The sequence below is a fragment of the Agelaius tricolor genome, unplaced genomic scaffold, assembly GCF_023055355.1.
Source record: "Agelaius tricolor isolate 1412-34295 unplaced genomic scaffold, bAgeTri1.0.p SCAF_1, whole genome shotgun sequence".
Lineage (NCBI taxonomy): Eukaryota > Metazoa > Chordata > Aves > Passeriformes > Icteridae > Agelaius > Agelaius tricolor.
In genome coordinates this window covers 19,139,906-19,284,084 of record NW_027269261.1, presented here as the reverse complement: position 1 = coordinate 19,284,084, position 144,179 = coordinate 19,139,906, and the positions used below count along the sequence as shown (strand labels likewise).

The following is a 144,179-nucleotide window of genomic DNA, read 5'->3' as shown; positions in this document are numbered from 1 at the left end:
CAGCTGGGTTGTTTTGTTGTTTGAGCAAAGACAAAGAAGCACCAATCCAGAAAATTGAAGACTTCCTGGAAATGGCTCTTTCCATTTTTTTGGCCCAATTTAACTCAGGGATGAAGCTGTGAAGTTGTATGGGAGTGTTTTATAAACTTATCTGAGAGCATGATGTGGGTTTCTACACACAATTATGCAGAACATCTTGTATAGCACTCTACAAACAATGACTTTAGATCCCGGTCATACACCAGCTATGTAAGCAAATGTGGCAGCAGCTCTATTTCAGCAATAGCTGGCACCAAGTTCATCTCAGCTTACAAAGAAAGGAATGTTGGCCAGGCCATCAGAAACAGAATTATTCCCCAGCCTATTTCAAGTCACAGAATCACAGAATAGTTTGGATTGGATGGGACCTTTAGAAGTCATCCTGAAATGAGCAGGCACAGGCTCAAATAGAATAGGTTGCCCAGAGACCTGTCCAGCCCAACCTTGAATGTGTCCAGGGCATCTACCACCTCTCTGGGCAACTTGTTCCAATGTTTTAGCACTCTCATTATTAAAAAAAAATAAATTCTTCCTCATAGGGAATCTTGATCACACCCCCCCTCCCCCCGTTCAATTTAAAACTCTTACCTCCTGGGCTATGACAACAGGACCTACTAAAAGTTTATCCCCAACTTTCTGGAAGCCTCCCTTAGGTACTGGAAGGTGCTCCAAGGTCTCCCCAGGGCCTTCTCTTCTCCAGGCTGAACAACCCCAACTCTCTTGGCCTGTCTTCGTAGGAGAGGTGCTCCAGCCCGCTGTGCATTTTTGTAGTTTCCTCTAGAACCACTTCAACAAGTCCATGTCCTAAGATCTTTTTATCAGTGAAGCTGTGTCTGTACTCTTGTTTTATAATGATCAGTCTCTTCAGGTGAGAAAAGCACAAGAGTTAAGAAGTCTCCACAGTAGAAAAGACCAGTTGTTTGAATTAATGCTAATGCCACAAGATGGTGCTGGACATTTCGTTGACACAGGTCCTTGAAGCTTTTCATTTATTGCCTTTGTATGTTCCCTGACTAAACCTTTCCCCAGCTGGAAGTTTACTTTGAAAATCAGCACTGGCTGGCTGCATGGGGATGCACAAACAGGTTGGCATCCCACACGTGGTGGATAACAGGGTTTCCCATGTTACACTTTTCTGAAAACATCACTCGTGTTGCTTTGCAGTTGTGCATCCCAAGATGCTTTCATGGCAAGTCAGCAAAGCTTTTATCCTTCTATGGAAGAACCTTCCAGACTAATGGTGTTTTCCAAGACCCCCTGTTGGTCACTGCAGTCCAGGATGGAGACCTGACAGCACAATGCAATTTTCATGGCAATTATGATGCTTTTTTGTTTTGAAACAGAAAAAAAAAAAAATACAAGCAGGAGCTATATAATTTCATACAATTTTATAAAAACTCGAGAAAAAGGCATCTTAGAAAAAAGATTACCTGCCTGTTACAGGTTGTAATACATTCATGAATGGAGCAATATGGCCATTATTTTTTTCATTAATGCATTTCCAAAATGAAATTTGTGGTATTGGGAGGTTTAATTAACCATTTCTGATATTTACAGTCTATGACTGACAATGCTGCTAATATTTCCTGAACAAATGTTTAGGAAAAAAGAGAGAATGCTAAAACTTTTCAGTCAGATTATTGGTGAGATTAATGGGCCTACAAACATTTAACATGACTGCAGATTACACTCTGACGTATAAAAACCTTTTCATTCATACTCTTATGAACTTGATGGAGTTTGGATTTGGATTCTGAAAACCACTCTGTACTTTATAATGGAAATCATCCAAATTTGGAGTCTTGAAGTCCAGAGTGTTTATGTTCCTATCTGAGCTTGAGGAGCACAGCCTATCATTAATCTGTTGTGCTTCTGTGCTCCACAAAATTTACAGTCTCCTTTCCCACAGACACTACCTCCTACAGGCCCTATTTCCATCTGCTCTCCTGATTTTATAACCAGTTGACCCAGGACAACACAGCAGACATAGATTTTTAATAACCAGCATCCCCCCTTCTATTTTTTTTTCTTTGATGGTGGAGATGAGTGGTTTCAGAGGGAAATAGAATAAGTGGTCCTGTTCCACTTTCCCCTCCACTTTGGAATATGGCACTCATCTCTTCCCCTACTTCAGTTTTACACATCTTCACTGTCATAGGGCCTTTTCCCCAAACTCCATGTCATCCACGAAGGTGTATGAGGAAAGCAGAAAGGGTGTGACCTTTTCTTTATAGTCAGCAGTGCTCCCAGGACAGTGCTATGGATGTTACAGAGGGAAGATTAAAACCCAGTGGTCAGTATTTAATGCAAATATTGACTGTATTTTCTATATGCGAAGTTACAATGGTTTGTATTTATGAATAAAACTATATATGAGAACCTCAGAATGTTTTATTAAGATAAGAACACATTATTTTCTCAAACTGAAAGACAGAAAAATTAGGACATAGAAAATTCAAGAATATCATAAAAAATTGAACTGGGTCCACTGTCACACCTAAATTCCTGGTTTCTGATTATCTGTCCATTCCATCCACAATTTTTATACCTTGCATAGTATCAAATGAGAATTACTTAGTGATTAATATTCCATTTTAAACAACCCAGTCAACAGAAAACTCAGAAGCTCCCAAACTAGTAATTCCAGATCTATTTTCAAATACGACCATTGAAATATTTTGCCATAGCTACTTATTACTGATTTATGACTATTTGGTAATTTTTTACTAATTAATGCAACAGTTTTTTTGTTTTAAAAGATCTATTATGTAAATGCAGTATCAGTTAGACTTACAGCAACCAGAAATACTGGTAAGAATACAAATGTTCCTAAAATGGCATTATAAATACATAGTTTCTTTTCCCAGGCATTCTGCAGTGCATGTGTTGCAGGGTGTGAGGTTGGTGTTCCTCCCTTTACCCCTCGGTGTGGATGGCAGAATGCCTTACTTGGTTTCTTATTGTTATTCTAAAAGACAATGGAAACATGGTAGATTGCTACGTAAATAAAACTAAATTTCTAATCTTAAGAATTATATGTTTTCTTAAGTACATTCAAGTTTGGAACATTACTTGGATTACTTGGAACAGATTCTTAATGGGAGTGAGAAGCTTGGTGTTTGCATAATGTCCTCTGTACCAACTGTCTGGCTTCTGGAAAATGTGGTGGAATATTCATACTCCCCACCCTCTGTGAATGATATAGTTATTGTAGCCTTTGGACTAGTGTAAATTACAGAATGAATCTGCATTCAAAGCCATTCACAGTGTTCTCACACTGTCTGTCACTGCTGGAATATCTGCTTGGTTTAGGATTCCCTGGCTCTACAGGAGCCTAAGGTGGACTCAGTGAAAATTAAACTCTCGGTGTGATGCTTTGATCATCTCACCAGTCTCTCCACTATGTTATCCTTCCAATTACCTAACCAAAGCCAATGGGAGGGGGAAAATCTAGGATTTAGCATGCTAAGAAATTTATCATGACACTTGTTACAAAGCTACTGTTATGATACTTCCTAAATAGACAAAATAGTCAGGAACTAATGCTGAGACACTTCCTGCATCATCCTTGGGATGTTTAGAAATATGGGGAAGCCATGTCTCCTTGTGATTTCCCTGGGAATGACCAAGCCAGCCACCATCCTGCCTGCCCAGGTCTGTGGCACCAGGCAAGGGAGTGCTATGAGATGCAGAAGAGACTTCATGCTTTGGGCTGGATTTTCTGTTGTACTCAAACATGCAAATTGCTTATACCTAAGCAAAACAGGTAAAAACTCTGTACTTATGGGTGAGATGCAGAGTCACTTTCTACCGCCACTTGTTGCCTGGCTTGATGCTTGCTTGGCTGTTTGTCCTCGTGCAATTGTTTGTGTCCCTGTGAGTTTGCTCATGGACCATTACATACCACAATGTACCATTCTCAGGGAGCACACTGTGTGAAAAAGCATGCTGAGAATGAGGTTTGGGTTTGTAAGGGAACATTCACAGAACTTTGGGGAGGATTTATTAGATCCAGTTTCTAACTATGTGCAACCACCACTGAGGTTGTATAAATTCTGGAGTGTGTGCTCTAAAGGAATAAGGGTAATACTTCATACTGCTGGGGGTATTGTTGTTACACCAGATAATGTGCACCATCACAACACTGACTTAAAACTTGTCTTAGCAGAGTGTAATATATGACTTGGAGCAGTCATTGAAAACTCTTTGTGAATTCTGTGGCAAAGGCTAATGTAAATAAAGGAAGATCAAAGTAAACTTTGAAGTAGGAATGGAGCCTGACATAGCTTAGCAAGACCTACTGTACTTAGGCATAACCCAACAAACTGGAAATATTTCATTTTCAATTTCCTGTCCAAGATATAAGCCTTTATGGTTTTTTTTAACTATTATTTTTGTCGTCCATTTTGGTTCACACTGCCATTAAGTACAAGCTGTGCTGGCAACTTCTTTTACAAGTTTTCCATAAACATATAGACTATATTTTCTTTTCATAAACATTGTTGAGAGTGCCTTATCATACAGCAGAACAGTGCAGCTTACCAGCCTCTCTACAGAATGCTGTCATTCCTGCCACCAAACCATGGTGCAGCAAAGAGCTGACTAAAGGCCCAAGAGAAGGTGGTGGGATGTAAATGAATCAGCACACTCATCCCCTTTCATCCCTCCCTATTTCCATCTTTGTGTAGCACCTCTCTTGCAAGCTACAGTACTGCAAGCAGCTCTGCCAAGTCCCATTCTCCAGACCTGTCAGATATTCTCAGAAGGGGCTTATCTCATGTTTCCAACCATATATGTTGACTCAGCTTCTTGAGGGAAGCAAACACCTTTGAGTCTGACCCACACAGGTCTTCATAATTCTCAGTGTCTGGTGCTGGAGGCTCCACAGGACAATCTTACTGCCACTATGGCTATTCAATGCCTATGGATTGGGCTTTTTTCCTGGCTTTCAATCCGCAGGGGAAGGTGAATGAGCATCAACTGCAAGTGCCTACCATCCTTACACACAGTCCCACACTCGAAGGCACATTCCAGCCGAAGTGACTTCTCACCAACCCGTGCAGTGCAGCCGGTCGACCACTGGGCTATAGCAATGAGCTGGAGCGAAGGCAGAGTCACTCGGGGGGAGCTGCTGGAGGAAATTCTGAGCAGACAATCCCAAATACTAACCTGGGTTTCTCCAGGGCCCTCCTGTACTACATCCGACAGGGTAATGGGCACCTTTTATTGCTGCATGATGGACAAAATACAAGTGACTTTGATTTATTACTTATCAGGCTGTTAAAAATGACTTCTGATAATTTTCTCCTTTGCACAGAGAGCTCTGGCTCCACTCTCCACCTCCTCTGACAATGTGAAAGTGGCAGAGATGTCCTGCTCTGTCCAGTCCTGGAGTCCTTGAAGGACGTGGTGCTGGGGGCGTGGCATGGCTGCCCTGGACTGAGCAAGATGATAAAAAGCAGTCTGGCAGCCACTTGCCTCCATCTCTCCTGTCTGCCCTCCCAGCTGAAAGCAGAAGCCACAAGGTTACAGTAAACTCCTTTATGTTTCCAACTCCTCACTCAGCTACAGCCAGCAACACACCTGGAAACTGAGACCCCATTTTGAATAGTTTCTGAGCATAACATGAGCACAACCACCACAAAAAAAATGCTCTGGGTCTAAGTGATTCCCAGTAGATCAGCCATGGCCTACACACTGACATTTCCAAACAGACCTAGTACCTTGGGGAGATTAAAGTAAATCCCACAGTATTTCATTCTAGCTATAATCCTGAATAACAACAAATCTGGATCTGCTGTATAATATTAAATAACTCCCCCTTACTTTTTGTCTTCCCTGAGTCAAAGACATCATAAGCTTTGACAGTCAAGTGCTCAGAAATAAGGAAATACTAGAATGTCAGCTGTTCTGTTCCTACAGAAGAATGGCCAGCCCTAATACACTGTACCACTAGCTGGATTAATTGCATTACATGCTCTTTTCTAGAGAGAGAAACTACACCCAGCTGAGCAATCTCAGGGCTTGCACTCAAAATGCTGATTGCTGGGTCAGTCCTTTCATTATTAGGGGTTCATGGTGGGAACACAAACCACGAGAGCAGAGAGCTCTCGTGGTTTGTACAGCTCAGCAGAATACACAAACTGTTCAGTTGGAATGTATTTTATTAACATTGAGCATCCACTTCACGCACAGATAGCTTTGACATTGTAGGCACTTAAGTAACAATAAAGCCCCTGTTATCTAGTGTGGGTTTTTTTTTTTTGGTTTTAAAATGTTTTTCAAAGGCATCTCCCTTTGCAATGTGAGGTGTTTCTGTATCATCTCTCTGTCTTAAGGGATGTGGTCTCATTGGTATATCACTGCTCATAGGAAACCAGGCTCTGGGGATGCAGCTGTGTTGCCAGAAAGTCTGCACACTATAGACAGAGCTTTCGTGCACTGCCAGTAAGCTGTGGCTGTGACTTTGTCCCCAGGGTGTCCCAGAAGGTTTTGAACTGTAGGTGTATCTCTGTGCTGCCAAAAAGAATATGGTTGTGAATGTCTTTTTCTATAGGGATGAAAAGTTGTGGGTTGCTGATATATAAGTATGTGTAATAATAAAGCCTCTGCACAGAAGGTGTATACCTGTTTTCTGCTAGAGGTCTTCAGGCAATTCCAGAGCTGTTTGTCTCCACAGAATTTGGGACATTCGCTGCTCTATTTGCCCTGGCATATCCACATGGTAATAGAGTTGTAGGTGTGATAAAGCATTTGTGCCAAATTACTCACTGTATCAGCATATGCACCATCCCTCTGAGGAGCTCAAGATGATTTGAAATTCCTAATTAAGCTTCCTACACTGGAGACAATGAGGGATTATTATGCCCATTTTACAGACGTTGTTGCCATGTTCACTGGAAGGCCTGTGTGCTACCTGCCAGGGGTGCACATAAAAATCCACTGTGCCCATTCTGGGTACCCAATTTGTTCTTTACTGTAACACTGAAATTGATAGCTGTCAAAACTAGCACTCTGCACAAGGAACACACCTTGGAGCTCAGGGCAAAGGAAGCTTAGCTGGCCTGTATACAGCAAACAGAGAAAATACTTCGTGCATTCATTTTCTTGCCTTCAGGAACACCAACTTCTGCCTCAAGGACAAACCCCAGGAGACTGCCCAGACTCTCACAGAGCCTGGGCAGTATCAACACTCCTAAATATCAACTTCAGTGTGACTTTGTAGCACAATATAGCAGTCTGTACTTAGGCATGTCCCCAAAGGAAAGAATTATCCAGCAGGATACAGTGTTCAAACATATAGCAATTATCCCATCCGAATCTTTATATCCGTGGCTGCTGTGTGTTTCCCCTTGAACAGTTAATCATCAATAGGGATGAGTCTAGACAGCACTTTCTTTCCCAAGCTAAAAATAAACAAAAGATTCTGAATCAAGACAGACGTATAACAGACTAAAATTTTCACATCATTGCAAGGATTCCACTTACTGTTTAGTCACTACAGTTCTACCTTATTTTATCCTCAGCATGAGAAGAAATACTGATTGTCACATTCAGTAGTAACACAAAGCTGGCTATATTTTTCTCTGAATACTCAAACAATAGATACATAGAAATGTGTTCACTCAGGAAAGGCATCTGATCATATATCCAGATGAAAAAACAGGCCCCAAATACCCATCTGGATTCAAGAATAAACTCAGCACCTCAGGCTCATCACTAATGGAAAGAATGACACACACAGGCATGACTTCATGGTCTTAAGGCCTTGAAAATGTACATCGAAAATGTATATTGTAGCAATATACGGTTTATCACTTTTGGAAGCTGCTAAAAAGGAAAGAGCCAAATGATTGAAGCAGTGTAGACTATTTGCAGGGAAAAGGTGTTTTGTGCCAGTAAGTCAAAGATATTACCTTTGGCTCATGAATCTGTATTTTCTTTTGGCCATACATTCAAACTTGACTCATGCAGACCCTACAAAAATACAAGAGAAGCAGAAGATGTCACTTGCTTCATTAGGTTCAAATCCCACATTTTATAAACGATATTAAAGCTTATACACAACAGGGTTTTCTATCTTGTTTTGTTCCCTTGTAATAGAGAAAAATGGCCCTGGAATTGTGTGAATATGGCAAGAAGTTTTTGCAAAAATATTTTTCAGTTTGAATGTTTAACTGAACATGCTCCAGGCACAGCTACTGAGCATGCACCTGCACTAAACTTGACAAGCTGGAGAAGCCCAGGAAGCAAGCTGTGAAGGAAAAGTGAGCAATGGCTTTTGTACCACTTGTAGCTGAGCATGGGCTCTCCTCAGTTTCCACCACCAAAGGTCCAGATGAACCCTGTATCCCACTGATTTGCTTTTCTTTGAATGTGTTTCTGCCCATTTTGTATTTCCACTTTGTAAGGACTCCAGTAAAATAATTGCCTGGTGATGGTGTGTGGTAATAATAGTGTTGTAAGGATTTGTCAAAGGTTTTGTTTTTGAAACTGCTCCCCTGACATTTTACATTGCAAAGGTATTTCCAAGAGCTGCCTTCCTCCTGTCAGAGAGCAGAGCAGCACCTCGTGAGCTGTGTGTGAAGGCAGCTTGAGATGGGAGATGCAAACATCCCAGTGAGCTGTAGATACTCCTTATCTAGCACAGACACTTGTTCAGCCCAGTGGAGGGGACCCTCAGCTACTTCAACAAACGTGGCTATTTCCACCTCCCTGGCCCTAGCTGGGAAAGCTGGCACCAGTCCAAAAGCTATCCTAGCTCTCTCCCGAGGCTGCTGTGGGTGACCTGCTGGTTGGGCTGACAGCCAGGATAAGTGGTGAGTGCCAGATTGCAATGCTTTTCCCTCAGGCAACAACCAGTCAACCCAGAGTAAAACGGGTGAGAAACTTGGGGCTGGGCTGGGGATGATTGCGGTTTTGGGTTGTTTATATTTTGACTCATAGAATAAGCTAGAATCTCTAAAAAGGAATAAGGACGTGTTATCAAGCAGGAGAGTCTGCAGCTTGTAGGGTATGCCCAGGAAAACCCTATTCCAGATCACCCAAGGGATGTGGTAAGGAATAATGTGGGAGAGGATGGGGGAGGAAATAGCTTGGAGGATCCTGTGTGTCTTTCAGATAGGGAACGCCACCAGGTGATGGCCAGAGAAGCTTGGACTTGCTCCTGCTTCCCAGACCTGCTGCTCCATCTGCTCCAGCAGTTTCCAAGCACTGCCAGTGCCACATTGGTTTTCAGAGCTGCCTTGGTGGTAGGTGAATCGGTCTCTTAAGAACATTTGCTATCAGCTACAATGTGATGTGCTGCCAATACCTTTTCTTTAGCAATTCCTCCAGGAGTCGGCAAATGGCAAATTTTCAATCATTTCTATTATGGCAACACCTGAAGAGAAATTCACAGAAGAAAAATGAGGTATTTTCTGTGCTGATCACTTGCTTCCTGCCAGATTTCAAAGCTGCCAGATTTTTATTCTCAACATGAAAACAATTACCGAAAGAATGAGGGTGACACAATTAACAAACATGAAACAATTAATAAACATGAAACAATTAATGAAGGTGTTAGAACTTCTCAAAAGAGGTATCAGGAATCTTTCACTATGTGAAGTGCCAGTGAAAGGCATCACAGTGCATTGTCTAGCTCTATAAACTGGCAGGTGTATTCAGCCCATGTGGATTACACAGACTTACAGAAGGTGATAAAGGAAATTCAACCCTAGATAAACAAAATAAATATGCAAATCTCTCAAAACCAAACTAACTTTTGTGAGAAAAACCACCTATCACAACAGTAATCTCAGTCTTCCTCTCCTCCCCCTGTCCCAGGGAGGTGTCTGTGGAAAGACCTGGGGAGCTGCTCTGTTTCTGTGACACCCTCTTTCCTACAGATAAAGCTCACGGGAGCTGACAACGCATCAGAATTTTATTTGCAATTTTCCATTGCATCACACCAGGCAACTACAAACACAATACCCAATGTTAGCTGAGGTGGCGTGACATGGGTTTTGTTCTAACTCAAAAGTGTGTCTAAACCTGTTCCATCAACACTTTTTGTCGGATATGAGACATGCAATGATTAATGGAGAGAGACTGCACCAAGCAAAGCAGGGCCATTCCACGCCCTCATCCACGTATTACCAATTCCCACCTATAGAAAACATGTCTGGGCAAGACTCCACTGTATTTGCTAGGTGAGATGTTTTCTCAGGAAAATAATGAGATTATTCATCCAGAGATTAGGGAGCTTGATTTAACCTTCCCTTTGAAGGAGCAGACTCCTTAATGACACAGCACTCTCCTGGCAATACCACACAGCTGTATTTCCCATGTTGGACTTAGACCTTACTCGGGCATATGGTTTGTGCTAACTGTGTCGTAACTCCTAAGAACCGTGTAAATTGGAGTCCTGGGCTTTTTTTAATTTTTTTTTTTTCCTTAAATTGAATAATTAGGCATAATCACTGCTGCAGATGCTTCTTACCAGGGAATAAGCCATATGCTGTGGAAATGCTTCAGTATTACAGTTGCTATTTATTGGTCTGTTTGTTTTACTCTTTCAGTTTTACTGAAGTAGTTCAAGCATTTTCATATGGACAAAGGTTTTAGGATTTGATGGCTAGTTCACTGAAGCTGTTATCGCACGTTTATGAATTCTGGTTTAGACATTTGTAAACATTTATTTCCTGGATGCCATCAGTTATCTCAGCCCAAACTCTAGCAGGGAGATATTTTTATAGTGAGAATATAGCTATTTTCACTATATGTTTTTATTATGACAATTCTCCATGTGCCCTTGCCCAGCTTCTCACTTGGGGGCACTTTCACAAGCATTTCTGTGTAAGTGGTTGAAGTCCAAGCACAAAAAGCAGGGCAGTATGCTTTTAGTTGGAATTTTACAGAAACAAGCACATATTTGTTAGGTATTTTTGCCCCTTAATTGTCTATAATTTGTAATTTTGTTTAGCTTTGTGTTTTTTTGAGAATTGTTACTAGAGAACAGCAAATAAATAAAATGTACTGTGGTTTGAAGCAGATTGACTGCCAACTAGATTTTAAAAAAAGGCTGTAATAAATCAGTGAGTCATCTGACATTCACAGGAAAAATGTGGGATGTGCAGTAGGAAGGGAAACTATAGAATGGAAAGGGTTGCTGCCCTATTCTCCTGCTGTGCCTGTGTTACTGACTGCTGGACATTGGATCTTAACCAGCATGGCCATATCAGAAAGAACCTGCCTCACAAGCACTTCACAGGAACAAGGGCAAGAGTTGAGTTCATACCTTGCATCAAGGGAATTGCCAGAAAGAAAAGGGCAAGAAAGAAAAAAAAAATACAAATTATCTCTGGATATTTTTAAGCATGGGATAGGTTGATAGAGAGCAGAAAACCTTTCAGAAAGCCAAATGAAAGTCATTAGTGTCTGGGACTATGGGGAGATTGTAGGGCAGGAAGAAAAAATTTATTTTGTATTAATTACACTGTAGACTTTTTCCCTTGGGTTCTCTCCCAGTTGGAGTATTAATGCTTTGTAGTTAATTAGCTCTTCCTTCCTTCAAAACGATTTTATGATATTAATTAATATAGTATTGTGAACCAATTAATCCTGCCAATTGGCTTGAGGTATTGCACAAATGGTTAAAAACAAACAGCTAAACTAAAAACACAGACATTATTAATCAAAGTTTTTTAAACTTGAATTGAACTGCTCAGCCCTATAACACAGAGATTCCAGGATCTCTGCATGTAGGAAATTTTAGGCAGACACACTAAAGGCCCTATAGAAATGCAGGTTCCAATTCTGAGATGCCGTCCCAGGTAAAACCATAAGTCCTAACCCAAGATGGCTTTTCAACTCATACTTGTGTACATGTGAAGGTGTGAACAGTCTAACAGAAATTTTAAAATTTTCAAAGAACTAAGTGGTGCATTAAAACCCCAGTGGAGCTGGTCCCCATAGTCAAGATTCATTTCAGGGAGAGTTTCACAGGGGTGTGGAGCTGCAGCATGAAGACCAGTTACAGCAGCAGTTGCCAAAATACTTTGACATTTTTGAAGCCAAGCTGCAGAGGTCATTATAAATCTCTTTAGAGAAGATGTGAGAGATAGTCAAGGAGGAGGAAGGGTTGCTTTTGAGATGAGCAGTAATTTAATGTCTTGTAAAGGGTCATCAGTGAAATACAGTGAGTACCGAGACTGAGTTTAGACAGCACTTGTTCTGAGCTATACTCATATAGCTCATATATATATGTATATATATATATGGATATGTGTATTAAATATATATATTATATATTATATATTATATATTATATATTATATATTATATATTATACACACACACACATATATATATATGTGTATAACACATTGGCACCTCTCATGAGCTGCTATTTTATTCCCCAGAATTCCACATTTCTTTAAAAGAAATAGAGAAATGTTGGAAAAAAAGTGGATATAAATAAAAATGCATACAGGCAGGGTGGAGATCAGAGCAGAGCCTGCACAGAGCTTGGAACTCAGCCACGGGGAGGTCAGAGGAGTTAAATCATCATGAATATCAACATTTTAACTGCTGGTTTGCTTGTGTAGGGGCTGGATGCATGGACTGGGAACACCCTGCAATCACACCCTCGGCTGATGAGGAACAAAAGATCTCCGGTAGCTTTTGACCAGGCACACACAGTGGCAAAGCTCTCCTTTTTGTAGCAAAATCCAAGAGAGAGGGGTAGCTGGAGCCATGGCATCAGCACATTTTCATCACACAAAAGAGGTGGCACAGGGTCACAAATCTACCCTCTCACTGCAATTTGTCATCTCGTAGAAATGTGCTTTGGATTTTTTTTTCCTTCCTGTAAAGATGCGACCATTCCTTCAAGACCTACCAAAGTTCCCAGATTAGATGGATTTGATATATGATGCAAAAGCATAATTCTCCCTTCCTAAGTCTTCCTTCCTCCCAGGTGAGCATAAGCCAGGAAAAATTGTGGGAGTTATTTGGATGGGTCAGTTCCAAGTGGAATTTTATTTGGAAGAAAAGCATGACTCTCACAGAATACCAGCAGCATTATTTCTTGTATTATTAGACAATAAATGATAATGCATTGCATCCCATCTTTAACAGAGAAGCTTCACGGTCATATCATAAACAGGAACATTAGGAGTTTTATCATCTTGTTCCAGGTAATCATCTTGTTCCATATAATTATTTAGCTTTTGCTTCTTGGATTAAGCAATCTTTGAAAATCTGCTCATATTTAATTAGGCACATTCCCTACTGACTGCCACAGGCATCTCCTGTGCAGGTGTAGTCTTGAAGCTGTAAATTCATTTTCAGGAGTGATTCCAGGAAGGAGATGCTCAGGGTGGAATCTGCAGCAAAAACCTTCTTCAGCATTCGAACTTACCATGTCAGAGAAGAAGACAACCTGCTCTGAGGCTCGCTTCTGAGCAAGGAACAAACTGAGCAATGAGACTTGGTCAGGGGTAGGTTTTCTTATTATTGTTTTGTGCTCAGTGCTTGGAAACCTTACTCTTAGCTTCCTTGAAGTTACCTGGAGTTTAGATGTACTCAGAATCATGCAAAAGTAGGTTCTAATTAACTGATCCAAAGGCAGGACATCGAATGACTGGGATGGGCTTTGTGTTCCCACTGACTGAGGGATAAATATTGTGATTGTGCATGCACATTCCTACCCTGCCCTCAACCTGTGATGATAAGCTCCATGTGATCCCAAGCTTTAATGCCAATGAAAAGCACTAAAGCTGACAGCAGCGTATGGCCACTCCCAGCACTTCAGTCTGCTTCATACTGACTGGGGATTTCTCTTTAGGCCAAAAACAATGGCAGCTCTGATTGTTGTGGAAAGAAGCTGGGAAAATAAATAAAGGGGAAGAAAAAAAATGGGGCTTCAATATATTCCACAGTAAACCAATCAGTGTCTGAGCACCTCTGTCACGCTACAGGGCACAATCAAAACAGGTTGACTGTGCTGTAGCCTCGTGACTAGCAACAGCAAAGAATGAAAGTTTCTATCCTTCTTTCCTTTGCAAACCACAACTGTGTTGACCTGTCTGGGACACAACGATTGTACAAGCTTAGAACATCTCTACTAAAAGGTATGTGCTGAGATCTACTAGCTTTGAGGGTCCAGCAGCCTCCTGCATTCAGTGAAATGAGGGACTGGAGAGAAAAAAGGAATAAAGGTACTCTATTGAGGCTGGCCCCCTTGAAGAAGTCCTGATGGCAATGGTAGTGTCCCCACATGGAACACCATCTTGAGGAATTTCCAATTTGTTGCCCCAATACAACTGCACATAGTCTAGAGCACCCATACCAACATTTTAGGAAGAGGAAAGTTCAGTGTTTAACTCTCCTGCCTGATCTTGAGATGATGTCTGACTCAGAGAAAGTAATAACCATCTGCTGAGAAATAGAAATCATTTTTAAAAAGGAAGGTTGGGACTTTCAAAAGAGCGGATGGGGTGTTTGCATCAGACCAGAAACTTCAGAGAAACAAAACAAACAAAAAAATCCACTTTTTTAATGCTCAGTGTATCTGTTAAGTTTTTTAAAATAGCTCTCTCTAGTCTGGTCTCAGAGTTTCACATGATGTTTGGGAAATCAGTTTCTGGCTTCTGTCTCCTGGTGCAGCTTCTATAGGAGCACAAATTTCCCCTGACATTGGCCCATCAGTTTCCCTTTACAGTGTTACACAATGTGCTTTGGGTAGTGGCAAATTCAGCTCTAATCTTTTCATCTCCAGAAGCAGCTGATTTTCTTTAGGTGCTGTAAGAAGAGACTTTAGGGAGCCTCTGGAAGGGACAGACTGGTAAGTCCAATTCTGCACTGCGTTCACAATTAGAACAAATAGCCTGAGGTAAAGGGAATCCTCCTATGCTTCAGAAGATTTATTCCCCTGGCTCCAGGCCATAGTAATAAAGAAGTCCTTTGAAATGATTCCCCAGTCCATGATAACCTTTGTAAATCCCACATCAGGAGAGGATTTGGCAGAGTTATAGCTGCTGGTGTTGCCATTATTTTTTCTTTGTCCATCATCCAAAGCATATATGGGTTGCAGAAGACAGTGAGTTTTTTCTTGAGTGCCTGTGCCTGGACAGGGAAAAGCTAAGGGTCTCGGTCTCCTCTATACTCTCTTTTCTCCATGATGCTGTGCTGGGCTCTGGTAAGGGTAAAAGCCAGCCTTCATGTGATAGTATCATAATTATTATTAGTCTTGGATAATATCCCGATGTGACATCAAACTCACTAGAACATATAATAAGTGATTATGAGGATTAAAATGAACTTAAGCTTTTGCTTGCTGTCAATATGTATTGCCTACCTTATAGCACCTGAAACTGAGGAGTCTCTGTCAGAGCCCATTTTTCATTTTCACTGAAGGAATTTCACAGAGGCAAGTCCATCAGTTTTAGAACAGGTGCTCTTGGTTTGATGAGTAAAAAAAAAGACTGAGAATCAAGCTCCTACTATTAATATTTTAACCTTCTGCTTGGCTACCCACCATCATTCCTTATCCCTGCTGTAAAGACATGGATGCTGGTGTGATTTCTGGATATATTTAAACAGGACCCTACAGAAGAGATTTTTTGAGGGGGAATTGATAGCTCTGTGCCTGCAGTCAGTGCTACTGAGGGCTCATCATACCCTACTCTGCTTTTTCCGTATGTTGTCTTTGATGGGCACCTGAGAGTCTCCAAGCACTTCCAAAGCCTCAAAGTGGCCTGGTGTGATGGGCCAGCATCCCAGTTCACAGGGGATTACATATTCACTCTGCCAATCTTTAAGCTTCTGACTTGGCACATAGGAGACTTAGGCTCCTTATAGAGTCAGTTAAGTCCCCTGCCACCTAAATTAGGTATTCTGAATTATCACAAGAGATTAAAAACCTGACTTTCAAGCATGGCTTCTAATTTGGGAATATGCCACTCCTGGTTGCTCTGGGAGCATCTTGACCTTGATTAACACATGGCAAAAACTGCAGGTCCCACTGACTTCTCATTGAGCTAGAGGCATTAAAGGCCAGAATTCCAACTGGACAAGCAAAACCAAACACAACAAAAATCAGAAGCCAGTTTTGAAAACAAGCCTTATAGCTCTCTGCCAAAGGAGGACTGGAATAACTTTTAGGGGATTGCTTCCCTACATTTTGAGTCCAAACACAATACCTTAACCACAGTACTATCCTTTACTCTTAATTATAGAAGTTACAGAAAAATCTAGAAGCTACAGGTCAAGCCAAAGGGTTTCTTTTGGGTTTTTAAAGGAAAATAATTTATGCGAAGGTACTGGCTCTTTAAAGAGGGGAAAAATAATTTATTGGGAGGTGGAGACTATGTTTTACTCATGATCTGCTTTGTTTACTCAGAACACAAGGAAAACAGGGCTCAGAGAATAAAATGCCACATAACTGCAGTCATCAATAGTACCGGACCCATAGGCCATGGGTCTGAGCCCATAGGCTCAGAAATAAGCCCTAACTAAGATGCAGATGAAGCACCATAAAAAGTGAGAAACAAAAGGCTATGTAATATGCTCAAAGTTAAGAGAAATGGTCCTTCTTTGTTGTTGTTCTACTCTCTCTGTGTTACTTTATTCTCAGACTATGCTACGTAAAACAAAAACAAAACCAGTGGGGAAATCTGAAGTTGCAGCCAGAATTACTCAATAGTGTAGAAACAAAAGTCTTTTGAAAAGACTTCTACAAATCCTCAGTAAGTCCCTATATCTTAGCCAATCTGCAGTTGACTGACTGAATGATAAAAATGCAAACTTTCATATTTGGGGTCAAAGATAAAGAAGTCTCCAAATGAGCCTCAAGTTTTCTTGTGAATCAGGTCCAATTTTCTTAATCTGTGCTTCCTGACCAAGCAGAAAATTACAGAGATTTCATACAAATCTATGAACAGAAGATTTCACAAGCCCCAAATCAGCAGGTTTCTTCTCTCTATTTTTAAGGGTATCTGTCTCAAAAGAAATACTTTTAAACAGAATTGTTCTTTCTCTCTCTCTCTTGCCCTCTCTATGGTGTTGAAAGTCATCCTAAGTAGACTAAACCTCTAAAAAATATTGCCTTTGCTTTCCTTTCACCTTATATCATCTGGATTGCCAGTTCTAGGTCTTCACTATTTTTGCATGAGCATCTGCTGGCATCCTGTAAGGATGTGTGTCAGTAAGTCTCAGGAGCTGGTTGAAATCACCAGGAGGTGGTAAAGTGAAGGGAAAGACACTTAGTGCTGGATAGTTTTGGAACAGAGATTTCCTTCTTCCAGCACATTAATTAATTTAAAATCCAAACATCCAAGTGCTTTCTGGGAGAATATATGGATGGAAACACAGAGCTATCACTTCCTGACTCCTTGTAAGCTACCACTGGTGAGTGAATGATGTCATATCATCAAAGGATGCAGGGTAAACCCAGACACCCTCTTTATACTTGGGCTACATCCAGGCCTGGATTAGGGCAAAATGTTAGAAAGCACATTTTGGGCATACACAAATCAGAAATCTAACTTTTAAAGTTTAGTTTTTGTTTCTATGTGGCAGGTCATTTTCAGCTGTTATTCCGTGAGCAACACAGTAACCTGTCCTGCATGCTCACCTTTAGGCATATTTGGACTTTCTGAAGAAAGCTGTGCTGCTTGTGTCTGTCAACATTTGTTGGCACAACTTTTTAATTAAAAACTGACAAGACCAAGAAGACTGACTGTGCAGTTGTCAGTGATTGATTTACAAGAAGTTTCTTGAAAGATCCCTTTATGAGCAGAGGTTCTTTGTTATTCAAACCAAAGAGGAGCATGCAGGCCATGGACATGTTCTTGGAATCTGAGAAGGCTTTTGTCATGACTGAGTGAGAGTATTCATTTGAAGTTCTTAGGAAATTTGGCACGAGAGGTCTCATTTAAAATCAATGCATTTTCTCAGCCTTGGGGGCACAAAGTGAGACATAGAGGAGAAATCTGACATCATCCAGTTGTCTGACAAATCAGATGACTGGTAGAGTTGTTGTTCTAATAAAACATTGGGATGGGCAAATGATTCACCACACTATCCAGGGAATGATCTGTGTGGACTCTCTGGAATGTGAAGTCAGCCAGTGTCATATTTAAAAGACTAATATGTTGCTCACCTCTATCAGTAGCTGCTTAGATTTGTCTTAATTTCTTAGGTTGCATTCTGCAACGGTGCTAAGGAGTAAAGTTTAATTGTGTAATGATGTCTTTGAAATCAATTTTTATTAAAATGAAAACCAGTAGAATAGCAAGCAGATGTAGCATGCGAGGTTTCTAAGACGGTTACTGTCAGGAGCAACTTAGCAAAAGAAAGGAAATCTTAATGGTCTTGCAGAATTTTGGTACTTAAAACCACATTCTGCATATCTCTGCTTCCTACAACTCTTGCTGCAGCTTGAGGGCTCACATACAGGCCATGGTCCCTGCCAACTCATGCCATGCAGCTCTGTGCTGTGTGTTGGCAAGCTGAGCTTAGTGCTGGGACTTGCCAAGATTCCCAGGCTAGGCTTAGATTAGGAGCCAGAAGGTTCAGGGTCAGCACCTCATATGAGGCTAGTTTTGGGGTCTATGAAGACCCCAGGCTGGAACATTATGCGTGAACTTGCTATTACTCAAAATTTTAAAGAGTAGTAGATACCTGCACTGTGTGCTTTTTCTGAGAGAGAAATTTTCACTGGCACTCATACAGACCTTTGCAGTCTCTCCCAGAAGAAGCCCCAGACACCTTTAGAGAACATTTTCAAGACAAATAGGGAATAAGAAACACACCACACTGGCTCCCCTACCAAGGCAAAGCTGGAGAGCTCCAGGTGAATTAATTAGCAAAGGACTAGCTGGACCACCTTATTGCAGGTATTGCAGGCAGAGGCTCTGAATGTTCCATGGTGGTTGTGTATTTGCAAAGTGCCCAAGGCTGCAGCACAGGCACTGAAGACAACCGAACAAACAGCATAAACCCCTCTGCAAGCTCCTTTGATCTTGTGTATGAATTAGGATTCAGTCAGGAGATTTATGAGAGCAGCCAGTGCTGCACAAACCAGCAAGGCTGAAAATTGCACAAGAACCCAGCACAGAGAGGAATACTGAAGAACCCACTGGGCCACTGTTGTGACAAAGTCCTTTCTCTTGCACAGGACTCTTACAAAGCTCCTTCCGATCCCCGAGGCTGTAATACCCTCCTGTGCAAGCAGAACTGGGGGTACAGTGGGATTGCCAACCTCCCAACTGATGTACTCTATTTATATGTGACATCACAGCCCCCCCCCCACCCCCCAGCTAATTTCCCCCTGTCTTGCCATGCTTCAGAGCATCTCATGATTGCTACATGAAGACTGACAGCAAGCAAAAGCAATTTGGATTACACTCTGCTGCCTCACCTAGACTCCAGAGCATGAACTGAAATGGGCCAGTGTTGAGGGAGCAGTTTTGTTTCATTTAGCATGGGGACTGATTTTAAGAAAGTATAACTTGAAACCCTTTCCTCTTTTCTAAAATCTGTTTTAGGCTTTCTGATTCCACAACTCCCCTGAAGCAGTAAGTTGTGCACATAGAGAGAATGACCAACATGTACTTCAAAAAGAAAAAGGAGCAAGAGAGGGATCGGTTCCAGCAACTTCTGGACCTAATCCAAGAGAAGGCCCTAAAGCATTTCCTGAAGAATCCTCAGAGGACTGAAATGGAGCTCATTGCCCTGGAAAGAGCCCTGACACAGGCATTGTAGGGAGGAATATCATGAACTTCCTTTGTGATTGGCTCTAATGACTACACCCCGGAGAACTGCACTCTGGAGAAGATACACATTCGGGGGTGATTTGGAGGGCCACCCCACAGCAAGCAGTGTGCAATCCCACCACCAGAAGATGGATGAGTACAAAGGCATTACTTATACTGATCATTCTTAACTGTGGTGTGTGCTTTGCAGATCCATAGCACTTTTCCAGTGGAGGTCCTGATTTGTATCCAATTACCTTCCAATCTCCTTGCTTTGTTGCTTACCTGCCTCATTACCGAAAGGTCAGTTCACGAGGGGCTTGCTATTCAGGAAACAGTGTGATCCCTCTGGTTTTGCATTTATTTTCTGTTATTGCTTATCACAAAATAAACTTATTCTAATGCCACCCAGCTGCCAATTTCATTGGAGTACCACCTATTGAAAGCACAATATCCTTCCATGCTGTTAACTCCAAGTGTGAGTAAATGCAACAATATATTCTTGGTTACAGGACATTCCTTTCCCCCAACTATTTTCTGGTCTCTAAATGGGAGCATAATGCCTCCCTGATCCTGTGTCCCTGACCACACGAGGCAGCCTGCCAGTGTATCCTCTTTGGCTTACACATGTCCAGAGGATCTCTTGACCTCCTGATCCCCACAGTCCTTCAGCATCTTTCTCATACACTCACAAATGTGCAAAAGCCATCAGACACTTAGCATGAAAAACTGACAATGCTAAGAACCATCAGCTTTTACACAGGGATAGCTACTGAGTTCAGCTATTCTGGAGAATATTCACAGCACTCTGCATACCCGTAGTTCAGAATTAGACCACTGTTTTCTTCTGTACAATTAACATGATGAAAGGTTTTAGAAAGCAGAAAAACATCAGGCAAGGTGTTTTTTCCTATTATGGTATGAAGCTCTGAACTGACATATGTCAAAATCCACTCAGAGTAACCATTCTCGCTGGTGATGTCCTTGCATGAAGGGCATGAAAGGAATTTCGGTTTGCATAAATTATCTCTGCACCAAAGCAGGAACCTGTGACTTGGGTCATGTGATTTAATTTTATGGTCATCTTATTTTTTATGCTATTTTAAGTAATCAAAGCATTAATGTGTCAGCTGGTGCAGATACCTGAGAAAGCCCATTTGTCAGAAGGGATCTTTTCTAAACTGAAATGCAGTGCAACTAATAAACCCCTTTGCATTGCTGTGTCCTATTAAGTGATACAGCAGCATGACAAAATTCACAAATGCCTGTGGCACAGCATCCTCCACAGCTGAACAGTCATTGCAAAACTGGATCTGGAGAGAAGCTCTGTGTGTGAACCTGATACTGATGTAGACAGGAGTGGAACCTCTGGCAACAGAGGTTGGTGGTCCCAGGATGGCATCTGCTCCCTGATGCACCCACCACTGCACCCAAAGTGCTGCTGCACTGGTCAGAGCTGTGACAGATTAATGTTCTGCTGAAGTACTCACTCAGTTTCCTCATCATCATCAATACCCAAGAAGAAGCAGGGATGTTGATTTCCAAGCGCTCTGTACTTTGTGGTGGCCATCCCAAGGTGTACTGCCAGAGAAACCACCAGGTGCAAAATGAATGGGCACAGAAGGGGCAGAGCATCACAAGAGGGGCTGTCTTCCCAAAATACCACACCATCCCATCAGACAAGGTCATAGCTACATCAACACAGCAGTCAACAAGGAGGGTACCACAAACCAGCATGGCTTGGTGTATTTAAATGCCACACAGTTTGATGATGTTTTGGCAAACAAAGCAACAAAGGACAATATCTATGTGTGAACTCACAGCTGTCATAGAAAATAATACAATGTTAGTTCTGCAGAGGGGATCTCTCTGCTTTATGTGCTTCCAGAGGGGATTCTGAGCCAGTCAGCAGCTCTCCTGCAAATCCTCCTCCCATCAGAAAGAGCTGTGTGAATGCAGAGGCAACATGCATTAGAACACAGCCCATGGAGACAGCTCAGAAGCCATTTGGCTGAGGTCCAGCCTCGAGTCAGCTGAACATCTGCGGGGATGCTGGGCTCCTCACTGCAGGCATTGTCTCTGGGCTGACAGCAGCACAGCTGTGAGAAAGCACACTGAGGAGCCTTGGCAGAACCCTTCACTCAGTGCAAAATATTGGTGTAACATGCTATGTTTGGAGTAACTATAGGAGCTATGATTAAAACCTTATAAATGTGATGATGTTCTCCCAGTGCCTGAGGCTTACAGAGCCATCAGCTTATCAGATATGAATGCAAGAGACCGGATCACACTCAAGAAAGTTTTCATGTTTTCCCAGTATAGGCTGCCTTAAAAAAAAAAAAAAAGAAAAACAGAGAAAGAAATTGAAAAGGAAATTCCTGAATAAAGGCAAGAAATTCATACCATATATGGCTAGGAATATTTGAGGAAGATGTCCTGATTATAGAAAAAAAAAAAAAAAAGTAGAATATTATAGCTAAACAGAAGATTATTGCCAATTTGTTCTGACAAACAATTTTGGCATGTCTTGTCTGATGGTGTCCAGTACTTCTCAGGCACTAAAAAGAACTGATGTAGAGACAATTAAAATAAATGGAATCTGTTTTGTGACCCCATTGGGAACTGAAATTTAAGTGCCAGAAAGCTATCAGCATTTTATGCTTATTTACTTCCTAGGGGTCTTTCTGTCTCTTAGATTTGAAGATCATACCCCTTGGCTGCATCACAGAACTGCAGAAAGGCAGGCAGGGAAATATTTATAAATATGTAGTGAGGGAAATTGATAGATCCAGTAAACTAAAAGCATGACAAGCATGCACATGAATAAAGATGATAAAATTACTTTATGGTCAGAATCAGAGCTGTTGTAGGATGTTTTTTCTGTAGTTGACCTCTAAAATACAAGAGAGGGATGACAATCTTGCCCTACTAAAACCAGTGGGATTTGTGCCATTGACTTCAAGACAGCTAGGATTTTACCCCATTTAATGAGCTATGGAAACTAAGCCAAAAGAATCCCAAGTGTTCCTTGAACTCTGATGAATTGGAAATCCAGTTTCAAACAGCACAGCCCATGTTCAGCTCTGTAAGTAACAGATGGAAAGCAGCGGCTGTCGTCTTCAGAAATACATCTGCAGCGGAGCTAGTCCCACAGACAATTTTGTGAAAAAAGAAAACCAAACCCCCCAGAAATCTGTTTTTCATGTTTGTCTATCTACTGCAGCTGTGTTCCAGTCAGTGTGCCTCTCCAGTCCAGGATTTTTCCTCCTTTCTTTTGAAGGAAAGCATTTCGTGCATGAAAAGCTATTGCTAAAATTTTGCCTGTTAATGTCCCAAACTAAACAGGTAGATTATTATTAACAAAATGGAAAATATTCATTATGACTCTATTTAGAAGATAACCAGGTTCATTATCACTTTATGGCATATGGTAATTATTTATGGCATATGGGAGTTCCCCATAGAAAATTTTCGCATATCCAAGTCCCTGTTCAACAGAAGAAAGATTCCTCTGTTGGTGATTTGGTAACACAGAAGAACTTGGGGTTTAAAGATCACATTTACAATAGGCCATGTGTGGCTTTATCTGCCAGGGTAGTAGCTCATTGTACATGACGAAAAGGCTGCATTGCCTCATTGGCAATATACAATAAATTATTGACAGAAAGAGCATGTGCCCAGTGGCTGCAAATTCCTTTCTAGAGGGATCCTGGAAGGACCTTAGTTTCTAGAGGCAAATCCCCAAGTGCAAGAGCGAATAGGCTGTTTTCACTGTCCTCTCCCTGTCCTATCATGAATGTGTCCTCTCATGGCCACATTTGTTGGATATTGATCTCAGTGGACTTAGAACTCAAAGAGCTGAGAGTGGCACGATGACACTCTGTCATGGGGAAAGGAGAAAAATATGCTGCAATCAGAAACTAATATTGGATTTGGGGGCTTGCCTTGCTCTGTTTCCTCCCCCTGCCTCCCGTACAAGAGAGTTTTTATGTCTCCCCTGAGCAGACATTAGCAGCATGGAGAATATCTGCCTCAGAGCATCCGATGTGTGGAAAAATAAGCCAGAGCTGGCCCTGAGGGTAGTTGAGGTGATGTGAGGTGGCTGCCCACTGCACAGACTAGTCCATCTTTCTAAGTGACTAACTGCAGAACTGACAGCACAAGGAACAGTCTGAAATCAGGGATGCATCCTGGATGCATTTCCTGATTGAGAATGTTGATAAATGCAGGCAGCCAGGGAGGAGAAGACTTGCAGAAGGCTCTTCACCTGGTTTGCTGAGTGAAGATAGAAAACCTTGTTATAGTCAGGCCTCAACAGCAACATCCTGAAAACACCGAACAATAATATCTCCATTATATATACAATATATTCTAAGATAGCTATCCACACACTGTTGGCCATTAGGAGCATGAGATTATGAATATCCTTTCCTACATGTACAAGATCAGAAACAGCAACTTCCACCTAAATGCCAGTCCAGTAGGTTTTTAGCAGCTGGATGTTTCTGTTTAGCCTTTTTCTGTATTTTATTAAAATCACTGTGGTAAAAGAGCTCAGTAAAATTTATATTCTGTACTATACAGCTTGAAAAATATTTTGCAAGCAGGAAAATACAAGTGAGATTTTAATGGAAGCAAAAAGCTGTATCCTGGATACAGTATGGTCCATTTACCTGTATCAAGGAGAAATGTCACACTGCAATGTGTGTTACCATGAGATAACACATGCCTTCTGGGAATTAGGAAACATTTCACCTTGCTTGAGCCTTCAGCAGAACGGCAGGAATTATCTCATGGTAATAAGTAACCCAAAATGTCTAATTCTTGCAAGAAAATGGCAAGGAGAAAACAAACAATTACTTCTTTGTTATGAAAGATCATGTTCCTTCCCACTGACAAAAAAAGTTAGTGATTGAAGATGCCTTGGAAATCTGAACAATCTATACGCATCTACCTAATGAACATATGGGTCTGCAGTTTATTATGCATATAGGTATAATATATGTAGGGATAGACACCATTTTCAGATGTACATAGACATTTGAAAAAGACCTTTATGCCTATACTTAATAAATTGTTCACATATGTTTAACTTTATACCTGTTTAACGTGATGATACTCTTTAATTGGAACTTGGACTTGATTTGAACATGTGGCACTAGTACACCTTTCTAAATGATCTAAATGCTAATGCTACAGGATGAAAATGGAGCTTTTAATACAAGGATTTATGTACAGCTTCATAAATCAGTTTTAGAAACATCTAACTATATTCAATTTCGAAAATAACTGTGTGCATATCTAAAAGTATTATTTTTATAGCAATTAGTTTTCAATAGACTTTTAGAAAGAAGCAGCTGCAGTCCAGAGAAGAATACCTTTTGTCCCTAAAATTCATTGTTTTATAGGTATTGAAGCTTCACTTAATTAGAGTTAACTGCAAGATTATGACACATTATAAAGCACTTCTCTGCATACTTAACTTTTGAGATTACTGCAGATTTACACGCCTGAAATCTGCCACAGACAGGCAGGCACATGGCTGTTTCTTTATTTTCATCATCTCTGGGCAAAATTCTACCACTCTCAGCCTTGGGTTCTTTAGGAATTTGCCAGAACCCACCCCCTCAAAAACCTCAAAAAAAAGAAAAAAAAGAAGAAAAAAAAGAAAATAAAAAGGTAAGGGAGGAAGTTAATATTTGACTTTAGGATTAGAAGGGGTTTATGTTAATTATTGATATGTCTCCTATAATGTATATGACATGTCCCTGGAGACTGATGAAATAGCTACAGAATATTAATGACCTTTCCCTAGACTAACATTAAGCAAAATATTAACAACAAAGATTGCATTCCTTTAGCCTTATTTTTGGGAAGAGATCAAAGAACAAAATTTGTAGCTCCATAAACACGGGCCTCAAGACACATTCCTCATACCAAGGTGAGGGAGTCAGCCCTGTTCATTCATTTGCAGAATCTACTGTTCAGTGCTCATTATTATTTGATACATGACCAATACCAACATATTGCAGCCAATAGCTCGTTCATGAACTATGCATTAGGACAACTGCTTAGACCAGCTGCCTGAAGCTTGGACTGGTTTGCTAGATGGCACTGTTTCTGACCCCTGTCTGTGCAGCTCTCTAACCCATAGGAGGATTTCAGCATGGTTAATTCATGCAGTTTATGAACTAGGTGAACACTTCCACAAATATTTGCAAAACTTTCTTGCTACCTAGATATGATTGCAAGGGAAATTCTGTTTATCAGCATTGTCAGAAGAAGCAAAACTGCATTTTTATTTAATTTGGAGGACCCAAAAATGTGAGAAAAGGGAGAGAAGCATGAGTTAACTTGTAAAAAATATGGCTCCACATAAAGAAATTAGCCAGGGTAACAGACTACATGTGAGATTAATTTTTGGGGATCTCTCCCTACTGTAGACTTTCTGGGTAGACTAATTTATTCTTTCCATGCTTCTGTTGCAATTAGTATGAAGGGCATAAGATTACCAAAGAATCCCAAGATAGATGGGTAAAAGTGAATTTTGTAGTTATACTAAACAAGTCTGAAGGGAGGAAGACTGGTAAGATCCGTGAAATAGAAATGAAGATAGGAAGAGTAATAATTTGCTTTTTCCCCCTCTCCCAAAAGCAACAGCTCTCTCCTTTCCTCTAAGAAGAAGCAGTCCCAACCTTCTCTCCTGCATCTCACAGGCTGCTGGGAATAGAGGGGAAGAAGATTGACATAGTAGTACAGATGTGCTGCAGGAAAACCAAGAGCAAGGGTGAAGAGAAGGATGGGATGGGATGGGATGGGATGGGATGGGATGGGATGGGATGGGATGGGATGGGATGGGATGGGATGGGATGGGACGGGATGGGGAAGGCTTGGAGAGCTACTGCTAGGTGGTGGTGCTAGCAGCTGTGCCATCAGGAGGTAGGGCTCAGGTACTCAGGCTAGGACAGCCCATGCTGGCTGTACCATTCCTGAAGACTGCCACCCTCCCAGGGAGGCCAGCTGCTGAGAGCCTGCTCCAAAGCTTCCCAATTGCAGGGGATATGAGGACTGTAATGAGAAAGATGCTCAGGTGCCATGATAAAACAAGTTTTGTAATTAACAGAGATAGAAATATCACAGAATCATAGAATAGTTTGGGTTGGAAGGGACCTCAAAGATCATGTCATTCCAACCCCTCTACAGTGGGCAGGGAAAATTTCCACTAGACCAGGTTGCCCAGGGTCCCATCAAACCTGACCTTGCCAGTACCCCATGACCCTCACAGTCAAGAATTTCTTCCTAATATCTCACCTAAACCTACTCTCTATCAGTTTGAAGCCATGCCCCCTTGTCCTATCACTACACACCCTTGTGAAAAGTCCTTCTTCAACTTTCTTACAGGCCCCTTTATGTACTGGAAGGTGCTCTAAGGTGTCCTTCTCTTCTCCAAGCTGAACAACCTCAATTCTCAGCCTTTTTGTCTTGTCAAGGAATTCCCATTTTCATTGGTGGCATAGATTTAAATCTGTCTTAAGTGTCCCAATCTGTATATTTCTGTAGTCATTCGTTGGTGGTTTTCTTATTGCTGTCACAATAAATTACTCTACAGTGAGTATGTGATTGTTAAATATTATTTAATTTTGTTGGATCATCTTCCCTAAACGGAACAATATTTTATTAGTTTTGTCTCTTGATATTCCATTCTCACCCTGCTATTTACTATGCTCATTTATTGCTTAATTTGAATTTTAGTCTGCTCTGTCATTTGTCCTCCACATTTCAGCATGCTATGTACTGGTAATAATAATAACCAAGATCCATATTCTGAGCTTATTAATGGAAGAATAAATTTGAAACTTCTGTGTAGGCTTCACCAGAGGTCTAGAGAGCTTACAAGCACCATGATCTTTACACTGAAATTGCACATATATGCATTGTTTTTGGCGCAGATCATATTGTAACATCAAGGCTTTTGTATGAAGCCTTAAATTCATTAACCTCGTGATTTCTCTCAGAGTACTAAAACAAATGAGTCTTACAAAGAGTGAGTAGCACTTGTAATTAGTAACACAATTACAACAAGAGTAGAATCTATCACCATGCACTATTTTAATATAATTACTAAGCATTAGCATTTGCTTTGGCCCACAAGATGAGTCACTGTCTGCATGAATGATGATGGGGACCAGCTTGTCTGCTGGTATATACCGGGATAGCCCCAGCAGGGTCACCAGAGAGGAGCTGTCTTACAGCCCTGGGGATTATGGCTCTGGTAGCTCCACCACGAGCCTCACTGAGAGTCAGATCCAGTCTCTAGCACATTTTCTATAGGAGGTAAATAAAATTAATAACTAACTAGGAATGAAAATGAGGGAAAGAAAAAATACTTGTGCAAATGTGTGGTTCCCTCTCAGTGATTCAAGTTTACTGCACATGCTACATCGAAACAAATCTTTGCAATTACGTTTTTCTTGGGGGAAGGGAGGTGGTTTTTTTTTTTTCTGAACTCCTACACCCTGGTTAAAAGCTTAAAGCAGGCTGAGTTGTGCAAGGCTGCATTGAGACTGATTAGACAGGAAAGCGCGCTGTGACACTCCCATCCGTGTGAAAGAAGAATGAAGCAGCTCCTGAAGTCCGTCCTTGCCGGAGCTTGATCTTTCTCCCACTTGTTCATGTCAGCAGTCCTGACACAGGAGCAGGAGGTGCATCCAGTTCTTACTCAGCAACAACTGCTATGGAAATCAGAGGGAAGGGTGTGGGCCCAGCTGTTTTTTATCCATCAGGATTTGAACTACTGCGAGTTCTTTTCTAGTAAAAGCTCAATAAAAAGCTGACCAGAAGACCTTAAGATTTGTTCCAGTGGGTTTTTATACACTTCTTCAGGGTAAATAGTGGGAATACAGGAGCAGTGCCAAAAGTAAGGCTTGAGACACAAATCTAAACTAAAGAATTTATATACATACACACACACACACACACACACACACACACATATATATATATATTTAGTTTTGCAACGGAAATAAACTTTGTCGTTGTCAAAGACAGACTTGCAAACCATACTGGAAAGTGTTCTTTGATCCCAGTGAGGTCTTCTGTCTAATACTTCATTGCATACACATCAGACCCGCACAAAAAATGAAACTGTTCTAAGCAAACCATTAGCTTACTGAACTTGTTGCCAGATATTTTACTTAGATTTTTAGTAGTCCTTAAAGATGCTGGACTTCAGTGTTTCAGCTAAATGTCCTTAATTCATTTTACATCACTATCAACAACACCGAGTTATGAATATCCCAGAATAAAGTCTGGCATTTTCTTCCATCCCTGTAAGCACTGGCACCATCACAGAGCATTTTTGCTAACTTTAAACTAAGCTGATGAGTTACAGAGGGGAACAGCTTTCCGTGTAGCAGCAGAGGGGCAGATAGGAATGACTGGCCATGGTTAATTCCTGACAGATTTGAACAGTGACCTAGATATCAGAAGCAGCCCAGCACCTAAAAACATGAAATAGAAACAAAATCCATAACCTTTATTAAAAATAGTGTTGCATTTCATCCCACTGCAGAGATGTCATTATCATGCTGTGGGCAAAGATGAAAATAGGATGCCTGATACTATGCATTTATATAATGCATAATAATGCTTAGCAGACATAGAGCACTGTTCATTCTCAAAACACAATAATTTAAACCTCAATAAAACTGTGAAGTAGAGCAGTGTGTTGCTTCTTTTTTACTTTTTTAATCATTATTTTCCCCCTAAAACCTATTGAATAAGTGCATCATATCAAGGAACATCATATCTATGGCTAAATTCTGATCAAATTACTTTGGTGAAACTACTAATTATCTTTGAAGCCAATGGAAAACTTCCAGCAATATAACCAAAATCAGAATCTGCATCCTATTTGTACATGCCATAAAGCTGAATTGTTATTGGATAGCTGGGTACATCTAAAAATAACCCCTTTGGTTTATTTTTATCTCATTTTGGAAATCAGGTTCACATTGTTTCCTACTTCTCTGGCTAACCTAAAAATTAGAATCTGACAACATGCTTATTTTCTTGTTTGCCATGTTCTCCTATCTGTTTCCAGACATCCTCCTTTCCCAGCTGGAAAGCAAGATGATGTGGCTTTTCAAGGGGATGGTTCTGGTGGCAGACTAAGGCCCTGTATAGCCAGTTATCCCACCTCAGAGGTGGCCAGGTAATTCAGAGTAAGGTTCCCTTCCCTCTCCCTGCACCTGACTTTGGGGTGCTGCTTTTGTGCAGAGATTGATTCAATTAAAAGTGAACCCCTATCATTCTCATCTGGTTGTTTTACTTCCTTCTTGGGATCTTTAAAGAAGACTTCTAGAATCTGTCCTCTTTTAAATCCATGGCTGAAGCTATTGCAGTCAAGGTTACTGCCAGCTCTGTCTCAGCAGCTGTTACAGGAGGCCCAGATGGCCTTCCTATGCTCTTGATAACCTTGGAGAAGGTGAGATGGATCTCAGCTTAACCTTCAGTCTACTGTAAGACATGGTCAGGACGACTCATGGCAGTCAGCAGCTGTTGGTCATTTTGTTCCATATGCAAATTCTGGGAGGGATAAAATTTACTTTCTCTTGTGGAAGCAATGAATTCATTTGAACAGGCCATTGTGGTTGAACTGTTAAAAAGTTCAGGAATGCCTGTGTCAGTTCTTTCCTTCCAACATTTTATTCTATCCTGTCATTTTGTCAGTTAAGGCTATTCTGCCAGTTCAATGCAGTCAGCAGAAAACAAAACAAGGCGACTGCTTTTTTTGGGGGGGTGGAGGAGGGGCTAGGGGAAAAAAGTACCACACAACCCAAATCATTTTAAGCCTCTAAAGTGGTAGAGCGACTCAATAAAAAATGAAACCTAGTACACTCAACAAGGTATTTTAACCAAATAAGGTATAACAAAAATAAGTAAAAAAATACACAGATACACATACGCAGACACGCTAAATGCTGTATCAGGGTTTTAGCTCAAATATTTCTCTTCTTGGTCACCTTAAAATGGGCAGAGGAAAGACTTCAGACTGACCCCATGCTCCCTGGGGAATACATAGAGTCTTTGCCACAGAGACCTTCCTTTTACAGAATCATTGGATCAACTCATAACAAATCCTGCAGTTGTCCCTGGATCAAAAGCTGTTCTTCCTTAGATCAGAATATGCAATACTGCTGCAGGATAACTCTGCACCTTTCTGCATCAAGGAGTTCTTGCTGTGCTACTGTAGAATACATCTTTGGAAAAATTAGATCATGACAGGGATAGCAGCTCCATTTAGTACAGTTTCTGTTTCCACAGAAACCACACCATTGAAGTCTGCAGAGGGCAGATGTGGAGTGAGAACATCTGTGACCACTTAGGTTAATTGCCTTTCCCAACTCTTCCCCCACTTCTGGTCTCTGGTGGCCCTCTGAAGATCAATGGCAGATCACCAGGCGTCTTGTTGCAGGCTTTCTGCCATCCTGCCCCATCTCCTGGGGTTATCTAAAGCTGGGTTTAAAACTGTATCCAGAGGGTCCCTGAGGACTACTTCTAGTGAGTCTGCTATCTCCTTTGTCCCCGGTTTTCTCTTCTCCTGGACAGACCATTTAGACCCTCTTCTCCTCAGACCTACAGCTTACCAACAGTTCAGGAAGCTTCCCAGCTCAAATGTAGAGATGCATTGTTTTATTTGATAGCTCAGATACAACTATGATAGGAATTATGAAGATTTAAATAGTTCTTTTACTCTTTAACATGCTTTCATAACAAATAAATATTTTCAGATAAAAGGAATGCCAAGATATTGCATATTCATAACAGATACTTCCAACATACTACATGGTTTTCATTATTACTCTCTGATAGTCTTTTCTAAGAATGCTAATGTTTCCCAAAAATGCAAAAAAGATGTTGTCAGTGCTGATGTATGAAAATTATTCAAGCTTTACCTCCTCTGCCAAGATACTAATCAAAATTCAAGCTACAAAAAAAAAAAGGAAAGAAAAAATATGAAACTTTTTTTAAAGTAAGTTTGAAACCACTACTAAAAGCCACAACAGACAAAAAATGCTGCTGCAAAAGAAAACAAGGGGTGAAATTCACAGAGTTGTCATTGCCCCAGGTTTCATTGTGGTTCTACCTCAATGCTATGGTGACTTGCTGGTTTCCTTTTGAAACTCTTCAGATGTGGGAAGAAGTTGGCTGTATGGCTGAAGAGACTGGGGGCATCAAAAGAAAGGTGAGATATCAAAGCCGAAGGAAACAATCAGAACTAGCTATTTTTAGCTATGGTTATTAAGAGACAGGACAGAGATCTTGAACATAGTGGGACCTTCTGGTTTTTTAGGCCATCAGAGAAATACTCAGGGACAGAGCAATTGCCTTTACAAGCTTCTTCAGACCACCAGCAACCCACATGTTTAAGAGGTAATTCTCTCTTCTCTGGAGTAGATTTTCTGATACCATTTTAGAGGCTTTGGGGATGTGCAAGAAATTTCTGCAACAACAACGCTGTGCTGTGATTTTATTATCCTTCTCCCAGACGTCCAGGCTAATCAGTGACAAATGCTGCTTTTATTTACTGCTTTAATATAAAGTTCTTACATGCTTATTCTTAGGGAAGTTCTTTGTAATGGCATTGAAACAATAAAAAACTTCAGTCGCCCAGAAAAATGAAGATACAATGTTAACTACTAAATTTAAGTACAATTGACCTTGAGACAAATTCTGGTCTGTAAAATATATTTAACATTTTGGGGAGGTTTTTTGCACATACATGATAAGGGTATTCCCAAAAGGTATGGCTTGCTATTAACAAAAAAAAAAACCCTTGTTTGTTTGCAGGTTTAAAGTATTAGGATAAATGATAAGTTATTTAACTTTCCACTAAGATTGTACTTCCTAATGATTGTTACAGCAAAATCAGAATCTTGAATGTAACTATTAACATATTTACAAAATCTACATATATTCAGAGAACATGTAATTTTTTTTTCCAGTGTCCCTTATGAAAGTAAACAATCCATGGAGCCCTGTACCTGTAGTTTGTAATGACCTCAGGATTCCTTAATGCTATTGCATCCTTACTACATGCAGATAGAGGTACTTTACTCTTTCATATTTGCCAGGTCTTTAATTTAGTTTTCCACACTACAGTAGATGTCCTGGTGTAATGAAAGGCAATAAAGAACATGATTTTGCTCTGTTATATTCACATCTCAGTGGTCACCTGTTCCCATGTTATTTCTGAACCGCTCACCCTTTTGTTGTTGAGAACTGAATTTGAAAATTGTGAGAAAAGGTTTCATTCAAGCCAATGCCTGAAATCATTACTACAGTAGTGGATGGGATTTGGGTCCAGGTAAGGTTGTGGAATATCCATGTTTTCAGTGCCAAAATTGAAGTCACTCACTAAATATACATCATTCCTGCTGGGCACTAAGAGGACTTAATGCTACTTGAAGCAGAAATAACTTTTGGCATATTTTAGTTGCAGGTCTCAGACAGTTTGAAGCTTTCTCCTTCCGGGCTATTTTCGCGCTCAGCCTAGTGCCTTTCTCCTGCTTTGTCTCTTTAGAGAGTGATTGAGTTATGGCAGGACCATCTCTGTGGTCACCGTCTCTTCAGTCATTGTCCCTGCATTTTCCCATCTGGGGGAAACATGAAGCCTGCAGTAATAACACAATAAAATTAAACAGTGCTATTAAATGAATGACTGACCTTGATAACATGAAAGAAGATGACAACAGTAACAACCATGGGCAAAACAACTGCAAAGCAGATCTTCAGATAACAAGAATTACTACATTATTACACTTTTAATTTCTGATGAAGTTTTCCTATGAAATACTGACCAAAGCTTATTCAAATTGTAAGGCAGGAAGTCTCTCTAAGCTTTGCCTTAGTTAGCGGTGCCATTAAACAGTTTTACAAGACATTGGAGCTTACACTTCTTTCTTCCCTGACCACAGGTGCATACCCAAATCCATACCAGGATGGGTTTGCATCAGTGGGAGTTTTGACCAAGTAAGGATTGCAAAGTCAGGCCCCACACAGAGCCCTAGACATAGTCTTGTTCGTACTTGGGATAAAAGTGAGTGCATTTTGATGAGCTAAGCAACTAAACTGGGTTAATATCCAGTTTGTCAACAAACTTGTTTGGGCATGCTGGCTAGACCATGGCTGCTTACCTCGAATAAACCCGATCTTGGATTATTTTGTTCCCAGTAAAATGAAGGACCCTAAAATTTCCTTTGCAGTTGGTAGTTCCAGCTATGTGAGGAGACAGCTAGGAATTCACAGAAGCCCTTGCCAGGGTTTGGGAGGCTTTGGTCCGAGGATGAGCTGGGAACATCTATAATTTCCAGACTGACAAATCATGCATGCTCAGAGCAACACAATGCTGAATGTGCAAAGAGCAAGTCCAGTTACACTGCTCCTACAACATGGGGATGATTTCTGCCTGTACCTGCATCAGCTGTTATCCCAAATATGTGGAAATCTCCACTGTGGACTGACCAATGCTGAGGAGCTGGGGGTACCTCTTGAATGACACCATAATATAGCCAGAATTAAACATACACTACTAGTGTGTTGACCTATACATAGAGATGCATATATATGTGTTATGTATAAGTAATGTATAACAGTCAGTGCTCTTTCATGAGCACATAAGAGCTTCCTGAAGATAGATACACAACTCATGAAGTGCCTTCCCAAGTGTTTTCCTAAGGAAGCTTTTCCAGAACAAGGATTGTGTTTACAGAATTTATGAAGATGTTTATAGCCTCGGCTACACAAATTTGTCAAAATATTGCAATGGAACTTCAGGCCCACTATTTTGCTTCTAGTGCAGGGGAAGTTGGGGGATTTCTTGCTTTTTTTTTTTTTTTTTTGCAGATTGTTTTTAGAATTTGGTGAAGGATTTGGCTGATTTTCTGGCAAAAGCTGCTGTTGTGTAAACATTTGTAACTTCTCAAAGACAAAAATGCGTGTATGGTTCTAGTTTTAAGCACATGAGGTCATTGGTTAAGTGTTCAAGGACTGTGAGCTGGTCAGACATGAGTGGAGGGATGCACTGCACGGTCTTGTTGATCCCATTTCAGCTTCAAGTGGGTAAAGAAGGCTGGCGGGCTGGCTGAGGTGCACAAATAAACGGTTTGATTTACACAGACGCTCTGACGCTGACACAGGGTTTTACAAGCCTCTAGAGAAAGCATGAATTGCAGATTTGAAGCTGTGCTAGAGGCAGAAGGGCTGCCCCACTGCCCTTCCTCATACTGCTGGTTACCAGTGACAAAGGAGAGCCAAGGAGGGACAGCTGCTGGCAACCCATTAGCCAATATCAGCGGCCCCAGCACCCGAAGGTCTCTGTCCCACAGTCCACAGGCAGGGTGTTTGGGGCTCCCCAGGCCACCGTCTCGGCGAGCCGCGCTGGCTCTCTCTCGGAGGCCCCTCCATCCTGCCAGGCTGAGGGACACGCCCGGTCCCCCGGCGGGCCCTGGCTCCGAAGCACTGGCGACACGCCCTCCTTTGGCGGAACATCACACCTCTCCCGCAGAAGCACAGGCCTTACCGAGTTGGAAGGGACCCACAAGGACCATCGAGTCCCACTCCTGGGTCTGCACACGGCAGTCCTAAGAACCACACCATGTGCCTAAAAGTGCTGTCCTAAAGCTTTTTAACGCTCTCAGGCTGGTGCTGTGACCACTTCGCTGGGGAACCACCCGTTCCAGTGCCCAACCGTTTCCTGATATCCAACATAAACCTCCCCTGACTGAGCTCCAGGCCATTCTCTCGGGTCCTGTCACTGGTCGCCACAGAGAAGAGATTAGTCCTGCCTCTTGTTGACTATGAGATCCCACTTCACTTCAGCCCAGGGCGCGCTCCCGCCCGGCCCCCACCCAGGCTGGGCCCGTGACGGATCCGCGGCCACCCCAGCGCTGGCGCCACAGCAGCGCCCGCCCGCGCTTGCCGCGCCCGCCCGTACCGCCCGGCGCTTCCTGCGGCGGGGCCGCCGGGGCGGGGGCGGGCAGGGGGAGGAGGCGGAGGAGGAGGAGGGGAGAAGCGGGGACGGGAGCGAGGCGGAGTTGGTACCGCCGCCGGATGCTGCGAGGAGGCGCCGCGGCCCCCCTGCGCTGCTGGTCGCTCACCTGAGCGGGCGTGAGGGCGGGGAAGGAGGAGGAGCCGTCGGCCGAGCTGCGCGGAGCCCGGCGGCTGCGAGGCGGGTGGAGGGGCAGCCAGGCGGTCGGGCGAGGTGATGGCGCCGGGTGCGTAGCGGGCAAGAGGCCCCGCGTCCCGCCGTGTGCGCCCGGCTGCCGGCGGGGGTGGCCGGCGGGCTTTGCCGAGGCCTAGGAGCGGCCTCTCCCCTCGGAGCGCCGGGCGCGGCTCCGCCGCGGCCGGCACGATGTCCACCCGCACGCCGCTGCCCACCGTCAATGAGCGGGACACGGAGAACGTGAGTGTCGCACTGGGACCCCTCTCCCTCCCTGGCCTCCTTCGCCTCTCCCTGGTACGCGGTGGCGGCCCGGCCCTTCGTGCCGCCCAGGCCGAGTGCTCCAGGGGCGGGCGGGCCGCGGCCGTGCCGAGCGCCGGGCCAGCACCGCCGCCTGCCCGCGCCCCAGGTTCCTCCATGCGGCGTTGCCGGGGCGGGTCCGGCCCGCCGCGCTCCACGTCGCCCCAGCCCGCCCGCGGCGCTGGGCCTCCCGCGGGGAACCCTCCAGCAGCCCTTTCCAGCCCTGTTGGGCCGGGCCGGGCCGGACCGAGCTGCGCTGCCCTTATATGTCCTCGGCTGTCGGCGCACACGGGCTGCTGGCCGCGGGCCCCCGTTGGCGAGAGGCCTGTAGCCCCTGCGGGCGGCAGCCGGGGTGCCCCGCCTTAGGGCGGCCCCCACACACGGCACCTCCGCGCCTGCCTTGGGATTGCCACTTGTGGGCTGTGTGACAGCCTGGCACTTGGCCTTGCCTTTTCTTTTGGGGTTCAGCGGTACTTGCTCTTTGTTCGGTTTGCACCTCCAAGACGGTCCCTGGTGTTGTTGTATCCCTTCCTCTGCTTTGCTTTGTGTTGCCTCTGAGGGGGGGCTGTGGTCGTGTCCTTGGTTCTTCCCGAGTTCATTGTATCTTCCTTTGTGCTCAGTTTAAATATTTTTGCGGGGTCTCTGCTCCGCCCGGACTCTATGGAGTGGTGTTCTCTGCTGTAGTGGTCTTTCATAGAAAATAATCAGAATTGGCTATGATGGACGGTGTACCTGAGGAATGCTGGACCATGGTCCTGGTCTGGTCCTGTCCGTCACTGGTGACTACATAGGTGGTAGTGTGGCAGTTGTGAAATTTTCCTCTTGGGTGAGGGGACGAGTGTTGAAAGCACTATTGTTTGAAGTATGTATACTTAATTGCCTTTGGGGGGGGGTGGCAGAAAGGAGGGGGAAAAGGAGTCATAGGAAGTATAACACATGCAGTCATACCCACCTTCTATTTGTGTGAAAGGTGATTGGTAAGAAACGAAGGAAGATGGCCTAGTGGGCTGAAATGGGTTGAAGAAGGTGTTTGTTTGTAGTGCATCAATCTATTCCATAGATATTCTGGCTAGTAGCGGGAGCTCCTAAGGTTTCTTACTGTACAAGCCCAAGCAGTAGTACCTCCTGAATAGGTTACTGACTGATATGAAATGAAAAGTGAATGTAAGAAGATGATTTGGAAAAGAAAGGTAACAGAAAGAGATAATATAGCTAGAGAAGTGAAACCCAAGTGTAGTGAATTATTATAATGAGCTTTTAGTATCAGTCACTCCGTGGAAGTTTAATTGATAGAGCAATATCAGACTTACTATTAGTAAAGCAAATAGATGTGTTTGGTCTCTCCTTACTCTTCATGGACTGATGGGTTCTGTGTTATTCTAAGAACAAAAGCAAGTCCTTGGGATAAAAATTTTGATTTAATTAAATGATAAAGTCCAGGTTTGCATGATACATGTTACCCATGAGTCTCTATTTCAAATGTATATAGGAATATAGATGACAGGAAAGGATAAGAAGTATTTATGCATATATTCAGTAATACAGTCCATAAGACTTGCAAGATTTACACAAGGCAAATGGAAATATTTTCAAATATCATCATCTTTTATGGAATGAAAACTTGAAAGTGTTGGTCATTAATTTAGACAATATTATGCTACTCATGAGTGCTTAGTTTTGAAACCTAAGGAATACTATGTGTTAGGTTTTTATTGTAATTTCAGAGAGTACATTGGGCATCTGAAACACCTAGGTTTATACCGAATATCCGAATACTTAAAGTTGCACATTTACTTCTGCAAACCTTGGTGTAAGTATGAAACCTTATACTAATGAGTATAATCTTCTAGCCAGATAAACGCCAAAGATCTGTGCAGTTGTAAGCTCCCCGGTCTGCACAGAGTTACTCCAGTGCTGTCATTAGTGGGTGTCCCTAGGATTTTGGAGCAGAGACCTTGAGCTCTGCCTGTTGGACAGCCAGTGGTGTCTCTTACATCAGACCTTCGGCTAAAGTGGCGAATGGAGGATGGAGGAGGAGTAGGTGGTCCATTGCTGACTTCCTGATCAGCAACATTCCTTGATTTAAAATGGATTCTGTGAGGGTGAGGTGAGACTCCTAAATTACTTTTAATGTGCTTCCTTCTGCTAATAAACTCTAATGGACTGGGGAAGTGTTTATGCTGGTGGCTCATGATGGACAAAGTCAAGCTAGTAAGCTCTGAGTAACTGAGGTGGTGAGAAGTTGTAACTAAAAGGAGAAGTAATTGGGAAGAGTGAAGAATTAAGGAGCTGGTAAAACGTCCATCTTTGTAGTGCATATTTCCAGTTCTCTGGTATGTATATTAGCAAAGCTCTCCTGAGCAGCTCATGGTGATCTTCAGGAGAGGCTCTTTTCTTCCACATGGTGCTCGTGGCCATCTCGCAGTGTTGCTCCATTGTGTGACTCCCTAGGGGCAGACTGGAGCTCTGTGTCTGGAGAGAGCTGATTGATGCTTCTGAGTCCAACCCTATGTGTGTGTCCAGCTGTGCTCTGCACATGGGGTGAGGTTGTTGCATGAAACCATGGGGAGCTACCCTGCCACCACCACCCCCTGTCTCTTGGCAGCTGCTTTAGGTACTTTGAAAGAGAAAACAAATAAAATTTTAATGTGTGCTTTTCTCAGTGCGTGAGCAAGCATTTGTGCTATCATTTGAAAAAAGAAATTATAATACTGGGTATAGCACCTATACATTCCTTGAGGAATTACAGGAGTTCCTGGTAGGATGGGTGAAAAACTTGCTTGTTTCCATAACGCTTTTTGCCGCTTGTCCCACAGTGCCCTTTGAAAATATTTTAGAAGGGATAAGATCAGGCAGCATATTACTTTATCAAGTCTTATCAGAAAGCTGGAGTGAAAAGAACAGGAACCAGCAGCAAGAGACCAGCAACAGGTGGAGGGAGCCAGGGCCTGGGAAGCATCAGTGTGTATGTAACTGATAGGTCTGCCCTGTGGAGCTTTACACTCCTTTTCTTTGCCTTTTTTGCTATTCCTGACATCTCCCAGTGCTATGCTTAGTTTCCCTAGAATATGTCTGTAAATACTTTTCACTGGAATTGTTATTTCTCATTCATGCAAGCTGTGTTTAAGGAAGCAAAGTAGATTATGATTATCAAACACTTATTCTTACTAACAGTTTATTTGGAATCTTAGGGAAATTATTGGGTGGAGGCAGTACTGTATTTTCATGTGTATTACTGGATTTATTTTTTCAAGTGAGGGGTAAGACCAGTATGCAAAATAATAATTTTCTCTATGATTTGATTTTGTACATGTAACTATTTACAGCCGCCTCTTGATACAATTTTTGTAGACTGTGACAGGTAGTGTATCACTGCATCCAAACAATTGCACTTGGAGTTAGTTTGGGTGAACTGAGATTCCCATCTCTGCTGTTGATGGAAAAAGAGAGGGACAGGAATCAAAAGTTTTGAGCTAGAGTATCTCTTATGTTTTCATTGCTGGTATTAATTGAGGAGTTGGTATTAATTGAGGAAAGAGGGGCTGTTATGTTTTTCCCTTCGTAATATGTTGCCTTGTATTGTGTCATTTAATTGAGGAACAGTTTTCCTGAATCAAGGCAAAAGAGAAGAAATACATAGGTAATATGTTCTCTTAGATGTTTTTGGAGAGCTCTGTTTAAGAAAGGAGATTCAACAGTTGGCTCTATACTACTTGCTGTATAGTACTTTAGGTTAATAAGAATGAGAATGCTTTTTCTGACATATGGACCTCTTAGTCTGACAAGAATACTTTTTTTTCCCTTGTATAGTAAGTGTAATCTTTTGAAGGTATTACTAGTATGTATGAAGGTATTGCTGTTTAGTTGTGCTGTGGTTTCACCTCTCTAGCTAAGTTTTAAGGTATTATTTTGTTTTGGTTTTTTTCGAATACCTCGAAGTTGTTTAATTCTGCTGGAGCAATCTGGCATGTTTACAGTGGAAGAAGAAATGAATAAGTTCAGGACTGCTGGATGATAACTCTGGCCAGAGTCATGGTGCGATGTGGGAATTGTGGTTTGTTTTACCTAGGCAGTGCTGTGTGAGAATGATTGAGATGTCATGGCAGGGGAAATTTTAAGAAGGATAAACCAGTGACATATGACCATGTGATTTGCTTCATTATCATACAAATAATTATAACTTTGAGACATTCACACCCATTTGTGGGTTAGCTACCAGACAGTGACATCTCAGATGCCAGCTCAAGGGGTGTGGTTAAGGATGCCCTTCTGACAGGGGAGCCTACGAGACAGCTGCATTTTAAAGAGGAAAGAAGTTGAAGAGGGCAAGAGATAACAGGGTAGAATGAAATAGTCAAGTTGGGATGCTAATGATTATACAATGTTTAATTTCTTTCTGATGGGTTTTTTTTTTCCTTTCTGGATTTGCTTTTGCACAATAAGAACGCATGGTTTTGATTTGGACAGAGGGGGCGTGGGAGAAAGTATTTGACGAGAATTCTTTCCTCCAGTGCCTTAAGCATAAGAGTGGCCTAATTTCCAAGCCTTTTGGGTTCAAGAGTACAGCTGTATCTTTCTTATCCACAGAAGATGGATTTGAGCAAAGTGAAGAATGCCTGAGTTTTTCCTTGAGAGTTTATTTTCCTTGATCATAAATACACCATTAGGTTCTGTGTTTGTTGAAACGGTAAGAAGAGAGTATGTCTTCCTAATCTTGTTTTGAAGGTTCTTGTTTTTTCTCTATGCAGATGTTCTCTTGTTGTTATTTTGCTTCACATAAGGGCTGAGCTCCTATGTTGTGGGGGGAAAACGTGCTGAGCTAGAGCACTATGCATGGAGAGAGCAAGGTTCGTTTGAAGTTAACCTTCTGTGTGGATCAGAGAGAATAATGAGACAGGCAATACACATGGTTACTTTATGTAAAGAGGAAAATTTTGGTACAAAGCACTGAAAATGTTCATGATTCAGTGTTCTTTCTAAGCATCCTGAATGAGTATACAGTGTTGAGGTTCAGAAAGAGTTAATGCAGTTTGCTTGTAGTACTTGTTTCATTTCATACTTCATGGGGTTTTGAGGTTCATAGGTAAACATAAAGTTGGATTGTTTGTGGTTGATGTTCTGAAAACTGTACTTACATGGTCAGTGGACTTAAACACTGAGCTAGAACAAGGAGAATATGTTTTAGGAAAACTGACCAGTGGGGTCTTTTCCATTGTATATTTCTGATCCTATGGACTTACTGTTTATATTAAGAGAGATTTAAATGGTTTTTTTATCTCTGCATTTTAAATGTTTCAATCATCATTAAAGACAGGAAATTTTTTCCCCATGATACCTGATTACATTTGCAAACTAATGTTTCTGCTATAAGCGTGTTAAGTTTCTACCATCACAATTGCCGTTGCTCAGCAGAGGAATCTCCTGCCAGCTTTTAATTGTTATCAGTAGTTTAAATACAGAAAAAATAGTCACTAAATTTTTAAGTGCAGATACTGTGATTTCTCTAAAATTATATTCTCAATCAGTGATTCGTAGTTGTACTTGTAGAGTTTTTCTTGTTCTCAGAATTTAGATAGACCTGACTGTACAATCTTACTGATGCTTGAGAGAACTTTAAACAGTGTTCCAGTACAGCAGATTCATTAAGAAACTATCCAGTAAGGAGATGATTTTATGGTTAATGTGGAGCTAAAAAACTATAGTGTGTCTGAAGCCCTAAGACAGGTTTCTTACAGATTGGCCTACTCATGGCTTGAGAGTTGGAGCAAACTTTTCATATATTGCAATATCAGAGAGAAAGCATTTTATCACTTCTTTTCAGATTTTATCTTTTAGTAACTTCAGCCTCTCCTTTATTTTAAAATACATGTTTACAGTCTATGCTGGCCTCCAGGTTAAACATACTACTTATAAGCTGCTGCCGACAGTGACAAGTTTCAAATTCAGCTTATTTATGTTGTGGTCATGACACCATCTATTTTTTTTTGTTGTTGTTGTTGGAAACACAGTGATTGCTTTTTGTGGTTGGGTTTGTTGTTGTGTTTTTTTAATCTTTCTGGAATTTCAGAATAGGCAAAAAATTGTTGTTAGGATTTCACAATTTTTTTCTGGCTCTTGGTTCTTGAATGTTTACTCTGCTCTAGACAGTGGTAAATTAGGAAGAAATGTTTTCCTCAGTTGACTGTTTGTGAAAACAGCCACGAAAACAGGAAAGTTTCATCAAAATATTCACATTGTTCAGTGCAATGAATATAATGCATCTCAATCTGAGTTTTAATAAGAAGCTCTTTCTCCACATCAGCTAGCAAGCGTGGTTAATTGTTAGCATTTCTCTACTTCCTTCACACTGTCAATTAGCTTTTCTTTGGTGTGTTCTCCATGCTTAGTGCTAAACCGAGCTTTAAATTGGGCCAGTTGTATTTCACTAAGAATGAATCATCTTTGTTTTTCTGTGAATAACTTAGTAAAATAGCAAAATCAAAGGCTTGTTGAGGTCTCAAGGTCAGTTTGAGACTTCATAGCTGTATGTGATGATTCAGCTTAGATTGTTCTGGTGAGCATCCTAGTGAATCTAAGGTTAAAAATTCCAAGATGATAAGATGGCCCTTGTTTTTAAAGTACATTTCCCTGTGACTGTTTCAACTTTTATTTCCTAAGTAGTGACCAATCATGCTGTAGCTATTGTAGGAAAATAGTTGAAGCCAAGAGCATTTGAAACCACACTCTGTGCTTGTCATAATCCTGCTTCTTTTTGATGTGGGACGGCAGTTGAAAAAAAAGTTTGGTTGGTTGGTTTTGGTGGTGGGGTTTGGTTTGTTGGGGTTTCTTTTGTTTTTTTTTAACATAAGCATTTTTTTCAGGGATTTCTTTTTTTGTATGCTTTCAAAGAAAACAGCAACTTCTGCTGAGAGACATATATTCACAGCTGTAGGAGGGTGCTTGCACAGTTAAATTCAGCTGGGCTGCAGTTAACCTTAAAAGTAATGAGCCAGACATGCTCACGGAACACTTCCACAGCTTAGTGTCTAATGACTGATCAATAGTTGTATTTATGTGAAACCCAAAAGCACAGGTTTTTTTGGCATCTCTGTCGAGTGAAAAATCATTATGTTATGCTACAATTCTCCATCGTATCAGGACAGCTGATGAACAGTCACTTCACATTGGTTAAATCCTTGTGGAAAGCAGGCTGTCTTGCTCAAGTGAATGTGTTTGTGGGTTTTCAAGCTCTCCTGTTTTGCTGTTGCATATGGTTTCAGGAAAAAGTAATTTTCCTTTTTTTATCTTGCTGTTCCTGTGCTTGTGGGACACCTTAGATATAGGCTGTGATGTCAGAATGAGAAGTGGTCTGCACTCCACTTGTTTGGTTGGCATGAATGTACCATACCATTAAGATGACTTTTGCAGAGAACCCTTCATGGCTGTTCAAGATTTAAGTGTTCAGTACCAATGGCTTCTGTCCATTTGTGTGTAAACTATTTCAGTTAGCAATGTTTTATAAAAGTGTATGCTTGTTACAGAGATCTAAATATAAAATACAGCAACACAATGTGTTGTGAAGATAAGGGTTCTTTTTCTTCACATTTGCCTTCTTCAGAAAGAGGACTCTTACAGTAAGCTTTAGCCAAAGTAATTGTTTCTATGTCCAAGATGTATACAACCTAAAAGAGCATTGAATGGCCACACACTGATATGTGTATCACAGCCATAATGATTTCTGAGGTAAGGGTTGTTGCACATAATGGAGTTTTACTGAGGTCACAATGAATCGGGTTTGTGACTTCAGAACAGCTTCTGCCTTTTTTCACTGTGGCCCTACTGGTGTGCTAGGAAGAGGCAGAATAATTATCTTGGTTTTTGTTTAAACACCTCTAGAATTCACAAAAGTAGCAGAATTTTAATCAAAGTAGAGAATGATGTCTGAACTTAATGTGTTTCAAGTGATCAATCATAAGGAGTTTTGTCCAGCTGAGTTGCAGAATGGTATTTTAAACATGTACAGTTTTGATATGTTGACTAATAAGACAGAACTTTACTTCACCTCTGATGAAAGCACTTGTGTAAAACATTAGTGTTCATGTAGTTGAACATACAGAGTTGCTGGATAGCCCATGGCAGTCTTTTGCAAAAGCAGATAATGATAATATTACTGGTGACAAAGTCTAATTGCTTTTGTATTATAAAATAAAGTAGTGCATGATAACTTTTAAAATCTTAAGCAGGCACAGAATTAGGCAAGGTTGTTAGAGAGAAGTGATATCTTTCATTAGACAGATGTGGTTTAAGAAAATAGATAAGGTTTGGATAGTAGCAGGGCTTGCTGGAAAGGCTCTTGCCTAAGGTGAGACTTGTGGTAAAACCTGTAGTGCCTCTGCTGTGCTTCTGTAGGAGGCCCACACCTCACTCATGGTGCAGTAAAAGACACACCTCCTCGTAAGCAGAGGCTCAGCCTTAGTCACTGGGGAAGAGTACTATTTTAATCTCTCCTGGAAGGTTTCCTTCTGGAGTCCTCCCTTCCCCACTGTTGGTTCTTATCTTTTTCAGCTTAACTCAATGCTCAAGAAGAAAGTAATAGAAAAATAAAGTAAAACATCTTTTACTTGTCTTCAAGCAGCCCTTTTTTTTCAGAAGGGAGAAGGCCATTTATTTTTAATCTTAAGGTGGTCACATAAATAATTTCTCTTATTTAGTCCCTCAAAAATGTGACCAATTTAATTTTAAACATGGTGCTAATCTATAACTTGCCATCACATCAGCTTTATCCTTACATATCCAAAATTTGTCTTTGCAAGATTCGAATTGACTCTGTTGATTAATTTGCTGGCCATTAAATCCCTGCAATTTGCTATAATCTCACATTCTGGCTCCCCCCACCCCCCCTTGTTTTCTCCCCCATTTTGCTTACTAATGTGCTTTGTGCTGGAACTTGGCATACTCATTGCCAGCTTCCTTATGCTTCTCACTCTTTCTGGGACCTTTTCCAATTTTGCTCATTTAATGACATAAGCAAACCCAATACAAAGCTTTATAAAAGCCATGTAGTTGTAGCGCCTGTTTATCCTTCAAGTAATACCCTTCTGTAGGAATCCCAAGGAGCATTTTAATGTGGGAATAATTTGAATTGTAAAGCTAATGCGAGTGAGAACATTTTTTGCTGTTGGTGGACTGGGAAGACCTGTTTCTGTGTTGGGGGCTCTTTCAGATATTAGCAAAAATTATTATTACAACTTGAAATATTCATCAGTTAGACCATATTTTCCTCATTCCACCTTTCCTTCCCTCCACCCTGGTAAAGTTACTGGGCTGGGCTTTCTTCTCTCAGGTAACAGCAGAGAGTAACCAAAGCTTCATAGTGATTACTTACACAGGACATACAATTTTATCATATTTTCCTAGAGATTCTCTCCCTACACTCAGATACGTGAGGAATTTTTAATGGCGAGAGTTGAGGAGCTGGAGAAGGGGAGGGTAGGGTGTACTGCAGGCTGTGTAGCAGCAGTGTAAATTACTTGCGCTTAAACAGTAAATATCTGAAATTCCTTTTGAGAGTGCATGCTTGGCTTCAATCATATGTAAGTATCTTTCTACTTAGATGTTTGTCTTCACTTAAAATAAGTAGAGGCATAGCTCAGAAATTCAGAGAATCTTATGTGTTAAGAGGAGTCTTGTTTTTGCCATGGAAATTACCTTAGTCTATAAAATGCTACATTGAGCTCTTAGAGAGGATATGGCTGTTTTCCACAAATGGATTACATGTGTAATGTATTTACTCGTATATTGTTCCAGATAATATTATTGATTCGAGGTAATATAATTCTTTAAAGCATTTGGGGTTTTATTTAGTAATTTTTTTCCAACAATAATCTGATTTTCTTCCCCCTGCCATTGCAGTAGGGACAGTCTACTGGTGGTTAAAAAAAATCAAAGAATGTCTTTACTTGTTGGAGGACTAAAATAGTATTTTTTCCTCAAGATCATACTCCCAAAGGAATAGCATTTTTAATCATTCAATGCAATGAAATGGATACAGAAAATATTAATAATACTGTTCTGAGTAGTCTTTAGCAGACATATGTATGTGTAATAGCTTTTCAAACTTGTTTTTCTTCATTTGATATTAAATGAAAAAGAGTGGCTGCTTTTTAGACTTCTTTCTTACAGTGATAATCATAAGATGCACATGAACAAAGAAAATTTATGAGAGCCTTTTACAGTGTAACTCTTGCTCCATCTACTGCAGAGTCCAGTGAAATCTTATCCTCAAACCTGGTATGAGAAATGAGGGTTGAGCTAATATAGATGCTAGAATTAGTCAGTGGAAGACATTATTATTACCAGAGAATGTATGCCTCCAGCAGTGTTTGTAGTCAGGCTAAGGGAAATCTAATCCCACAGCCTATGCAAAGTAGACTGATAAAATTGCATTTAAAGGTCCTTTTTAGGAAAGATATTCTTGCTCATCCAGTGATTGAAGTATGCTGAGGTATAGCACTCATATAAAAGTCAAGTTCGATGTTTCTGAAATAGTACAAGATAACATTATTATTGCTGCTGCTATTATTACTGTTGTTATTATTAGTTTTTTTGTATGACCTTTTGCAAAACTTTGTATTCTGGTATTGTGTACAAACCTTTTCTTTGTTACTCATTAAATTAATTTCCTAGTGGTGTGTAACATTAAGTTTCAATAGAATTATTTTCAAGAGAGAGGCGTCAAGCCTTCTGGAGTGGTGTAGAACAGACAAAGTGGACTCCTGTATCCGTTTGTTTTCATTACATTCAGGAAATAATTTCTAACCTGAAGAAACTGAATTAAATACAGCACTTGAGTATTGGATTGGAATTACAATCAAGTGAAGTGTTAATGGTGCATCAGCCATTTTCCTAATATCGTCTTGATTTAATTGAAGATTAAACTCAGCAAGTGACGGACAGAGGAAAAGAAGAAAGCAGACTGAGGACTGTCAAGTTTATGGCCTGGGGTTATACACACACACACACACACACACATATATATATATTGGAATTAAGTATACCTCCAGATGTCTTCCTGCCATTTCTCCAAAACTAGCTGATTTCAGGTCACCTGTTGGGTCATAGGATGGCAGTTGAAAATTAGCAGATTCTTTAACTGTTGAAAAGAGAAAAATACTATCTTAACACAATAGATGTCATCCCCAGAGGTTGGGAGCATTCTAGTTAGTTGGTAAATTTAAAGAAAAAAATAGAGTTCCTAGTGAGCCTGTGACAATTCAGGGATTGCAGTGCTGCATAAAGGGATATGTGATCATCTTTTCTCCCATGGTGTGGCTTTCCTCATCTTCTAAGAGGCGAGGAGCATTCTGGCACTGTGGGTGGGAAAAGGACCTTTGGCACATTGGTGGTGGAAGAGAGAACAAAACATTGCTGGTGGCTCATCCTAAGATCTGAAAAAATTCAGTTGTGTCCATTGGAAATCTGCTTAGAGATGATTTTCCTTTAAGGTTTGGGGTCAAATTCCCAGTTTCCAGTAGGGAGGTTTGTATAATCCCTGTCACCTGTGACATCGCCCTCAGGTCCCCATGACTTCCTCTTCTTTTATGACTTTCCCTTCCTTGGGACTGAATCAAATTAGTTCCTGTTTTAATATGAGACAGCATCTGATTTGGTAAGGCACTTCAGCTGGGAATTTCTAGGCATGCTGCTCTTGTATTCAAACTGGTTTGGTGTCCAACTCAGGACAGAATTGAGAGCTGCCCCTACTAATGGTGGGCTTGAAGGCTGCTGTTGCTGCTACTGGTAATTTGATGTCTCACCATTTAGATGAAGGAGTCTGAAAGGCTCAATTTTTACAGCCTGCAGGCTGGGCTCCTGTGTAAAGACAATAGCTGGGGATCTGGGGTTCCTCACCCACAAATTGTCAAGGACTCTAGAGAAGGTCATACATCTTTTTTCTTACTGTTGGATTGGCTGCTTATTTTAATGACTGTATTCATTTTGAATACATACTAGATTTGTTCAAACCTCTAATCACAGATTGGCTTGTTTTATTAAGATTTACCTATATATGTGTGTACGTTATTTCTTCCACATTTTCCTAACTTGTTATTTTAGTGGTCTGGGTAAATGCAGTATCTGCTGGTTTTAGTATTTTCTTTGCATCCTGTGATGTTTTTTTCTTTTACTTCCTTAGCCAAATTATGTTACACGGTCTATTAAATTTGTTTTGTTCATTCCTTTTCTTGTGCTTGGTTTTTGCATCTCAGTTACACTCATGTGTGGTTTCTGTCCATGGTTTGAATTCAGCACATTGACATCTATGTGCTGTATGTGTGTGCTTATCAGTATTCATTATCTACTGTATCACTGCGTCTTTCAGTGTAAAACAGCTAAAGAAATGTGTTCTTTTTTCCTAGTTCTATTACATCCTTTGCAAAGTCTTTGAGGAATATTGCTGCTGTTTGCTTTTTTTCCATATATCAATTTAGCTTCCTAGTTGCATGTATTTCTGGAATGCTACATTGCAGTTTGTGATCATGAATAATTGAAGCCCAAAGGTTAAAACAGAGTGGTTGCACGAGTTTAGGAACAAGGGGCGCTGTGGATATTGTCATCTGAGCTCTGTGAGAAACACACTCTTTGATCATAAGATAGGTCCAAGGGCCAGATGCTGTTTGGACAGCTTAAAGTTAAGCATAAATCTGTGCAAGGCTGTAAATATATTTGCTAAGTTGAAATGTGGTATAGCATTATCCACATAAAGGTAAATAATTACTACCACTCAACTGAGGCCATTTTATTTGATCTGTTAATTAACACTTAAGTTAAAAACAAAGTAGAGAGCACTCAGCAGAAGACACTCTTCATTTTGCTGTTTGAGTTCGGCATGTCTCAGCCAGTTGACTTGGATGCATTGTCTTAATCTTGCTCTGCTGTAAAACATAGTTGGTCTTCTGAAAGCATAAGCTAAGTTTAGTGGTGTCCTTATAACTTTATCTGCATCTCCCACCATCAGGTCATGCTCTGCTAGCCTGTTCTCAAGACACAAAACTCTTGTAACTGAATGCTTTTTGAGTGCAGGCTTGCTGTCCATGCCAGCTAAGGTGCTTCCTCCTCTTAGGAAGGTGCTCTGGTTTTCCTGTGAGAAAGTATGTGTTACTCCTCAGAGTCAACCTTGTGTTTATGAAAAAAAAAAAAAAGTCTACAGAATGCTGGGTCTGATGAGATTCTGGCTTAAATATGAAAATTATATGTCTGGGATAGATGAGGTCCATTAGACCCTCTGCAGCTCAGTCTTCTGAGGCAAGACTTGTTACTGACACCAGAAGTCCTTGGCTGCAGGGGGGTGGACCAGCACATATTATCAAGCCTTGGAGATGGAGAAACTAAACTGGTCTGCTCTAGTGCAAGAATCCATGAAAGTGTTCTTCAGGTCAGGAAGGATTCCCTGCCCTCCCTTGAAGGCTCTGTGGAAGGGCTTGAGATAAGCCTTGTTAATCTGCTGTAGATCCATGCTTTCTATTCCCTGCTTCTGTCTAGGCAACAACTTGATTTTGAGAATTACTTCTATTTACATTTATTTTGAATGTATGGTATTGTATGAAGGGAATTGTTAAGATCCCTAAAAGGACAATGTCAAGAGAAAATGGGAAAATCATGCTGAACATTGGGTAATGGCATTTGATACAGAGCTTGATGTGATCCTCAAACATTCCACGTAGAAGCCCCCATTGCCAGCTCCATGCTGCTAGCAGCCCTGCTCCTAAAACTTGGAGGCTACGGTATTACACAAGTCACAGGCCTCGTAAACCCAACATCAAACAATCTCCACTACCCTTTCATTACTTTAGCCCTAGGAGGAGCACAAATGACCAGCGCTATCTGCCTACGCCAAATCATCCTGCATTGCCTGAGACAGTTTCTTTTCTGGGACATGTGTGCATCAATTAGTATGTACTGCTATCAGGTTAGATATTTTAATTGGGCATCTCTTCACTTTTGAGAAGCTGGCTTTACTTCAGAAAGTTAATAGGACCATGAGGTAAGATAGTCTTCAAAATGAGATGGTGATCTCTCTTGATGAATTCGTCATTGGATCTACTGGATGAATCCAGTAATGGGTATATGAAGACTTGAGAAATAGTGTCCAGCTTGCTGGAGGAGGAACTTTTTTGTGTAGCAAAATGTTGGGATGCTGCTTTGCCACTCATGTCATCCCTAAAGGGGAGCTTCTTGAGCTCACATTGTGTGCTTTTCTGAGGGTAAACAACAGGAGTAAGCAAGCCTTGTTTATGGGATTGTTTTTGTTTGTTTGAGGCTTTTTGTGTTTTGGGGGATTTTTGTTGTTGTGTTGGTTTTGGCTCTTTTCTGAGTCCTTGTGTGTTTTTACTTTGTTGTGGAATTGGAATAAGTATCTCCTAGCTAAAGTTTCACTACTGGTGTCAATTTGCCTTTGGATTATCAAGAAAAGTAGTGTGATCAATTTTCTTTTCCATGTTCCTGTCCTGATAGCACAGTTCCACAACAGTTTAACATAGTGCTGATGTGATCCTGTCTTCCCAGTGCTGGGTGGTGCCTTTTGTCCTTGTGCCTGTGCTGCTGCTGGGGCGGTGTGGGGGGGCCTGTGCTCAGCTGGAGGTGACCCTGGCAACAGAATTGCAAGGGTTTCTCTGTCTCCGCTGCCTGTTCTGTCCACGTGTCCTGCTGCCCCGGCAGTAGTGAGGTTGTCGGTGTGTGTGTGGGCATGGGAGCAGTGTTGGATCAGCTTCAGTAGCCATTGTGCCACATGGGGATTCATCCAGAGTTGTTGTAGGTATGCAGTGGATAAGGAAAAAATGCCCATTTCATAAACTTTGAGAGGAAGAATGAGTTGCAATTCAGAGCTTGGTCCCAATTAGCTGTTGTATCCTTTCCTTCTGTAGGAAAACCTTAGCTGACCCAGAAGAGCGCTTGTTTGATCCTGAGTGTCAGACATGCTTCACACTCTAATCTGGTCGCTCTTTTGTGAGTAAACCTTGCCTCCTGCTGCTGTTTTCCTCATCTGGAGGCAAGCCTCAGGTTTCAGGATTGCAGTCTCTAGACTGTAGAAACAGCTCTTTCCTCTCAGTTTTGAAGTTGGATATTAAAGCATTTTCTACTTCTTGAGCCCTGCAAATGTTTGAGGAGCTCCATGTGCTTGACGTGATCCTGAACTGTAGGTTGTTTCGTATCTCCCTTCTTTTGCCTTTCATCAGGCCAATTGAAAAGTGACCTGGCTGCATCATTTCTAAGTGCAATGAAAACTTCTGCCAGTTTCCTTTGCCGGAAGTTTCACTCTCTGGGTGTGTTCCTGTTCTTGTTTGGTTGGTTCAATTAACAACCAACATTTGCATTTAGTTTTCTTTTTGTTTCACAGGGGATTTTTCACTAAACTGTGGGTGGCATTCAGAATCAGTAGTGCCCTGTGCCCTGAATGCTGTGGCATTCAGAATCAGTAGTGCCCTGCAGCTGCCTGTGCCTCCAAGTGCTGGCAGGATGTCCTGGGAGAGATGGGAATGCTCACTGGGAACTCTCTGCTGGCAGGTTTGAAGATCTCATGAAATAAGTCAAAAAAGACTGGCGTGGTAAACTGTTCACCTCCTGAGGAAAGAGTAATGGCTGGCAAGAAATGTTGAAAGAACTCTTGTCTGTGAAGGGCTGTGTTTAGATGTGTCCAGGAGGATGCAGGAATAGTTTTGTTCCTTCCTTCCTGTAAGTGCTTTCCTTCAAAAAAACAGTTTTGTGTTAGGTTTCATGGGTGAGGGACATTTAACATTTTATTTTGACAAGATAGGAAACATTTTACTCTTTTGCTTGATAGGGCACATAGTGATTTTTAGTACTGTACCAAATAACAAAAATGAGTAAACAGGAGGATTTTACAAAAACTTTATCCTTTTCCTCCCCTTCATGTTGGTTCCACCTGTGGTTTACTGCAGCAGCTTTTAGCTGGCTTCTCTCAGTTTTCATGGGGCTACAGGGAGGGTTTCATTTTGTCCTAGCAATTAATGGAGATGATATGGGCTGGCTGTCCTGAATTAGCCCTGGAAAATCTTGTTTATGTGTTTGGGATGAGTCAGGAAGGAAAGTGCCAGGTTGAAATAACTGTGCCAATTCTGAGTGAAATAGAACAAAGGCAGGAAGGTCCTGTTCTGCTGCACCTGCATGCCTGGCCAGGCTGAGGGCTTCAGGCCTAGGCAGAGAAGGAAACATGTAAGCTGAGTTCAGGTTACAAGACCTGATTTCATGCTATGGAGGTATTTGTTTTTCTGAAATGCTTTGGCTGTCATCTTGGGGATGGACCAGCACATTTCTAAGGTTTTTTATCTATCAAATAAAAAGGATCTGTAAATTCATGTGATAATGAACTTCACCCTTCCATATGATGTTACTGCGGTGTTTTTTAAAAAAAAATAATGAGCATACAGTATCATGCACAAGATTAATACAGGTTGGTGTAACCACATGAAAATGAGAATTATTCCAAAGATCTTTTAGTATGAACTTCTGAAACTCCTATTAGCTGTATCTAGTTCTGCACTGGTAGATCATGGTATGTTTTCTTTCCTGGATTCCTTCAAGTATGGAACTGTAAACATTGCATCCTTTGTAGCTTGAGGTGAAAAAACCAATTCTGTCTCAAAGTTGGCAAACTTATTTCTGTATGTCTCACATAGATTTGCATATGTTGAGCACTTAAAAGACAAACAACAAAACCCAAAAAAAAACCACCAACAAAACTTCCATGGGGTTTAGTTACCATAGTAACAAGCATAGATTAAGATTTACTCAATGCTCAGCATAAATTTACCTGTCACCTGTGCACATGTCTGCTGTTGGGAAGGGAACACTATTTGTCTATTGGCTTTGGGGGATTTTATTTCACCTTGTAGTAGAAATGTTTTCCTGTTACCATTGGAGTTGTTTTTGTGAGGTACACAATAGTACAACTGGGAAGAAAAAGGAAGAGATGCAAAAATAAAATGAGAAAGTTATTTTGTTTATTTTGTCTCTTGGTGCTGTATAGTTGGAGTTATTAAAGTTTTATAAAATGCTTTTCAGAATTGCAGCATCAATTAATGAAATGTTTGTGTATGCTTGACTCAGGCCAGCTTTCAACAAATTTTTTTATCTTATAGCTGATAGGCTCAAGAATATCATGCCTGGCATTTTTATGTATTTATATAAGTGGTCTAAAGAGACAGATGTTCCTGCTCATGTTTGATTGTTTTCTTTTTGCACTTTTGAAAAGTGTGCAGGAGCAGGCACAGGAGATGGGTGCATTTTACATTTTATCACAGTTTTGTCTGATTCTTTTGTCTGCCATACTGAATTTGGTATCTGATATACAAACTGTAACTACGTCTTTCCTCACTCTGCCATTGTTGCTTTGGTTTTTCTGAGCTTAGTCCTGCATATTATCCTCCTCTTTCAGTGGGGAACGTTGGTCGCTTTGCATTTTGGTGATTTTTTTAATAGGAAAGTTTTTATCATGCATTCACAATCTCGTATGCATTTAATTGCTGTTAAGCAACTTTAAAAATCATGTGTACATACATTCAATCTTTTAAATTGGCCCTTCCAAAACACTTCTTCACATGTCTGAGAAGAAAAATTAGATAGTGCTCTATTAGAGCAGAGGTGCTTTAGGAATTGTAGTATGATGTGATAGATATGTGTGGCAGGAGCAAGGTGTGGTTTTGTGCAGATGTGAGGCTTACCTGGAAGAGGAGGGAATCCCCATCTTCTTCCGCCCCTAACTGGGGAATCAGGTACTATAATTGTCTGCAGTTTGCATCATACCTATACCACCTGCAAGCTCTTGACACACGATGCAGAACAAGCTCATCCGAGCATCTCTGATGGTTTCTACTTCGAGATTCACCAAGAGCTTTAAAAAAATTGGACTCTTTCAGTTCAGTTTGATGCTTCAGCAAAAATCTTTCTTAAGGTGTCTTGCTATAAGCTCCTAGGTCCTAATGACTAGTGACAGAAGGCAACATGACAGCAGCTGGACATCCAGGACAGTATTTCAAACCTTTGTTCCCTTTCCTTTCCTGGCACTGTATTTTAAGAAACATTAAAATTAAATGTGTTTATTTCTGGAGACTTTATTTAATACTGACTGAAACTGAATATATCAGGAGTCCTGTTATGTTGTACTAGTGAAGGAATGTTTCCCCTTACAATATACATATATTAAGAGAAAAACTGTTGCAGATCAGAGCTATTTAGAAGACTATCTTCTCAACCCTTCAGGTACCCTTTGTCTGGGCTAGCTATTTGGAAAAATATTTGCATATTTGAAAAATATGACAGCTGTTATAAATGCTCATGTGTATGGCACATACTTGGAAATGGTAGGAGTTATGAATATAAAAATTGGCTGTGAGATACTCATGTCCAGGACAGGATAGAAAATATTGAGTGAGAAAATGTGATAATTTGACTTTTGTATGTAGAACTGTATGTGAGACTTTGCTTGCGTGGGCTGGGTCTACCAAGGAATTTGCCTTGTGATAAATCAAGATGGGGAAAATTCAGGACTAAGAGGCTTGTTTAATCAAGTGAGGTGTGTTTGTAGGCAGATTGATGTGTGGAAATTACCCTCTTACTATGAAGGACTATAGAGGCCTTCAGTGTTGTTTGATTGAGAAAGACTTTGTGAATTGGTGACTGGAATGGTTTGGGGGAATTTTTAAGACCAAGTTGTAGGAGCACTTAATATAGGTGATGTTGTAAGTTTGATTACAGTGTATAATCCCTGAGAGTACCACTCCAGTGGCTAGTAAGTGGCTAAAGGATGCTGAATATGTATAGTGAAACCCACACATTGTACCTACTTGGTAGGGTTAGTTCTTCTGCACTTCTTTAAAGATGATGTGGCCATCGGGTCATCTTGCTTTGGCAAAGTTACCTTGGGTAAACAAAGAAAATTATAACTTTGAGAAGCAATGGGTCAGATTAACTCTCTTGTGGTCTTACTGCCCTTGGCTTTCTGTAACAATCCTGGTGGAATATGTGAGAAGCAGATCTAGTATGGAGCAATAAGTGTTAATTGAGCTCTCTTCAGTTGCAATTTAAAATTGATTGTTAGAAATACTTTTTTGGGATTCCTGAAAAGGTGGATTTTGTTTTGCATGAGTTTTCTTCTTTTAAAGTACCTGACTAATGTGCAAAATACCTAAATGCTCTAATAAACTGTTTCAGCTTCACCCTATTTCTGTTTAAAATTGCATTTTATTTTAAGAAACATCTAATTTTGTGTTTATTTCTAGAGACTTGATTTTACACTGCCATAAATTGTGAATATATTGAGTCATGTTTATGGTGTACTAGTAAGGTAGTGTTTCCCACTACATTTTATATACATACATATATACATATATACATATATATATACATATATACATATATATATATATGTATGTGTATATGTATGTGTATATATAAAATCAGGGTATCTAGTGAAATAACAGAATCTCTAATTGAGATCCTGTGTGGAAAATGCAGCTTGTTGACTGGAATTGTTTTTGGATGACAACGAACTGCCAAGGAGAGGGTTGTTTTTACAACCCCCTTGTTTCCAGCACCCTGAAAAATTTCTCAGAATTTAGGGATTGGTCTACTGAAATGGCATTTTAAATAGCCACATAGTAGCTGATGCATAATGAATGAATGTATTGTAACGGACCAGAAGAATCTGAAAACTATGTAGCCTGCCCTTCTAGACAGTGTGGATGTTGCATAATTCTGTGAAATTCAGCTTTAGTATATTTTGGAAATAATCTCTGAGATACTGTTACTTGACCTTGATTTTAATTTTTTTTCAGCTTCTTAATCTTTTGTTTCAATTTCACTGAATGTTGATTTCTAGAAGTTGATAAGTTTCTGCTTTAAATTCCTCTTTACCTTCCAACAATAGCAAGCTGTTGCTGTGCAGAAACGAGGCCTGTTACAAGAATAATTTGAATTTCATTTAGTGCTGTTCAAATTCAGAAATTGTATATATTTAGTTATGTGTGCCTCACAAACCAGGAAATTTGACCTTCTTTATGCATGATTTCTGTCATCCTTGGGCATAGCTGGAGAGAATGGTTGGTTGACTCTGAAGAGAATCTGTTTGAGAAGGAATAATTAGGAACCATCCAGAGTGGCTTAGTTTTTCTGTCACAAAAAGACCAAAATCCAGAATCATCATGACCATGAACCTTGTTACTCTTTTTTCCTCTTCAGATTTGGTACTCTTATACTGTCATTTTGATTAAATAATGCTTTCCCTGTTCAGTCTGCATTGAAATGATCTATTCTGTGAAGGCATCTTCCTGTTTGCCCATGGCATTGGTTAAGTCTATCCAACTGTTTCTTGAAGAGATCCCTTCAGGTATCTGCTGGGAGTAGTCTAATCCTGTGAAGCATATGAATGGCAGTTGATGTTAGGATTGCTAATGCTTCTGGTAGGCATTGTATTTCCTGTAGTGAAGATCTAATTTGGTGAGTAAAGAGGCTTAAAGACTTCTAAAACTTGTTTGTGTAACACAGTGCTGTAGCCCTGGATGAGGTTCTAAGTACAGCTGAAGTATTTGTCGTTAGCACCACACACATACTGATTTTGTAGGTTGTATTTTTAGGGGAGACTTTTTTAGGGCTGTGGTTTTTCACATGTGGGGCTGGTGTCCAGTGCTGAAAGAATGTTTCAAAGCCTTTTTTGCCTGGAGCTGCCCTTCTGATCTTCTTTTTCGAAGTCCACAAAAAGTATTTTAATGATGTGCTTCTAAAGAATAAATACTATTACTAGCGTGTTATTTCACAGCTGAATAAATTTGTCTAATATACAGAATCTAAACATGCCTGGCTTGCTTGGTTCTCCAGTAATTTGGAAAACAGTTTAGCAGTGGGAGTACAGTAGTATTTTGCAGAAGGACTCATGCAAAGAAAAGACAAACAAAATTATATTTAGGGTTGTTCTCTTGGCTATAGTGAATAATTAATAATGCTGGAGGTGATGTAAGCAGGGTTGTGCTACATTTGGGAAGAACATTCTGGTTGTAGTATACTCCTTGTTTTTTCCGGTTGTGTTGCAGCTGTTTGCTACTTTTCCCAATTCCACTACTGCTTATGTCCTGAAATAATCTTGCCTGGTTCAGTGGGACTGCCTGTCACCCTGAGTGTTTACAGGAGGGGGTTGGCTTCTGTCTCCAACAAATGGAGACTGAAGCTGGAAGTACTTCTTTAAATTCTGGTTGTATATGAAAATAATTCCATAAGGAATGATGGATGAGATCAGCACAGCCCAGCATTAGGTTGGGTATTGGGAGAAGCAATAAAACTCCAGCTACCCTCAGACTACTTTCAGCTTAAGGTCATGGATCTAGGAAAAGGCTTGTTAGTGCTCTGTACAAAGATGCCCACTTTTTAATTGAGGCAATCAGTAATGGGAATATATTCAGGTAATATTCAGGTGTCTGTTGGTGCTTTATGCTTAGCTGAGAGTAAGCATGCCTTTCTGCTACAAAACTAAAAATTGCTCTGGGAAGACATTCTTTCTACCTCCAGTATTTGCCAGCTTTCAAAGTCTGTAACTTAAAAGATTAGAAGCTAAATTTTACCTGTTAAGCATTTGTACCCATCTGCCACTCTTAGAAAGTATTTGAAATACTGAAACACTTAGCACTCCTTTGACATTTTTCATTACTTTGGTTTCTCCTTGGAACAATTCCAAGCCCCATCTGTAACTTGCCCCTTATATACTTGGAAGTTAGAGTACAGAAGCAGATTTCAGTGACTAACATTTAATGTGGGATGATGTGTTGGCATGCATTAAAAATAACTTCCTTTTAGTTCTTCAGACTTTTGAGGTTTAAAATATTTTATGCAATCTCACGGAGTTTTAAAAAATAATTATTTTTAAATAAAGATGTAGATAGTTTGCTACTTGAACAAGAACTTTAAAAGATGCAAACGTGTTTGGGGAATGAAGTTTACTTGAAAAAAAAAGTAATTTCATTTGACTGAAGAAAGTTAACAAAAAAAGAGTGAAACCTTGTTTCCAAATATGCCAAGGTACGAATATATTTTGCATAGTGTATTTTTAAAAGACTAAATTTGATTATAATTAGACAGATTTATCTGCAACATACAGCTGTACTGTGTGGTTTGGCATGTTTAAAGAGTCTGCAATGGATTGTAGATTACTGCCTAGGTATCTAGTTTTGCTTTTAGAGCTGGTAAAATCTTTCTGCAGACTTTTTTATGAGACGTGTATTGAACTCTGCCCAAAGGCAGCATTTTCTCCTTAGGCTGCCATCCAGAGTTATCAGTTATATTGTAGAAGTTAAATAAATTACTCCCCTTTACATCTTTTTATACTTGTGGTCTATTCTGTTTCAATTGTCTAAAATTCAAGTAGCTAAATTCCCAACTATTTTGTCTGCCTTGCAGCACACCTCTGTGGATGGATACACTGAACCACACATTCAGCCTATCAAGTCAAGTAGCAGACAAAACATCCCCCGATGTAGGAACTCCATAACATCCACAAATGAGGAGCATCCTCACATTGGAAATTATCGCTTACTGAAAACAATAGGAAAAGGAAATTTTGCCAAAGTGAAGCTGGCAAGGCATGTGCTTACTGGAAGAGAGGTAAGCCTTGGAAAAAAAAGACTGATAGTCTGATTTGTTTTCTTTGGCTATCTTTATAATAAATGTTCCTTCTAGAGGATGTTTCAGCATATAGAAGAAGTTACCTGACATGCCTCAGTTACCACCTAACCAGCTACCCACCCACCCCCTTTTTAAAATGTAGTTTCTTGGTGAAAGGATCAAAATGTTTGTTCTGCATCAAACGGTATTTTGGGGCTGGGAAGGTGTCCATTCATCCCCAAGCATTTCTAAAACTGAAGAGAAACATACTGATAGGCAGATTTCATTGATATTAGTGATCTGTTAATAGATAAATCTGATGTTTAGAGGGCCTGGACAAGATAATGTTGTTCAGTCCAAACACAGACAGATGTATAAAACTGATTCCTAGGTGCCAAAGTTCCAAGTTCCTGCTGATAAATCTTAATAGGTTTGAGAATTTTGCTTGATGAAATGTGTAGAAGTAGACACACATGCATGTTTTAGAGGTGCATCTATGCTCTTGTTCACAGAGGTGCAGCATGTTTTTGTTCAAAACTTCTTCTAAGTTTAGTAATTCATAGCTGTTTGTTTTTTTCCCCAGGTTGCTGTGAAAATAATAGATAAAACCCAGCTAAATCCTACTAGCCTGCAAAAGGTAAGAATAGACCATAACATCTGAAATTCTGTCAACAGTTGAGCCATGATCCTTTATTTACTTGACAGAAATATTTGATCCCCTTATCTTGCTAAACAACATTTTTGTGTGTGACCTTGGGAGAGCATAGTCTCTGCTATAATGTGCACATTCATTTGTCTGGGGGCAGTGGCTCCATGTGGTTCCTATCTGAGCTTTGTTGTTTTGCTCTTCCTTCCTCCTCTAGCTTTCCTCTTTGTCAACAGTAACATTTCTTTCCAATTAGGTATACAAACAGTTTGTCTACATGCTAAACCAAGATTTAATGCTGTAAAGAATGATATTCTTGGATTTTTTCTTTAATGTACTAATTGGTTTTTTTGTGGACTTAAGAGTACCAACTTCTGTTGCTTTAATGGGCTTTTCTACATTTGTCTTCATAGTCTTTCAACTTTAATGAAATACTTGCTGAACTCAGGGGACCTATGGCAATTACTTTTTGTGCACAGAATTGACAAATGAGTGAATATAATCAAAACAGTGTTGTTTATGCCTGTAGATAGAAATTCAGAAGTCTTTCATAGTCATTGTGATCAAGGTTTTATCAAAACCCTGGGGATTTTAGTTTGCTTTGGATTTTTACTGTTTAACTCTGTGTATGTTTTGTTGTGGCTAAAGCACAGAAATGTTGTATTGTCCTACTGGGGGATGCCCATTATAAAATTTTGGGGTATTTTTTGTTTACAAATACTAGACTGCTGTTGTCTGTTGCTGTAGAAGTGAGAGAGGCCAGGGCTTACTGCTGTTCTTTTATCTCTGGCTGCTGCTACAATTTATTTTATTGTGTAACTTTGATTATGGGGAGTTGTAAACAGCTTTGCTTTAATTTCTTTTTTTCTTTTATCTCTTTTATACTTTATTTGCTTTAATGTCTCTTTTGTAGTACTTGAGTGTGAGTTCTTCTGGATTTTTTTTTAATTCAACCTGCTGTGCAGTCCATGCAGAGGCTTTGCTATTAAGTCCTATATCCTTTATTAAGCAAATCTCTTTGCTAATATTTGAGCTAGAGAAGAGAGACCCACAGGGGCAGTGTGTGACAGAGCATATTGTGGAAATCCTGTGCTGCTCACATAGCTTATTTCCTAGCTAGCTTGCTGTTCACATTTGTAGGGCTGGGTATGTCTCATAGTTGAGCAATGAGAAGCTAAAATATGTTAAAACTTTCCAGAAAACTAAGTGAGAAAAACTCAGCTTTGGGAGAATAGTTTTAATGTTAAGTTGTATTTCATACAAAAATACTCAATAATAATTCAATAAACCATTCCAAGTATAAATAAGACTTCCATAGCATACAGAAGATGCTGTCACACTGCACAAATAGTACATAAAATACTCATGCAATAGGACATTGGTGCTGTTATTTGGTTTTTTTGAGTGGGAAGCTGGCAACAAGACAAACAGTGTTAGGTACTGTTAAAAGCTGCTTGTAGTAGAACTAAGGATAGACATTTAAATTTAGTGATCTAACTGGAATTTCATTCTTCAGTAACTTGTAAATATATTGATGCATCTTCTGCTCACACTGAAAAACTGGGTAATTTGTTGGGATCATGTTTTCATTTGTAAAATACTGATTATGGTTTTCAGAAAAAATAATCTTTGTTTTGAAGCGTTATATGTCCTTAGCTGTGACTGAGTAAATGAATACTAGTTGCCCAAAAAAGTAAACTTAAACACAATTTTTCACAGTTACCGAAGCAATTGTAAATACAAGGCAAATAAGGATGAGAGGGTGGTTCATTAGCATGGTTAAGATAATTTCTGTTAATGTTTTAGTGGGTCATTTGTGGATTGTTAGTCAAATAATAAAATATCTTGTTCTGTTGTATGAAATCAGTCACTCTTTTCTTTCTTTCTGCACTGAACTATAACATTTTGTTTGTAATTCTCTTTGTACTATTTAGTATCTCTGCAGTGTGAAGTTTTATAGTTTTGTCATCAGGCTTATGCTGTACAAAGGTCTGTTAAGTGGTGGGTTTTTTTCTTCAGGAGGCAGTGTTGGGAATGGGAAACAGTGATAGTAGTATTGTGTTGATAGGAACATACACTTATCTAATGAAGGTCTATAGAGGATATTGGAGTATGTTACTGGCACAAAAATACCACTCATGAGTTTGAACCCATCTAAATTCTCATGGTTGAGAGGATGGTCTCTAGAACTTCAAAACTGATAAGTTTTGCAGTTCAGCAAAACTTTTAGATTTTCAATCACTACTGATCACTATTAATCAAACAAGACAAATTTCTGGTTATTTTGGGTGTAGGGTCATTTACAAAACCATCCCCTTTCCATTCACCAAAGTATGAAGGATACTGAGTGCAAGTCAGTTTTGCTACAGTACTTGCTACTGACCTAATTAAGTGAAATGAGTCATCATGTCTTCACATGCACCATTCTGTTTTGTAAACAGAAATATTTGAGCACATACTTCACTTGCTGGAAGTGTTACACAAGCTGGGTCTGTAGTTAGTCACAGGTATAAAAGCAAAGAGTGTTTCATTTCTTCCTAGCTGCTCACCAGTGATTTTCATGCCCTGTTGTATGCACAGGGTTCTCCAGACAGAGTTATTTTAGTTTGTGTCATGGCCTTATATTTGATGGCTTAAGTTAGCTGACCTTGTGAATTTTTAATTTTGCTTTCTTGTCCATGCAATGTGATAGCTTATGTTAATGTCGTAACTTACATTCTATTTCTCGCTCGAGGACCTCTACCTTTTTAAATAGAAATCCTATGTTGAATTAAGGGTCCTGCCTTTCTACTTTGTTTTCAGTTTGCTCAGTATATGGTTACCATGGTACTTAGTGAGCATCTGTTTAGAGCAGAGCTGGCTTTATTGTTGACTTGCGATCTTGATAGTAACTTTACTGACTTAGCTTTTTCCACTGTTACTATTGTAATTTGTTTCCAAATGTAAGTATTTGGCTTTTGTCATAACACAAGTTTGTATCAAAATAGCTGGTCTATTTTTCATGTCTGTTACATTGAAAATTTTGTCTTCTACTGGCTTCATCAGAGATGTTTCTGAAACAGCATTCTGTTGCTCTTCTGCAAACTGCTAGTAGACCAGAAGGTGCCCTTTTTTTTTTTTCATTAATAGGTTTAATTAGGAAATGGTTATTTCAGATATAACCCTTCTAGGGGTCAGCAAGCTTTTATTCTTTAAATGTGTTTGGAGCCTCTAACTTAAGTTCCTTCTGTTGCTGAGAAAAGCAGAACAGAAGTAAAGCAGTGTGGAAGATTTGGAACAATTTCAATGTGTTACCTATTGAGAGTTGTGCTCCTTTTGCCACATCCTTTCTCAGTAACAGTTCAGAAAGTAGAGCAGCTTTCAAGCATGTTTTTCAAAGAAGACAGAGCCTTGGTTAACTGAATATTTTCAGTTTGTAGTAACTTTAAAAAGTAAATCTTAAACATAGGTATCAATCTGACAGCAAGTAGAAATGTTATTAATGGTGTAGCAGATCTTTGCTTTCTGCAGTTTGTGCCTTGAAAAATTAAGCTGGAAATACAGGAAGCAATTTTTCAAGTCTTGTGGCTTTTTCCTAACTATAAATTTTAGAAAAATTTAGTACAGTGTAAAGTACAGTGCTGGCTGTCTCTTTTTATAAGTGAAGCTTTTGAGGCTGCAGCACCTTTCCAACAAGGAGATGCTTGTTCAAGAGCTTTTTTGAATGGTAGCGTTTTTTAAGAATGAAGAGTGGTCCTATAAATATGTTGTGGGGTGATGAGAGATAAGTCAGGGAGATAAGTGACTTACACCTTCTGAGAGAGAAGGACACTGCTGCTCAGGAAAATACAGATGTGTCTGAATTCTGAAAATGCTATTTTTCATCAGTAAAATAGATCGTAATCCTGCAGCAGATTGCCTTGTCTTCAGAGAACAAACATCGCTGTTCTGTCCCGATTTTTGTAAGTTTAACCAACTTGGCTTTGTAGGAAATAACTGTGCTCTTTTTGCTTAAATACCTCTGTATGCCAAGAGGTGTATCCTGAGTGTTATTGAGGGGTGTAGTGGCTATTTTTAAAGGTGTTTATATTTGTAAATACATGGTTATTGGCATTGTAGGTGTTAATGACCAGTGTGCTTCTGCATGGGGAAAGTGTCGGGGAGGAGATTAATGTCAAAGTAGTGCTTCATGGAATGCAGAGTTGCAATATAAAATCATGTCCTTGAATACTGTTAAGGCTTTTATTCAGAAATACTTGTGGAACAAAATTTCTTTTCTCTGTAAAATCAAATTGAATCTTGAACCTATGGTGGTTTGACAAGAAATATGTTTTCTGGGATGCTGTGGTCAGGCCAATGCGTGCTCAGATTTTAATATTGGCACCTAATGTGGCCATTGGGACATTGGATCTGCTTCTGAGAACACGGGGTCAAAAGCAGGGCTCTCCCCCTGAGAGGCTCTTTTGGGTTCCGGAGGCGAAACAGGTCAGACCTCTCCCCTGCCCAGCTGCTGCGGCTGGGCGGGGGAGGGAAAGCCATGCGGCCGGGTGAGGAAGGCCTGGGCCCTGAGGATGGAAGGGTGGAGGAGCGCCAGGAGACATCGGGCAGCCACCCTCCCCCAGGAGAGAGAGAGGGAGAGCCGATGCTAGTGCCTGTGCCACCTTGAAATTTGATAGCAGCCAGTTGAGAAGAAGAAGGCGGGGCGGGGGTGCGGCGAGAAGGTGCCCAGCAGGGCAGCCGTGGGAGTTCTGGACAGGCAGAGACTGAAATTTTTAACCCTTTTCTTAGATGATAGAAACCTTACAAATGTTGATCCTCCTGGAGCTGAATGAGAAGAGAGATAGAGATGAGATAAGAGGAAATGGGCCATGAGAAAAGAATCTTAAGTGGGAGGAGGTGATGGAATGGCCTTTAGCTGGACTTTTCTTGTATAGCCATAGACAGAACCATTTTTCTTTCCTGTGACACAGAGACTGCATTTAGGGGGGCGGCAATGGCTTGGAGCCAAGAGAGTGCAGTGATGTTACAGGAGTGTATGAACAGAGAGAATGGGTGAGGAAGATGGTTGGTGCCCTTGATCTTCAGTGGAAGAGAAGATCTCTGTTCTTGAGACCCCTCGGCCTCAGGGGGTGAATTTGGGGTGGACAGGTGTCCTGAAAATGAGAGACTGTGCTCGTTTTTTAGAACTGGACAAAGCACCCTTAAAAGGAAAACCCTAGAAGCAGCTCTGGTCCATAGGCAGTGGTAAGAGCATTGAGCATAGAAGGAAGATGTCATGATGGCAAATGATCTCCAGGCAGTGCCACATGTGACAGGAAACACAAAAAGTCTCAACGGTGTTTCCTGGGGAAGTCTGTGGCACAAGAGGGACTCCTCACTCCTTGATTAACTGAGAATTGATTATCTAAAGAGTAGGATAGACTGAGAGTTAGTGATCTGAGAGATGGATGTATTAGAAATTCAGTGGGGAGGAGGAAGAGATGTATTTGTGAAGTTTTCATTTTCCTTGTGTGTTTCTTTTTTTCCCTTTCCTTTGTAGTTTAGTTAATTTTTTTTTTTTTTTTATTTCTAAGTAGGAGCCTGCTTTGCTTATTCCTGGTCACATCTCACAGCAGAAACCAAAGAGAAAGTATTCTCATAAGAGCACTGGCATTGTACCAGTGTCAAACCATGACAGAGTCTTAAACCAATTAGTAAACTTCTAAATCTTCTGAGAATATTGAATAGAATAATGCACATCTTTTTTTTTTCTCAATTCCCATGTACTTTACATTCAATATAAAAATGTGAGGGCTGAAATTATTTTCTGTAGAAGTCTCGTTTTAATCCAGTTTATGAAGGCTCACTTCTGTACCTCTTATACCAGCATTAAATTATGATATATACCTCATAGGCCAGTCTTAAGTTACGAAATATCTTTCCAATCTTTAGGAGAGGAACTGATTTTCCACATACCTGCTTAGAAGCTCTACTGATGCTGTACCGTCCATTGGATTAGATTTCTTAGCTTCTGATTAGTTTATATTGATTTAGCTGAGAAATTTATTATTGTGCAACAAATTACAGTACTTAAAAAAACAACAAATTCACAGTGAACATCCTGGTGTGGTGTTTTTCCTTAACAATGGCTGATTTTATGAGGAAAACAAATTTGCTGAAGTTAATTCTGGTGCGTAATATTACATACCCTTGTTTTCTGTTTTGGACGTAAGCAAAAGGCGTCTGTTCATATTTGTTCAGAGAAATGCTTTTGTAGTTTTTACTTCCCTCTGAAATTGTTTTAAGGGCAGTTATAAGGCAAATGCATAGTAACTAGTGTGAAATACTTAAATAATGGAAGTATACATCTGTAATATTATTACTTGAGCTGTAGCAATTGTACATGATCAAAAGCTGAGTGTCAATTAGATGTTGCTCTGTAGTCTTAACTTGTAGATAAAATGCAGAATTTTAGAAACATAAAATACCCTAAAGTGCTACTCTTTAGGGAGCTGTTCAGTCTCTGCCTTGCATCACTGTACCCTTTTGCAGTGGTTGCATCTGATCAAATGGGACTAATTTTGAAAATGGAAAGGGTGAGATGTCTCTGCAACATGAGAGAAGCAAAACAGCAGCAGCACACTTAATGTGTTGAGCCCAGTTTCTCTCTAAGAAGGACTGTAAGATGTTTCCAAAAGGTCTAAGCATTACACTGAAGAGTGAGCATTTCTTAATTTATTTCAGCATCCTGAGTTAGCCCAATAAGGGACCAAAGAGTGTGCAGCACATTAAACAGGGGCTATGCTGTTGAATTAAACAGGGCAAACCTATCAGTATTGCCAACCTCAACTACACAGCACCAAACTACATAGGCATTTTTTATTTCTTTTATTTGCCTTCTTTCCTTTGAGCCCCTAGGTTAATCTTGATGCACCTCTAATTAATAAAGCCATGAATGGTAGAAATTTAATAAGTGTATATACTAAGGGCTTTAAGTTTGTCCAGTTGTTTATAATTATGTGATTCAGTGTCATACAGCAGACTTTCAGCAATGATAAATCTTCAGGACTTGCAGGGGGCAAGAGGGGGCATCACTGCTGCTTGTGACCAGTGTAAAATTTGGTAGTTGTGGGGAAAGCAAACTTGCCTGCTTCACCTCTGTGGAGCAGCAGGACTTGGAGGATGTCAGAATTCCTGGTAGCTTATTCCATTTGAACATCTCTGTGTGACTTCTGTCTAAAGCTGCACCTTGTACTTGCACCTATAGTTTCGATGTGTTCGGGGTAGTTGGCTGAGCTTGCCAGTCACCAAAGAGATCAGAGAAAGAGAGTGTGAATGCTTGTGTGAACAATGTGTGGGGTTTGGTCAATGTGGAACTCCAGAAAGAGCTGTGCAACTTACTGTGTCTGTTTGCATAATGCTTAAAAATTAGCTTGGTTTTGGTATGTAGATATTTGAGGTCGTTATATTTATTTTAATGCATAAGATGTAGATTATATTTTCTGGAGTTCACTGCACTATATTTGTCTGTATTTTATGTTAATGCTACTTTCTATGGCCTTTTCTGTCTTCTTGCCATTTAAAATTGCATATCTTGTGTAATTTTTCCCTAATAAACACATTCTAAGGAAATTGTCCTGCTTCCTTGACAGTTGTTTCGAGAAGTACGAATAATGAAGATTCTGAATCATCCCAATATTGGTAGGAGCCCTGCATTTCTGCTGACTTTTTTTCTGTTATACTGTTTACATTTTACTCTATTTGGCTATATTTGAATGTACTGCTGTTAAACTTTTTCTGGAGCTAATAGGGACAGTAAGCATCCAGTAAATGCTTCATTGTCTCCCCTCTTTTATTGACTCTGCTTGCATCAAGAATTTTGCTCAGAGGAGGTAAACTGCTCAGTCCAGGAAAGCCTTACACAGAGTAGATGTGAGCTCTCCAGTCTATCAAGTACCCCAATTCCCCTCTTCTATTGAAATTATTCTTCAGACCCAAAAGCATGAGTTTCTTAGGTGAGAGTAGCAGAACTCCATTAGTTCAGTCTAGGAAAGACTCCTGCTGACTGATATTTCCAGAAAATTAGAATTACCAAGTATGTAATTTTCCCTTTCTGCTTTAGTTCTTTCACCTACCCCACAGCTTCAGGGCCCTACTTTGTGATGACAATTCTTCTGGCTGAGGAGGGCTGGACAGTCTTGTTCCAGAGACAGTTAATGGTCTTGAATTGGCCAGAGGGCTTGTTGCATACAAGGTATGGATGAGGTGTACAAGTTATTACATGCTAGGCACTCCCTTCTCATCCCTTAAATTGTTTGTTGCTTTTCAGCATTCATAGCTTCTGCCGTTTTTTGTTTTCTTGGGGGTGGTGGTGGGGGTGTGTTTGTTTTAAATGAGTGGTTATATTGCAATCTGAGGAAAGTCAGACTTAACATTTCTGGTATCCACTTGGTTTTTAGTTGGTCAGAATTTTGGATTTCTGACTGTGAGCAGTTTGCTAGCAAAACGGGAGGTTTGTATGATCTTTAATTTAAGTCTGTGTCAAATGAAACTAATTTCAGCATGAACTCGTTTGTACAGTGCACATAAACTTCTGTGAAAACTGTGAATTAATATGCTTTATTATCAACTGTGATTTAGAAATTAATTTTTGGTCTTTTTCCCTCTCAAAAGAATGCTTGCCTAAAGGATATAAAGTTTCTGTATGATTTAGTGTTATCACTGGCCATAAATTATACTCATTTCATGAGTATAATTGTTTGTTTGTGCTGTGCTTTTACTCCTGGCTGCAATCTCTCTCATTCATTTTTCTTTCAGTAAAATTATTTGAAGTTATTGAGACTGAAAAGACGTTGTATTTGGTAATGGAATATGCCAGTGGGGGTAAGTAGATTCTGAAATGTGCGTTAAGGATAAACTGAAATGCCAGTTACATGCCTAGAAATGCTTTAAGGATTTAATGGGTTATTTCAATCTGGCCTTCAGAGCAGTCCCAGCAGACCTCTCAGGGCAGGATTTCTTGATTCTGTTAAGCAACCTCTTAGGTTTGTGCTCAAGGGTAGTTCTCATTCTGAGGCTCCTGCTGCAGTATCAGGAGATAATCTGGCACAGATTCTGGCAGAAACTCTCCACTTGTATTTATCAGCTATATTTAGGCAAGCACTGGTGCCTCATTTTATCTTGCAAATGTGTGCCAAAGCTCTTGAAGAGGCAGATCCGGGGATGGGAATCAGTAACACAGGAAGGGGAACCAGCAGGCTCATAGTGAGAGGGATAGTGAGTGCCTGCTTGAGAAGCTGCTTAGCATCTGAATGGGAAATGTTTGAATGTGAGAAGAGAATCCAGCACAGCGCCAGTGACCAGCTAGGAAAGGCTGCTGTGAGACAGTGCAAAGATGAGGATCTGAAAGGCATTTGAGCAGCTTTATTAGGAAAAGAATGAGAGAGAATAAACAGAAATCATATAAATAGCATTAAGTGATGCCACTAGAGATGTTCAAAACAAATCTGGTGCATAAGTTGCCTGATTCCCAATGTGTCTTACACACGATGTGACTAATTTTCATGATTGATTCTGCTTGTTTCACAGTGATTAAGTAAATTTATGTTAAAAATTGAAGAAGTCCTAGTATGAAGGCTTCCTTCATACTACTTAGTTTTTACTTCTTAGTTATTATTTGTCTGTATGAAATCCAGTACAAAAAGTCAGAATGAATTTTTCTTGGTTGCTTCTATTTGCTTTCCCTTCAAGAAGGGGAGCACTATGAAGTGTGTGTTATTTTCAAGCATGTTTTGATTGTGTGTGATAGTAAAAAAAATTAATACTGATGTTTTGTCCTTGTCATGCTCAGGAGAAGTGTTTGACTACCTAGTTGCACATGGAAGAATGAAAGAGAAAGAGGCTCGTTCAAAATTCAGGCAGGTATGAAATTAGTGTGTCCATTCTTTTTTGTTGTTTCTATTCATGTTGCTTTCAGATAGACATGAGTGTGAGCAAACTTCTTTTACTTAACAAATTTTTTTTTTTATAATGTTTATTAAAGCTGCAGTGGAAAAAAAATCCCAGAAGAGAAAAATATCTGCTTCCTATATAGTGTCTAAAGATAATAAAATTGTTTTACATTTTCTTTTAGTCAGTTTTCCTAAGAGTCACCTTTTTTCTTGTGACTCACTTGAGGTTTAAATCATTTTCTGGATATGTTAGAATTTTACAGCTGTTCTATCTAGAGATGTTGATACGATGACAGGTACTGCTGTATCATGTCACTGTTTCGTATGAAGGCTATTCTGTAATAGGCTTTTATATTCTTATTACAGACTTTCTCATCTTAATCCTTTTCTTACTCTGGTTTTAGTGATTGTTTTGGAAAAGCTTTAATCAGATAAATATATCAAGTTTGGTGTTTTTCAGCATTAAGTTATATAATTAACATTTAAAGAAACTGCTCTTAGCTGTTTCTGACTTGTTTTTTGTTGTATATGTGAAAGATGTGAAAATGTCAAATGAATTGTTCTGCTAGGGATGAATTGCAAAGATACACAGTTGATATTTTAGAAGATAAATTCTGAGCTGATGTATCTGGCTACTGTCTTGAAGGGTGGATTAATTTCCTTTCAATAGTTATTACCATTGAGTGATTTGCATTTTAAAAATATGGTTCTCCAGTTATCTTGAATGGTATGTATAAAACTTTTTAGTAGGAAAATGAGCTGCTTATAGGAACTTTCTGGTTTTACTATCTAAGCTTTAATGAAAGAAACTTAGATGAATATTTTTTAAGATAAACACTTTATTCATTTCTTATGTTCTAATGAATCATATCAGGAAACAAAATTACTAAATTATATGCAAAAACTTTAGTGAAGTTGAAATAAAATATTTCACTGATCATCTTGGTGTTTCAGATTGTATCTGCTGTACAGTATTGTCATCAAAAATGCATAGTTCATCGTGATCTTAAGGTAGGTTGTTATTTCTTTTATTTTTGCTTGCTATCATACAGACTTAATTTCATTCTATGTATTAGTCCTTGCTACTGCCTGTGAATGCTTCAAACATGTGAATGAAGGAACTCTATCACTTATATTTCATTCTCAATTTCCTGAAGCGCAAAAATATTGCAGCTTGCCTCTTGGAACAGGGAAGAGACAAGAATAGAACATGTGTTACTTTCATTCTAGTTTTGGCTTTAAGAAAAAGACATACTCTCCAAAGAATTATACCTGCTGTGATGCTGGTATCTACACAGTGAAGCTGCAGAAGATCAATTGATACCAGCAATCACTATTTATTTAAAATATTTCCAGTTAAGGTATATTGCAAGGATATATAAACCACTCTTTCCTCAGTGATTTATAAGAAACACATTAAGTTTTTAATCTCTTTGAGCTCTTGGTGTGTATTCTAGTGTTTCAGTTGGACAGGAAAATCAATTAAAGGTAAACAGAAATTAGTTGGGGTTTTTAAAATTATTTTTGTTAATGTATCTGTGTAAACCACCAGACCATATTAAGAGTTAAGCAAATTCAGGTACAACCTAAGCCTTGCCTGAAGTTGTCTTCATGTCAAGTCTAGGTATCATGAGACTTGGACATCATCTTCACCCACTTAAAAGCTGTCTTGTGCTGTTGCTTTGATGTCTTGGAACATTTACAAAGAAAACACTGGTGTTGATTCTTTCTTACTAATGTATCTGGATACTTGTGAAAAGCTGAGGTTGAATAATTCCTAAGGGTTTTTCTTCACCAGTATCTTCACTGCAGCACTCTTTGAACCTCATTCATACAAATCTGTTCCCTGATACCTACAAATCTCCCAGCTCCTGCATGTGCACATGAGGATGGATAACAAATAAATACATCCATTTCTGCTGAGTTGTCCCTGCCCCAGGAGTGTTGTCATCTGATGGTGGAGATGCCTGCCCAGCACTCTGAAGTCGGAATGCAAGGAAGAAAAAAAGAATTGAATCTCACCAAAATCTTGATTAAAAAAAATTCCTCTATATCTTGCCTGATGGTTTGGAGCCTGTGAATGTTTTGTCAAGCTCCCTGGAGAATACTGCAGCCACTTCCATTGAGCTTTGCAGAAGACTGCACCCAGGCACCTCTTGGTCAGCCAGGACAAGCCCTTCCCAGGTTCTCTAGGTTGGCTGGGAGTAGGGAGCCAGCCATTTCCTCATGCTTATCTAGCTCTGGCTCCTTCAGACCAGCTATTGACTGAATCTTGCCTCATTAACCCCTGCAGTTACTCAGCATTCTGTGTCTTGCTCTTTCTCCCAGAGCCCCTTAGAGCCTCCACCTCTCTTCCATTTCTTAGTTCCATAGCACACACAGCTCACAGGTTGTGCTCTCAAGCCTATGCAAAACAGCTTTGCAATATTCACACAGGAACTACCTGCAACAAGGAGTCTGCTGCTGATCTCTTTCCTAATTGCAAGGCAGCCAGGCAGGCTCCAAAATAACTTTTATTTTATTTTTTCTGTGTCTTCTCTTGGCTGGAGTTATGCTAGACTCATTTGAAAAGTTCAGAGTAAAGTGTGTGATTGAGAGCCAGTCAGCCTAGCTGATGAAAAATATATTTTCCAGAGGAAAAAAGGCTAAATGTGTGGCTTTGAGGAGGTGTTTCTGCTTCATCTCTTCTTTCCAAGTGATATGACATCTCTGTGTCATTTAAAACTCTTCTCATAGAGCTGTGGAGAAGGAAAAGCAACTTTAAAGTGGTGTCTGCCTTCTCATCTGCTTCTGTTGACTCTCTACAGTATCAGTACGTTGAGCAATTGATATTGCAGCACAACAAGACAGAGATCTAGCACCACTTTGGATATTTTTGATAAGACTTTTTGGTTTTAATAACCAGGTAAACTCTATTATTTACAAGATTTTTCAGACTAAACTGGAGAGATGTGGAAGAAAATATGTGAGTTTGTCCGGGCTATTCTGGTTGAAAAATTGTCTCCTTTTTACTTTGTAGTTATAAACAATTTGTTCTGAGAGGGCTGTAACCAATTCCAGTTTTGCTCATCCTGTGATGCACAGAACTTGCCTTTTCAGGTCCTAGTTTTTACTCTGAACATGTAATCAACAAGAGCATCGTCTTTCTATTTGGCATATTAAAAAGGTCTTTCAGTATTTTTGTTTGAAGTAAGAAACCTGTAAGCATGGGGCACTTGGGTAGCAGAGTACTGTTGAACTAGGAGGACAATTGTAATCACAGAGCAGCTGCACTGACAGTACTGTTTTCACCACAAGGAAAATGAAGTCTTTGTGAAGTAGTGTAGAAAGCTGTCAGATCTGGAAAACAGCTCTGTGAGTCTGTCTGCTGGAACCAGCTGGGATTACATGTCATGAATTGGAAAAATAAAATATTTTCCAGGATAGAGTTTGTAAAAATGGGCTGTATTTTACTCCTGATAAAGGCTAAATTCTGTTGTGCAGCTATTGGCTTGATATATTGGTAGTTAATAGTCTGCTGTTCTGTTCAGAGAGTGTAAGCGAAATTATTAGAAATAAGCTCAAACAAACCCAGACGAAATCATGTTTACCCTTTAATCAAATCTGCTGACAATTAGATTGCTGTTTCTCTGATTGTGAGCCAAAACATTTTTGTATTTTCTGGGCTCAATTCTGGGCACGGCATCTGATGAGAGATGTCTCTTTGCTGTAAAGCTATTGTTTGGCATAAGGTGAACCCTCTAGTCTGGTTAACATCTGGCCTCCTGTTGAAAAAGTATGATTCGTGCTCTGCTTGGTGCTGTCTTGTGTTGCTGGCACGCAGATCAGGAGCTGAGACCCAGTTTGATAAATAAACATTGCCCAGTTCTGCTGCACTCCTTGCACAGCAGTCTTGCATTTTGAAATCAATATATTCCCCCAATAATGTATTAGTATTTCTGTAACTTCACCCTTTTAATCTTCTTATCTACCTGTGATGCTAAATATAAGATACTGTTTACTGACTCTGCAGGTACCTGTACACTTGCATCTATGTATAATGATGCATTGCATTCACATGATTGCTGCACAGGCATTAACCTTAGATGTATAAAATATGTTCTGTGTGAAAATAATTAAATCCTTGAGTCCTGACACCTTGGTGTTGCTATTGCTGAAGCAAACACTAATAATAAGAGGGAGAGGATTTTTTTGTACAGAATGCTAAAGTACAGCATGTAGCTTGAAGTGTTTCATCTTACAAGCAGAAGGTATCTTTTTCTTAAGTCTTAAATTCCTTCTAAGATTTACTCTGCCATAATGGTAGATGATGTCTAGGATTCAATTTACTCTCCTTGGCATCAGAAATTGGTATGAACCTGTCAAAAGCTTCAACTGCTATTCTGAGATGTCTAGATACTTCACTCTAAAGCTGAACTAAGTTATTTCTTGCAGAGTATAAAATGTTCATACTTGATTGACCAGCTGACTTTTAGTTTTGTTTAACTGCTTTTAATAGTTATATTTTCTTGAGTAAGCATTCCTGATTTTCAGTCCTTGTAACATGTATGGGGCATTAGTTTCTTTTATTCTGCAAGAAAGAGGCAGATAGTGAACTGTTTTAGAAAAAACATTTTTGTATTTATTGATAAATTATATATTGCACTATATATATATATTTATACTTAATCTGATATAAAAATTGTCCTCTTCCTCTTTTATTTTCCTCTTAGGCAGAAAACCTTCTACTTGATTCAGATATGAACATTAAAATTGCAGACTTTGGGTTTAGTAACGAGTTCACGGTTGGTAATAAACTGGACACGTTTTGTGGCAGCCCACCTTACGCCGCTCCTGAACTTTTCCAAGGAAAGAAATACGATGGCCCTGAAGTGGATGTGTGGAGCCTTGGGGTGATTTTGTACACACTAGTGAGCGGATCACTGCCATTTGATGGTCAGAATCTAAAGGTACAGTTACAGTATGAAAGCTTGGCTTCTGCTGGCTTTAATTTTTTGTGTCATCAGGAGCTCATCTTTTAAAACTCTGATTTTACAGGAACTGAGGGAGCGTGTACTGAGAGGGAAGTACCGCATTCCATTCTATATGTCCACAGACTGTGAAAATCTGCTGAAGAAGCTACTAGTACTGAATCCAATAAAACGAGGCAGTTTGGAAGTAAGTAATTTTGTCTTGGAAAAAAAGGGGACTCAAATTAAGAATAAAATACATACAACAGTTGCTTGAGAATTCTTAATTTTTCAGGATAGATACTTTGTTCTTGTTTTAAGGGCCCAAAACTCTTGTTAAAAAAAAAAAAAAGGCAATGTTCCAGAAATGGCGCAGCTTGAAAATAGAAAGTGTTAATCAATGAAAATTTAACCTTAATTGCAGCTGATTAACAATTAAAATAAGAGCATTTCAAAGTGCGAACTGTTCCACTTGTTTCAGTCAGATAATGGAGCTAGTTCAAAATCTGTGGAAAGCAGGACAAGATTGTAAATATCTTCCATAAATACATATATATATATATATATATATATATATATATATATATATATATATATATATATATATATAAACAAGACTAGCAACCAGCAGCAGATAATACCATTAGCTTTTTCATGACTTTTTAAAAAGCATAGGTGGGAGAAGAATAACTAGCTGATGGAAAAGAGTGTGGAGTTTGCTTTAGTGCTGTAATACATGTAAACACTACAAATTCTGTGAATGGTAAGCTAATGATGGCTAGTTATTTCTGTTTGAGCCTTTATTCTCCCTCTTCTGGTAGTTTTGTTTCTGAGTAGCTGGAAATTTTATATATATAATAATTCCTGCTGTGTCCCTCAGGTAAAATCTGTTTTGAGGATTTCTAATGAGTTATGATTGTCATTGTTAGTAAATTAGGTTTTCTTTTCATGTGATGCGGAAAAGAACTGTGCACAACTTGTAAGTTGTGTAAAAGCTTCAGTGTTTTTTAAGGTACTGTTTTGTTCAAGATTGATGTCTTGGATAATACTTGATGCATAGCTGATATTTAACAAATAATTGGTGTAGAGTTCACTCCAAAAGCTGCCTGGTTCTATTGTATGAATTCTTTAACAGAGAGGGATTTTTTTAAATAACATCTACTTACCATAGAGATGAAAGTAGAGCAGAAGATAAATAGAATACTTTTTAAATGGTATTGGCATGAGTTAATCACTAGTGACTTTTGTTTCATCTTTCTACACTTGTGCAGCAATGGATGTGTTCCAGAGAATAAATCCCATTTAAGCAGCTTTTTGTTTGTAGTGACATGACTTATACTTCCTGGCATGGAGGCTGCCTGTGCAAGGAAGCATGCCCTCACTGAGCTCTGTCTGCATGCAACTCATTCTGAGCTGTTGCTGGTTTATGGCTTTTTATAAATACTTTCAAGTTGAATAAAATCTCTGCTGAAGAGACTAGTGAATGATAGCATCTGCTTTACTGATATGTGCTCATTGTTGTTGATGTGCTCATCATGTTCTGTGATTACTGTCTAAAGAACTTAATGGTAAGAGTGTAGTCACTTCAAAGATCACAGTTTACGTGTGTCATATTTAGATTTTAGGGAAATAGGTTTTTCTTTTATTGGATTTTCTTCTGGATTTTCAGCAGTTTCTCTTCAAATCTATTTTCACTTTCATTCTAGGTTTTGTAGTGTTACCCAGTTTTTGTAAAATTCCTTCCTGGCCCTGGAGAAAGGTGTTGGATAGCAGTCTCACTGAAAGGACAAGGCAGTCAGATTGTGTGGAATAGAGAAAGTAAATGTTATGTGTGACCAAGGTCTTGAGCCAGTTCCAAAATATTGATATCAGGCATTGATCAGTATGCTAACCTGAGGGGGAGAGAGGCATCACAACCTTTTTTTATTGGAGGAATATTTCTGAAATCACATTTGCTGAATTAAAAAGTGTGGTATGTGGTTTGGAAAGAAATTTCTGTCTGAACACTTCTAAAAATACCTGTTTAGAATGAAAGTATAAATGCTTTGGAAACTTCTACAAGTGGAAAAATAATGTCATCTTAGATGAGGGGGGATTTTTTTCGTGCTTTGCCTTCTGATTATTTGCTCAGTCCCAGCCGTACAGCTTCTCAATTCCCATGCATGTTTTTGGGAGACCATCCAAAAGGATGTTTGTCAGTGATATCAGCATCAAACCTGAGATCCACAGAGGACCAGCACCATATGGGTTAGGTTTAGCACTTGTCCTCTGGTAAGGACCAGGCAAATCTTTATTAAAATGCTTCCTCTCAACTTTTTCATGGTTGCAGCTGAGAAGAAACATTTTTGAAACAAGAGAATGTTGTTATAAACCAGTAAATCTTCCCAGGAAGTGATGGGAAAAATGTACTGTCAGAAAATACTTCTGTCAGATTTTCAACCAATTCCTCTTTCCCTCTGCCCCAGTCATTAATTCTTTTGCATAGTGTTGCTCTGAAATTTCTCCAGAGTAGATTTATGCTAACAGAGTGTAATAAAGCAAAATAATTTTGACACAGACAGGACTTGAGCCTGACCAGATTTTTATTAGGTAGTTTTCCCAAAAATTGAGAGAAAACTTATCAATAATATCTAATTGGTTGAAATTTAGTTTGGATTGATGTTTAAGAAGTACAGTTTGAGTCAGATTTCTAAATACCCTCACCAAGGCTGCTGCTCTTTAATCAGCTGACTGAAAGCCCAGCAGAACTTACACAAATGTAGTATTGATCCTGGAATTGGATTGTTTGTGTTGCTTCAAAATGCTTAATTGTAAGAGCCTGTTGAAGAGTTGTACAATAACTCAATGTGCCTCTGAGATCATGTATTTAAAAGGCAGAAGCCAGCAGAAATGTAGATGGAAACAGAGAGCAGATTACATTGAACTCCAGATCCACCTACTGAGGAGACATGAAAAACTGTTAGTGGGAATTTCCAGGCTTGCTGGTTAATTCAAGAAGGATAAAGGAAAGGGAGGTAGAATTTGAGCAGTGGTTTCTGTCATCCACTTCATCGTGCTTAAACTTCAGATTTACTTAACAGTATCTTTACAAAATTATGATTGCAGAGAGTGCATAGTATGCTTTGGGGAGTATCTTCTGTTCCTGCAAGGCTACAAATACATAACCCAAGTCTGTTGTCAAGTAGACTTATGTTCTGTATGTCAGAAATACAGTATAGCAGTATGTGTTCACCATCCCTCCCTCTTTATCCCCTCAACAGCAAAAAAATCAGTTCCATGATAGAAAAAATCTTTAAGTGTTATTGTCAGCAAAATGTTAATTGGCACAAAGTTCTGTATTGTTCTTGTAAGGGTACAGCTGTTGGGGTCTGTAATTTGACAGCAGCACTACTTACAAGGAATTAGGTTATATCAATGGAAAATTGAGTCTTCGGCTCTTTGTGAGAAATAACTTAATTTAGTGTTTGCGAGGCAGATTTGGAGCCTGTGGGGAACTTGACTTGCTGGCATTTGTTTTGTTCTTGTATCCATGTAGTGAGCAGTATTAGCATCTGCCCCTGAAGAGACACGCGTGCCTGTTGCTGTAGGAGGAAAAATTACTTCGGCTGTTTGAAGATGAATATGCTCTTAAAGGAAAAATTGTGATGGTTAGGGATTCCGGACAATCAATCTTGAAGGCCTTCAGAAAGATCCAGGCCACAACAGAAGGAAATTTTCCAAAGAAGGCAGGAGAAATTTTTGAAGTAAATAACTGCATGTTATAGAGTTAAGAGGCATTTGTCCCTCCAGTCAAACTTGGAAACATATTTAGGTCAAGTGCCGTGAGCAGATCCATAGGAAAAAATGACCAGTTGGCATCATGATCTTGAAACTAATGACTGTAGGAAGCATCAGCACTTTTCTGAATTATACCTTAGTTTCTAAACACTTCCTTTGTTATTATTCAAAGGAGCTCTTTATCATGATAGAGCTGGTATTGCATTAGCATCTTAGAATGTTAACCAAGAAGAGCACATGGAAGCGAAGAAACAAAATGAAAGATTTTGTTTTTCAGTGTTTTTTCTGGTATTTTAGGCAGGGTGATTGTATAGGGAATGGTAAATAGGAGGAATGAATTTATGGGAGCATAAGGATGTGAAAGATAAAAGAAAAATAAGACATGAGGAGAAAAAGTATGAGGGAAAGAGCAGCATTCAGATTATTATGAACTTTGCTTTTCCTATGAAATTGCTTTTCATCAGACAAGCTAGCACAAGTGTAATGGGGTATGGTAAAGAGCATGTTGGCCTAAAGCTCTCTTATTTTCTTAGCAAATCATGAAGGATCGGTGGATGAATGTTGGCCATGAAGAAGAAGAACTAAAACCATATACTGAGCCTGAACCAGATTTCAATGACACCAAAAGAATAGGTAAGACTTTCAGAAGGATGTTACATCTGGTGCACACAGGCAGTTTTATCTTGGAAGGCAAACTAAGCTCTTACGAATTTCACCTACAATCCCATCATACAGGTAAAATGCATTCTTTTTGTTTAAATGAGAAATTCCATTACAATGGCCTCCTTAGAACTACTTTTGTGACTTCACTGAGCTGACATCAATCTTGAAATTTAGTTTGAAGCACAGCAAAAGACAAATAAGACTACAGAATTTAACAGACAGGAAGAGGCAGATTTTCTTATGAAGGCAACACTTCTTGCCCCCTGTGGTTAGACAAAGTTACTGTTTTGGCCCAGTAGCTATTCACAGTTTCTATTTGCCAGTGCTTTATTTGTTGTTGAATAACATTGAATGTTTTATAAATTAGTTAAGAGTTGTATAATGTAGCTGGGAGTTTTTAAGACAAAAATAACACAAAAGAGAGGAGTTAGTAGCATGTTCTATTTTTGCACAGCAAGAAAACCTCACTGGGTTGATTTGAATCTTAGTTACTTGTAAATTATAAGGCTGTTTTTCTATTTTCACTGTGCTTAAGTTGTCAGTAAACCCAAACTCATTCTGCTGATATATCTGGCTCTTTTTACTTTTAGACATTATGGTCACAATGGGCTTTTCAAGAGAAGAAATCCATGAATCTTTAGTAAACCAAAAGTACGATGAAGTCATGGCCACTTACCTGCTTCTAGGTAGAAAACCACCTGAAGTAAGTGCTGTTTACATTTTCTGGTTTGGCCTTTATATGTTGCTGGGTTGAATGCTGGTGTTTTTTTTCATATCCTCTTGGATATCTTGCTAGTTCCCATATGAAGAAATAAATTAAATCCTCCAGTATGTTCATGTTTGCTTGTAAATGTGTTGAATTGCTTTTTTAAAAAGCTGGCTGTTAATCTGAAGTGTCATGGCTTTAAGTGCTGAATTTTCTTCTTGTCATGTGTGTTTTCAGTTAAAATATGAAATAGTTAATAACAATTATTTTTCTGGCTACTCAGATGTGACATCCTTATTTCTCAGAAATGTGCTCATCCTTTTTCATTCATATACTGTTTTATAGTATATTGAATTATTCAGTAAGTTATTGCATTGTAGTAATTAATAGATTTGTGGCAGAAAATCTTGTGATTGTTTTTGGAACTAGAAGGATCCATACATCTTGTAGACCACATGGATTTTTCAAGAAATCAAAGATCAATTCTTTCTTTTTGAAGGAATTTTTTTCCCTGCTGCTTCATTGGCCTTCCTTCAATTCCAAGAAAGTGTAGATCTGATATGTGCATCCTTGAGTGCATTTTCTCACATTTCTGAGCCAGAATTCCCTTCTGATGGCAGAGCATGGAGGGAATTGGTCTAAAATCATTTTGGCTCAAATTGCTTGGAAGAGGGTATTTGTCTTCTCCTCTGCATTTACATAGAACTTAGTCTTCTTAAAGATGAACAACTCAGTGGCTGAGATACAGACCTTATAAAGATGTTTTGAAAGCCATAAAGGATCTTTTAGTCAGTACTTGCTTTTTTAGTCCTCCTGACTCAGTCCAGTGCATTTTAAAATTGTTCTGGAGCTATGAATGCTCTTAGGATTAAAAATAAAATTTAAAAAGTCAGGGAAAACCACTCTGTGGCTTTGGTTTTAAAATAGCACCATTTTTGTTTCTGTCATGATCCTTCTAATTTTGTTTTGAGCATTCATTAACTGTGCAGCTTTAGCTATGTGTTTTTAAAGCACATTAAACAGAGATGAAGTGATAAAATTAATCTTAAAGAATATTCAACTCTGGATACAATGTTAATTTTTTTTAAAGTGCCTTTGGCACTTTTTGCTTTATAATGCTATAGAAGTACCAGTAGAGTTGAATTTTGTTTATGCTTTGAAAACCTGTTTTCCTTGTAGTTTGAAGCAGGCGATTCCTTGTCCAGCAGCAGCTTGGGTCAAAGGTCTCGCCCCAGCAGTGACCTCAACAACAGCTCGGTGCAGTCCCCTGCTCACCTGAAGGTCCAGCGGAGCATCTCCACCAACCAGAAACAGCGTCGGTTCAGCGACCACGGTGGGGATGACATTCCAACAAGTGAAGTTACAGACACAGCTTAGTGGGAATGGGCAGGGTTTTGTAAGCCTAGCAAGGCCCCCATTCTGTACATTTGTTGTGTACCTGATCGTGATGTGTGTCTGTATGAAGGTTTCTGCGGTAAATCTGGATCCGTGCACCTCATAGATTTATTTCTTTGGACTTGTTACTTGGTTGACTCACTAAATGAGACACTGAGGGTGTTTTGTGTTTAGGAACTAATGGCAGTTATTGCTCTGGATAACCCCAAGGGCAGCAAACCAATTATTTTATCATTACATTTGGCTATGGGGCCAAATTGTTTGCATCCAAGAGACAGCAAATTTATTAAGTATTCAGGAAACATTTTCAGGTGAAAATTATCTATCAAAAAAGAATACATATTTAAAACATTAAATGAAAGGGTTTTTTTTCCTCAGCTGTCAAATTGCTATAAATATTTCTAAAATGTTTTGCCCTTTTCTCTGCCTAATTTACATTACTGTTTTCTGCATTTTCTTAGCTGATATGATTTTATTTCAAAGGAATGTAAAAGTCTGCTGATGGAGGAGTTTTCCCAAAACATTTTAAAGAATGATGAGGGGAAAATAATTGTGATATTTTTCAAGTAAAAACATGCTTGTAAACAAAGTAGGCCTAGGGTTTTCAGGGGAAAATAATATTTCATAGTATTTAGAGGAAAAGATATACAGAAAAAAGTACTAAGAAAAATTTGAAAAATATATTTTAATTCCTTTTTTCATAGTACTGTACAAAATGCATGGATTTAAAATGAGAATTAAAATGCTCTTCTAGGTTTTACATATTGATGTGAAATGGGAAGTAATTCTGAACTGCAAATTGGAAGTGAAGAGAGAGTAGGGAAAAAGAGCACAGGCTGTCACAGCTCGATTTAGTAGGTTGATCTGTGTGCTGAGTTTGCCGTCAGAGTTGTTCAAATGCTTTTTTTGGACTCGGGGAATTATATTTAGGCTACTTTGGCCAAGAAAAATGCAGTGATTATTTTTAGGTATTTATTAATTCTATTTTTATTTGGCAGTTGGCCCCTCAATTCCTCCTGCTGTGTCATACACAAAAAGGTCTCAGGCAAACAGTGTGGAAAGTGAGCAGAAAGAGGACTGGGACAAGGATGTCTCACGCAAACTCGGCAGCACTACAGTAGGATCCAAAGGAGAGATGGCTGCAAGTCCACTTGTGGGTCCAGAAAGAAAGAAGTCAAGTGCAGTTACCAGTGTGAGTTGGGTGTGCTTTTGGCTTGTTATATTTATTTTTCCCTATTTAAACAAAATGTGCAGCACAAGATTACTATAGACATAATGGGTCCTGAATAAGCCACTAAGTCTATTTCTGGTAACTTTTACTGGCAGACAGAAATAGGCTACAGTAGATGTCTTTTAAAATAAACCTTTCCCTTCCCCCTCAACTTTACTTTTTCTAACACTAACATAACAGTAAACATGAGAATGTCTGCACTTGGAAAAACTTCAGTTTCTGTCAAGAAAAATACTGGACATTTAAGGAAAGAACATAAGAATGGAGCCAATATGGGATGCTCTTTTTCTGATTTCTAATGCTTGTCTATCTACAAAGGAAGTCAAGGGACTTCTGATTCAGGGATTTCATCTGATTAATCCTACATCATATCTCTCTTGAACTTTCTCTGTAAATTTGGTTGTTGGGTTCTCTGAAACCACTTAATTTTGGACTTCAGAAATGGAGTGAAATGAGTTGGAACAACCCACTTGTTCCCTGGTGTGTGTGCCTGCTAATATGATTTACAACCTGGCTGTTGTATTAAGGAACTGAACTAGCAAATGAATAATTTCTTAATGCTTCTGTTACAATATTCACAGTTCTGTAAACTGCTATCATATTACTGCCTCAAACACCTTTGTTCCAAATTGGAGAGTCTCTCTCTTCTACTGTGAAAGCATCTACTTTGCCTTTTGGTAATTCATGTGCAGTAGGATTGATGTTTAGGGTTCACAGTGAAAAAATTTAAACACTGCATGATGTTTAAACAGCTACTTAGGAGCAGGAGTTCATGTGAGGAGAAAAAAATAGGCATGAATCATGATTTAAGATTCAAGTATACTTTGTGCTATTAAGAGACATGGTCTATTAAATACAAAAACTCTTGCCATCTGTTAGTACACTTGACTGGCAGCAGGAATTCTCATTGTCCTTTGGGATTCAGTATGCTTCCATCTTGAATATTCTGGAAAGATGATGTGCATTTCTATTAGGATTTTCTGAAAGCAAAATAAATGCTGAAGTTCATTTAACTCCTAATGTTCTGCAGGCTGTCTCTGCTATACATCTGCACATGCTTTAATTTTTTTTTTTTAATTTTAAATAGGGTTGTCTCCCCACCCCCACAAAAATCTTTGAAATTATGGTTGTGTGGATTGCATGCAGGAACTTTGAGTCTTCTAAGATTAGATTTCATATCTGAGCTTTTCCAAAATGTCTTGCCCCAAAGCTGATTAGAGTCACGTGTGGTACAAGCTGATATGTCACAAGCATTTCTCTGCTTTGTGAGAACTAATTAAATGGAGTATCTTTGCTGTGAAGAATGAGAAATTGATTTACTTGCTAATGGCAACTTCAATATTTGTGCATTTTTAGCTCTGTTACTATACTGGGGACTTCGAAAGGCTTTGTGATGGGCATGATTAGGGAATATTGTTGTCTGATACTGCAACAGTAGTTCAAGGTTGAACAGCTTACACGGATAGTGAATATTTTTGTTTAAAACTCAAACATTTAAAGTGAAAAAGCTAATTTAATGTGGATAGTTTAAAAATACTTTTGTGTAACTTTGGGGGTAATGTGATGTTACCTTCAGAAAGGCAGAATTTCTTGAAAACATATTTATGACCATCAGTCATATTTGTGTAACTCAAGGGAGTTGACTTTCAGAAACAGTTATTGCAATTGTCAATCTTCCTTACAATTGGCCTTAGAACAGTTTATTAAGTGATCTTTGTGGGTTCATATTAATGCTGAAAAACTGTAGGTGAGAGAGACCTAAACATAGTAAATCTTGCAGAGTTCATGATGTCCTACAGTACCTGAGTCTAGGGTATTTGAAATTGTTTGCCAGCAGGCATCAGAATGTAATGTTGGCACAGTGCAACTTCTCCCACCCCAAATTCAGTATGTAGTGTATTGAAAAGTGAGAATTGTATGTCATGTACTAAAGCTAAGCCTTCAGTAGCTAACCTGTGCTTGGTAGGGATGGGAGAGTATGTTTGTGCTTATTTTAGGAAGTCTGTCCAAATGGAAATTAGCAACAGAAAGAAATACCATCAGTATTTTTGCAACAAGAAGTGTTTGCCATTTTATTTGCATCATAATTTCTGGGTTGACTGACATAGATTCATAGTATTTCCATTTTCCTCTTGAAAGCTCTTTTGACAGGGGCAACAAACCAGAGTGCTTGTTGGAAAATTATGCTGTGCAGGAAAACCTTTCAGTCAGCTATAGGTGTGTTCTTTAGGATCCCAGTTTATTTGATCCCAGGGACAAATAATACAGGAATACAGTATGTGGGAATTGCATAATAATACTTAGTAAAGTATGTGTCAGCAAAATTAAACTTCCTTGTGCTCTCTCAGTGTGTTCTCAGTGGGGAAGTAATGAGATGGTGAATGAGCTATTGGAAAAAACAGCTGATGATATAAGTGATTTGTGTTGACAGATTGACTTTGTACATTTGAATGCATTAACAATATACATAAGTAGCTGAAACACTGTTTTGATTTGCTTCTTCCAATGCTTAGATTTTTGTCCAATATAGATACAGTAGAAAGTATTTAACTTTACTCTTAATCCTCTTCTAGAATAATGTGTTTTCTGGTAGTGGAATGACAAGGAGGAACACTTACGTTTGTGAACGTTCTTCAGATCGCTATTCTGCAATACAGAATGGGAAGGACAACAGGTATTGTTCAACTTTCCTTGTTTATTATTTTGGGTATAAGAACTGAATCACAATGTGAAATACATAAAGTCCAAGTGTATGTTTTTATCTTCCACTGCTGCTTCTTTGTTTGCAATGAATTTTTAAGTTAAATGTGTCAGTCAGCCTTTGCTTCTTTTTATGGACACATTAATTACTGAGGGTTGTCTTCCAACACAGGAGGAAGTAATTGTGCTAACAACTAATTGCTAGGTGGGCAGTTGTGCTGTGGAGAGCTTCAGATGGATTACTCTGACAGTGTAGCCTGATCCTTTTTAATTTCTGCTCTAACCACTCAAAAAGCTGAAATGGTTAAAATTTATCAATTGCTTTCAATATAAGTTTTTGGCCTAAATAGTATTTTCATAGTGATGGTAACCAGTTTGTGTCTGTTTGTGGGATGACAATGAAGCTCAGTTTAGTATGTTTTGTTGAGTAGTATTGTGTTTAACACTGCCAGTTAGTCTTTTTTAAAAATCTTTTGTTCATCCTTAGTGTTATTTAACCCCTGTACTTGACTGAAAAATAAAATACTGGCTTTAATGGAGTATAAAAAAACCTGGATTTTTAAAATTGAGACTCAAATAACAGCTCTTACTCTGATGCTTTTCAAGCTATTCAAATACAACAGTTACTGTAAAATAAATAAAAAGCTCATAGCATGAAGTAGTGTAACCTAGTAAACTAGTTTTCTTTTGTTTTCCATCATGATGTTTGAATTTTGTAATGATGCATAAAATTTTAGAAATAAGAAGTACAGGGTTGTTCATTTACAGTAAAATTATGAGCTGTGGAACACGTGAAAAATAACTATTTAATTAAACACTTAAAATTAGTTTTCTGCTTTTTAATGTACTTCCTTAAAGCATTTTAATTTCAAATTATTGGATGGGTGCTTTCAAAAGTGTTTTCCCAAACACTTTTGGCTTTTTTGTATATAGTTTCAAGTATTTGAACAAAGGTAGTAAAAATCCTTCTCTGAAAAAAAAAAAAAACAAACAGATAACAGATGTTTCTTAGATAGACCATTATAATATGTATTACAATACTTTTCTGATCTGACAGAGATATTTTTCTTTCAAGAGATTTAATACATAAAATACTGTAAACAGAAGGGACTTTTCCCAAAGTTTTTAATTTTACAGTTGATTTTTTCCTATAGTATTGAAAGATCCTTAATCCTTGTTCTTTTCATGATTGCAGTGAATATTGTGCTCAGTTCTTGGAGCATATTCTGAAAAATTAGGAAGAATTTTCTCTTGAGTTTTATTATTTGCCCTTCCTACAAGAATGGCAAATATGTTGCAGTTGAATTTGGATTTGGTGCAGCTGAATGTCTTGTGTCATCGAATTATTCATCTGAAGTCTTTACTTCTTTGCTACTGATATTTAGCTGTGGGACTCCAGTTGCTAATGCATTATTAATGCAATTTCACTTATGCTTGTAGAGGCAAAGCTGTGTTTTGCCTTAATTCATTTGACTTTAGTTTTAAAAATTAATGGCATAATACTTTCGCCACTACTTTCATCTTTCTTGCCACTTAAGGAAGGAAAAATAAAAGTACTGATAGAAGGAACTGTACATTGAAAGGGTTGACCCAGCCCAGCAGCATCTGGAGGATGCTGTCCAGAGGACGACAAGTTGGTCCTTTAAAAACCAGTCACTTCCAAGTGATAATGTGACAGCAGTTCGAGTTGTTTCATGTTTTAGATGTTTAACTACAAATAAGAGTATTCACAAAAGGAAAATCTGTTTAATCAATCTATTTAAGTCTTTGTGAATTTCTTTTTCAGTATTTTTTAATTACGTCCTGGTATTCATTGCAGTCTTTCTTCATTTCTTTGAATAATGTGTGTGTAAGCTTTAATTGTGGGAGCAAAGAAAAGGCCTAACTTAACATATATGGAGAATTCATTTATGGATTAACATAATTTTTTTAGAATTTTGTATTCTTTACTTTAGCTGACTCAGGCAGCCTGGTCACCTAGTCTTCTGTTTAATTAAGCAGTACTGCTCGTTCTAAAAGAATAAATTAGTTCTTTTCTCTCTTCTTTTTTACGCTAACCTTTCTTTTCCCGTTTATCCATCCCTGCTGCCTTGCTACCATGGAAAAGCCTGACAGAAATGTCTGCAAGCAGCACATCCTCTGCAGGCTCTGCAGTGGCCTCTGTCTCTACACGCCCTCGGCATCAAAAGTCTATGTCTGCCTCTGGTCACCCTATCAAAGTCACACTGCCAACCATCAAAGATGGTACTGAAGCTTACCGACCAAGGTAACAGATTGGTGGGATTTTTTTTTTGCTCTTGTTCAGTTTGTGACAGACATCAAAGTGTTTGTAATCCAGTCAAAACTGCCGCATCGCATTCTGGTTTTAAAAAGGAGCTTGCTCAAGTATTGTGGGTATTAAATGATGATTTAAACCTGATGTTGTGCATGGCGCATGTTTGTATACAGTTAAAGAAATTCTTTGACTGCCTCCCTCCAGAGACTTCTCAGAAAGTTAAGTAGTTAAAAATTTGACTACTTTAGGTGGGATTGTAGAACACAGGCCACCATAAATTGAAATTAAATACTGGAATGTAAACCTTTCTGATTTGTAGGTTGCTAAACTCGTTGTTGTCTAAAAGCACCATGGTATAGTTGTTCTTTCTATTAACTGCCTGAATAGCTTTAGACACTTATTTCTGTCAGGTTATGACTTAAGCAATATCCATGAAGTTTTTTGGGAGTGCATTAAGGGAATTAATGAACACATTTTTCCAGAAGAATGCTGGGGGCACTTTCAGATCTTGCTACATACTTTTTTAACCTTTTTCCTTTTGTCCTATTATCTGTGTATACTTTTTTTAACAGCTCCAATACCTGAGATAGAAATAAGAGATATTTTCATTGTAAAATCAAACCAAGTATGAATCCTAAGAGCAAATCAGTAGCACATTCAGTTGTTTAAAAGAATCAAGAGCGGGGTTTCTTTCCCATCTTTGAGAAACAGTTGTCATGTAGGAGGGCTTTTAGCCTGGTCTTTCTCGTTATTTATGCTTCTGTTTTCCCAGCAGTGCAACTCAGAGAGTGCCTGCTGCCTCCCCATCTGCTCATAGCATTAGCACCACCACTCCAGACCGGACCCGCTTTCCCCGGGGCAGCTCCAGCCGCAGCACTTTCCACGGGGAGCAGCTGCGGGAGCGGCGCAACGCCACCTACAACGGCCCGCCCGCCTCGCCCTCCCACGAGACCGGCGCCTTCGCGCACGCCAGGAGAGGGACGTCCACAGGCATCATCAGCAAGATCACCTCCAAGTTCGTTCGCAGGTTGGTACCTCGAGTTTCAAGAGAAAAAAGAATTACCAAAGCCCAGCCTGTAAGCAGGACTTTAAAAGGAAGTCTAACCATTTCCAGTTTAACTCTGAAGTAAATATAAATTTAGTTAGAATGCTGCTTTGTATGTGTGTTCCTTCCAGAATCTGCCTTGTTTCACTTCTGTGTATCTATTGTAACCATTGTTTGACCAGCTATTCTTCTTTACCTTAAAGGAACAAGAGAATGCTGGTCAAAAGGGGCTTTTACCCCTGTTTCACAGCTGTGATACAATTAAAGTAAAATCAAATTCATTTAAATACTGAAAAGAGTGACTTCAAAATAAGTCATTATTTAATGTTAACAATATTTTACTTTTTTAATTGGATGCAGTTTGTTGCAAGGATGATATTTACAATCACTTTATTGCTGTGCTTAAAAGGAGTAGGTGTTCACAAGTTATTTCAGGTAATTCTAAAATCTGTGAATAAATGAGAAGTTAGAAGCAGGCAGAAATCTGGAGGTGCAGAAATAATAGTATTTCAGTATCATAGAGCCTGTTTTATTATATCAGCAGCTTCTTCAAATGTAAGTTCAGGTTTCTGAAAGAAGAAAACCCACACATCCTGGATCTGCATTCATTCCTGTGATGATGTTATCAGTAATAATCCTGTGAGGAGAGGTGCTGAGAAAGGTTTACAAATACACTGTTCAAGATCAAATGACTGTTGACTTAGCAGTCACAAGAGGTTTCCCAAAAGGGGATGTAGTTTTCATTTTGCCTCTTTCTACCAGTGATTTATCTATGAATTTCACCTGGCGAGCTGATAGTGCATCAGTGTGTGTCTAAGTAATACCTCCTATGAAGACCTAAAAAGAAAAAAAGTGTATGAATTATTTTCTTTTTCCAGAAACCTGAACATACAGGACTGTGATCTTCCATTATTGGTATCTCCAGCACTTACATAGTTGTAAGGAGAGAATTGTTCTCTGATTTTAAACAGCAAAAAAGTATTACGGTAAAGCTAGTCAACTGTTGACAGTGTAGATGTCTAAATAGGAAGAAAGGTATTTTCTGTTGAGTAACTAATCAACTTCAACAGTACAGGCTGCTTTTTTGTGTTATAGCTCCTTGTTTTTTTGCAAGGAATGGTATCTTGACTTTGTTTTTAAGAGTTAGATCAAAGAAATAATGTTTACATTATCTTAAAATATTAAAATTATATTTTAAATGATGTGTTTAGAATTAAGAGATCCTAAATTTATATATTTTAAATTTATTTTTATTATAGAAGATTCTAGTATGTTTTATAATGTTAAAAATATATTTTGTCACGGCCTTGCAGGGTGTCTGTTTGTTTTGTTACTGGTGATGGTAGGGTTTTTTTGTTGGTTTTTTTTTTTTTAATTTTTTATTTTTAATTTGGTGTGTTTAAGACTTAGTGGCTGGGATTACCTGGGTGGAGGTCCAGGGGGTTATTTTTTTGCTGTTCTTTGAGTTGGATCACATAACTTCTGTATTGTTCAGAAAATAATGGTTTAAAACATATTTTTACTAGAAGGTGTCATGAAAGACTTTTTTTACTAACTTTTGACAAGGGTAAATGCCTATTCTGGTAAGTATATAAATAAATGCCTAATGAGAATGCTTAGTGAATAGGGTATTGAAGTATTTTGAATCAATGGTTTATGTCAAATGATACTTCCCTGGTGTTAGTTACTAAAGTATTAGTGTTTTGAAGGTATTACATTAATCAGGTAATTGAAATTAGGAGCTAAGTATTGGTACAGCAGCACTAGGTACATGCCTACGTGGCTTACACAATCTGGGAATTTATTTTAAGTTGCTTCATACTAAAAAAACGTAATATAAAACAGTTCCTTGCAAAGCACATCTCTAATGCAACAAGTTAAAGATACATTTAATCTCAAGTTCTCCGGTAATCTCATTGAATTAGTCAGTGTAACAGCTGATTTGCTTAAAGTTAAGCAGACATTGAAGTAACCTTCCTGAACTGGGCTGCAACCATTTGGTCTCTCAAACTCTTAGGCACCTCTTATTGTTAATTGCTTGAGTGTGCTTAAGCATGGGCTTGTCTCAAAGTGCTTTCAGGGATACAAAAGGCCTGACCCACAAGGGTGCAGAGTGGAGCCCCCCCTGGACCACCTTGACCAACTGCTCCTCGGTGCTTGCTGGAGTTACATGTGGCCATTGCTCTGTCTGCAGTAGGTTCAGAACAACGTGTTAATTTTGACATCGGCTGGGGAAAAAAATTTAAACAATTACATGTCAGAGCCAGAAAACACTAAGGTGTCATAAAGGGAAACTAAAATTACAGCTGTGAAAAAATTCTTTTAAATAGTATTAGGCTTAACATTATTATGCTGATTCTTTTTTTTCGTCAGTAGCTATTTAACATTGTTCTAGGTGTAGGTTTTCTTAACTTTTATTTTTCACCTTTATCATTGAATCTCAACCTTAACTTTGTTTTGAGGGATCCAAGTGAAGGCGAAGCCAGTGGCAGAACTGACACCTCAAGGTGAGGAGTCACTATTAATACTTCGCTCCTAGGTCTTTCAAATCAAGTGATTTCTTAAAGCTTTTTAAATCAGGATGTAAAAGAGAATAGTGCTTAAGTATTCTGTATTTCAAAAATGTTTTCTATTTGGGGGGAGGGGGTCTTGTTGAGGTCCTTTTTATCCCTCATTTCTGCTTTCTTGCGAAGTATTTAATACAAAACTTTATGTAAGCATATTCCTTTGAATAATAAAACCCCCCTGTAGGAGTTAACCAATCCTTTAGGCACTTAAAATCATTATTTGACTTACAAATATTTAATGTGTTTACTTTTGGTTTCAGTGGACAGTGTAAATACTTTGTGTGTCTGTCTATATATGCATCTATTAAATTTCTATTATAGTTACATACTGTGCTCATTACTAAAGTTGCTGCTTGCCATAAGTAAACACCTTATAGTCCCTGAGAAATGAACGTCACTTGCTCTAAGAAATAAAGCAAGTGACATTCAGACAGAAGGGTTGGTGACTGCCAAATATTGAATTTCTGTGGCAACCACTGTACACAAATGTATAGATGCTTTGTTAAAAATAAAACATTCTTCATATGCTCATTTTCCAGTATATCTGCTATTTTGCCATGTTTCTGCTTTTGGTGTGCTTAAGCACAGTACATACCTCTTTATTTTTCTGCTTTCTAATGAACAGGCATTGTGGTTTGCATTCATTCTAAACTGGTCACTTACAGAAAGTATTGATTTAGTTTTCAAAACAGAAAGCCTCTATTAAAAAAAATGAACAGTACATTCTTACCCAGATACACTGTATATAATGCACAATGCATTTATCTAAGTTAGCCCTTTTCAATTCAGAGTCTCTTAGCTGTCAAATTCTTGGTTATGGAAAGGGAAAAGAGACTGAGTGTTCAAATTAAATGTAAAGTTGCTTTCAGCTCTTGCTTTCATTCTCTAGCTTTCTCTGCTTTTTGTCATCCTACAGTGTCTGTTTTGGGCTAAAAAGTCATTTGAGATCTTATCCCTGCTCTATCCCTTAATATCAATGTGGTTCTCTGGGGGTCACACAAAGTTGAATTAAAAATGCTTATTTTGACTCCTCTCTGAATAATGATGACAGTTTATAGACTTGAAATGAGAGCAGCACCTTTCCCCAGTGATGGATGGGGAGGCCTCAGCGTCAGGAGTACCTTGGGGCAAGAGCAGATAACAGCTGACTGTGGAATTACTTTAAAATAATTAGTGCTGGTTCTCAAAATGTTTTCTGCAGTGGAACAAGTAATCTATTTGATAAGGAAGCATCAGACTAAGAGCATTAATTGGAAATTGCTCCCTTGCAATTTTGTCCTTTATCAAATAAAATAGTTTGTCTGTATTTGTAAAATACACATTGCTGTTTCTTACTTGTAAAAGCTCCTGGCCATGTACTCAAATGGTGACCAGCAGACTGTTCTCAACCAAATTACAGTCCAAAATCTGCCTCATCAGTTAAAATAAAACATGTTATTATAAGGTCTTTTGACACAGAGAGAGGTCAAAAATCTAAACAAATACAAAAGGGTTTGGGGGGGGAGGCAGAAAAGAAGGGAGGGAATTAACTAAAGACTTGTGAATTGCAGGGTGGGATTTCTTCCTCTGCTGCTTTTACCGTATGATTTCTGCTTCAGGATTGTGTCCCTCAACTTCAGTTTTGTTGGTGTATGGCATGCTCCAGATCATGAAATCAGCAGAACTTCAGTCATGCTTTTACATAGATTCCACTTTCTTTGGAGCAGTATGGAGTGACGTGTGTCTGCTGCAGTTCCCATTGCATATATTGTCATCAGAACATTGTAGAGCAGGGGTTTCCAAACTTGCTTTGCTGCGTGCCACTACAGTGGCACAGTGCTGTGCTGAGCACACACACGCAGCACGTGGGGCAGGGCTGTTCCAGCAGTGTTCATCCCACTCTCTGAATTAGCTTTCCTGTGACTCGTGGCATCTCAATGGCAGTTTAGAAACCCCTGTTCAAGAACTGTATTTCTCTTCTCTCTCTCAGCTACACTGCTCTGGTTTTGACTTTGCTCTGTGTCACTTGTTCCAGGAGTGTTTCTGGGGAGCCTAAAGACAGAGAGAAGGAGGATAGCAAAGATTCAAAGCCACGCTCCTTGCGCTTCACGTGGAGTATGAAGACCACAAGTTCCATGGACCCGAACGATATGATGAGAGAGATTCGGAAGGTGTTAGATGCCAATAACTGTGATTATGAACAAAAAGAGAGGTTTTTGCTCTTCTGTGTCCACGGTGATGCACGACAAGACAGCCTTGTTCAGTGGGAGATGGAAGTCTGCAAACTGCCACGATTGTCACTCAATGGAGTTCGCTTCAAGAGAATATCTGGGACTTCTATTGCATTTAAGAACATTGCATCCAAGATAGCAAACGAGCTTAAGCTGTAAAGAGAACCTAAATTCTTTGGGATCAGGGAAGATTCATACATGATCTACACTTTGAATGTACTGGTTTCGCCTAATGTGATTGGCCTGTGAAACTCCCCATGTAGAAATTGCCCTTATTGCAATAAGGTTATACATAGTTATTCAGAATTGTAAAGTTAAATCCAGTATGACCTATATTAAATAACTGTAGCTAAAGAAGTTATGTTCACATGTACAGGTAAGTATATAGAGCATTCTGTTCATTTTATGTTCATAGAGTTGTATAATAAAAAGATGACTGCTTAAATTCAGATCTTGTATAGTTGTCTAGATTTCTGCACAGAAATGTATGTTTGATGCTTTGAGTTGGAAAAGTTCTTCCCTATCATTTACATTTTTGGTGGGTTTTATAAGTCTTACCTCTACCATGCATTTTTTAAAAAACTTGTGTCCTGAGTCAAATGCACAAACTAGTTTTCACAACTGTAGCATGACCATTTTTAATTATTTAAAAATAGTTCATGAGTTGAACCAAAAGTCGATGAGTAATTGGCTTTTGTTCTACATGAGACTGTTCCTGCTTATCTTTGGCTCTTACCTTTGTTATTGGATAGTGTTTAGTTGAAGAAAAGAGACAAATAAATATGTTTACAGTGTTGGCACTTACAGTTTAGAAACTTTGTTCTGCCTTTGGCCAGCTTGGAGCTGTGGGAGAACAGAAACCAGGCATAAGTGATTTCTGTCTGCAAATTCCAGTGCTTATTCCCATGGCCCATTAACAAATGTAGCACCAAAATAAAGTACCAGAATAATTTCATTTTAATATCTTGGTGTAAAATATTACTTATTTGCTGCCTTCAGAATAATACAAATTCCATTTTATGGAACTCTCTTAAGATTGGGACTGTTTAATAGCACAAGATAATCTGAAGTGTTGACCAACTGTGTAAGTTAATAATACCACCTCAGGAATTAGCTTGGCTTTTGGAACATGTGCCCCCAAAGAATACATGCAATTCCACATAATATTTTACAGCTAAACATACATTGTTTATAATGATAAATTGTTGATTTATGCTTTTGTGGTTGTACAGTTTGTTCCCATGTAACCTGTTTGTGTTTAATATTTTACCAGATTTCTTGTATTTATTCCACATCATTATGCCTGTAATGTGCAGCTTTGTAATTAGGCACTTGCCTACAGAAAAGAAAAAAAACAGCCCCACATTTTTTTTTCCTTCATAATTAATGATTATAAACTATGTAAAACCACTAGTACTGGTACATTTTAATACTTGTTCTTTTGTACTGAATTAACCATAGAGGTTGGTTGTGCAATGTTATTTAATGTTGTAATTACTGTAATATCAACATATGGGCCCCATCTGCACACTCTTGTGAAGAATAGAAAGTTCATTAAGAAATCGTCACTTTAAAAAATAAAAATTAAAAAAAAAAAAGCTGTGGTAAACTCTGTAACCCTAAGTTAGAAAGCTGTAAGTGTAGTAAATGTGCCATTCTCTAATGGCTTCTTGACCAAGATGGACTTTACATACTGTACTGTGATGTAGCTTTCCTATGTAACAGTTATGTTCGGAAATGGACGTGTATTGTTGCCTTAGAAAAAGGGTGGTGTTTGGAAAGAAAGAACTGTAGCCCCTTTTCTTTTTTTTTTCATCTGATGTTCATTGAACCAAATCTGATGCAAGTCATCTTGATTCACTGGTGCACTCTATTAAAACTTACTTGAACAGTTCTCATACTAAAATACTTGTTGTTTGCCCTTTATAAAAGCACAGTCATTACTGCAGGTAGCAAAACAGTTTCAAGGTGCACAGGCTCCATCTTCAGCATGGTGTGAATTCTGAATTAGCATTGCATAGATTCAGTAGTCCTGCACTGTTCAGAAACTGTTGGTGCTTTAGCATTGCTGAGAAATGGATGTCCAAGAGCTTTTACAGGAATTCACCAAAAATCGACCTGGGGAGGAGGGGGTTGTGTGTCTACTCAATTTACCCATAAATGTCTATAAATGTTCGATTATTCTTAAAAATACACAACTGGAATGTAACCGTGATGCTAATCTAAGGTCACGTGTGAACTTGGTCATGAAACAAAACCCTTTGCCTTTTCAGAAGGTTCAGTGAAAAAAATATAGGTCATGCTGTGAGACGGTAGATTAAGTACTTACGAGAGCTTCCCGCTCTACAGGCGCTGTTTTTCCATTGCTAAATTTGCCCTAGATTGCCACTGGTTTTCTCTGCTCCATGTAACCAGAGATGTAGCAATGTTCCATAAAAGACACTTAGCTTTTCCAGAGGACAGAGCTGACAAATTTTAGTTCAACTTTCCCATGAAACATGGCACTGCCAATTTAATGTTTATATATCAGAGCAGCTTGCAAATGGTGTTCTGTCCAGTGGCTGCCAGCAGTGTGAAATTGCCCTGATTCCTAAATGCTGTGCCCTCTTTTTGCCTTGCTGGAAGATGAGCTGTGACCCACCTCATGCTCTCCATAGCAAATACACCTGGAGCTTCCTCAAGGACACAGTCTGAGTGTAGAAGGTGTAGGTCCACACAAGTGCAGCATTTGGCTTTCCAAATCTGCTGCCCCAGCAGGAGTAAAACAGGAAGATCAAAGAAAGCAGTTCTGAAAAAGGTCTCCTGTTTTATTGGCAAGCAGAGTCTTCTTATTCTGGGATCAGTGAGATGGTGCCTACCCTACCTCAGTGTCTGGTTCTGGGCTCCCTCAACTGCTGCCTTATGCTGGACCTGTTTACTATCAGTTACTCCTTAGGTAAGAGTGGGATAAGCTGTATTTCAGATCCAAATGTTCCCAACTTCCATGTGGGAGGGGACTGGTGTGGCATTTTATCAGCACAGCTTTAACTTTAGAAATACAAAAGAGTTTTTAAATGCCACATCAAACTTCCCAGCTTGAGGCAAGGATACAGATGTCTCAGATCTTCAGGGACCTCATGAGTTCAATTGTAATTTGTTGGCAGCAGTATTTGGGATGGGTAGAGGGTGAGCAGTGAGGTTACTACATGGTTCAGCTAGTCAGGGTTGGGAGGTTTTTTGCATTTCTTGCTTTGAGGTATATCAACATTTCTAAAACTAGTGCATCTCTTTTCACACAGTCCAGTTTAAAAATATTAAAATGTATATAAATCCGTGAAAATACAATAAACAGTCATTCCTGGTCCACTAAATGAATGGCATTGCTGGGAACCAAGTGCCACATGGTAGTGGATGATGCTAAACCTCCATGAACTGTTTAGACATGAGGTTTTAGTATCTGGTGTCATACACCTGAGGGTACCTTGGACCTATTCATCTCAGAACATGTTATGATTCCCCTGCCACCGTGCAAATGGAGACACTAAATCTCAGCTGAAAGATGTATTCTGTGAGGTTTTTGATAGTTGAGTTCTGGAAAGGGAAGCAAGCTTGCAAGGTACAAACCAAGTCTGTGGGGAAAGGTCTGCCTCTCTTGGGAAGATAGGGAAAAATTATCTACCTCAGAGCTTCTCATATATTGGGATAGAGCTCTTCTCCTGTAGTGACAGTCCTGAGACTTAGCTCACACCTTCCACCCTTCAGGGTCACGCCCCCCTGTTCTTTACACAGCTTTCTGGAGCTGGGAAGGTGGTGAATCACCATCCTTGGGGCAGGTAAGACTGTGAAGTGCAGGATTTACTTTCTGAATGTTACACACACATCTTGGGGAGATGCGGGTTCAAGGCTTTGTTTCTTAGATTTTTCTTACTAAAGGGAAAAGGTTTAGTCTGTCCCCTTGTTGCATCTGCCTGTCCAAACCTTCATATGCATAATCTTGATAAATGCACCAACTGGTTTAATAAATTGTATCTATCCTCCCTGTACAATTTTGTGTTTCTTGATGTGCCCTAGCAGAGGAACACAGAGGAACACCGCTTAGGAGAGGCAGCTGTTAACACTGCAGCACCCCAGCCGCGGAGGTGGGGCTATCACAGCCTCCCCCACCATCTGGGCAAAGCTACTGAGAAACTTCATCACTTTCCCCTTGCCCAGGGGGGTATTCGAACGCAGCCCTGGACACAGAAGAGGCTGTTCATCCGTGACTTTAGTAGGAGCACCTATAACTGAGGGATGTCCAAGGAGCTTGGCCTTTTTCTCTGACGAGGAAAGAGCGTTACCTGCCGTGGGCCGGGGCAGTGCGTGCGGTGCCACGGAAGGATCTTCCAAGGGTCTCGCCGGCCCTCTCGGCGCCGAGGCCGAAGCAGCCCGGGCGCGGTGCGGGGCTGTGCCGCCCCGTCAGCGCTTGCCTGTCCCCGCTGAGCTGACGGACTCCAATCCCGGGCTCCCGCAGCAGCTCCCGGCTTCCCGCTCTAGAGCGGCGGAAGGGCCAGGGTCCGCAGCCGCAGCACCGCCAGCCCTCGCCCGTCTGCCCCAGGCCGGGGCGCCTCTTCCCGCGGCCGTCCCGCCCCGGGGAGGGGGCAGCGGCCGCCTCCGGCCACACCTGTGGCGCAGCGGCGGAGGAAGCGCCCGAGGTCGGTGCAGACGGGTCGGAGCCCGAGGGCACCATGACGGTGGGTGCGCGGCTGGGAGCCAAGGTGAGGGGCAGATTCTCCCGCCGCGGGGCCGGCGACGACCAGGTCTCCATCCTGCCCGGCGAGGAGGAGGAGGCGGCGGCGGCGGCCGGGGGCAGTGCGGGGGCCCCGCGGCCGGCGGCGCTGCAGGAGGAGGAGGAGGAGGGCGCCGGGTGCAGGAAGGTGCGCTTCGCCGTCCTGCCTGGCTCCTACGAGCCGCTGCGCCCGGCGCGGGCTCCCGGCAAGCGGCCCTACGGGAAGCGCCTGAAGAAGTACGGAAAGGTGAGGACACAGCGCGCCCTGGACGGCCGGAGCGGGGACCCTCGGCATGGGGACCCCCGGCACGGGGTCTGCTGTACCGACAGTTCCACGGGGCTCTCGGAATGCCCCTTATCCCGCCGGCATTTCAGAGCCAGCGCCCGGCTCCGAGGTGGGGTCAGGGCTTGCTCTGGACCTGCTCGGGAAGGAGCCGGTGCTGCTGGGGGGGGGGAGGCGGACACCGACCGTCGCCTGGATCAAAGAGCACAAAATTTGTCGGTTCGAAGTGAAAATGACACTAAGCTGATCCATGTGACGGTGACGGGTGTTTTGTCTCGCTTGGTTCTGCGTTCCTCGGCGTCATAATTTTAAAACTATTTCTTAAAACTTCCATTTAATTGGCCTGCACTTTTTTCCCTTCTACTGAAGTGCCCGAAAGAAACGGTAAAAAGCCCTGCAGGACATTCTTTGGCCAAGGTGACCCTTAGAAATCACTGCTGTGATTTACCGGGGGGAAAAAAAAAGCAGTTTGTTCTTCATCTGTAACAACAATTTTGGATCAAAATTGTTCTTTTGCTTTCCTGTGTGGGAAATCACAAGTCCTACAGTCTGGTGGTTTGGTTTTCCTCCCACCGGAAGATGGGTGCCTTTGGTTACAAAACTGCCATGGTGGAAGAATTCTATTGTTTTCTCTTGTTCATGTCACTTAAGTACATCTCAGGTATGTCTTGGATGTTCGTAGCAAAAAATAGTTTCTGTGTTATCAGGAGAAACCTGTCTGTTGTCAGGAATCCTTTCCTGCTGCTGAGATTACAGATGTCAGCGTGAGATATGATTTTCTACTGCATTCTATGAAAAACCCCATTATTTTGGTAAAGATATGCTTGCTATGTCTGACATGCAGAAAATGCCATTAAGCCTGTCAAAGTTACTTTTGAAATTCAGTTTACAGATGTCAACATTGTCAGGAACTGCCTCTCAAATCCTACTGTTTAATAAAGAAATTAACAGAATATTTCATTCTTTCATGATGAATTTGATTCTTTGATTTTCCAGCACTGTGTTTTCCAGGTCCCATGCAGTAGGAAGCTGTCTCAAGCCTGTAGGCCTAATCTGTACAGTTTTGTGAGAATGGTTGCAGAAGGTCATGACTTTGCTGGTGGTGCTGTTGCTGTTGGCTTTTAATGGTGTTTAGAGCACAGGCCAGTTCTTGGGCACTGTGTATTCCCTTTTGTGTTGATCAGATAACATTCCCACAGGGAAGGGTTGCCAGTTTGGCTCTGGCATAAAGAACAACTCAACAAAGAACACATGAGGTCTGCGTAAGTGAAGGGCAGGAAGGGGGAAAGAAGACTCCAGCGTGACATAGTGAGGCAGGGGCAGATATAGGAAGGGAAGGCCCTGCATCTCCTCCTCCAGCCTCAGGATCTGCCCCCAGCCACATTTTATTTTGGCATCTTAATTCCTTTTGAGCAAGTTTCCATGGGAGTAAAACCAGCAAAGTTTAACTGTGTAGTTGCATCATGACAGCTGAAGGTTTTTATGTGCCAGAATCTCTGTAATCCAGCTTTAAGAAATCATAAGAATATAATAGATATTGACTGGATTTCACTGATTTAAAAATACTTACTCAAATTTGGTTTTTTCCATGTTGTAAGAGGTCATTTTAATCTAGTCCTACATAACCATAAGGAGTTACTGACAATTAATTCTTATATTTCTCCAAATCTGACTACATTGTATTAATTCCCCAGTTGAGAGCAGCCACATGAGCAAAAACTATCAAAAATGAAATTAAAATTAGATTAAGGTTTTCAGTTAAATAATCCATGGCAAGTTTTATCTCTAGTGCAGTACATAGGTGACTTCCTGAATGTGTACTGATGTGGACCAAAACTTTCTTATTTTGACAAAAAAATAATATTTTGACAAAAAGCAGTGACATTTCCATAAAAGTATTCTCAGTGATTGCTGCCTTAGCTGCTGCTGTTTAGCTCCAGTTTTGGCACATTATGAACTTCTAAGATTGCTAACATAGTTAGAACATGTAATGTGGGAATTATGTACTTCTAGAAACTAGGGTGAATTTAAACTAATTTTATTCTTGAATAGAATCACATGTAAAAGCCCGGCTTCCTGTGGAGGCTGCATCCGTTCAGTTTAACTATACCCTGTGGGTGTGTAGGCCGATGTAAAAATAGGTGGTAAAATGTTTTTCCACTCTCCAGCCCTTGTTAGCTATGGGAGAATTTAATTTTCTGGGGCTGTGACATTGGCTGTTGGAATGATTTTATGTGAAGGTATTTTCTTTCACCTTGTCCTTTTTTTATCCCGTTTTCTCATCTCTCCCCAGAATGTCGGGAAGGTTCTGCAGAAGGGTTGTCACTACTTGGTGGTTGGCCTGCAAGGATTAGCAGCAGCCTATTCTGCTCCCTTTGGAGTGTCAGCACATGTGGCATCCTTCGTCCGCTAGCGCAGCTCCCTGTGCCCCATGGGAGAGGACACAAGGCCATTGCTGCCTTCTCAGGATTAAATTTGAGACTTGGATCTGAAAAACCTCTTGGACCAACAGCCCTGAGCCCCTGCACCAGGCCCTTTCCAAGACTGAGTGCTCTTCTCTGAAAAAAATTCTGGTGCTTTGTAAAATCAGATCAAGTCAAAGAAGTATAAGGATGAGAAAATAATCTTTGAATAATTGAACTGAAGTTTGTTTTCAGGCTTGAGTTGGTTTTCCAGAGCTTCTTGCTGTGTGGAAGGGAGCCAAGGATGGATGGAAAAGCAAGTAGATGAGGGAGAGAGAAATGAAGGACAACAGACGGCAGAGCTGCTGGAGAGGTGGAGATGAGTTTGATAGTGAGAGAAATTGTCAGAGCAGTGGAGGAAACAGATAACAGAGGATTAGGAAAAGATAGTCTTTGGTTTTCTGAGATTCTGAGTTTGTTGTGTTTTTTTACCTGAGAGGGTTAAGATTATGAGTGTACTTAAAAATATACTTGGACATAAATGGAATGTGGCCTGAGACACGGAGGACTTTGCTGCATCATGGTTGTTCATTTCAAACCCTGGACATAACAAGCCTTTAAATAATCATAAGATGTAAAAATACAGAAAGAAAACAAGGTGTGTATTTGTGATTTTGGGGTATTAAAGGCTCACTGTGATTAACATTTTAAACTTTTCCTCTGCTACTATGAAATCTGCATGTATTTTTTTACTGGGAATGGAGTTTATATGTGATATACTTGATTCTGGAAGCTGGGGCATTTTACACCTAATTCTGTGGTGTTCACCAGGGTAAAAACAAATGTTTGCCAGCTGCATCTGAGAAAAAAAATATACATACAGCATTTGGTATAAGAATGTACAGGTGTGATGTATGAGAATGGGGCCAAATAACCTGCCAGCTCCATCATCATTTCTGCACCTCGAAGCTGTGAGCAGAGGATGTCAATACCAGATAGCTCAGCTCAGTGCTGCAGGTGCAGAAGCTTCCATGTCACACCTCCAGGGACATAAACCATATATTGATGACACAGGAACTAGGTGGTTTATGGGCCTTAAAAATTTTGTGGGGTTTTTTTGTTTGTTTGTGTCAGTCTTTTGTGGTAGTCGTAACTGACTTCCCTGGTAGCACTTTCTCTGTGTATTATAAATCTTTCTAGTTTTGATGGTGTTTTTGTAATCAAGGAGTTGACTTAACTGGAAAAAAATGCTGTTCACTTGCTTTCTTTGCCTTTTCAGAACAAAGGAGTTTGTATGTCTTGGCAAACCACACTGTATTTCTTTTAAATGTAGCAAATGAATCCGATGGGGGGGGGGGGAGGGGGCGGGGTGTTATGCTCTTTTCTAACTGGACTGTAAATAAAAGCCGTGAGATCCATGTCTGTTTTTACCTACACACCTAAGTAAGCGCACAAAGGAGGAGTTTCTCAGCAGCAACCCAGCCAGCAAGGGGAAGCTGCAGTGTAAACTTCCCCATGTTGCTTTGCCTGTGGCCTCAGGACATGATTGTAGCCCAGACCATGTGGAAATGCTCAGGAACAGCAAGATGTGGAGATGAGGCTGCAGAGGATCTAAGGCTGCAGAAGCTGGGGTAGGAACCGCCACAAAGGGATTTTGCTCATTGATTTCATACCTTCAGTTGTTTCTCTTGAGCTTTTTTGTGGGGACAGACTGTAGTAATCACATAACCTCTGAACAGAGAGACATAGCTGTGCCAGGATTTTCCTGGGAAGCTGTGAGAAGCTGTGGGAAACTTAGAGAAAAGAATTAAAACAATTATTATCTCTCTTTCTGTAACCATTGTTTATAGATACAATTCTCCAGAGCACGCTATTCATAGTTCACCAATAGTGTGAGAGGTTTTTACCTTGAGACCAATCAAGTCTCACCTTAGCAAGTCATATTACAAAAGGACCTGCTACTTTCATTAAGCTGGCCTTCAGCCTTCTGATTCACTTTCTGAAGAATGGAGTCTTTCATTCCGTCTCTGACTCGACAGCGTCAGACGGACCTGTCCCTCTTATCTGCCCCACCAGCATGCCATGGGGCTGTTGATAATGCAATAAGAACAGGGCTGTCCTAACACCCACATGCCACACCAGCCTGCAGAGTTTAGGATTAACTTTAGATTTTGTTACATCCCTCCATCTTTTACAGTGCTCTTACAGCATAAATCATTAGACCTTTTTTCAAATTACTTAAGCCATGCAGGAAGAGATTTGTGTCTCCATTTTTCTGTGTGGAGTGAGTGTCCCATCTATTTGTCTCAATGTCCCCTGACTAATAATGCTGCTCCCTCATTGCAACACACACAGTCCAGTCCATTCAGACTTTCCACAAAGGTAAACATGAACCTTAGCTCCTGAACTGCTCAGCACAGTGGACTTTTGCCTGCTGACATCCAGTCTTTGCTCACCCGGTGCAACTTTTAGGGAATAACCTGGTTGCTATCCATACAGAACCTGAATGACATGTCCCATGGTGCTTCTGTGTGAGCCTGAGAAAAGAAAAGCCTCAGGCATATTGGTGAGTCAGCTTTGGCTGGCCAATGTTTCTAAAATAGACCAAAAACTAAGAAAGAGGACAAAGAAAGAAAAAGTAAGTGACTAACCTATGCTGCTGCAATAAACCAGCTAATGATTCATTTTTTCCCCTCAAAATGAACTGATGGTTCTCGTTGCAGTTACCAATTAGTGCTCTTTATCAGTTCTCCTTGAGCAGTAATTCACTCCTCAGCTCCTGAAGGGAATTTGTGAGGCCAAGCCTTGGCCTCAGGGTTTGCTACTCTCTTCATTAGCCCAGCTCAGGAAGCAGTGTCTAGAAAATCTGAATCCAGAGGGTGAGGTTCATTTTTCAGCTGGGTGGATGGCAGAGGGCTGTACTTCCTGTCGGTCATGGCAGCATCTGTTGGGCCAGGTCTGGCTTGGCTATGGTACAAACAGATGGAACAGGGCAGGTCCTGCAGCTCTGTTGCTGAATGTTGTCTCGGTGACATGAGAGATGAGGAAATGTTTCTTGGCCCCCTCAACATCGGCTGGCAGGTCAGCTGCTCCACCAACAAAATGGGCAGCCTCCATCTGAAGCAGAGCTGCCATGATGAAAGTCTGCATGTGAGATGAAGAAGAGCAAGAAATTGGTGATGGGGAGGAGGCTGGGATTGGTGAGGAAGCTAGGTTCCCAGCCCTGGCAGGTGCCAAGCCATGAGGGCAGTGTGGGACTGAATCTTGGCTTTTTCACAGGTGTTATGTATTCTTGGCAAAGTGGTCCTTGGAGGAGCCACCCCAGCAGGGACAATTTTCAACCCACAGGTGCACAGAGGCTCTCTTATTAAAGCAGGCTTGTCTGCAGCTGAACTCCTGGTGCCTTTGAGGACCAAAATAGATGTTTGACTTGCTCATAAACAATGTGAGATGTGGTGGATACCGTGGTGAGTACATGGGGAAGATTCAATTTGATGTTTGAGCTGGACAAAATATATTCCTCCCTTCAGCCCCTTGCATGAAACCTCTACCCATGGCTTCATTTGCCAGGTTTGTCTTCAATGGTGTGCTGCTGTCATATCTAGTTCCCTTCAGATTCCCATACACCTTTCACTGTGCTTTATGAAAAATAGCAGGATAAATAGGTTCGGGAAGGTGAATACATGCAAGAGTGGCAAGAAATACATAGTGAACTTGTCCATGCTTTTCTCAGAAACAAACTCCACAAACCAGACAGCCTGGCAAGTCACTTTTACTTTAAATTCCTGGCAATTCCTGATGACTGCCCAATGAGTCACAAAGCAGAAAAAAACATATTTCTGCTGGTTTTTCCAGAGTATTTAATTACTCCTCTGGCTTACTCTAGGCTCTGAGGAAATGGCAGAGGACTCAGAGCTATTGTCCTTTGTCCTGTAACATTAGCAGCAAGGAAGCACTCTTGCACAGCTTGCTTTGGCAGTGCAGTGACTGAGGAGAGCTGTACCACACCACAGCACTTCAGCACTTTGAGATCTTTGCCCCTCCCAGGTCATGGATCACTTCAGGGATTAATGTCCTTTCTGATCTCTGCCTGTCTGTAAGACTGGGAAAGGGGAAGGTTTTGTTTTGGGGTGCAGTAAAACCAATTGTCTCTCTTTCTCTATCCCGAGTCCCTTGTTTGCTGAACACTGGCCTCTTCTGAGACAAAACTGATCCTAAAATATGCACAAAGTAGCTGCAATTACCTGTACAGAGTGTGCTTTGGAAATCCTTGTTTCTTCAAGGAAAAGTAGAGAGCCTGAAGAACTTGTAGATTAATGGAGATAATTAAATTAAGAGAAGATAAAGGAATAAAATCCTTCCCTTTTTTCTCCTTTTAGGAAGTAGTATTAGGCTGCCAGGCCTGTTTTGGGGTGAAGTCTAGACCGGGCTCAGAGAGGGCGGTGCACTTTTCTGAATCCTGCAACATGCATGAAGAGAGATGCAGGGCTCTGGACTTGTTCACCTGGAGGAGGGAAGACTTAGGAGAAACTTGACAACAGCTTTTCAATACATAAGAAAGGGTTTCCAACATGATGGAGCCAGGCTCCTTACTGAAATCTGCAGCCAGACAGCAAGAGGCCATGGTCATACACCCAAACTATGCAGTTTTCAGCCAGAAACAAGTCAGGGAAAGTAGTAATATGATCATTAAGCATGAGAAGAGGTTACTTCAGGAAGCTGAAGTCTGTCTGTGGAGTGTTTCAAGGCATGACTGTACAAAGTGGGAAGCAACCCAGTGTGAATGCAGCATTCACCAGCTGTGAGTGGGATGCTGGAGGAGAGACCTCCTGGGCTTCTTCCATTCTGGATGAAGTTGTGAGTGGGATTCTGCTATGGTAAGCAAAAAGCTTTTAATTTACCTACTGTATGGAAATGATGAAGTCTGAGCTCCTCACCCTCGCTAGAAGCACTGACGCGAAGAATAAAGCTTTGTTCCTGGTAACAAGAAGCGACTGGCAAGGATGGCAGCGCTGCCTGAGGAGCAGCTCAGCTTCCACCACTGCTTTCACTTCCCTGTGTTCTGCTGGCTGAAAGCCTGTTGTCCTTTACTGCCATCTCCTGGGGAAAAAACCCACAGATTTCCAGCCTCGTCAGCCTTCCCCGTTGTTCTGCCTCAGGGATTTCCTGCCTTTCCCTAGGCTGGCCTCCCTCTTTGTCCAGAGCCATCCTCAGGATGTGGGGTCTCTGCAGTGTAACGTCCTCCTCTGTACACCGGTGTTTCTTACCCAGTGGAATCCTGAGCCTCCTCTGTCCAAGTGTTTCAAATGTAAAGCCATAGGAACATTGTTCTTGTGTCGGGGTTTTTTTTCCTTCAACACTTAAAAATGTGTTGTACTTTGCCCCAAAGTTCTTGCTGCTTCTTAAAAAGATTCCTTAAGGAAGATTCACTGAAGGCAAGGGAATGAGCCACGGCCACTTCTTGTTTCTAAATCTCATCTTTTTCTGGAGAGATGTGTAATTTGGAACTGGAGGTTGGCAGACTGGAATGAGACACCCCCCCCCCCCCACCCAGGAGTGCCTTGGACCCCAGCTCCAGCAAACCACAAGTGGTTGCCTCCTCATGCTTTCTGTATTCCCCTGTTTCTGCTTCCCATAAAGGACTCCTTGCTCCTTCCTTTCCTGGGACACTAAACTAGCATCAGATTGTTTTTTCAGCTGTGCCTGAATTAGGGTGGGGACTTTCCTGTCCTTGGTGAATCCCATCCTGCCCCATGATGGCTGATAAACCAGAGCTGCAGAAGTGTTAATGTTTGTGCTGCAGAACAAATGCCCTGCTCCCCTCAAATTCTCTCCTTTGGTCCTTACCTGCTCTCCCAGGTGACACACAGCGCTACCCTGACTCCTCAGACACCTGTAGCTGCTGATGGATGTTATATTCAGATGGAAAATAGCATTTACAGAACACTGGGAGAACTCATATTAACAGCCTCTGTTAATACTGGGCCAAACATTTGCCAGGAAAAACAATCTGTGCTGTCCTGGTGCATTTAGAGAGACTGAAGATTAGCTTTTGACTGGAAAAAAAAGAGAATTTTCAATTCATCTTCCTATATGTCTGGAATGACAGCTGACAGCTACCAAAGTAGCCGATCAACTCACCTGGGTTTTGGGTATAAATAATATTCCATAGAGGAAAAACCTCATCAAAACGAGAGATCCTTTTACTTCTTTGCTCTGGCTCCATTAAAAGGCATCTATTATTAATGACTCTACTTATAACTCTGTCATCGCCAATTACTCACCTGAGATTTTTCCACACATGAATTTCAATGAGCTCATTTCTAGTGCATGATTCACTGAACTCTGATATCCTGCAAGATTTTAAGAGGAAACAGCAATGCTTTTATCCTCCCCTCCTCTCTGTGAAGGTATTTTTGAAATTATTGTCTGTTCTAACTTTGGAAAAAGGATATAAAGGATATAATTTGTGTGTGTGTGAGTATAACGTGATTTTTATCATATCGTGTTGAAATCAGTGTACTTTGCCACATTATCCCCTCATCCCTGCCTTTTGCAGAGAGTCACTGAAAAAACAATTGCAATAGCCCTGATGTGTGCATTTAATTCCTTTACTGAGACAAGCCCAGGCTACATTTAGCTCTATCCTAACACAATGACACCTAATTGAGGCCAGCATTTTGCTGTCTGTGTCACTGTTTTTTTTTCCATAATGTCCATCCAAACCTCTCCTCTCAATGTGGTAATATATACCTTTCCAAAGTACAGCACTGTGTACATATTGAAGACCTAGAAGATCCACAGCTGCTGGTCATTTTTGTAGTAGAAACAAATAAAATTGTTCAACTCTTTCTTCACCATTTATCTTAGGCCTCCAATTGAGCTGCTGCTACAAGAGTGTCTAGGTTTGTCTCTAGAATTATCTCGAATTGCCCACTACATCTGAAGGCAGATATGCCTTTTACATTCCCCATAAAATTTTTTTCTACCTGAATATTTGTCCTGTGCTACTGAGTTAACATCATGCTTTTTAAAGACATGTCAGCATCATCACTTTCATGACTGAGGGAGCCCAGCCCCAGTTTGCTACAAGACTGACACTGTGAATTTTTCATATGATCAGACACATTTTAAGGAAACCTGAAACAAGATCCTGGTGCAGAGAATTTCAACACAACTGTTCTGAACTTTGATGATGTTATCAGCAATTGAAAACATGGTCATTTGCTTTCAAGGGCAGGAATACTGTGCCTGCTCTGGCTACAACAAACATAGCTCTGTCACACAAGAGGCTCTGTTTGGATTGCAACAAAACCAGTACCTATTTTGTCTGAGTGGCTCTATTCACATTGCTTAACAGTACAAGGAGCTGACAGCTCCTAGGTAAGAACCAGTGTGCCTGGGATGGAGGATGAAACAAACCTGCTGGTCAGACTGTTTACTGGAGGCTGTTTGAGAGATACCTGGTGCATGGGGGAAGAGGGCTTTCCTCAAAGCCTGCAGACTCAGACCTGAAACGTTTAGCCACAATTGTGCTGTCCACAGCTATTTCTGATTTTATGCTCTGTGTTTCAAAGCAGAAGAGAGATTATACAGATGCTGCTGCCTTCTGTTATTTCCTTAAGCTCCTTCTCACCATACTCTTCAAGAAGAGTTAGGGCTGAATGTAACAGAAGGGCTGGTCTAAATAAAATCTCCTTAGGCTCCTTAGGTCAGTAGATCTAGGGAATGAAAGCTTAAGGTCCTTCTTGGATTTTGAAATATTTCTCTAAATTAACACCCAAATGTTAGCCAAAGTGAGTTATTTCTGAATTCAGTTAACAAGTCCTTTGAACTAAAAGAACTGCTTCTTTACATCGCTGTACTGCCCATAATGTGCAGCTAGGAAAGAGCTGTAGCTTCTCACAATCATCAAGGTCTGTACTTCTCCAAATTCTCATGCTGGTAGAGTATATACATGCTCCAGACCTATTTTCTCTGGCACCCAGACAAAGCAAGCAAGCAGTAAATCACCCAATTTTTTTTTCAGAAAAAATTCTCTCAAAATTCTGTTAAATTCTGTTATTTTGATGCCTCACACAGAGAAGTTCAGAGAGCAAAATAATTCTGCACTTTGTAGTTTGCACAGTGGAGAATACTGTGCTCAAGAAACCACAGGAGTTAGTTCATTTTTGCCTTAAGCTCGTGAAAATAAGCATTAATGTTTGTCAGGAGTGGCCAGCATAAATAGTAGTTTGTTTTTTTCATTTATTTCATGTGATGCATTGCTTTCCCAGTTAAATTCTAAAACCGGTTTTTGTTTTTCTTTCTTTAGTATTTTGTTAGTATGTTTTGGTTCCTGCTTGCAAGCACTGCTTATCAGACATTAGACAGTTGCTGCAGTTTTGTTGAACATTTGCTAACACATAAGATGCCTGGTTCCCCTTATAGCATTTTTCTGCTCATGTGGGTGCAGGTGCAGATTAAAGACCTCTGTGTGAATTCAGTTAAATTCAACAAACTATAGACTTCATGTTAAATCAGAAGATTAATGGTTACCAAAGAGTGCAAGAGCTCTCAGTCCGCTCAGCAGGGTTGGTTCCCCTCTTGTGTCTGTGGAGGAGTCAGAAAGCAATCACAAGTAATTATTTTTGACTCAGTGGGTCAATGATTTGAAGATGCTGGGGCAGGTCTGGTTTTACCAGACCAAGCAGTTTAACACCTATGATTTACCTGGAGCAATGTGGGGATCCCAGGGATATGGAGGACAGGGTGTCCCAGTAAGGTAGCATAAGAAGGGCTTTCAAGTGTCATGGAAGGTGAGCAGGCAGCAGGCTGTCTCTGCACATCCCCCACACAATCCAACAGCAGCACAAGGCTCTGCTGATCAATACTTAATTTCCAGAACTGAGCTTGTTCAGGGGGCAAATTCAAAATAAACACTCTGTTCTGTTTATCTTTAATGTTGTGGTGTACTTGTAGAAGGAGAAAGGTCCCAAAACCCATGACTGGAATCAGGGCATGGTTTGAACAGCAAAGTGGTGAACTAGAGGGCAAAGGCTCTCTTGTCTTTTTGTCTTTGTCCCTCCTTCTTGTCTTTTCACAAAGCTAATGTGACCAGGGACCTTTACCCCAACATCAATTAGTAACACATGAATAACAAGGAGCAACTACCCAAAGTGGCTGGGAGACCACAAAAGTAATTCAGAGCATCCTGATGAGGAATGTACACATTACTCCCTTCTGCACCACACCTACTCAGGTGGACTGTTGGTGTCCCAGCACTGCTGCCTGCCCAGCACCCCTCATCTGAAAGAAACAGGCAAAGTCATCTGCAACAAAACCAGGTTTAATTCCCTTCTCTGTGTTCAGGCAGCTGTCTGTCTCTTTGGCACTATTTATGTCATGATTTCCTACTCACAGTCATACCCTGGTCCTTTTAATAAAGGACTCCTCTGTGGACTCCCTTCTTGCCCATGAGGAAGATCAGATTTCGGGGGTCACACCAATAGGGAGAGATCTGCTGTCACTGCCTTTGCTTCTGACATCCATCACATTGTCTTCATCCACCAGCAGGTTTTCACAAGTCCCAACATACTTTTTACAATCTTTGGTGATTCCCACTCACAGGAACATTTTCTGATCCTGGTTGTGATCAAGTGATTCTTGAGGTCAATGTGAGTAACTCTCCTGGCTTGATTGCTCACACGTACCCATTATCAAAAAGGTTCACAATAGCCTTATCTTCAACGTCCCTCTCCACCAGGATGCTGCTGATGGAGTACTTCCATTGTGGCTGGGCTGTCTGAATCTCCCCAGAAATGCCCAACACTGAGCTTCACCATCTTCTGTATTCTGGGACTTTGCTCTCAGCAGACTTACCATAAAAATTTCAGTTTGTGAGTTTGGCCATCGTATCCCAAAGCTCTTGCATTGCCTGTGAGAACAGACCTGTGGCAACAGTGACATTTGTCGCTCCAGCCTGTATTTGATGTCATATTTGCCTTGCAGCCGGTTATCCCACAAAGCAACTTCCCTGAGACCCTGCCAACAAACAGGAAGCTCTCGGAAGGGGTCTTAGGAGTTTGGTACCAGGCAGCTGGGGTGTGCAGATGTCCCAAGGCGGCCGAACAGCACTGGACACCCCATTTGCTGCCCTCCACGCCTCCATCCACCTGTTCCCTTCTTCCCTGAGACAAACCCAACGCGAATTTGACGCACTTGTGTATTCCCACACAGACCACACTTCCTGTAGCGCTGCTTTCACTAAAAGCCCGCGTATCAGACGGAACACATAATTCACCGGTACTTTGCCAAGCCGGACGCTCAGCCGTGCATTTTCCCTGCTGCGCCGCCCCCTTTCTCGCACCGAAGGTCGCGGTCGGCGCCCCGCCCAGCCTGCAGCAGCGCCGGGGCAGGGGGCAGGCCCCGAAGGCCGGGCGGGGCCGGGGCCGGGGCGGTGTGAGGGGCGGTGTGAGGGGGCCGGGCTGTGCCGCTCCCACCCACGGCCGCTCCGGGCGCGCAGCGGGGCCCAGTCGCCATGAGCGGCCTGTGGGGCGAGGCAGGACCGGCGCGGCAGGGCTGGCTCTGGGTGGCGGCGGCGCTGCTGGCCCTGGGCACCCTGCTCGGGGCCTGGCGCTGGGCCGGCCCGCGCCGCCGCCGCCGCCTGCAGCGGGTCGGGACGGTGCTCAGGCTCTTCGTGTACCCGGTGAAGTCGTGCCGGGGGGTGTCGGTGCGGCGGGCCCAGGTGACGCCGATGGGGCTGCGCAGCGGGGAGCTGCGGGACAGGTAGGCCGGCCGGGGCCTGGAGCCTCCGCGTGGCTCCGCGGCTGTCGGGTGTTTGTTTCCCTGAGGGCCTGGGAAGGAGCACCTGCCGTGCGGGTGCTGCCTAGCCCGGCATTAACGCTGTTGGGCGCCTTTGTGCCCCGTCGCCCCGCAGGTTCTGGCTCGTGATCAGGGAGGACGGGCACATGGTGACAGCTCGCCAGGAGCCGCGGCTCGTCCTTGTCTCTGCCATCTGTGAAAACGGGCACTTGGTCTTGGAGGCCGGGGACATGGAGAAGATAAGCGTGCCTGTAAAGCTCTCCAAGAAAAATCCCGTCCGCAACTGCAGGTACTGAAGGAGGATTTTTCTTTCCCCCTTCCCTCTCTCTCAATGCTGTCTTTCTCATGTGCTTTTCTTTTCAGGATTGTGTATGTAATATGAAATGCTTCGCATTTTCTTATGCAGAAATTGGAGTGTAGAAGTTCAGTACCTCTGTGTCTTTTCTGTGTGGGTACTTCTCACTGTCTGCTTAAGAGAGGTAGACTTCAAACCAGAGCCTGTACTGGCAAGACAAGGCACAATGATGTTAGTAGATTTAGATTAGCTATTAGGAAGAAATTCTTCACTGTGTGAGTGGTGAGGCACTGGCACAGGTTGCCCAGAGGAGATGTGGATGCCCCATCCCTAGAAGTGTTCAAGGTCAGTTTGGATGGGGCTCTGAATACCTTGGTCTAGTGGAAGGTGCCTCAGCTTATGTTAGGGGAGTTGTCCTGGGTGGTGTTTAAGGTTGCTTCTAATCCAGACTGTTCTGTAATTCTGTGAAATTCTCTGCCATGTGTTACACAGGAGGCCGGGAATGGTTGTCATAACAAAAGCTCTTCTTTTAATCTGCTAAACTGGTGAAAAAAAATCTCAGGAAAAGATGACATAGTATCAAAGACCATGGGTTACACATCTGCCAAATGAACTGTGATCTTCTGTCTTCATAGAACATCATGTTTGCTTATTTGTTTTTACTTCTAGTCTTCTTGCTCGTGCTTGGGTGAGCAGCTGCATCTCAGAGCCTCAGTCGTGTACTTTGGTATTTCTTGATCACAACTACAATGTGCATCAGCATTTTTGCATGCACACTGGCCATTCAGAGCTGGTGAAATGTTGGGGTTTAGACTCCTTGGTCCCTGTCTTTTGCCATTTAACTGAGGTGCCTCAGTTGGAAACTTGGTAGTCCAAGGCTCACCCTGAGGTCACAAGGGAAAGACTGGCATCCCAGGGACTTAGGGCATTCCTTGCTAGGTGCTACCCCAAAGGAGTTTCAGGTGGATGGGTTACAAACAGTGATTTAGCTTTGTGCTTAGAGTTTTGTTGTGTGACTGCAGGCCTAGTTATTTTATGTATGTATAGAAATCCATGCTGGAAAACTGCCAGCAGGACAAGGAAAACCTTTTCTCTGCTAAAATGTCCATTAATATATAAGTGTTTAGAAACTCTAAGTGGTGTAAGGCCCTACAAAGGTACTGTGAGTGTTCGTTCTTTGGATAGCAGAGATGGTTGATGCACCAGCTGCTACAATAGTAACTAAAAGAGTGCTGGCAAAGAACTGCACTGGCTTTTAGCATAAGTCTGTCGCTGTGGAAAGCCTTGATCAGCATAGCTCAGTATCTCTGTTTATACAAGGCAGATGCAAGTTCCAAGTGGTAGCATTTCTCCTGGAGAAATGGAACAGCTTTTACAAACCTGTGCATAATGCCTGTGTGTCAGCCAATGGCACACGTCCTGCAAAACCATGCAGTTCGCGAGATGTCATCTTTCTAAAATTTGTTGTGTCATTGGAAGAATATTTAAATAGCCTAATACATTGCAGTAATGAGAAGTTAGCTTGGATTTCTTGGATTATCCAATTTTAGAGCTCAGTGATACGTTCTTCTTGTTTGTTTGGTTTTTTTTTCTTTCTTTGCCTTAATAAATTTGCCTTCAGATGGGTGCTCATAGGAGCTCATGCCCTGTAAGCTGGAGCTGAAGCAGTGCCTTAGAGCCTCTGGCTGCATACAGCTCTGCGTGTGCTGATCTTGAAAACTACTAAGTCTACTTGCAAGTTTTACATAGGTATTTAAAAATCCTGTGCTTGGGAGAGTCAAATATAGGACCAAAGCCATTGTATAGGTATGTTTTCTGCTTGTGCAAATGCTAGTGTGCTTCCCTCTGGCTAAGAAACCTCATGCTCTGTGCCCTTTGTCAGTATGTGTTGTAATGCTGAAATTGTGTGATCTATCCCCATGGATCCCTACAGCACTGAGTGCTTAGGACAGATCCACTTCCTGAGTGGAAAGCAGTAGTGTTGCAAGCTGTAAGAGCCTTGCCACTGTTGTCTTGCCAGTCAGAAAGCATGCAGGAACTGTGGGATGGAGGGAGGAGAAAGGCACTTGAATGCTATCTGGAGCAATGACCTTTAATTCCAGCCTGTGTCACAGGATACACACAGGAATCCCAGCAAATGGAGCAAGGATGTTGCTTCCAGCACCCTAACGATCACTCCACCACATGAGTAAAGAAGGGCTCTTAGGGCCCTTCTTTACTCATGGGCTATGATGTAAGGGCTAGATGAACTTCATGGGCATATCGATGCTTCAAGCTGCCCAGGATTTGATTGCAGATAGGAAACTGCAGTGCATGTGGGTCAAAATCCCTACTTTGAAAAGTGTAACAAAACTACTCATGACTGGTGTTAAAGTTTATTGAAAGGTTGAGTCAAGGTTTACCTGTTTTTGCCAGGAAAATGTTCCTTGCATAAACTTGTTTGTATTCTACTGGCAGTGGCTTTTTGAGCCCCATGGACTTTGTTTGCAGTAAAAATCTTTAACCTCCTTTAAGATACTGAGCTATTTTGTATGTGAAGTCTGAGCTGAAGAGTCTCACTCATCTCTGGCTAAAGTTTGACAGCACTAAAATCTGAAGGAAAGTTTCCTTAGCAGTTAGGAACACTTAGTTAATAACATTTGTACATATCAGTTGTGGTAACTAATCACATAATTTCAAACTATCGTTCATTTTCTGAAATTAGTTACCTCTCAGTTGACTTCTCAGTAGAAATCGTTTGGTGCAGCAGTCACGTGCAAATGCAAGAGCAGGCCCCTTTTCCCTCAAAGTAGGGGGAGCAGGTAGGTTACTGTCACTGATGGGGCAGTCAGCTCTGGGCACATTAACACTATTTCAGAGCTCATTCTTTCACCAGCTGGTATTGTCTGGTCATGTCTATGTTCTTTAGCTTTCAAAACACAGTGGCCACAAGGAGGTTGCCCTTTGGGAATGATTCATTTTCTATATATTGCTACCATTATTAAAACAGGTTTTTTACCTTTGAATAAGAAGCTTCATTGAACCGTGATATTTCCAGCTAACTTGCTGATGTGTTGTGACTCTCCAGGGTGTTTGGACAGGATATCCAAGGCAGAGACTGTGGTGATGAAGTGGCTCAATGGCTCACCACCTTCCTGAACTCAGAGCCCTGTCGACTGGTGCACTTTGAGCCCTCCATGGTGCCAAGAAAGTCAAAGGACACAATAGCTCTTTTCCGAAACACAGATGAGGTAAATAAACACTTTTTCTCAGAAGTATGTCCTTTTAACCATTTCCACCCACCCACCAGAAACTGCCCGTTTTATCTTTGGCGATTGAGCCCAGTTTAGCAAGGTGTGTAGTTGTGTAATATAGCCATGTGAGTATTCTTTTCTGTAAAGAGGTGACTTGCTTAATTTTTACTTCAAATTGGTTTTAAACTATTGACCATTCACAGCTAAAGAGTCTGAAACTGATACTTGAAGAGGAACTATTACATTGCAGAATACAATACCCTTTTGTGTTAGTGAATAGAAAAAAGTTACATCATTAATGATGTTTTGATGGTGTAATCTGTGTTGCATAGAAGGGAGTATACTGATACAAGTTGTGTTACTTTGTATTTTGTTCAAAGGAATGATGTTTAAACAGGCTGGTTACAGTTGTGGGCCTAGGAATTAAAAGGAAGTTTCAGAGGTTTTGTCTCTTTCTGTGGAAGAGGCTTGAAGGTATGGTATTAAAGAAATGTCATGGAAAGGTATGGAAAGGAGATGCTGTGCTCAGACATCCTTATATCGTTTTAGCCACTGCTGCCCTTCTTTTTTTCTGAACAGTTCTCTCAGGTGAAGATACTTTGAATTGTATCAAATGTAAGGTTTTTAAACAAATTAAAATTGTGAGTACCTTGCTTTAGCGATGTTATTATTTGTAGGGCATGCTTGTTGCTGCACAAAGAGAAGAAGGTATATCCAATTATAGACTTCTATAGATATGCATTTGTTATGTAAAGGCACTGAGACCAATACAGACACAATGTTTCAGCAATAGGGACATCAGATTAGGAGGGCTGATGTTCTGGAATCATAGCAAGAAAGAAAAGGTAGAATTTTTGGACAGTTATTTCAATGCTCATCATCTTGTGGTTGAAAGGCACGTACAAGAATGGAGTAAGACTAATGTAAGAGAAAGGCAGGAGGGTTATATACTAAAATTCTTACCAAAATGTCTTTTTTTTAATGCTCCCACCTCTGTGGAACTCCACTTCTTGGAGGTTTAGAGGTTTTTAAATACTGTTCATTTACCTTATTTGCTTATATGGCCCTCCCACTGCCCAGGCATCCTAGACTGATTAATGGACAGCTGTAATTGAGCATGGGCTGTTCTGGATGTAGAACTCCCTCTGGTGTTGTGATAAGGCAGTTTGAGCGCACAAAAATTGCCATGGTGACTGAAATAGGGAAGAGCCTGTTGTTTTCCTTGTTAACTTACTTTCAGGAAAATCAAAACTTGAACAGAGCAGCCTAAAAGGCCATTGGTTCCAATATCTGTCTTTCGCTGTGCACTGACTTTCCTCCCATACTCTTACAGCCTTAGGATTTGGTGGTGTTTGTTTCTGTAGGTTGCATATCCTGACTGCAGTCCAGTCTTGATCATCTCCGAAGCTTCAATGGATGATCTAAATACCAGGCTGGAAAAGAAAGCTAAGATACAGAACTTCAGGCCAAATATTTTTGTAACAGACTGCAGTGCTTTTGAGGAGGTAAAATAACTGTCTTAAATGTCTTTTTGAAGGCTTGCTTTTGTTTCTTTGTAACTTAGTTGCTTTGTGTTATGGTGCCAACAAGGGTGAGGAAAGCTGCTATGTGATTTTTACAACTGAGTTCCAGAGAGATAAAGCTTCAGCTCACATCAGTGCATGTGAAACATTGATGGAGGTCACAGGTCTATGAATGATTATTTCCCAAACTGAAAAAGCTCCTAAAGCCAGAATAGATTTTTATGTCCCAGGAGGATTTGCAATAGAAAGCTTGTGTAGATGACAAGCAAAAACTTACTTCCCCTAAAAATTTCCTTTCTGCAAAACTGTAGATTTACCAGAGGCCACAGATCAGATTATCACCCATACAGCAAGAACAAATTGCTTTAGGCTTGGTGCTTCAGACAAGTGTATGTTGGAGAACAGGGTTCATTACTTGTGTGTCTCTCTTTTCGGATAGAATTATTAGTGTGTCCTGAATTGGATAAATGCAATGACAGTAGGGTTTTCTTTATAGTACTGTAGTGTAACTATGCATATTTTGAAGGTGCTAGTAAAGGTGATCATCTGGAATGGTGCACCTTTTTGTGAATGACTGTGCCTCTTCTGGAAAAGCAATTGCATGTGCTTGTGTCTAATATGTGCCTAATGTTTACTTCCCTCAGGACACCTGGGAGGATATTCTTATTGGTGATGTGGAAATGAAAGGGACCGTGTGTTGTGGCAGGTAAACATTGGAGACCTTTATTTTACATAGGAACAAAGAGGTTTATGATAAGAAACCCTGACTGATTTGGCACTGTCTGTCATTGCAGGTGTATTTTAACAACTGTTAATCCAGACACTGGGGTCATTGACAGGAAGGAGCCCTTGGAAACATTGAAAAGGTTATAAAAATACCACTCTTTCTTAGACTGTGGGAGAGGATTTAGGCTAGACCCTAACAGATGTGAGACTAGTGTTTTAAAAGTGGTTTGAAGTGTGTGTGGGACATAATAATGCAGTGTGAAGGTCTGTGTATATTGGCTTCCCGTCTACTTCTTGCAATTCTGTGTGGTAAGAAAATTCAGGATGTTCCCTTCTTTCTTGCAAACTCCACATTCCCTATCTCTGTTATATCTGCTACAGTGAAAGCTTGGGGGTAGCGGGTATTAAAGGTCTAACTTTGCTTCTTTGACTTTTCTTTATAAAAATATTTTTGTATATATTAAACATGAAGGTGTGAATACAGTCAGGCTTTTTTCCCTCCATTTGAACTGCTTGGGTCTTTTTAGCCTAATATAACGACCAAGGCAAGGCTTCATTATTTGCATGTCCTCTCTTTCATCACGGATATTTTGATGTGTAGTTTTTGCTACCACTTATTCTAAAGAAGGGCTTTCTCTTTGCAGTTACCGCTTATGTGACCCATCTGAGAAACACATTTACAAAACCAGCCCTCTCTTTGGGAAATACTTTGCTGTTGACAAAACTGGAACAATTCAAGTTGGAGACCCTGTGTACAAGATGGTCTGGGAATGAAGGAGACTTTGATCAGAAGATGCTTTTTCACTTTGATATGCAGATCTTTTTTCCATGTATACAGTCACCAGCATAACTTTTTCTTCTTCCTTGCAATATTTTTTGTGCTTTTTAAGGTGCAGGAGGTTCTTTGACACTGTGAAGTGCCAGTCATTTCAGATCACGTAATCTTCTGGCATACCTGTAGTAACCACATCTTTAGTTTTCCTGGAGGCTGTGGTAGAAGAAACTGATCCATAACAGACTTCACAGCACTACTGAATATCACACCTCCTAAAATTTTGTGTCAACCGTAATTTTGGAATCCAAATTTGTGTACAAGAGTTTGCATCACATGTTAGATACATTTAGTGCCTATAAAGAACCACAAAAACAGTCATGCCAAGCACAAAGTGTATTTGTCTTTACAGACAGAGCTGCCTTTACAAGTTTTCATGGAGTGCAGATGGCAGGGCTCTGGTTCCCTCATTTGGTCCTAATCATCTTGCCCTGTCTATGTCCAGAGGTAGTTTTTAGCAGTGTTTCTTTCCTTGCAGTTGTTTCCTGAAGATTGCTATTGTCTCTTGAGATTGAAGCAATATCAGAAAGATTGTGAGCTGACTAAATAGTCAGGTGTAGAGGTGGAGGTGCCAGGTAATGATGTGTAAGGCTGTGGGCTTGTTTAGTTTGTGACCACAGCTTGACAGTTTGAACTGTCAATTTTTTATCCTGTGAACAATACAGTAACACTGAGGCTGTAGAGTAGTGATGCATTTGCTAACATAACGGTAGAATTTCCAGTTTGACTAAAAGAACTGGATGTTCACTGTGTCAGAGACTTCATGGGCATTGGAGGGGAAGAAAAGCCTTAGGGAATGATCTGATGTTGAGCCTGCCCTGTTCAAGCTGCTGTCCAGGCCAATACTGTAGGGCTCATGCACAGCTCCTCTCTGGCTCAGTGAATCCCTTTATGTAGACAGTTAGGCTGCTAAGCAGATGTTTGGGAAGCTGCAGTTTGAGCCTGTTAACATCCTTACTGGTTCTACATTTAAATCTCTGGTTGTCCCCCAGTCCAGCTCCAATACAACCAAAGTGTTAGCTGTTTGTAGGAAGCTGACAATTATATTTTCTGCTGCATAAAACAAATAAGGGAGAAAACTAGTTGAATTACAGCAATGTTATCTTTTCTTTAAATGTTATGTGATTTTTTTTTTTTTAAAGTAGCCTCCAGGACAAAAAACAGCCATCTTTCGAATGCTTGTCTGCTCGTTTCTTTTTTATGGATTACTATATTTGAAAAGTGTTGCCCTAGCCTAAAAGAGGAAGCAAATTAATTGTGAAGAAGGACAAATATGATCCTATCTGATGTTTAGATTCTTCATTTCTGTTGTAAGTATGAAAAGGGAATTTTGGTGCATGTTCACAACTCAGACCTGTAAAATGAAGAGCTGTTGAGCTTTGAGAAAGTGCAGGTGGATGTATGTGATAAGACTGAAGCAGTCATGTTGAGGGGGTAGTTTTCTATTATTTGTGAACTCAGAGTTGCTCTGAATGCCATTTTGTTGGCAGGGTTGCTCTGTAAATATTAAGTTTTCCTGGGACAGACAAGTGCCCAGTTTAAAGTGCATGTTGCATATTTGTGTATTGTTATGCCTGATGCAGTGGCTAGTGGGAAGAAGTGAAAGAAAAATCTTTTAAAAAGAAAAAGAATTCCAAGGTTCACTCTTAAAAAGCACATGTTGGAAGTTCTTAGTGTTAGAAGCTGAAAACTTGTGGAATTCCTAATGGTATCATTAAGCACAGGCAGCCTGCTGGCCTGCCAAAGCAATTAGTTAAGAATGTGTCTCTTCATTAAGTCACAGAAGCGGAAGGAAAAAGAGCTGATTTTTTTTGCTTCTGGCCAAACTTATTTTTTCCACTGTTGTTCTAGTGGCACATCATTTACATAACACAAATCATGGTATAGATCCCATTGCCCCTCATTAGGCTGCTGTTGATTGGGCTGATTTGGATATGGGGCTGTCTTCGGAAGAAGAAACTGCCATCTGCATCCCTGTTTGGGAGAGGCCATAGATCTAAACTCCTGATTTACTCCTGTTAAGCCTCTTAGCAGAATATGGCTGGAATCCTAAAACTGGTCTGTATGGGGGGGCAACATGCTTCACAGATGACACTCAAATCAATTATATGGCCATTTTGTAAAGCTGAGAGCATGAGTTAGAACATTGCACTGTAAATATCTTCATATGACTGTTGATTTGCTGTAACTGTAGGAATTGTGTTTGATTTTGTTTAAGTAATTTAGAAAGTTGACTGAAAATGTGTCAATCATGAGCCACTGTTTTTTAAATTGTGTACTTAAACAATTGTTAATTTTTTAACTCTAGAAGAAGAAAACAAAAGTATAAACTTCTAATGAATTCAGCTTTCTTAAGGCGTAACATTTGTTTGTGAAATTTTTTTTGTTTTCTGTTTCAGCATTTAATTTTGACTGTTGTTAGCAGGATCTCATAGTTAATACTGATGATTGTCTTTTTTAATCCTACCTCTGAATTCAGAAATATATGCAGTTAACCAGAGGATATGTGTAAGAGAGCAGAACCATTAGATATAAATAGTCATCAGACTCAGTTTTGCATCCCTTATGATCCTAGATAAGTGTGCTGGTTTTGCATTAATTGATATTTGGTAAGGAGGGAAGAAAAAAAGAAGATGTTTATAGACTTGCCTTTTTTTTTTTTTTCCAGGGACATATGAAAATAGGGGAAAATGTTTAAAAGTATGAGAGTTTACTCAAGTCAATCCATGTCATATCTCAGAGTATAATACCAAAAACTTTTTATTGCAGCATTTATTGTACCAATAGTCTTGCAGAGGACTATGTACGAGAATGACGGTTGTTAAAAGCAGAAATTTCTGGGTTGCTTAAGATCTGTGGTGGGTACATTTTCATCCAAGAAAACCTGCGAAAGATCTGCTTCTGCTTTCTGAGGAGAAAAACAGCCTTCCAAAGGCATCACTCTGCTGCTCTGTAAGAAGACAACAGATTTACAAATCTCTTGCCTCTACAAATGGCAAAAATTTCAAAAAGGGCTGCCACAGGTTGTTCATTCTTGGTCTATCCTAGCACCTTAAATTGCCTTTTTGTCTTTTAAGATCCATTAGAAATTCCCTGTGCTAGGTAGCTGCAGGGCTGAGGACTGCAAAGTCTCTTTCTTTTGGGGCAGGAGATTCTAAAAAGTGATGCAGGCATAAAGCCTACATGTGTATCAGCCTTCAGCTGGAAGAGAATATATTTTATTATGTAAAATATTATATTTTACAAAATCTTCATTGTGATAATGTTAACAATCTCAACTTAGAATGTCACTGTTACTAGTAATTCTTTGCATTTTATCTGAAGAAATTGGTAAACTCAGTAAGGGTTTCACACACTGGGCCTTTTTTTTTAAGAAATCTGCTTACTCATCGTGACCAGAGAACAGGAATGGTTGGATGGGGAAAGGAAATGAGCAAGGCTTAGATGTGTAGAGGGTGTATGTTAGGGCTGGAGCTGCTCAAGATGGGACTGTCAACGAAGGCAGGGTGCTGGGTGCTTCCGTGTTCTCCAGGTGTTTGTGTGCAGATGGACTGAGAATGAGCCCTGGTTGTGGAATAGCATCAATACCCAGTATTCAACAATTACCTGGCCTGAGGAATGCTGTTCTCCCCAGTGGGCCACAGCTCATCACATCGACTTCTGGAAATCACAGAGAGGGTCAGGCTGGAAGGGAGCACAGTGGGTCATCTGGTCCAACCTTCCTGCTCAAGCGGGGTCACCCCAGTGCACAGGGCACAGGATTGTGTCCAGACGGTTTGTGAATATCCTCAATGAAGGGGACTCCACAGCCTCACTGGGCAGTCTGTTCCAGTGCATGGTCACCTGCACACTAAAGAAGTTCTTCATATTCAGGGGGAACTTCTGTCCATCAGTTGCTGCCTATTGCCTCTTGTCCTATTGCTTGGCACCGCCAAGAAGAGCCTGGATCCTTCTTCTTGATACCCACTTTTGGGTACTTATGGACACTGATAAAATCAAACCACAAGTAATTGTAGCCTGAGCTAAACATCAGGTAGAGACTATCTTCCACCTGTGCAGAACAAGGACATGGAGCAGCCGGTGGTACATCACAGTGAAGAGTTTGGGTGGGAACCTCTCATTTTTGCCCTTTGTCCTTTGATTGTTATGTGTGAGATAGCTAGGCTGGTTGAAATTCCCCTGTCCTCCAGGAGCAGTATTGTAGAGAATTGTATCTTCTCTAGGGCACAAAATTGTTCTGACAGCTTATCACTGCTTGTTTAATGTCTGAGTGTTCTCATTTTCTGTAGTCACTAGATAATAAGCACAGTGAAACAATTATTGTGCTTCACTGATGTGCTAACCCTCACAACATCTTTACTGTTGAGTTCCAAAAACCAGCTTCATTCACTGTTAATTGAGGCTTGTCTTTGAGAGATTATGTAGGATGACAATTCCTCAGTCATAGCAGCCACAATTACTTGCACTAAGTCATGGACAGTTATTTTTAGCAGACCTACCTAAATCCCTTTGGCATAAGTTAAAAGTGGCAGCTAAATCTCTCAGTTTTTTCAAGATTTCACACATAGACATGTAGGACTAAAAAAAATTAAAACAGATGGGTAAGAATGCAGTCTTCTCTGTCTGCAGAAAGCAAAGAAATAGACATTAAGTTTAGACTAGGAAAATACTTGCTTGATCTCTTCACATAGCATGGGCCACTGGCTCAACTTCCTGATTCTATTGAAAACTTGTTATTTTTGGTAAAAGATCAAAAGTCACAATGATAGTTGGACTGCAAGAATATCGTGGTAGAGATAAAGAGTACCAGCAATGTCCTAGATTCTTTCAAAGATAAAGACGTCACTCCCTGAAAAACTCCTTTGCACTGTGTTTACAGTTGTGCAGTTTGGTGGTCTGTATTCACTCTCCATTTCTTGAATTTATTTAAGATAAAGCAGAATATTGTCTTTGTCATTACCTCAAGGAACAGGTAACATGAAGTTTAATTTCCTTCAGTTGTCCTTTATTTCTGTTTAATACAGCTGTCCAATGATAGTTTTCCACATCCTGGGCTGTGTGACTTTTAGCATAACTAAATCTCTTCCAATTCATGTTCCTGTGCTCAGAAATGTGAGTCACAAACATCCTAATTAGGGGGTGCAGGTTACTGTGTAATTAATCCTTGAAGAGAACCAGCAAGACAATTGGATCCATCACTCTAAACTTAGTTGCAAAAAGTCTGGAAAAATAAATCAATGTGTTTTATGGAATTCTGAAAGTATCGTCTCAGCCCTGGAAGTGGTGGTTTTAAGAAAAGGTTGAGTTTACTTGACATGGAAAGGCGCACACTGGAGTCCTTCAAAAGCCAATTAAAATAAGAGGAGCTCTTGGGCACTGGATCTGAAGGAGCAGAAGGTCTGAGCTGCACCTTGCTTGCAGACAACCCAGTGTATTGCTGCTCTCTAGTTGAAGAAATGGTGCTGAGCTGTGCTACCGCAACACCTGTTCAAGTGGTCAGCTGGGGTCTCCGTCAGAGCAAGACTCTTCTTTTTTAAGCAGAGTGGCAGTGTTGGCTGTGCGCTCTCAGAGGACCTGTTCTGGGAGCAACTGTGCTCCAGGAAGCTGCTGGGCCTAATCAGCACCTGGGAGGATGCTGAGAGCAGATAAAATTTAAACAGCTTGCTGGGAGTTCTGTTGCACTGCTGATAACCTTGCTCAGTTTATCACCTGGCCTCAGGTTGGTCTTGTGGAATCTCTCTTGGAAAGTAGTGACAGGAGTGCTGGCATCAGTGATGTGCAGCCATGAAGGGGCAAGTGACATACATACTTATTTTAAGATTGCCAAGAGCAAAATCTATCTGATTTCTTTAGTTTGAACATGCAGCTGCTAAAATTAAAAAAAAAAAATAGTATGCTTTTCCCCTTTTTAATTCTGTACAAAACACAGAATGATTTGGGTTGGAAGCAACTTAAAAGATGATCTATTTCCAGCCCCCTTCCATGGGCAGGGACACCTTCCACTAGACCAGGTTACTCAAAGCCACATCCAACCTGGTCTTGAACACTTCCCGGGATGGGACATCCACAGCTCTGCATCCTGTGCCAGTGCCTCACCACCTACACAGTAAGTATTGTACTTACCAGCTGTAGAGAAACTGGAGCTATGGATGGCATGGCTAGGTAGTCTCCTTGCATGGGGAGCAGAAGAGATTAGCTCCTGCACCTGTGGAGTTTAGGGTTTGTTTGAAGCCTTAGTTAACTTTGCTTGACCACGAAAGTCACTGCATTTGAAGTTTTTTTTTTTTATCTTCTTTTCAAAATAAAATTATCACCTTATTTGCACAGATATGTTAAAATATTATTTAATTTAATTTAAAACAAACACAAAAATACTCCCTCCCCCCATAAAGAACCTCCAAACCCTGAAAGTAAAAATTCTATCTTTTTTCTGCTGTTTATTATGAAAAAGATTCCTGATAACACAGCTTCAACCAGTAGAGAAGTCACATTGCTGATCAAAAAGGGAGTCCTTCATTTAATGCATATAATCATTATGAAGTCCTCTGCCAGCATCTCTTTAGTAAAAATGCATTCTCCTAAAATGCCCATTCAGGTTTAGCATCCTTACAAGAGCCTTGGAACACCAGTGCTTGTCTTGTGTTCTGCTGACCTTCCATCAACCCTAAAATAGCTGTTCCTACCCCACTGAACTTTCTATGTACAGAAAGACATTTGGTACCAGCTACATTTGAAGAAAATAAACTATATTTAAAGCTATTAGTCAGTATCACAGATAGTTCCTGCCCGCCCCCATCCCCCTGGGATTGTTTGCCCTTTTAAATGGAGTATGTTTGGATAGAGTATGTGTGTCTTGCATGCCTGTTCTGAAGGGGCCTCCCACAGATGCTATTTAACATATCCTCTGTTAATTAAAGGGGAGGTCAGTGTGTTTAACTATTCATCTAGGTTGGAGCTGTCAAAGTGGATTTGGAGCTGGATTTAAAGACCATTTAAAATTTGTAAATTTGGTGGATATATGCCTGCAGGTGAGTCTGAAAGCAATCACACTTATACCAACTTCATTTATCCCTTTTAAAAAATAAAATTTGATTGTCCATTATTTAAAATAGACTTCATATAATGCTTTTGGTTTTATTTAGGGTTTATATTTATTTGTGGAAAGTCAATGTTCAGTCTGCATGTTCTCCCAAAAATTGCAAAATCTTGAAATTCACCACAAAAAAATCATGCAACACAAATGTGGTTTTGAAAAAAGCAATCCCATTCCTTCTGTCCTCTCTCACTTTTTTAATTGGGTAATTCAATATGGATGTTTTTCTTTCCATCTTAAACCCATAAAGTAGTGAGCTGTTTGTGGAGTATGTGTATATATGCATGCATATATATTTATTGTTGAATGTCTAAGAAATCAACCTTGGTTTCAAAATGGTTGGTTTTCGTTTATACTCAAATACTTTGTTTTGTCACATTCCCCAAGGTTGCCCCAAACGAATGTCTGAAGTCATCTCAGAGTTAGCAACATAATCAATTCTAACCAGTTTGTTTCCATTCCTGATTGCTTACTTTTTCCCATGAGAAAATCTTTTTGGGATAGTATGTTTAACTTGTGGAAGGGAATGGAAGTTCCATTCCTGCAAAATATGAAGGTTCCCTGACTTGCTATTCTTGCTTCATACTCACCACAACCTATTATAGATGCTTGCATGGACTTTTCTGTTTTCTTTCCTGGCAGGTTTCCACTATAAAAATGGAGGCATTACTTTTGGTACATCCTCTGGACTAAAAGTCTCCTGGCATCAGTGAAATAAAGCAGGAAGGTACACAGTGTCCCAGCCCTAGATGAAGTTGTGATAATTGGCTTTTGATGATATAAAAGTTGATTGATTTGTTGTTGGGGTTTTGGGTTTGTTTTTTTTTTTTTTTTTTTTTTTGTCTTTTTTATTTCCATTATTTTTCTTGGCTTAGTCTTCTTACTCCTTTCCTCATCTGTGTTTAATGACTGGTTAATGACCTGGTGTAAGGCACCTTAAAGGAAGTTTCTTCTAAGTGTTCAGCCTCAGTGCTTCCTGCTCCACTTTAAGTCCCTCAGTGTCATACATCTCTTAGTGCCTTTGTGCATCTTTTAGTGCCTTTGAGTGCTCAGTCTCCTTTTCTGCAAGTTGAACATCTTTCCTAGACCTTTCAGTGGCTCTTAGTCCAATTGACCATGTAGCCATTCAGGGTGTAGTACAGCCAGATGGGAAGGGAGTGTTGGGGTTTCACTGGGACTCTGCTCACCTTAATGTGTGGTGAGGTGAGGGAAAGGAAAGGGAGAACAACTATCATAATTCCATTAAAATGGAAAATCATTTGAGTTTTTTGTTTGCCAAAGCCCAGTGAAAAATGGGTTTCTACTGGATAAGGGCAAGTTCTACTGGGAGCATAGAAACCTCATGGTTCTTCCTGGAGTTCTGTTTTACCCCAATATGTCAGGCAGGTTTTTGGAGAGTGTATGGTCATAAATGGGGTCCCTTCTTGAAAATGCCAACCCCTGGTGCCTGGTGGGCTGTACTGTATCAAAGGGCTATGCACCTTGGAGGTGTCCCAATGGCACTTGGGGGGATACTGTGCACAGAGGTGACAAGCTGACCCAGCAGCGTCCCACTGCTCCAATGTGTGCACATCTCTAGAGCCTGGTAAAAGAGGCCTCCACATGCTGGATGGTGCCACGTGGCGTACCCAGTGGAACTGGAGGGCAGCTTTGTGTGTGCCAATGACCAGCTGCAGCCTGCTTTAGCTTTTGCTGTGACACTTCTGTTGAGGGCTGGCTGCTGGCCTTCTCTGGAAAATAATGTCACTTATTTTGGTTTTGAAACTCCAGTAAATCTGTTGCTGTCTTTTGCACTGTACTGGGACATGTGGGGTTTTCCAGTTAGTTGTGCCTGTACTGTCACAGAAGCTTTGGATTAATGCATCAGCTGCATGCCAAATATCTACCTTTTGAAGATGATATACTGAGAAATAAAGAAAGATGCAAAATCAATTTGGGATATAGGATGCCCCAGGCTGATTTGGTTAGAGTGAATTTATTTATGTCTAATCCCATTGGTTTTAGAAGTTCTGCGTTCAGTCTTCACCCCATAAGGAAATTAAAAGTCTTGGCACTCATCAGTGCCAAGAAATAAATAACTGACCAAGATTCTCTCTTCAGAGCTGTCCCAAGTGAAATTTTGTGCCTGATTTTGTTTTGTTTGTTTCATTTGCATATGTGACTGGAACCAGTCCCTGCTAGTGGTATGGCTGAATAGCAGGGAGCCTTACACAAATTGCATGGAATAAGCTCATGTCAGGCAGGGACACAAGGGTGACATGAAGGTTTGACATACATCAGCTTCTTGAAAACACTGTGTATGCTGTCAGTCACTGAGAAAGAATAACTATGCTAAACAAAACCTTTCAAGCTGTTCTTCTCTGCTTTAAGATGCTCTGGCAAGTTCTGCAACAGGGTCTAAACAAGTTGGAAAAACAATTACCTGGAAAAGAAATCTCTGGGAAGCTTTTGAGGTGGCATTGTGGTTTAGGAATGGTATTCCTCAATTCAGTGCTCTCATCCCCAAAGCACACACTGCTGTCTCTCACTCCCTTTCGTTTTGGCCAAAATTAAGTATTTTTAACAACATTCTTTTAATGTCCTTTTGATGGATCAGAACAAATGGAAGAAAGCACTCTTCACGTATTACAAAAAAGCCAGGTACATTTCCACTACATTTTGGAAGAGCACTGGGGAAATCCCTCCTCTGAGCACTGGACTGCTGTGATTCAGCCCAAGGAACCTGCTTCACATTGATGCTCAACACTGCTGCACCAGCTCTGTGCAAAGGAGGTGGCACCCATGGGTGGTGGAGGGCACCAAGAATCTCCAAACCCTCTTTCACAAGTTTGTGAAAACATGATTGAATATTGCTTCTGCAGCCAACAGGAGCAGGAAACCACTTCTGAATTAGAGCCAGAAGTCACTTGTAAAATACTTCTTTGGTCACCTCGTGAAGGGCTTGCAGCACCTCAGGTATGTTAATTCACCTGGTTCCTTACAAACCCCAAGGGAGATGGATAATCATCCTGTCTTTCTTGGAGAAAGCAGAGTGAAGCATGAGAGGTAAAATGCTTTGATAATGACAGTCAAGCCCTGGCAGCATTTTGCAATTAGAAAGTGCTGGCTCCTGGAGGGCTGCCAGGCATTTCTCAGAGACAGGCAGGAGCCTGTGTGTGCTGTGCAGGGCATGTGCAGTGAGCTGGCAGCATCCAGGAGCCTTTGGTGTGCCAGCAGGCAGACTGCACATTAGCTGGGTCTGGAAGCCCGTGGTGGTGCAGGCCAAGGAACTTTGAGCCAGCTAGCAGGGCTTTGCCAGGTTGAATCCATAATGGAGGTAACACATGAATTTTGCTTGAGGGCTATCTCTGCTTGCTGCTCCACTGTGCTGCGAGGAGCTTGGGTTGCTGCTTACAGGGGTGATTATTTGTCTTGTCCTTTGCTTTTTGGGTACAGAGCCTTTAGTTCCTCTTCCCTTGCAGTACAGGTGGTAGTTGTCTCCCTTTCTGAAGCAAAGCCTGGTGATAACCATGTGTTACCACCACAGATTAGTCAGTGTTGATCCACAGTCGCAGTGGTGGCAAAACTGCATTTCATTCCTATGAGGGGAAGGGCAAAAGGCTCACTGAGGATTTAATGTGTCCTGCTGGAACAGAAACCAGAATGGCTTCTCTGCAGGGCATCCTGTCTCGCTAACTTTACTGCTGCCCAAACAGTCTGCCCTCATAAACAGATAGGATTTAAGAGTCATGAATGTATGGTAGCCCTCAGTTTGTGTATAGCTGAGCAGCTGGCTTGTCCAGGTTAGGCATTAGGAAAACCTTTCTGGGTGATAAAGAGGGAATGATAAAAACATTTATGTTAAAAAAAAATCTCTGAGATTGAATCCAGCCTGTGACCAAACACCACCTTGTCAAGTAGACTATGGTATCAAATGCCACATCCAGTTGTTTCTTGAATGTCTCCAGGGACAGTGACTCCACCACTTCCCTGGATAATCATTCAAGTGTTTAACAACCCTTTCTGTGAAGAAGTCCTTCCTAATGTCCAACCTGAACCTCCCCTGGCACAGCTTGAGGTCATTTCCTCGTGTCTTGTCACTTGTTACCTGGGAGAAGAGACCAGCCCCCACTTGGCTACAACCTCCTTTCAGGAAGTTGTAGAGAGCAATGAGGTCACCCCTGAGCCTCCTTTTCAAGAGAAAGAGAAGGTAGACAAGGCTGTGCAGACATGAGGAGAGGCTTTGCTGGTTGAGATTTTTAAGAACAAGTTGGACAAACCTTGCGTAATAGAGTAGTGATTCCTGCCTTAGAGCAGGGATTTAAATTGAATGGTTAATCTCAGTCTTTTCCAGCCCCTTGTTATGTTGTTTTGGTGGTTTTTTTGGTTGGTTGAGTTTTTTTGGTTTTTGGGTTTGTTTTTTTTTTTTTTTGGTTTTTTTTTGGTTGTTTTTGTTTTTTTTTTTTTGTTTTGTTTTGGTTTTTTTTTGTATTGGTACTTTACTCTGTAAATTCTTTCTAGAAGTGTAAGTACAGAAAAGTGTTCGGAACATTTTAGCCCTTGGGTTCAGGCACTTGCATAATAGATATGGCATTTTAAATCATTAACAACAAATGCTAATTCCTGCCTGTTGTGCAGTAGATAACTTTGGATAGAAAAAATAGGCAGGCTAAAGAAATTTAGATTGTTCTTGAACTCTCCCTGCACCTTCTGGGAAAAACAACAACAACAAAAATGTAAACAAAATCTAGATTGTATGCAATCTGTGGGCACATTGACAAGCTGAATTGGCCTCACATATCCAGTGAGGACAACAAACCTGTGTGGCTTCTCTTCAGTTATTATTTATACTTGTCAAAGCTCACAGTGCAATATGGTGTATTTTTACCCTCAATTTCCACTGAAAAGTGCTTTTAGGGTGGCTTATTTGGTCCTTTTTTTGATTACTGACATGTTCCACATTTCAGTAGCTCTTGTTTGAATACACATAGCCTTAATCACTGGCCTTTTTTGATTTATCTCCTTTAAACTGTGAAAGTTAAGGGTTTGTAAGCCCTAAAAATCCATATATCCAGCATCTCCAAGGCCTAGAGCTGAAACTGAAAAATCATTTCTCCTGAGTAAGGTGAGTAGGATTTGACTTGAGATCTCAGTGTGCTACAGATGATGTTTGTCTTTTCCTTCCTTCAAGATGTTTTTGTGGAACTGCAGGTGTTAGTTTTGCGTCCTTCAGAGCTCTGCTTTTTTTTTTTTTTTTGTCTGAGCTGATGAGCCTGATAAATTTACCACACAGGACCATCCCTGTTTGTGTTACTATGTTATTTATATATAAAAATGCAGCACTGGCAACAGCACTTCTGCTGTGAGACCTGTTCCAGTTGAAGTCTGCATCCAAGAAGTCCTGATGTGGTCTGCTGCCATGTACCTACTCACTAAGATGGCTGTAAGATTAAGTGAGAACTCTGTCTATAAAGGGCCTCAATGCAACTAAACCGAACTTTCTATTTTTGATCATCTAACAAAACTCATAAGCTTCTTCCAGATAAAAGAATTCATCATGACCTCTAGTCTGTCTTAGGACTGTGCATGAACTTTAGGCTCCCATAGTCACAACAAACTGTAGGTTTCCAGGAAAGGGAATCATTAATTTGAAAGACTGACATCCGTTGCATCCCAAAGGAGAGATCCAGCTGAGGATCCTTTGCTCATGCCTGAAGGAGCTTTGCATTTGGCAGCACAATGTCCTAAATCTGTGCTAGCTCTACAGTTGTCAGCAAACTGTTCTTCTACTCCTATCCTTTTCCAGATGTTTAAGAAGTAAAGCTGTATTTTACTCTTACTGTCAGCTGTTTGAGAATGCTGCTGCTTTTTAAATAAATACAAAAGTTAGGATCTTAAATCATAGATGAAGTATAAATACTCTTTAAACTCACATTTGAATAGAGTTTCTGTTGCTCACATGTCAGGGCTCTGTTGCTGTTACAGGAGCTCAGATCACCCCTGGCTGAATGTTGCAGGGAACTTTGCTCCCCTTGCTGTTTAGGTGATTTGGTAATACTGGAAAATGCAATTCTTTTGGCTGGGATCTTAAGAAAGCTTCTCTCTCTCACTCCCATACCCCTTCTGAGTTGTGTTTTGCATCATGTTGACCTCTGGAAAAATATTACTCATACAGAGATTCTGTGACTGGCCAAACTTTATTATTCTTTCCTCTCATGCCACCAAGTGATATATTAATGTTTGATCTTCAGGTTTTCTTACAATATATGCTTACTATGTCTAATAGAACAACAGTCCTGAAATTATTGTCAATTATATTTTAGACCATATGTTTTATCTGGTTGGCAGAGTAAGGAAACAGAAGGAATGTGACAGGGATGGCAGTTTTTGTTTACTGTACTTTCTCTAATAGACCAATGTAACTAGAACACACTTAGATTAGATGAGAGGGATGGGATGGTTTTGCTTTCTTCTCTGTGCAATTATAGCTTGGACAGTGACCTGAAAAACTTTTATCAAGCAGAAGGAATGCTGTAAAACAGCTGTTGCAAGTCACTTAGCCATGAGCACCATTATCTGTATTGGGATAGTCTTCATTCCTTTGCTTTCTCACCACCTGTCTGCTCTCCCTTTGCTACTCTGTCCCTGTGAGTTTACTTTGTCTTTACTCAGCAGTGTTCATGAGGTGGTTCCTTGCCCTGGCTCTCTTTCCTAATAACACTCATTATTTGCTTTCTTAACCTATTACAATTGTATAGAATAATATTGTCCTGACATTTTTACCATTGAAAATTATTAATATATTGCATCAGTTTTCCAAATAACTTCATAAAATGGTATACTATTTGAAAACAGGACCGTAACTCAGATATTCAAATTCTCATTTTTCATAGTCTTACTTTTTATACTTTTTAGACTTTGTAATGACAGCTTCATTTTTTGATCTGAATAAGCAGCTCAGACCTTGTGCAAATGAATAGTGTTTCCAATAAGTGTTTGTATTTACAATGTATTTCATGTATAAGAGCTCCAACCAACTGAAATGCTGAAAAGTTTGTTTAAATGAGATTTTTTTATGGTGTCTAGTTATACATGATTTAAGGTTATGGCTTTCATTTCAGTCAGCTTCTGGTCTTTATATTGTATGTGTCCTGTATAACTCCATCCTCCAATTCATGTGTGCAGCCACAAAAAAAAACCCAGACAAAGCAAAACAATTCTGAGACAAGTGTAACACACTTAAAAGAAAAGATGATTAAAGGTATATCTATCAAAGGCAACAATTACCAGATTCCTTCTATGCAGGTTTTTGTATTAGATGGTTAAGTATCTTGAAAAGTCTGTGATAATAGAGATAGTTGTATTGGAAGAGTGGTAGTGCACATTGTATCTATCTCTTTTCTTGCTGTAGCTGCATGATGGGAATTAGGATTTCCCTAAATTCTCCTGAATTTCCTCTTTGCAGTGTCTAATGCAGAAAAGCCAATTCTCTCATTTGCTCTTTGTTTTGGTAATGGTTATCTCTTCATTTATCTGTTAGTGAAAGTAGACAGGGTATATTTTATGTGCAGGCACTCATAGCTCACAGGAGTGGCATAGTCATTTAGAGGAGAGTGGTGGGGTGAAATGGATAAGACTTTTGTTTAGACAGGGATTCTGTTCCTAGCTCTGCCTAACGTGACCCTGCTCAACTTTTCTGAGCCTTCTGTATTTTATCTCTGATATGGGTGGACCGATACTTGCTTTCCTCATAAAGCTGGAAGATGGAACTGTGCTTAGTAATTATCTATCTGAAGTGTCAGCATCTTTAGGCATGGTCAGGGGAAGAAGTAAAAACAGGACTCTTGAGTCTCCTCCAAGCTTTCTCTGGTTGGCAAGGCACTCCACTTATCCCAGCTGTTCTTCCTGTAAGCACCAGTTTTACTCAGCTGTTCTTATAAATGATGGAGGAGGGACAGTGGGTTCAAGAAAAACGCATGGGATGGGTAGGTAAAATCTCTAGAAATGCTAAAAGAATGTATGAAAAGTGAGACCCTTCTTTCTTCTGCAAGTGGATCTCACAGTAGTGCCACACCACCTCTTAAATCCTGATGGACTCTCTTCTTGCCAAAATCTGAATTATTTCTACAAACCCCAGAAATATTACAGGCTTTTTAAAGAATCATAGGATCATTTAGCTTGAAAAAGGTATTTAAGACCGAGTCCAGCCATAAGTTACACTGTTAAAACTGTCATTTTTAGTGCCCTTGATTCTAGAAGAAGATGCAGGCCAATGTGAAGGGTGATATTTCTCCTAAAATATGCACACATTTTTTGCTTTTACTCTGGAAAAGAGCACTGAATTAAACTGAGGCTGACTGATCAAGATAAATACCATAAGTTCAAAGGAGGAATTTTTTTATTTACTGGCAATTTAGAAAAGAACAAAATCTCCAATTCCATAGTTGCTTTTTTTTTGTATCACAGATAGCAAGCATCTTGAGAATTCAGCCTGAACACAAAGGGAATGTCAGCATGAAGGATATTACTATTTCAGGTCTTTATCAACTTGGCTTAATCCAAAATATTCACAGAGTTAAGATGTAATTTGGTGGAAATATACATGGAGTCCCATGTATAAACATTTTTGTGCTGTCTGCAGAAATGCAGTCTGCATTTATCCTAAGCTTTAGTGTTCCTCATTGGTTTTAGCATGTAGGGGAAACTGTAAAAAAAACCAAATTAACAAACCCAAGCAACATTTTTGTCCCTCTCAGATTAGCTCTTTTTATGAGCTTGCTTTGAATTTCATTGCACTGTTTTTATGTCCAAATTTTCTCATTTCTGTTTGTGTGGCAGTTTTCCCTGGTTTGGATGGGCCTTTCATACCAAAAAAGGCAAAACCAGCATAGATTAAAGAGAGTTGAAGGTGTGATATTTAAACCTCTTTAAATCATAATCATTTGTTGTTGAAATTTTTTTCAATCTAACAGCTTTGTTAGGGTCTGGGGTAAACAATCACTAAGAAATGAGAAAAATATAATTCAATCAGAGCAGATTAATTGCATGCATTATTACCACAAAGATATGTATATGTATCCTCAATATGCCATGCACAGGAAAGCTTACTTGGGAATTCATGTACTGCATTTGGAGCAAGGGCTCCATTTTGATTGCTTGAAGGTCCTCTTTCCTGCCCTGTCTTACATCTTATCATCCACCCAGACCTGGGTCTCTGATATTTTGGCACCTGCTGGATCTCAGGTTGAACCCAGTTAATTAACCAATATGTTGCTGTTTATTTCAATAAAAATACCAGATTACTTACTAAGAAATTAAGCAATTTTCACCCTCTGAGCACAGCCTCGTGGGACAGGCAAGGACAGCTGTAAAGTTCTTCTTTTTTAAGAAGTTCTGGTTAATGTCAGCTGAGAAAGCTCTCAGTAAACAAATGAATAATTGATTGCTCAGCTTTCACATAGCTACTGCGTTTCTGGGCTCACATGACTCATTTGTGAAACATTCCTGTCGTCCTAATGCCATAACATTGGAGAAATGATGATTGTTTCTTAGAGGATTCTTCTGTGGACATAGTTGCCAAGACCAAAGCTGTAATGGTTTGTTATTATGACCTTTGTTATTCCATTAGGCTCAATAGCTTTAAAAAAATGATGTGTGCATACTTTAGGAAAGTTTTTACCCTTTACATTGACCTGACATCATAGTTTATGCTACAAAATGTATTAATGACAAAGTAGTGTTTTCATGTCAGGAGGACAAATTTTAACAACTATAATCTGCCCTTAGTCATCATAAATACAAATGTATTAGTAAAACAGACCTTGTTAATGCAGCCAAGACAAATGCTAGGCCATATTTCAAATGAATTTGAAGCACTAGTCCATACACTCCACGATTTTTTTTGTGTGTCTTCAAATGCATTATTGTCAAAGCACTGTTAACATGGTTTTCCAGGAGGTATTGTAGAGCAGTAATGGCCCATCTGATGCAAACAATCTAGGCTGTTTTTTCTTGATTACTTGAAGATGTGTAAATGTCTTTGAGGATATGGAAGGGCATAGGGAGCATTCAATTAATATTGTTTTGATGTTTTTTTCAATACTTGAAAAATCAGCTGTAAAAAGACTTGTGATCTGACAGTACTTGCAAATGGCCATGTACAGCAAAGAGTTTCATTTATAATAATTCTATACATTAAAATTGACTGAAGTACACCCTATCCAGTACCCACTGCAGTGATAGGTTTGCTGTTGCTCTAGAACCTCGAGACTAATACAGTGACCACAAGTGCTCTGTTCTGGTTTTGCTTCCATAAATTAATTAACTGTATGTAAAAAGGTTGGCTTTGTTCCTTGGCTTACACCCTTTCTTTGATTCGTAGGTCTCTCAGGGCAGAATGGAACTCTAGAAGAAGCTGCAAAGCAGAAAGTCTCCCTGTTTTCTTCCAGCTCCCTTTCATATCTCCTAGCTGGTGTTTGAATAGCTGCATAGACCTGCCCTGAGAGGTCCCAAGGAAATGTATAAGAAACTATTGGCCTTTGTTTTTCCAATGCCTTTGTGGAGAACCGCCTGTCACTGTACTCTGACACCAGCATGCTACCAACATCATGGAAACTTCCCTCGTGGACACTTTGCTGTCAGGCTTTCGTGCAGAGAAAGGAAACAGTGGATTTTCAAAACTCTTCCATAGATTTGCAAGGAAGCAGAATTGAGTCAAATTTGGTTATGTGTGGGTTCAGATAAAGGGAAGTTTCTCCACACTGCTTCGGTTTACAGGAGAAATGCACCAGAAAGTCTCCACCCTTTTTAACTCCTGTTAACAGTGGTACTGGAGAAACGTTTCTTTCACTCAAAATGACACTGCACTGAGGCAAGTTTGCAAATATCTGTCCTATTCACATAGTAAGCTGAGGAACAGATATTTACTGCTACAAAAAGTGATGAAGAATTTTTGATGTCAGGGAGCAAGAAGAGACTTAGCATAGCATGTCTCTGCAAGATGGAAACATCCATTGCATATTATCCTATGCATATGGATAACTACATATTTAAAGATTCATCTCTCTGGTTTTAGACCTAAGTCCTTATGGAAAGTGGTATTTGTCTTAGGAATCTTGGGTGCAAAATTATCATGCTTCTGCTCAGTGCTGTTTAACTGCTGAATTAATCAAGTGCAATTGCTTAAGGCCCTGAAGGGAAGGATGTAATAAATCCTGGGAATATTTGTTCTGGTTTATGACTGGGAGAAACTCTGTAACATTAAATCAGATGTTATAAACATTTGCAATGGCACATTTTCCTTACTCGGGGCATTGTGACATGAATCTTGAGAAACTAAAGAGGGTATGTCCTGAGGACTGGATGCATTTATTCTAATTTTTTATAGCTGACAGCATTGCTTTGCACGGGGTGGGAAGGGGCCGGCTGCTGAGGAGCTGCACGTTGTGCGTCCCATACTTTCAGGTAGAGGGCAGTCGGGTACCACACACGGAACTGGGAGCCCAGCTCCAGGCTGAGCCTGCTGCCCTGGACTTTCGATGGAGAGCATCCCCCATCCCCAGATAAACTTCCCTGAAGTGGAGAAAAAGAGAGATGGATTCATGTACTCAGACTCTGATATTGCTATGGAGTTGGACGATTTGCTGACAGGACATGGAACTTCTCTGCACTGGGAGCAGGAGCTGCAGAGACATGCAACAACAGTTGAAAAAACTATCCTGGCTGAAATAGGAATCTTCTTAAGTCTAAAATGGAGCTGCCTTGAGCTATTTTCCTCCCTGCAGTGGGGGACAGTCCCAGTGCACTGAGCAGAGTGTGCTGTTCTCATGCACAGCATGTCCTGCCCATGGGACATCGATTACTGGAAGCAAAGCAAGGAGGCAGAGCCTCTTTCCCTGGAAAAGATAAATGCCTGCCATTCCAGCTAAAGAAGCTTTGTCTCACTTTAGGATACAATATCCTGAGGCATTTGTGGGCATTTTTCCATCTAAATTTCAAGTACCTGAACAGGGTGATTGTACCATGCTTGTTCACTGAATGCTTTGCTCTGTATCCTTCAGAGCTGCTTAGAACCTTTGGAAGGTCTAAATGGTGTCAGCCTGGATAAGGAGCCAAAGCTGGACTCCACTTGTGCTAGGGAATCAAGGGTGAGCTGAAGTTTCTGGGTTTGAGCCCTGAAGAAGAGTCAGCCCTACTCTTTGTTCTAGCCAGGGATGGGTGAGAAGCTGCTGCTTCTGCCTCTTGTGCACCAGCCTTCCAGTGCAGGAGCTGCTTGGTGATTTGCTGGGTGAAGCAATTGGAGGGGTTGTTGATTACTGCATCATCCCAGTACTTAGTGGCCCTAGACTGGGCATGAGAGCTGGGCTATTCCACAGGGAATAATAAGACCTTGTGGTATCAGGTCTTCTTCTTCACAGGTCTTCTCTTCATTTGAGAGCCTCTGGGTGAAGGGAGGATGCAGCTGCTTGAGTTGCTCAAAAGGGTCTCTTGGGAAATGACTCCAGAAGCTGCACGGCAGAATTGGAGCTTTTGGAGTTGTTCAACTGGCTCAAAGGAAGGCAGAAGACAAAAGGCAACCCAGGAGCAAATGTCTGCTGCCAAGGCTGAGCATCTAGTGTTCATTCATCCCCTTGGACTGTAAAAACCCAGCAGGGGCCCAGTGTGACCACCTTGCTTGCACCAGTATTAAATCTGGTCCCATGTCACTCAGCTTCTGTGGGCTTCTCAGACCTTCCCAGCAGAACCTGCACAGCTGCTGGGCAGTGTGTCACAGACAAATCAGAACCTGCTTTAAGAATGCACCTGAAAGCATAAAGGACACAGGATGGAACTGTGTCTGCAGAGGGGGCTGAGTGTCTTCTCCTTCACATTTTGCAGTGACTGCACTGTAAAGCACATCCCCAGAGCTGCGCAGGGCAGGAGCCACCTGCCACAGCAGCCTTGCAGACACCCTGAGCAGCTTCCTGCTTCCCAGCTGGTGTTGGAAGTCTCTCTAGGAAAGTGCTCCCTGCTGAGGGGCTTTTACTCATCCAAGGGATATTTTTGTCATTTTCCATTGAGTTAAAGAAAGCACAACTTGTGAGAATCAGAACGTGCTTGGGCAGTTAGGGACCTTCCCCTCTCTGGGGGCAGTGTCTGGGTGGGAGCTGCAATGGTGGAATGCTTCAGGGTTTGCCTATCATGGCCTTAAATACAAACAAATTCCCAGCTGTGATGCTGGCAGTGCTGGGGATGTTGCTGGGGCTGGTGCCCATGAGCACAGTGCCTCCATTTCTCTGCTCCCTGGCTTCTGCCCTTCCCATGCCAGTGCACCACACCTGGGCCTCTGTCCCAGCAGCCCAACGTCATCCAGCTTTGTTTGCAACAGCTGTAGAGAGCAGCAAGGCCACACCATAAAATATGACCAGTTTTTATCAGAACAATTTCCTGGGAAGCTTTTTTCTTTCTTTTCTGTTCTTTTTGTTTTTCTCCTTCCGTAACATAACTTTAGGTTTTAAGAGGGGAAGGAAAATAATAGTCTAGAGAAAATAGATTAGTGGGGCAGATTACTGGAACAAAGGGGCATTCAATGAAATTAGAAGGTGGTAAATTCAGATCAGAGGAAGTTTTTTTATATGAGGTGGTTCCAGGCTAAGGATCTCATTGCCTCCGGAGACAGCAAAGGCCAGCTGTGTGGTGGGCTTTGAAAGGGCTGAAATTTGGACGGGTGGCAGGAATGCTGAGAGTTACCGAAGTCAAGAGAGGGTGCATGGTGTTAATTGGGTAGAAATACTAAGCTTTAAGGCAAAAGGTGACCTCTGTTTATCACAAGCTAGTATCTGCAGTGGAACAGGTTATTTCAGTGCTTGGTGGGACTCCAGAAGCAGACCTGAACATCCCCAGCACAAAACAGTGATGCAGAGAAGCTCATTCAGGGAGCCTGAGGCAGTACCAGATTATGACCTCAGAATATGCCACAGAGCCACCCTTCCTCTCACAGGCTCAGGCTTTCAGAGCTTCTCATGTGAGCAGAGCTTGGACACAGACACTCTGGACTTGTTTCTAGTAAGAAATTGCGAATGTCAAGAAACTTGGGTTTTATTCCTCTGCTTCAATGCTGTTGTAAAAATAAATGTCTTTAGAGATACTCATAAAAGTTAATGGAAGTCTTGAATAGAGCTTTTTTCCCTTCCTACCTACCTAATAAAATGTATTGCTTTTTCTCCCAAGTATTTTTATATTAGCAGGCAGCGGCTGCTGCTGGAGGAGGGCTGTGCTAGTGCTATAAAATGACTCCAGATGGAGACCCTCGTGCTGTTCACTGACTTCAGGCTCAAGCAAAGCTGATACGTAATGCTTATCCTGATGGTCACCATCCTCAGCCAGGAAATATGGGAATCTGTTTGGCTCAGGGAGCAGTGGTGATCTCCCCTTACAATGTCTGTTTTATCGGATGTCTGCTAAAACAATAGTTTTGGAATAATTTTTAGATTTTCTTTAAGAAAAGGAAGAAAATGAATGAAACGGGACTGATGCTCTAGGCTTGACAGGCATAGCACAGAAATCAGTCCCCGCAGATCTGGCATTAACAGTCATACTGAATGCCTGGATCCAGTGCTCATGGCAGATCATTTTTCCATCTGCTTGGGGAAGTCATGGCTGCTGTCTCCCAATAGCTCACACAGAGATGCAGCCAAAGCTTCTTACTGGCAGGCTAAGCCAGCAAGAGCTGTGGGTGCCCACCACCATCAGGACCAAATGCTATAAAAAAAGAATTAAAAATAGAAGACTTGTGTGGTGCTCACTGTGCAGGGAAGGGAAAAAAACCTGTTTTTTTTCCAGTGTGCAGAGGTACATCACTGCTGTGGGGGCAGTGAGGTGACAGGCTGAGCAAATCCAGGGTGAGCTCGGTCCTGCTCAAGACATCTCTGCAGAACACCTGGTATCTAGACATGCTGCTGCAGCAGCAGGAGGGCATGCAGTCTGGAAAGATTATATGCAGCAGCAGTAGTGGAATAAGGATTTTCTGTGCCTTAGTGCTGAAATGCTTCAGGATTTATCTATCAAGTTCTGAAATCCAAGCACAGAAAATCCTGGCTCTGGTGAAACACTGAACAGATGCTCCCTCTTGTTCCTTCTGGTATGAAAGAGGCAAAGGAAATTATCTATTAGCTTATCTAAGCTAAGATGTATAGTAAGAGTCTTTGCATCATGACCCCCTTTTGTTCTTGCAGAGAGCCCACCCTTTCTCACCTATGAGAAATAGGTGCACATTTCAAACTTTCTTTGGAAATGGCTTGCACTAAGCTAAACTTTTATTCCCTTTCTCTGTAGTCTGCCAGGTTTTCTGTTCTTTTCTAAGTGACCCACAGTCTAACAGCTTGTCCTGGCTGCTGTGCAATTGTTCCACACACATGTGCTATAACTGCTATTGCTGCTGGGCTGTTTGTCTTTTGATTGCAAGTGGCTGGAAGATTAAGCCTCAATGAGCCCTGTTACTTTCTCATGGGTTTTCCTCTCCTCCAGCAGCTCAGCCTGGCAGGTGACTTTGCCATTGTTGTGCTGTCTGGGGCTACGTACGCACGTACGAAGTTCACAGGGGAGATTTTCTGCGTTTTCCTTTCCTTACATGGATCTGAAAACACTCTGTCAAAGCCAAGCACTTGACTTTTCTGTTGTCCTCACGGCAGCACGCTGAGGGTCAGCTGTACACCATGGTTTTCCTCAAGAAACTTGGAGATTTCAAGGTGGGGAATTATAATCCATTGTTGGATACTGGTTCAGTTGGGTTTCCTTCTCCACTGAAAACAGCCGACAGGAAAGCAGTTATAGGACCAGATGTGACTTGTGACGTAAATGTTAGTTCTGGCCCTTTTGTGCCTTTTTTTTTTTTTTAATTAATCCAATAGGGTGATTCCAAAGCAAGTCAGCTGGTACGTGAGACACATGGGCCTATGGTGGTCATTTCAAGCTTTTCCTTGGCTCAGTCAGATCCAGGGACAATTTTCAATACCTTAGCAACCATTTTTTAAAATAAGATTAGCAAGTAAGAGGAATTTTTGAAGCAACTTCAATATGTGCATCCTGTGTAATTGACTTCATGAATCCCACTGCTCTGTCCACTGACTGATGTCTCTGTTGTGAGCAAGGTATTGAAGTGTTGCTCGTAATCCCTTTGTAGTAATAAATCTGTGGTTTCCAGCTCATATTTCTTCTCAAGACAAATTAAATCCATAGCCTGAAATCTGGAAATAAAGCTGGCTTTAACTATTTAGGTCTTTTAAATCACCTCATTTTTAAGGACATCACGTAATTTCTGCTGTATCAGATGGAGCTGTTACAGAGTGTTTGTAATCATTCTAGATGCTCACTTGTCTGGGTGTTTTGTGAGGATAAGCCCAGTGGGCCATCAAGTTTGATCTCCTTCTGGGTCCATAGTAAGGCCAGCAGTCTGGCTATTGGCACACCAGTCCCTTGGCACAAGCCTCTTCCCTGAGCAGCCTGGTGTCCATATCATCCTAGTGCTGTGAATTGTCTCCCCAGACAGCTGCAGCTTAAGAGCTTGTGTCTCCCTGCACCAAAAGCTAGATGTGTCCTTGAGCTTCCTTGATGCCAGCGCAGCAGTGCCTTGGTGCTGTCCTTGAGCTATGTGCCAGCCTTGGAGTCCCAAAGGGAGTGGTAACTGTTGGAGCCCTGGCAGTCAGACCCTGGGATTGCTCATCTCTTTATGCACAGAACCTGAATGCTTCTCAAACTCACCTGGCATTGTCTGCCCAAAGTTCATGTGTCAACTGGAAACTGAACACACAGGCTGTTACTGACTGGTGGCAGATCCAGGCACACATCTGGTACACAACTGGTTCGGTGGGTACACATCTTGGGGCAGAGAACATGTCTGCTGTTCGCCTTGCTGCTGCCCAGCACTGCAGGGGCTCCTCTCCCTGTGCACAGCACTGAGCGCTGCAGCCGTGTGGAGACAGCATGAGTAGTGATGGACATTATGCCTGCTCATGAAGTAGGGCACTGTAAAGCTGAATTTGCTCCATACCCTTCACTGGCAAGGGTTTTGGATTCGTGTTCTGTAGGAGAATCAGAGGAAGGGAAGTTGGCAGCCACAGCTGGCAGGAGTGGCCACCAGCAGGCTGCAGCTCCAAGTGGCACCTGTTAATGCAAGGGTTGACTCTGTCTCACATTAAGTTATTCACATGCTCATATTTCTGGCCAGAGAAAACTCTTCCAAAATGTGCCCTGCTTCATTAGCAGTCCCCACCCAGGGACCTCCTTTCAACTTCTCCAAGCTTCCCAGCACCTTGCCACAAGGACCCGTCAGGGACACAATAGCTCCAGCCTGTTTATTTCATTTCACTTTTCCTCTTCTCTTGGCCGGCAGCCAGCAGAGATGTTCTTTGCAAAGATAATAGTTTCAACTTAATCATTCACCTCTTATGTGTCTAAAAGGAGTTAAGGAGACTGGAAGTTTCCAAGAAAAATAAATGAACAGAACTCTTTGAGGGGGCCTCTTAAAGGCTGTTTTATTGATTTAAAAAAAAAAAAAAGCAAAGAAGCAAGCTGTTCCTGCACATCACCCTTCCCCTAATTTTTTAAATGCATGTTTAAATTTGGAGGCACAGTCATGAATAGGAGGATTTTGAAGTGTTTTTCTTAGTGAGGATATTTGTGTTTAGAGAGATGCTTTCAGTGTGATATTCTAGTTGTTTTCGTTCTGTAAAGCTGGATCTGATCTCAGAGGACTCTTCCTCAGCCTGCATGTGGATGACAGGCAAAAACATACCCATTTATTTGGTTTTGGTTGGTTGGTTTTTTTGAGGGGATTGTGATTCTGTGTGGTTCATTTTGGGATAGTTATTTTTGTCATGCCCTGAAGCTCTGATGTTTCAGGAAGCAGGAGGACCCAGTCCTTTGATGATAGATCCCTTTGGGTTGCCTCTAGCTAAGCAGCCACTATCACCAGCTCCTTTTGGAAATGAGATCTTTGTATAAGCCACAGAAAACACATCTTCCTTCCACCTGGCATGGGTGAGGGACAGTGATTAAAACCCATATCTTTCCCACTGGAATATCCTGTCCATGAAGCTGTTGAGAAAATACATGTCCTTGGGAACCGTTGATAAAAATAAAAGGTTTTCCTTTGACAACATTTAACAAAGGGTTTTTTTTTTTTAACTGAAAACCTGAAAAATTGAATGGTTTTGATAAAGAAGCTCACTTGTAGTGGGGGGTGGATTAAGACACCAGCAGTAAGTCTGAACCTGAGGAATGAGCTCCTAAATCATACAACTATGGCGGAATCCATATTTTCATGTAACCCTCAAACCAAAAGCTATGCTATGGTGAACCCTAAACCATAGGAAGAACCAAATGCCATCTGGAAAGTCTGGAAGGACCAACAGCTGCCCTGAGCTCAGGCAGCTTTCCCTTGGCTCTCTGGGATGGGGCTGTGAGTTGTGATTCTGTGATTCTATGATTCTTTCTGTTGTTTGCCTACCTTCAAAGAAGCCTCTTTCCAGAAAAGAGTGAAGTATCTGAATCCTCTCATCCTCTCCCATGGTTCTAGCTCCATCCTCTGAGCAAAGTGACTGCGTGGTGCTCTAGCTCTCTGTTGTGGTGCTGCCTTTTGCTCATGCTTGAGTATGTGCATGTGTGTGTACTTAACACCCTCTCCCTGCAGCTGTGGAGGGTCTCTGCCTGATCCCACCTTTGGAAAACAGGTTTCCTTGTGGGTACAGATTGTAGGACTCATGTAAGTGTCAATAAAATAGTGGGCAAGGGAATAAAGTTTTAACTGTCATTCACTATTCATAAAAATTCCTGCAGTGCAGACAGTCATTTTCCAGACTTTGACGACTAGGGGGAAATTTGTCCTGCTGGGCAGAGTGAGATTTCCAGTTCTTTTCAGCAAATGAAGGGCTGAATTTAGCAAGCTTGTAGTGAGATGGAAACAAAACATCCGTTCTTCTCCCCCTCTTTTTCCCTTTTCCCCTGGGCTTGCAGCACCCTCCTCCTTAGAGAACACAGTCATGTTGAGTTTCACGAGGCTGTGATGAGGCTCTGGGCTGGCCGTGTGTTTCCCTCCCCCCTCACTGAGCACTCCAGTAACCACACATTACCCAAGCCCAGCGCTTTCTGCATGACTCAGATTTTTTTTTAAGAACTAGAATCCAATGGACATTTTCTTTGCTGATACCGCTGGGACTAGAGGTCTTTTTTTTCCCACCAACCTTAAAAACATGCTGATATACTGCAATTTTTTTTTC

The 144,179-nt window shown here is 40.7% G+C and overlaps 3 protein-coding genes across 8 annotated transcripts; all 3 read left to right on the top strand.

Moving 5' to 3' along the window:
• Positions 1-35,916: 35,916 nt before the first annotated feature.
• MARK1 (microtubule affinity regulating kinase 1) lies at positions 35,917-94,919 on the top strand. Of its 6 annotated transcripts, none has more exons than XM_071425697.1 (18): positions 35,946-36,243; positions 58,738-58,941; positions 59,525-59,578; positions 67,198-67,246; positions 68,363-68,428; positions 69,396-69,466; positions 70,450-70,506; positions 74,208-74,444; positions 74,533-74,652; positions 78,755-78,854; positions 79,475-79,587; positions 80,770-80,923; positions 81,984-82,177; positions 84,790-84,890; positions 87,024-87,182; positions 87,964-88,218; positions 90,699-90,743; positions 92,818-94,919. In XM_071425697.1, the coding sequence occupies exons 1-18, from the start codon at positions 36,193-36,195 to the stop codon at positions 93,170-93,172; spliced, it is 2,385 nt and encodes a 794-aa protein (XP_071281798.1). In that variant the 5' UTR covers positions 35,946-36,192; the 3' UTR covers positions 93,173-94,919. The 6 variants fall into 6 exon arrangements, 5 of the variants coding, with proteins under 5 accessions (XP_071281816.1, XP_071281798.1, XP_071281807.1 ...); XM_071425706.1 differs by having other exon boundaries at positions 35,947-36,243; positions 87,967-88,218; XM_071425715.1 differs by lacking the exon at positions 90,699-90,743 and having other exon boundaries at positions 35,945-36,243.
• A 2,192-nt stretch (positions 94,920-97,111) lies between these two features.
• CUNH1orf115 (chromosome unknown C1orf115 homolog) lies at positions 97,112-101,782 on the top strand. Its single transcript, XM_071425749.1, has 2 exons — positions 97,112-98,004; positions 100,334-101,782. Exons 1-2 carry the CDS (start codon positions 97,717-97,719, stop codon positions 100,451-100,453), a joined length of 408 nt encoding a protein of 135 aa, XP_071281850.1. The 5' UTR covers positions 97,112-97,716; the 3' UTR covers positions 100,454-101,782.
• An 8,929-nt stretch (positions 101,783-110,711) lies between these two features.
• Positions 110,712-120,216, top strand: MTARC2 (mitochondrial amidoxime reducing component 2). The gene is made up of 7 exons (XM_071425683.1): positions 110,712-111,209; positions 111,361-111,534; positions 114,608-114,770; positions 116,138-116,278; positions 116,941-117,002; positions 117,091-117,162; positions 117,667-120,216. Exons 1-7 carry the CDS (start codon positions 110,962-110,964, stop codon positions 117,794-117,796), a joined length of 990 nt encoding a protein of 329 aa, XP_071281784.1. The 5' UTR covers positions 110,712-110,961; the 3' UTR covers positions 117,797-120,216.
• Positions 120,217-144,179: the final 23,963 nt, after the last annotated feature.

What these genes read in the sequence shown, in the direction of transcription:
- CUNH1orf115 (XM_071425749.1), top strand. Translation starts at nt 97,717, where the DNA reads ATGACGGTGGGTGCGCGGCTGGGAGCCAAGGTGAGGGGCAGATTCTCC. An exon ending in GCCTGAAGAAGTACGGAAAG is followed by an intron (nt 98,005 to 100,333) that starts GTGAGGACACAG and finishes ATCTCTCCCCAG; the next exon opens with AATGTCGGGAAGGTTCTGCA.
- MARK1 (XM_071425697.1), top strand. Translation starts at nt 36,193, where the DNA reads ATGTCCACCCGCACGCCGCTGCCCACCGTCAATGAGCGGGACACGGAG. An exon ending in TAGTTCATCGTGATCTTAAG is followed by an intron (nt 70,507 to 74,207) that starts GTAGGTTGTTAT and finishes TTTTCCTCTTAG; the next exon opens with GCAGAAAACCTTCTACTTGA. An exon ending in CAATGACACCAAAAGAATAG is followed by an intron (nt 78,855 to 79,474) that starts GTAAGACTTTCA and finishes TTTTACTTTTAG; the next exon opens with ACATTATGGTCACAATGGGC.
- MTARC2 (XM_071425683.1), top strand. Translation starts at nt 110,962, where the DNA reads ATGAGCGGCCTGTGGGGCGAGGCAGGACCGGCGCGGCAGGGCTGGCTC. An exon ending in AGCGGGGAGCTGCGGGACAG is followed by an intron (nt 111,210 to 111,360) that starts GTAGGCCGGCCG and finishes GTCGCCCCGCAG; the next exon opens with GTTCTGGCTCGTGATCAGGG. An exon ending in CCCTTGGAAACATTGAAAAG is followed by an intron (nt 117,163 to 117,666) that starts GTTATAAAAATA and finishes TTCTCTTTGCAG; the next exon opens with TTACCGCTTATGTGACCCAT.